Below are 106,653 nucleotides of genomic sequence, written 5' to 3' on the forward strand. Positions count from 1 at the left end.
TTTGAACAGATCCATAACCAGTAAAGAAATCGAATTAGTAATAAAAAAAAATCTCCCAAAAAAACAAGAGTCCAGGGCCACATGGCTTTCCAGGGGAATTCTACCAAACATTCAAGGAAGAGTTAACACCTATTCTCTTGAAGTTGTTCCAAAAAATAGAAATGGAAGGAAAACTTCCAAACTCTATGAAGCCCACATTACCTTAATTCCAAAATCAGACAAAGACCCCACTAAAAAAGAGAACCATAGACCAGTTTCCCTGATGAGCATGGATGTGAAAATCCTCAACAACATATTAGCCAACTGGATCCAACAATACATTTAAAAAAAATTATTCACCATGACCAAGTGGGATTTGTACCTGGGATGCAGGGCTGGTTCAATATCTACAAAACAATCAATGTGATTCATCACATCAATAAAAGAAAGGACAAGAACCATATGATCCTCTCAATAGATGCAGAGAAAGCATTTGACAAAACGCAACATCCTTTCTTGATAAAAACCCTCAAGAAAATAGGGATAGAAAGAACATACCTCAAGATCATAAAAGCCATATATGAAAGACCCAATGCTAATATCACCCTCAATGGGGAAAAACTGAGAGCTTTCCCGCTAAGGTCAGGAAGACGACAGGGATGTCCACTCTCACCACTGTTATTTAATATAGTATTGGAAGTCTTAGCCTCTGCAATCAGACAACACAAAGAAATAAAAGGCACCCAAATCTGCAAGGAGGAGGTCAAAATTTCACTCTTCGCAGATGACATGATATTCTATATGGAAAACCCAAAAGATTCCACGAAAAAACTGCTAGAACTGATCCATGAATTCAGCAAAGTCGCAGGATATAAAATCAATGCACAGAAATCGGTTGCATTCCTGTACACCAATAATGAAGCAATGGAAAGGGAAATCAAGGAATCAATCACATTTAGAATTGCAACAAAAACCATAAAATACCTAGGAATAAATCTAACAAAAGAGGTGAAAATCTATGCACTGAAAACTATAGAAAGCTTATGAAAGCAATTGAAGAAGACACAAAAAAACGGAAAAAGATTCCATGTTCCTGGATAAGAAGAAAAAATATTCTTAAAATGTTGATACTATCCAAAGTAATCTACATATTCAATGCAATACCTATCAAAATAACACCATCATTCTTCACACATCTGTAACAAACAATCCTAAAATTTGTATGGAACCAGAAAAGACCCCGCATAGCCAAAGCAATCTTGAAAAAAAAAAAAAACAAAACAAAACAAAGCAGGAAGCATCAGAATCCCAGACTTCAAGATGTATTACAAAGCTTTAATCATCAAGACAGTTTGGTACTGGCACAAAAAACAGACACATATATCAATGGAACAGAATAGAAAACCCAGAAATGGACCAACAAACGTATAGCCAACTAATCTTTGACAAAGCAGGAAAGAATATCCAATGGAATAGGGGCGCCTGGGTGGCTCAGTCAGTTATGTGTCCGACTTCAGCTCAAGTCATGATCTCACAGTCCATGGGTTCGAGCCCCGCATCAGGTTCTGTGCTGACAGCTCAGAGTCTGGAGCCTGCTTTGGATTCTGTGTCTCTCTCTCTGCTCCACCCCTGCTCTCTCGCTCTCTCGCTCTCTGTCTCTCAAAAATAAATAAACATTAAATTTTTCTAAAAAAAGAATATCCAATGGAATAAAGTCTTTTCAGCAAGTGGTGCTGGGAAAACTGGACAGAGACACACAGAAGAATGAACCTGGACCACTTTTTTACACCATACACAAAAATAAACTCAAAATGGATGAAAGACCTCAATGTAAGACAGGAAGCCATCAAAATCCTTGAGGAGAAAGCAGGCAAAAACCTCTTTGATCTTGGCTGCAGCAACTTCTTACTCAACACATCTCCAGAGGCAAGGGAAACCAAAGCAAAAATGAACTATTGGGACCTCAACAAAATAAAAAGCTTCTGCACAGTGAAGGAAACAATCAACAAAACTAAAAGGCAACCGATGAAATGAGAGAAGATATTTACAAACGACATACCAGATAAAGGGTTAGTATCCAAAATCTATAAAGAACTTATCAAACTCAACACCTAAACAACAAATAATCCAGTGAAGAAATGGGCAAAAGACATGAATAGACATTTCTCCAAAGAAGACATCCAAATGGTAGAGGCGCCTGGGAGGCTCAGTTGGTTGAGCATCCGACTTCAGCTCAGGTCATGATCTCACAGTTCGTGAGTTTGAGCCCCACGTCGGGCTCTTTGCTGATGGCTCAGAGCCTGGAGCCTGCTTCGGATTCTGTGTCTCCCTCTCTCTCTGCCCCTCCCCCACTTGTGCTCTGTCTCTCAAAAATAAATAAATGTAAAAAAATTAAAAAAATAAAAAATAAATTTAAAGAAGACATCCAGATGGCCAACTGATGCATGAAAAAATGCTCAATATCACTCATCATCAAGGAAATACAAATCAAAACCACAATGAGATACCACCTCACACCTTTCAGAATGGCTAACAATAACAACTCAGGCAACAACAGATGTTAGCGAGGATGAGGAGAAAGAGGATGTCTTTTGCACTGCTGGTGGGAATGCAAACTGGTGCAGCCACTCTGGAAAACAGTACGGAGGTTCCTGAAAAAGTTAAAAATAGAACTACCCTATGACCCAGCAATTACGCTACTAGGTATTTATCCAAGGGATACAGGTATGCTGTTTCAAAGGAGCACATGTACCCCCATGTTTATAGCAGCACTATCAACAATAGCCAAAGTATAGAAAGAGCCCAAATGTCCATCGATGGATGAATGGATGAATGGATAATATGTGGCATATATATATATACAATGGAATATTACTCGGCAATCAAAAAGAATGAAATCTTGCCAATTGAAACTACTTGGATGGAACTAGAGGGTATTTTGCTAGACGAAATCAGTCAGTCAGAGAAAGACAAATATCATATGACTTCACTCAAGGACTGTAAGACACAGAACAGATGAACATAAGGGAAGGGAAACAAAAATAATATAAAAACAGAGAGGGGGACAAAACGTAAGAGACTCTTCAATATGGAGAACAAACAGAGTGTTACTGGAGAGGTTGTGGGAGGGGGGATGGGATAAATGGGTAAGGGGCATTAAGGAATCTACTCCTGAAATCTTTGTTGCACTATATGCTGACTAACTTGGATGTAAATTTTTAAAAATAAACAAAATTGAAAAGAAAAGAAAGACAGTCTTGCCAACTGTGGTGTCAGCTTTCCGGAACATGCTGAAGGCTGTAAAACCATTGAATCACAACATGGTGAGAAACTCAACCAGGGAGACCACATCCTCAGGTGATAAATCTACTTCCAGCCCTGGATTTTTTGGGGGGTTTTGTTTTTAACATTTATTTATTTTTGAGAGACAGTGAAAGTGTGTGAGCAGGGGAGGGGCAGAGAGAGAGGGAGATGCAAAATCCAAAGCAGACTCCAGGCTCTGAGCTGTCAGCACAGAGCTGGACACATGGCTCAAACCCAAAACCGTGAGATCATGACCTGAGCTGCAGTCGGACACTTAACTTACTGAGCCACCCAGGCACCCCTGGATTTTTTGTTTTTTGAGAACACTGTATTCAGAGTTGAGTCTGGAAAACTCCCCTTGCAATACTGAGATGCACTGCATGCCCAAATAACACCAGTAGCAGAGCGCCAGGTACATACCATTCCTCAATCACTAATGGCCAGTTCCATGACAGGTCTTACATTTCTCAGGCTCAGAACCAATGAGAGAAGGGAGGTTTGGGAGGCTGAGTAATTTTCTAGGATTACACAGTGAGCTAGAGTTCAAGGTGAAATGTTCACTTCGTAGGCTCTGTCCAGCAGGTAAACTCTTAGGTAAGCACTGTGTCCCTTCCTGCCTCTCCTAAATTCAGACATACTGAACTCCTCCTGCTTCATATTGCAGGTCCTGTCTCATTCTTCTCTTTATTCCATCCTAAATCCTTCCTATTATCCTTGATGGTGGCTTTTTCACCTCATCACATGCATGTAATGATGGCCTCCCCTTCTTCTCTCATAATTTGCCCCCCTCTCTTCAGTGCAAAGGTCTCTACTAAGAAATCTTCCCTGATCTTATGGGATTGGACTGTCAATTTAGCTCCACATGTGACTGTGTGTACATGCATATACATCTGAAGTAACATGCCCCTTTTTCATGAAATCAAACTCAAAGAAGTCACACCCAGTGAGGATCACAAAGAAACCTCCATGAAATCAGAAAATGCAATTATTACTTAGATGGAGTATTCCTAAGACATTAGGACCTTAGGCCTGATTTCCACTCTCCTACCTTACGGATGTTTGAGACATCAATCCTAATGAGATAAATGTAGGACACTATCATTATGGAACATAGAATCTCCTTGAGACTTTGAGACCAAATAGCAGCTGACAAAGTCAGTAGCTAATACTAATTATTGCAGAGAACAGCAGTAACAGACAAAGCAACTGTGATACTCATAAAGAAATATTCCTTATGAATATTCAAGGCCTTCTTTTAAGAAGAATTAGGCACATGGTGCCTGATTGAATAAAAAGGCAATCAGTGTTTTCAGCAGATCAGAATGTACAAATATGGCAGCTGATATTGACATTGAGGCCACATGGCAAAAAACAGCATGGCAAAACCTTTCCTAGGAAGACTAGGAAGCTCCAAAAGAGCACTTGGATTTGGAAATTGGTTGGACTCATCTAGGTGAAATTTCCCAGTTTGACAAGAGTAAAGACTCTATAGCCAGATGGCCTGAGTTTGAATCCTGCCCCACCACTGACAAACTATGTGACATTTAGCAATCACTCAACTTCTCTATGCCTCAGGGTTTTTTTTTATCTCTTAAAAGGGGAATAATCATCGTGTGTGTCTCAAGATCTTTATGAGGATTAAATAAGGTAATATAAAATGTGCTTACATAGTCACAGAACATAGGAAACATTCTATACATAATTTATGCCCATTGTTTCATTTCATTCTTACAAGGACCCTATGAGGTTGTTATTGTTATTAGTCTCCCAGTTTCCTCATCTCCAGAGTAGGATGAGAAGTAAACTATAAGTAGTAGAGCTGGGATTTCAACCTAGATCACACCACATCTGTTCCTGGAGCTAATGGTTGCCAAGCCTCATTAAATTGGCAGATTTTTGGCTTGTTCCCTAAAGTCAACCCTCCACCATTGTGTGTGTGTGTGTATGTGCATGTGCATGTGTGTGCTCATGCATGCATGCACTTGTTTGCATGTGCTATTGACTTCACTTCCTTCAACAAACGTTAACTGGACATCTACTATTTGCCAGCACTGTTCTAGGTATTTAGAATCTACCAGTGAAAAAAACATGAATAAAGAATCCAACCTTTACATTGGTGCTTACATTCTAGCAGTGAAATAATCAATAAATATAATAAATTAATATTAGATGACAAATACAGGGTTGGGGATTGCCAATGAGACTTCTCTTCACCAATTGCCACTTCCCCAAATCAAAAGAGTCCCCACAATATGTGGCAACACCAAGCAGTCATTTTCATGTCTGTCCATAACAAGGTAGGGAGTATCAACCAAAGTGACTGAAGGTGACAACAGACGGTGTGTGAGGGAGGCAGCTTGATGATGTGGCAGGAGCCAGCAGGCCTGAGTTTAAGCATTGCCTCTGCCAAAACTCCTTTCCATTGCCCTCATTTCTAAAGTCGCTGCCGGCTCTGACACTCCACCACCATCACTCTCCTGTAACTGTTACAGCCTCTGAGTGTTTTCTGTGTGCCAGATGTCAAACTGAATGCTAGACCCTTAGACTCTAACTCAGTGTAGAAGATGCAATCCCACTGTCTTATTTGATCTGGACATCAAGCAACAAGTCTATTTTCAGAAATTAACATTCACGGGACTTGCTATTCAAATTGAATGGAGTAAACCCTGCAGGATAAACATCCATGTCCATGGCCCTGGAGCAACCTGATGCCTCTTGAGAAAGTATGGTCACACAGCTGTGTCTCCACTGTCCTCAGTGCCTTCAGCATGGTGTGCCCAGGAAGTACTCCACAGTGCTGCACATACAAAGCCCTGTGCACTCCACTGGGCCAGCATGTACGGGACTTTTCAAAGCCAGTTTTAGCAATAAGCATCATGGCATTGTGTGCATTTCATACAGTATCAGGGTCTGTAAACACCTTCATGTGCACCCAATGTGTACCCACTGGTAGACTTGGAGAGGCACAGCTGTGACTGCTTCCCCTTTATGAAACAATGCCAACAATGGTGTGCATGGGGACACCACTCCCCAAAACCTTGACCTTACACACATGCATGTGTACAGTTGCTCACACTTGCATATACATGTGGCACACATCTTCTTTGAGGGAAATTCTCAACAAATCCCTACTACCTCCTACCATCAATGAAATCTAGCCCTCACTACTAAGAGTTGTGGAATCTCAGTATGCTGTGAAACATGGGGAAATGTGTAGAAATTGAATATTATTGTGGTGTGTAATTTAGAATGATCTTATGATTCATTAAGCCTTCAAAACTTAAAGAGATGTTTATTTTCAACCCCATGTAAAAATTAAGCAGTTAACACACCCTTCAACCACCCTTTTTCATGAGCAGGATGGCTTTCACCTCTGGGATGAATTAAATCCATCTTCAGTCATAATAGACTTAAGCTTAACGGCTTCAATCCAGTCACTTCGGAAACAGGCCTGCACACACAAGGAGGCCTCCATGAGGTGGCAGGGAGGTTACCACAGGAAGGAATTAGGGTGCGGGGATGAAGGGGCCCTCTGGGGCTGGCACCAAGCCCTCAAGTGGCCTTGATCTAGACAGGACAACAACTGTTAGGGCTTATAGAGGCACTGACTGGGCTCTCCACCATGTCATCCTTACATTAATGCCCTTCTTTTGAGCTAGAGGTCTCTTCAAAAACCCAGCACTCCTGTAGCTTCCTCAATTTTCCTCCTCTTGCTTCCTACACTGGCAGCCACTGAAGATTTGGCTTATTTGTCTAGTTTGTAGTGTCTTGGTCACCCTTGAGGGAAGGCATTTCTGGACAACACAGATGCCATCCCTGGGTGGGGAGCTGGGAGGTCCACATGGATAAGCTTCCCTGTTGCAGCGCAGTCAAGCACTGCTTTAAAAGAAGGAGGCGTTATCCAATTTTCATGATGAAAACGCAGTTTCCGGTGACTATGGCTGCCTCTTAACCCACATCAGTACATTTGTGTCTGAAAGGCCTAGGTCATTACAGGCAGCATGCTGCCCTGCTTATGGAAGACATGGAACCACCAGCTCAGGGGTTTCAGCTGCTGGAAGAGACAATGGTCCCATAAGTGGATCATGGGACTGGAGAGTGGGTGGGAGCAAGGTTCTGAGCCACTGGTTCAAACGCAGAATCTCTGGGGGAGAGGAAGCCACACAGGGAAACTTTCAGCCATGAACATGACTCTGACCTATCTCTGCCCTACTGCTCCAGGTTCTCTGTCCTCATCCCTCAGCTCCCTCGTCAGCTTCCTGAATGTTGCCCTTGTCTCAGTCTCTTTCCACACCCCAGAGCATTCTTCCTAAAACACTTTTTCACCTAGCACTGCCTGACTAAAAACTTCTGTGGCTTTTCTTGCCACTCAGACTAACTCCACAGTCCTTGGCTCCCACTCCCTTATGCTCATGGGGCTTCCAGCCTCCGTGAACTCACCAGTGCTCCTACTTAAAACATTCTGCCATTTGCTCTCCACCTGGTCATGGCCCAGATCCAGGTCCACCTTCTCCATGAAGCCTTCTGTATCTCCCTTCATATCTCCTGTTCACAGCAATGGCCACCTGCACCATTCCCTTTTTCCTATATCTTGATAACACTTCTTCTGGTAACATGCTGTGTTATCATCTTCCTTTAACTCTAAAACTATCTGAAAATGGGGTGTGGCTTAACCACCACAGTGGGCCAGGCAGAATTGTGACCCAGTTGTGATTGCCTATCTACAGACATCAAAATTGAAGAAAAGGTGACCATGCTTGGAAGAAAATCCCAGACATGCTGCTCACTGAGGCTGTTCATAGCACCCAGCACAAGAATGTGTAGAAAAGCACAGATATCAAAGACTCTCATCAAAATACAACTCAGAAATTTCAGGTTCTGAACACAAAGTTTGTGAAGTATTTTAACCAATTTATTTTGCTTATATTTTCTTATCTGTGTGTGTGAAAAATAGCACAGGATGAAAAATATCTATATCTAAATAAATCTCTTCTCAATAATGTAAGAACTCTTCCCAATATGGGCACAAGAAAAATTCCAAGTGATAACAAAGCCTTATGTCACAGGTTAAATGTATTCTTTCTTCCACAAAATAATGGTGCATTCTACAATCTCAGGAGTTCTCTGAAGAGAGCTGTAGGTTTCAGCACTTCTGAGCTGGTCTGAAAGGGACCCTACAGACCATCAGCCACTGGAGGAACAGCAGTAAGACACCGGCTATTTCTCTTCTTCCCATCCTCTATTTTTTCTGGAGACAAAAGAAGCCCCTGAAATTTCCTCAAATAAAGCAATGTCATTTAATTCTTCAAGCCCAGGGTGAAAGGAAGAAAGAGTTTGGACACCTTTGCCAGAGTTGTTCCCTGGGCCTTCCTCCAGGGACTTTCCAAGAGACGCTCTCAGAGAAGAAAAAAGTAGAAAATGCGTCTGACCCCTCACTAATAGAAGAGGACCCGTCTGCTTTCTTCTGCCGCTGACATGTTGGGGATTCTGACAGCTCATCACTAGGGAGGAGCTGGATTCAGGCTGCCATGGTGCCCCACACCACAGATGTGTTCAGATGTGTCTCTGCTAATTAGTGTCATGAGCAGGCAGGGATGTGAGCACCTCTGGAGACAAGCCTCTCCCTCTTACATGTATCACACTTTTCTGCCATGCAGAGGAGCAGCTAGACACCAGTTCCAGCAAAATGAGCCAAGTGGTCAGGCCCAGGGACACCACAGGAAGGTGGGGATCTGGTTGCTAGAGGAGATCACTGGCATGCCTCAGATACAAGAGCTTCAGTGGGAGGCTATGCAGGGCAGGGCCAAGATTATTACTCAGGTCTCCCCTGTCCTTAAAACAGGGCCACCCAGCCCTTCACTCCATGTCAGGAAAGTCTTATGGGAAAAAGGAGGCCAAAGGGAGACAGCATTCTGGAGCTGGAGCTGGAGCCTGCTGTTCACAGAAGACCACAAGTCATGCCTCAGGTAATGGCACCAGCCCCCTAGGACAGCACACAGTTCATTCCAACACCAGATAAACAGAAACCAATGTTGTTAGAGAAGAACAAAGGGGAGGCAACATCCACTTTTACTTGGGATAGTCAGGGAGGAATTTCGATGTGAAGAGAACAGGATGAGGAGACAGGGTTTTCCAAGTGAATCACACAGCACAGTCAAGGCCAGCAGTAGGTAGCCTCACAGAGGTTTCCTCCAGCCCAGTGCCACCTAAGGGAGTCCTACAGATGCACTAGGTCTTTGGGAAAACAGTAAGATGGGGAGACCAAATGGAGACCATGTTTATTTAGCAGCTACAGGTCATCTCAAAGCCTTCTGCTGGAATGCTTCCCATGACACACATCATTCTTCCAGAAAGTTCTCCTTCATGTGGATTGGCAAAAATGTTAAGTCTTGCCTTCAGGAGTTGTCAGACACATGGGGCCATTTCCTAGAATAAAAACAGAATAAGTACAAAACATAGTGGTATATTTGTTTATTTTATTTTAACCTTTTATATGAAATATTTTCAAATATATAAATATCAAATAGAATAATGAACCCCTGTGTACCCATTACTTGGCTTTAATAATTATCAACATTTTCCCAGCCCTGTTTCATCTATTTTTCCCACTTCACCACCTTGAGGTATATTTAAAATACAGCCAACAAAGAGATTTTTTAAGATCAAAAACTGTAATAAAGCTGGAGCTCACAAGCTAATTACAGAATTTGTTAAAATGCATATTAATTCACAGTGTGCCACAGGCAGTGCAATGTGAGAAAAGGACATAGATTTGAGTTGCTCAATAAACATATCTTCCTTCCCCACTAGAGTGTGCAAGCAGCTCAGCTGGAAAAGCTCTTCTGGGACATGACCCTCTTGGGGCTCAGAGTGGGCCCTGCTGGTACAGCCCCCGGGGTTAAGGAGAGGGTCTCAAGCACAGCCAGGACAACGCTAGGGCAGGAAGGACTGAGATATGGCCTACTGGCTGTGGCAGCAGCAATGTTGAGAGAAAAGGAGCAGTGTCTGTCACTACATTAAGAAGGCTCATGGGCTGTCACTGAAAAACTTCTCACCTCTTCCCAGCCCTCCCCACCCTGACCCACCTCTCTTAGTGGTTTGAAGCTTGGTTATTAGAATTAATGCATCAATGGAGTCCTTTCATCCAGAGGCCTGAAGACACTGGTGTAGCAACAAAAAAGAACTGTAACGGCCTCATTTGTTTTTCTTTCTTCTGTTTTGAAGGGAAATTTTTTTTTCTTTAGGAGTGATTATTACCAGCTTAGTGAAATATCTTCTTTAATCTTAAGATCTGACAAACTCCTGCAGGTGGGTATTTCCATGTTCTCTGTCTTTCTGGAAGCAATTAACGGTTTAAGCTAAGCTAATTTCCTACTTATTCTTTTCACTCTATCACTCTTCATGGATTCACACAGACCCAACATTGTCTAATTAGAGCATTTAAAATAGCATCAGAGGCTAATGAAACTAATATGTTGTAAAATGCAGGTGAAAAATCAGAGCAGCCTTCAGAGGTGGGGCTGGCTTTGAGGTGGGTTTTCAGGGCTCGTTGCCATCTTGTCCCTCCTAGAAGCAGCCAGTACCAAAGAAAACCAGCTCCAAACAGAAAGAGTAGATGATCTGAGGCCTTGGAGCCAGATGTACATGGCACTCACCCCATGGCCTCCTCCTACAGACTCATCCAAGGCCCATTGTCCCTCCTCATGCCCACTGCCCTTAGGGTAAAGTCCACACTCTCATCCTTGGTATCTTGGCCCTTCCTGCCAATGTAACCTCATTGCAATCTATCTTTGCCTTGTTTTCAAGGTTCCAACCATACTGGGCCTATCTCTGTGCCTTGAGCATGCCAAGCTCGTTGGTGCTTTGAGCATGCCTTTCCTCATCGCTTTTTTCAAGTTTTTCAATACACTCCCCCCACCCTTTGGTTGACTCCTTCTCTGTTAGGTCTTGGCTACAATGACACCCCTTGAGCAGGCCATCTGCCAGCTGAGCTAAATCAACCTCCTCTTTGGTCATTCTCTATCTTACCTCATGTTTTTCTCATAGCACTCACCTCCATCTCAATATCTGTGTGTTCATACATGTTCTATGTCTTCCCACTAAAAGTGGAAGCTCCATCACAGAAGAAACATGTCAATCTCCTAGATGGTTTTTTAAAATTTTTATGTTTATTTATTTATTTTTGAGAGATAGAGAGAGGGAAGGGCAGGGAAAGAGGGAGAGAATCCCAAGCAGGCTCTGCACTGTCAGCACAGAGCCCAATGCGGAACTTAAATTCATGAACTGTGAGATCATGACCTGAGCAGAAATCTAGAATTGGACTCTCAACTAGTTGAGCCACCCAGGCACCCCACTCCCAGATGGTTTTAGCCCCAACACTGGTATGGAGAAGGCACTTGATGATAATGTGTCAACTGACTGACTGAATGAAAAGAACTAATAGGTAATGCCATCCTTCCAGGTGCTCAAGGAAGCCTTTCAGTCCCCCTTGACTCTTTCTTTTTGTCTCCACACAACCATCTCATTGGTTGTGTTAATAACATTTGGCTGTAGCTTTAAATTTCTTTTAATGTTTTTATTTATGTTTGAGACAGAGAAAGACAGAGCATGAGCAGAGGAGGGGCAGAGAGAGAGGGAGACATAGAATCTGAAGCAGGCTCCAGTCTCTGAGCTGTCAGCACAGAGCCCGACCTGGGGCTTGAACTCACAGAGTGTGAGATCATGACCTGAGCTGAAGTAGGACACTTAACCGACTGAGCCACCCAGGCGCCCCATTTGGCTCTAGCTTTAAAACTTACTCTGCGTCTGGCTACATTTATCCCCTCCAGATCTGTGGCCTAGGCCATGACCCTTGATCTATCATTTTGTTAATAATCCCTCACTGATCTCCCAGCCTTGGCAGTCATGGGGTCTCCACACAGCAGCTGCAGTGGAGCTCCTAGAACATAGACCACACCATGTCACTCCCTGCTCTCAACCCTCTGTTGGCTTCCCTTCATTCTTACATGGACATCCAAAGTCCTTAACCAGGCCTGGAGGCCCTGTATGATCCGACACCTGCCTGATGTTCTGATTCATTTCCTCCTCAGCTCACTGGCTCTGCTTCAGCCATGCCAGCCTCCCTGCTCCCCAGTGTCTTGTGCCTGTCATTCCCTCAGCCTCACAAAGCCTTGTCCAAGATAACCACACCTTCTTTCCAGTATCTGCTCAAATGTCAGCTTATCAGGCAGGCCTTCACTGGTTACCTTCTGTTAAAAGCAAACTCCCCATCACCCCCATTTTCAGCCAATTTATTCTGCCTCATCTTTCATCATCTGACATATTCTACACTTACTTGTTTATTTGTAGCACTTCCCCCAACATCATGTGAGCTCTGTGAGAACAGACACTTTGTCTTGCACTGCTGTATCCCCAGTACCTAGAATAGTACATAGTAGGCACACAATAAACACATGTTGATGACCAGGCTTGTTTGATTTGCATTCCTTGATTGACTACAACCTTCACAAGGCCATCAGTCAACATACTTACAAGGTGCCTCAAGCCTGTCTCAGAGAAAACTCCTCCATCCAGTTACATGGTCCTCTCCAGTGTCATCCCAGTTTTGTCCCCACTTTTCCCCTAAAGGGTCAGTGGGAGGGGAGGCTTCTGGGTGTCATTTCTGGAGTTTGATCTATCTTTCTAATACCTCGCAGTTTACAGCACTGTCCATTAATTCTGGACATGTTCAAGTATGCCAGGCTTTCCAGCACTTACCATAATTTATGCCTGACTCTGTGCCTTGAAGATTCCAAATTTCTCCAGTTTTATATATCAGATAGGAACTATAGAGTTCCTTAAGGCAGAGCCATAATCTATCAGTCAGAAAATGTAAGATGAGTAGAACAAGGGCTTACAAACTTATGCTCTGCTCCACAGTTAAGAATTCCATAGTCAGGCAAAACTGGGAAGTGCTGCATATAATAGACCCTTAAACAGGTGTGCATTTGTACAGTACACCCATATCAGACATCCACACACATGTGTTCAACTTACTGTTGAGACCTGTAAAGTGTTCATCACTGTCTCTTATGGCTATTCAGGTGGCTGGCACCATTGGAATGTGCCAACTTATTTACTATGGTCTCTAGTTCTGCCATTACTCCATGATCCAATACACATATTTGACCCATATGGCTTATCAAAATGCAAGCAGGTAATGGTGTGCAAAAGATGTCAAATACAAGTTTTACAGATTCTAGAGGGCTTTCAGGGGATGGTCAATTCAACAAGATAACAGCAGGAAAGTAGGGATAGCCAGTCATTTCAATTTATGAAGGGTCACATGGCATAACATGACATGGCATATTAGGAAGGTCCAGGGGAGAAATTATGGCCAGAGCATGTCTGTTCCTCAGGGAATTTGGAAAGGAATTTAAACAGGGAAGAGGGCAGAAGTCAAACTCATCTCTATAGGGACTGGACTATAATAACCCTTATGCTGGCAAGTTCTTTAAAGTTCACCTTTCAATGAATCCATCACCACTTCTAAAGGGAATTCCCCTCACATCTCCAACTTGCAGACCCACAGAACACATCTGACATCCCTTGACAGAGAAGCCTCTTTATCTCACCTAAGGAAGGAACCTTTTTTTATAGAACCCCCTATTCACCTCTCCTATCATGATCACAGAGGAGTTCCAAAACAGAGTTTGGCAAATTATGGCTCATTCACCAAATCCAACCTCTGTCTGTTTCCTAAATACAGTTTTATGGAACACAGACACACTCATTCCTTTATGTATTATCAGTGGCGGCTTCCATGCTACAACAGCAGAGTTGAGTAGACATACTATCTGGTCCATAAAGCCTAAAATATTTAACATTTAACCCTTTATAGAGAAAAATGTGCCAACCCTTATTCTAAAGCAACTAGCAACTCAGCAAAAGGATATAATACCATTGTGAAAAAACACAGAGCCAAGCAGGGCTTCTGTCTAGTCCACTGTCTCCATAGCTGACATACCAAGAAGAGGGAGGAAAGCACTCAAAGGAGAGCATTGTTGTAGCACAGCATCCCCTGAGCCCCTGAGCACACACCTCTAGAATCCAAAGTTGCTTCTTTCAAATATTCTCTGCCAGCAGATTTTTATGGCCAAACAAGGCAAATTGAACATTTCCTCCAAGGCAGATCTCAAGCATAGATAGATGGGAAGTTGGTAAATAAGCTCCTTCAGTCCTCAGTCGGAGTACCTTGGAAGTGCTTCCAAAATATTCCCCCTTTTGTTTAAACTAATTCAAGTTGGGTTCTATTCTTTGCAACTTAAGAATCCTGACTAATCTCAGTAGGCTGCTGTACAGCAACTTCTCCATGTAGGGACCTGGGGACCAAGATGACCAGGTATCCAGTAGAGAGTCACTGGGGGTTCAAGGGTTCTGCTGGGACAGAAACCCCAGGAAGGACCTTTGAGCACTCTGTAGTCAATATGCCATGGCTCAAGAGAGAGCAACGCTAGCTTCCCCACTTCTGCCACTCGACCAGAAGACCCCAGTGTTCATGACTTCTGGAGGCCACCCCATAAATGACTTATCAAGTCCTTCAGGGCCCCACATGACCTGGCCTCTGCCTCTCTCCAAGTTCATCTCCTTGCCATCCTCTTCCCTTATAACTCTCTGGCCACACTGTCCTCCTTCCATTTCCTTGTCCAGTCAAGACTTTTCCCTCCTGGGTATCTTTGCAGTTGCTCTTCCCTCTACCTGCAACACTTCTCTGAGATTTTTGTGTGACTGACACCTCTGGCCATTCAATGCTCAACAAAAATACCACATTCTCAGAAAGGACTTCCGTGACTACTCCATCTAAAGTGGGCTTCTCCCTCCTGCCCCTTCACACTTGATCACATCACCCAGTTTTGTTTCCTACTTAGCACTTGCTACTGGGAAATTATCTTGTTTATATATTTATTTATATTATCAGTCTCTCTCTCTCTCTCTCTCTCTCTCTTTCTGAGCTTATGCCCCAGAAGAGAAGGGGCTTGTCTATTATTTACTACTGTTTTCCCAGCATCAGGAAAGCACATTGTATATGGTACATAAATATTTGTTGGGTAGATGTGTGAATGAATAAAAGGATGGAAGGAAGGAAGGAAGGAAGGAAGGAAGGAAGAAGGAAGGAAGGAAGGAAGAAAATAGGGTTAATTCCTCTCCAGAATTGCCCAGATCTTGCAGCTTGAGGCTTGGTCACCACTTGAGCCAGATATGTTTTCCCATGGAATAAGTACCAGTTAGAAATGTGTTAGGCTGCAAAGTCCAACTATAATAGCTAAAAGATAAGCAATTGTTTTTCTCAGTAATAAGAAATCTAATGATAGAAAATTACTGGCACTAGTTCAGCTATTTAATGATGACATCGGAGACCCAGGCTCATTTTCATTTCATCATCTTTAGAATGGTGGCTCTCTCCTATGTGTGTCTTGCCTCTTGGTGACAGGATGGCTGCTGTAGCAAAAACATCATACTCACATTAAGGCAAAAAGGGAGAGAAGAGGCAATACCAACCTTACTGTCTTATCCTTTCAGGAAAGCAAAAGTTTTTCCTGAAATTTCCCCCCAAACATCCACAGGATTTTCAATTATATCTCATTAGACAGAACCAGATCACATGACCTGGATGCAAGTGAGTTTGGAAAAGTGACTACATACCCCTTCAGCCTCTATAGCAGAGAAGCAGGTGAGCAGAGATAGGAAGAGTTATTCTAATGAACCAAATTCTGGTGTTGCCCACTGAGCATTATCTCCAGGAGCCATGACAACTGAAAGAGGAAGGACAGGATGCACCCAGTACCCACAAGTATCAAGAAGTGTTAACCAGGCCACCAGAGAAAAGTTTCCTTCCCCTGTTCCAGCCAAATCAGCAACTCCCAATGCAATGAGTGTTGTTAAGACAATGATTTGGGAAAACGCATCCTTGGAGAACTGAAAGTGACTCACTCTCATGTTAATTTGTGGATTTCACAATTGAATTAAATGAGATAGAATAAGAATGATGTAAAAATGTCATTTTTAAAGAAAGTTTAAATAACTCACTACATTTAGTCATGAAGTTGTTTTAAGCTGTTAGATTATTTCCAGACTAGGCAAAAGAAACAAGCCTGGGAGATTTGCCTGGTGTGTTAACACATATTATTTACCCCGAGATGACATTTTAACAGCAAGGGAAACATGAGCAGCCTCCCAACCCTTGCACACGTTTTGCCACATGCTGCTCTGAACACATAAATCCTGGCTTTGTCAACAATAATGAGGCCCAGAGAGCAAGCACCTGCTGAGGTCCTTAAACTTTTCCTGAGAAAAATATACATAATTAAGGAATCGTGAGCACTCACCTCTGATTTATTATTAAAACAACACACCTTGGGCTGCATTTACACCCTCACTCATTGGAGTTAAACAGACAAATGATTAAATATCAACCTCACAGGGAGTCTCCCAACATGCTCTGCTTCAGTTTTCTGCTTTGATCCCACCTGTTCTCAGAGAAAGAAAGAGAGAAATTGAGCAGCACCACAGCACACACAGGGAGTGGCTTCCATGAAGCTGGATCCCTCTCTGCCTTCCATTGTCCCCAGCTTTTATGAAAAGTGTAGAGTTCATAGTTAATAGTGCTGACCCTGGGGTCTAGACCTGGGTTCAAATACCATCTCTACTAGCTAAACCTGTGTGCTTTCCACTCTCTGAGGCCTGGGTCCACTCTCTGAGGATTTGGTATAACTCTGGACACAGTTTCTTGCATATAGTAATTGCTCATGGTCACAAGATGGCTGCCACAGTTCAAACATCACATCTACATTCGTGGCAGGAAAAGAGAGCAGAGGTGACATCAACCTCATCTATCTGATTGAAACCTCCCCCCATTAGCAGCAGAAACTGTGACTAGCTTTTCTATATGGGAATATAGTGTCAGGGATGACACACAGATGTCATCATCTACATCATCTTCTACATCATTTCTTCTGAATCACCCACTTTGAGGATCTTATTCCTCAACCTACTCCCTTTTGCAGGAAGCATTTCCTGATCATTGAGAACTCAGTACCACATCAGCTTCAGTGGGAACCAATGGAGAGCATCTTCAAATTATCATCTCTGTGGAAAGAGAGAGGCTGGAGGTAGCCAGCAGCACATAACCTTTTTCCCTAGGGCTTTTAAAGGAAATGTGTTCATATGATGTGTATTAGACTGTCATGAAAAGACACTAGGGGAACAGCATGAAAGCAAGCCCATGGAGGTGGCCGTCAAGGAGCAGTGCCTTTTCATGAGTCTCTCTTCATCGAGGAAGGAAGAAGGCCCTACTTTTCCCCTGATGTTAGAGGCAGGGTTGATGTTGGCAGCTAGAAAGCCTGGCAAAGCATCAGGAAAGCTGTAGACTACAGCACAGCTCCTGACAGAAAAGGCTCCGGTGATATATACTGCGGTGAGGATTCTTCATCAGAGGCTTCTTGATCACTCACTGGGGGCTCAGTATTGGTGGAAGACAGTGAAGAGGTTTGAGGCTGACCCTTGAAGGCTGGTTGCCTCTCCAGTGTGAGAGAAGGTAAGCAGTTTTAGAGTTGGCAGGGCCCAGGGTGGCCTCCATGGACTGGGAGTTAGTGAGGGCTGCTAGGAAAAGGAGGGCCTTGGCAGAAAGTCAAGCATTCAAAAGGTGGGGGGGAGGGGCAAAAATACAGAGGTTAACATGAGCAGAGTGGGCTCATAACACTGTGTTTCCTCAATTCTAGGATGACATTAATTTTTGGATGAGCTTCCCGAATGTATATTAAATGAACATAACTATATGACACATCCTGATCTCCGCAACACCATGATGTGGGGGAAATGTGGGGCATAGAATTGCGAGCTGCCACCTTGCATCAGCTTCTTGTTCCCATGATTGGTGATGTGTTCTAATGTCCTTCACCAGCATCCTATGAAGAAGGTGCTGTTGCCAATTCTGTTTTCCAGATGAGCAGGCTGGAGATCAGAGCCTCAGGGATTTGGCCAAGTTCTACCATAGGCCTTACTGCTGCAATGCCTGGCACAGCTTATGGGTGAGGTGCTGCAAATGGGGCAGGTCCAGGTGAGTGAAGGAGGGGAGTCACCATGGCCTAGGCCCCCATCATTGCTTGCCTGTTTTACCATCCTCCATTCAGCAATCAGAGTAATCTGCCTTCCCTTTGCCCTGGAATGGGTGTCTGGGCCATCCCTCCTCTCTTTCTCTTTCTCTCTCTCTCTCTGTCTCTCCATCTCTGTTTCTCTCTCTGTCTCTCTTCCAGCTACACTGACCTCATTCTTCTTCCTTGGAACACCAGAAAACACCTAGTTCTTTCTTGCCCCAGGCCTCATCCCCTGCTCTTCTCCACCTGAAAAGGCACTTCTCTCCCAGATAGCCACAGTCTTAGCTCCTCTCATCACTCAACACTGGCCTCAGAAAGGCCTCTCACCTTCCAATCACAGTAACACCAGTCTGGTTTATTTCCTTTATAACACTCTGAGTTTTTTTCACTTTATTTTTGTTTATTTGTTTCTTGTCTCCCCATTAGAATGCGAGCTCTCTGACAGCAGGACTTGTGTCTGTTTTGATCACTGGTATATCATTTGTGTTTCTGAATGAATGAATGCACCCCACCCATAGGGATGATGTGCCCTCCCTTTATTTTTTTTCAATATATGAAGTTTATTGTCAAATTGATTTCCATACAACACCCAGTGCTCATCCCAAAAGGTGCCCTCCTCAATACCCATCACCCACCCTCTCCTCCCTCCCACCCTCCATCAACCCTCAGTTTGTTCTCAGCTTTTAAGAGTCTCTTATGCTTTGGCTTTCTTCCATTCTAACCTCTTTTTTTTCCTTCCCCTCCCCCATGGGTTTCTGTTAAGTTTCTCAGGATCCACATAAGAGTGAAACCATATGGTATCTGTCTTTCTCTGTATGGCTTATTTCACTTAGCATAACACTCTCCAGTTCCATCCATGTTGCACAAACGTATGGCCAACTAATCTTTGACAAAGCAGGAAAGAATATCCAATGGAAAAAAGACAGTCTCTTTAACAAATGGTGCTGGGAGAACTGGACACCAACATGCAGAAGGTTGAAACTAGACCACTTTCTCACACCATTCACAAAAATAAACTCAAAATGGATAAAGGACCTGAATGTGAGACAGGAAACCATCAAAACCTTAGAGGAGAAAGCAGGAAAAGACCTCTCTGACCTCAGCCGCAGCAATGTCTTACTTGACACATCCCCAAAGGCAAGGGAATTAAAAGCAAAAATGAACTACTGGGACCTTATGAAGATAAAAAGCTTCTGCACAGCAAAGAAAACAACCAACAAAACTAAAAGGCAACCAACAGAATGGGAAAAGATATTTGCTGATGTGCCCTGCCTTTAAACAAGATGACCAAACCTGGGTGTCCGTTGGGAACTAAAGCAGAAGAACATAAGGCTGAGTGGTGTCTCAAGACTCTTTCCAGCCTGGGCAGGTTGCCCACCTCTAAGCTCCTCTTCCATCCAGAAACAAGCCACTTCCCCTCATGCTTCTTCCCATGCTCAGCTGCATTATCCCGGGGCTTTCTCACATTATCCTGGAGCTTCTTCTGCAGCTGTTCTGTTCTGCAACTTCAGACCTTATTGCACCTAATGCTTATCTCATCCTTGTCTTAATAAGGGTGAAGCTCAAGTGCCTCTCCATGTCCCTGTTTGTTTTCCCAGCCTGAAGTCAGATTATTGACATGCTTTGGCATCACAAGGTAGCTCCACCTTTCTGCCATTATTTCTAGCAGCAATACTTCCAGTACCTTTTTCAGTAGAAGGTCATTGGGAGGACTAGTGTCCATTTAGGCCATTGGTTAATATGTGCTTAGAGAGGCCTGGCCCTGCCTCACTGCGTAGAAGAGAAGATTCAGTCCTGTCTCAGAGAACTCCCAGTCTCCTTTAGAAAACCAAGACTTGTGCTTGCACAACCACAGGGATTCATTCAGAATCATGTCATTGTCAGGGCTAAATTGTGTAATTCAAACAGTAAGTGCCTAAAGAGTACAGAAGTCATTGTGGACTGGAATGGTCAAGGAGGGCTTCCTGGCAGAGGCAGGGGAACACTGAGCCTCACCCTTCATAGACACAGAGGGATAGCAATATTAGGAGGGGCAGAGCATAGCTTAAGTCTTACTCATGTTGAGTTTTTTCCAACTTGCCTGTGGGATTTTTTTGTTTTATTATCTAAGAAATCTTGCAACTTCTACACTTGAACAATGTCTTAAGTAAGAGCTTACATTTTCAATTAATGTCACTAGAATCAACTACTCTTGAAAGGACTGTCATGCTTCCATAAACCCTTCCCAGCTTTGAGGAGTTGGGGGAGATGGGCAGGAACATACCCCCACTCTTATGGTTTAACTGACCCCTGAGGATGGGTGGGGTTTGTATAAAAAGGAGGAGAGAGGAGTGCTTTCCAGGGAAAGGGAGTAAGTGAAATTCTGTAGATGGAAATGCATAAGAAATCTGTGAGAATCCTAGAGAAAATAAATGGAGGCAGCAATTCTTATCCATTAAGGAACAAATCAGAGGTGCCAGACAAGGGACCCTTACCAGTGCAGCTGCATTGTTCCGCAGCTTCTTTCTCTGCTTCCTCTGCATTCTCAGAGATTCTTCCCTGAGATTATTACTCAGTGTGACTATAGACAAAAACTTTAATATGCATACGATACTTGGTAACTTTCATTTCATCAGATCTTCATAATATCCCTATGAAGAAGCAGAACATGGTAGGTACATTAGTCCCCATCTCTAAGTGAGGAAACTGAGGCTTAGAAAAGTTAAATTAAATGATTTGCCTGATGTCACACAACCAGTGAAAGCACCAGAGCCCCCTGGCATTCTTATCTCCCAACCACCTTGCTATTTTCCCTGTGGAGACTTCATCCTGCTATTCCAACTTTAGTCATAATGAGTGTACACACTGAATTCAAGTGTCAGACTGATAATATAATCCTTTTATGTAGTGTTTTCCCATTACAGAGTGATATTACCTTGCCTTTTCATATTCCATTTTCCCCGAAAGTTGTATCATTAACTAAAGAATATGTTCTGACTTATCCAATAAAGTGTTTAACCTTTTTTAATGTTTTATTGATTCTCAAAGCTTTGGTTCCACCAGAAAATCCTGATTGCTACATTAACAACCTCATTGATATTCTTTTAACAGACCCTCTGCAATGTGAGAGGCAGTGTGAGAAAGATGGGGCTCCCAACGATCCGTTAATCAATGAGCTAATCTTGCATCCACCTTATGCACATTGCAGGAAAATGGGTAATGAGAAATAAGGGCTACACAAAGGTCCCATTGGGGGTGGTAACATCCAAGCCCAGACAGCCTGCTGCCAGAGCATGAAGCAAGGGTCCCTTTGGAGTCAGAGGAACAAGGAAAAATTTTTTCTCCAGCCTGCTCCCTTCAATCCCTTGTAACCAATGTGATCCTTGCAAAGCCAAATTGGACTCTTCAAGGGCAACCATGCACCACTGGACAGCTTTAAGCAGAATTGAGATATAAAGTCCAATTCTTTAGTGAGGCATACATTTCCTCCTGATCTGGCCTCTGCACTATGCCAGTTTCATCTTTCACCTTGTGCCTCTCAGAAATCTATATTGCAGCTATGCCCAACTACTAGGACTAAGGTAAAGCAAGTGAGGCACTAGGCTCAGGGGCAAAATTGAAAGGAACAGCAAAAATTTCAGTAAATAAGAAAAATAATATTTTAATGCAATATGTTTAAAAATCAAAATTAATACAAGAAATTCATATTGAACAAAATATCAAAAGTTCAAATGAAGACAAAATCTTCCCTGTATTTGCATAACCCTGCCTTACTCACCCCCTCCTAATTCCAGACCCATCTTCTCCTTCTAGTTTTCCAAACACACTGTGCACTTTCTGACTTTCTGGACTTTGCCTGTGCCATTTTCTATACCAAGAAGACTCTTCCCTGTAAATAATCTTTCAGATATCAGCTTTGGTATCGGCTTTTCCAGGCAAGTTTTCTGTGATGTTCATAATGATTGTACCATCCAGTCATACACACAAGTCTGGGACTGATACCCCCACAATGTGCCTCATGAACAACTTCCGTAGTATTTATCACACTCCACTATTATTGCCTGACTGTCTCCCTGTCCAGCTTATAAGCTCCATGAAGGTGGAGGCTGGCTCATGGTCACCACTCTTCCCATGACTGGTGGTTGTGGTTGGGACTATGGCTGTGGTGGTTTCTCCTTTCCAGGCTGCCTGGAGATAGGCACCAAGCCAAGCTGAGTCAACATGAAAACATGTGTCCACATGCAAACATGTGTCCTGCTGAGGTGGGAAACTCACACTGCCTGCTGGTTCCCTCACCTGAAACCACATCTCTTCCAGGGATGCCATGAGGTGGAGGTCAATGGATCTGAAACACTAAAAGAAAAACTGCAAGAAACACCCAGGAAAATCAGGAAGGGTCGGGGTCCTGATTTTCAGGGGAAACAGCTGCCCAAATGTCCAAGAATCACTTTCAGGGGACAGTTGGAAGAAAGCTCTTTTTTCACCCCAGCATTTCACTGGACTGTCAATGCCTATCCCTTTGATCTGGCTAGGATGATTTTTGTCTTGCAGTTGTATGACAAGACAGTGACATCATTGGAGCCTGGCTGGGTAGTAGGAGATAAAACCAGATGTAGGTAGACCAACAGGCTTGTGTGTTCCCCACCTCTTCCTACTCCTCAGGTTTAGGTGATTAGAGCAAGGAAGACAGCTCTAGGAACAGAACAGGGCCCACAGCAAAAGTACTAAGACTGTTATCTAGGGAATGGAATAAGATGGGGGTCAGAGAAAGAATGGAGCTGCTGAGCCTGGACACTAACACCTGAATCTTGTTCCCACAGCACTGCCCCTCCCCCATCAATCCCCTTCTTCTGGTCCTTTTCTTCCCTCACTACTCTCCTTCCTAAATTCACCAGAAGGGACATGAACTAGGGCTTGGGATTTAGCCCAGTGTATACTCCTCGGTATACATTTAGCATCCAAAGTAGCTAATTACCCCAGGAGAATGTGAACTCTGAGTGGAAAAATAATGAGACATTTGAGGAGTCTCATTCTGTGAAAGAAGAACATCACACCCAACAACCTTTACTCTACAGAACAAAAATTTATAAGCATAATAAAGTCAAAGATATATGAGAGGCAGTTGACAAAGCAATTATAAGTAATACGTAATTAGAAATACTGAAAATGAAAATTGTAATAATAGAAATATAGAGTTCCATAGATGAGTTATAGCAGAATGGATATAGCTAAAAAATAAATTAGTGAATTGGTAGGTCATATAGAATTTTTCTACTCAAAAAATATGATCCATTGACTAGCAGCAGCAACATCATCTAGGAACTTGTTAGAAATGCAAATTCTCAGACCTTTCCCAGGTCTATCCAAATCTGAACGCACATGTTAACAAGATTCCTGGGTGATCTGTATGTTCGCCAAAGTCTGAGAAGTGCTGACATGGTTCTCAACACCGGCTGCACACTGGAGTTCTCTAAGAGACTTAAAAGTACCCACCACGAGGGGCACCTGCGTAGCTCAGCTGGTTAAGCATCTGTCTCTTGATTTTGGTTCAGATTACAATCTCACAGTTGTGAGATCAATTCCCACATTGGGCTCAGTGCTGCACATGGAACCCACCTAGGATTCTACCTCTCTCTCTTTGTCTCTCTCTCTCTCTCTCTCTCTCTTTCTGCCCTCCCTTTCTTGCACTCTCTCTCTCTCTCTCTCTCTAAAATAAATAAGCAATAACAACAAAAAAAGTACCCACCAGAGAGCTTCATTTGATTAGTTTGAGGCATGCATTTGTGAAAGCTCACAGAAGATTCTAATGTGTAGCCAAATTTGAGGAACATTGACTTAGAGAAGCCCTCTCAGGAAAAAGATAGTATTAAAACAATGTAAAATGTGAGAGATATGGTACACAGAACCGGAAAGATCAACATCCATATAATTGAAGTCCTACATGGAAAGACACAAGAGAAAGGAAGAAATGGTTTTTGAAAATAATGAATGAGAAATTCCAAAATTAAAAGAAATATTCAGGACCTCAGGTTGATATATTGAAAGAGTGCAAAAGGGATAGATTTTTTAAAAAAAGATTCCCATGCAAAAATATATTGATATTTGGGAACATTAGGGATAAAGAGCAGCCTTTAAAAGATGTAGCATGAAAAGTAGATCATTCAAATATGAACAATAATAAGACAGTAACACTCAAATGTAATTCCAGTGTTTTCATCCACCCAAAGTGATGAAAGAAAAAAATTTTGAACTCAGAATTTTATATCTAGTTCAATTAGCACTTACACATGATAACAAAGTAAGATACCCACAGCCATACAAGCTGCAGACCAACTTTGAAATGCTGTGTCAGTTCAGGTTCATGGCTGAAACACACAAAGCAGAGCTGGATGCACAGGCCATGTACAGAAATACCCTGGAAAGGTGGAGGGGTGGTAGTAGGGAATGGAGGAGAAGCCCTACTGATTTTCCTTGTTGCCTCAGACCCCAGGCTGACAGCACAGTGCTATCACTGATCCTGACTTTGTGGAAATGTTTGATATTTTGTTCATCATGAATTTTTTTCATTAATTTTAATGCTTTAAATATCATATTAAAATATTATCTGTCCTTGCTGAGTTTTTTGAAACCCCTTTACATTTTGCAACCCCAGGTGAGTGCCTCACTCCACCCAACTCACCCTAATCTGCTACTAACCTACTCCTACTACTATCCAGCTGTCTCAAAGCCTCCAGGTCTCTGGGAATGGGATATCTGCAAAACTGCCTCAGCTCATCAGTGCCTCCAGACCCAACCATCCAAGGTAAGGGTGTTTCTTCCCGCATGAAAATCAAAAACCAGGCCACCACTCACTTGGTAGCCCCATCCCCAGCCGGCCAGCAGAGCACCACAGAACGTGGGCTGGAATACTAACCACTCTGAAGATTGAAATTCAGCTTGAGAACTTTGTGGTTGGAGAGGGCTCCTGCTGCAAGAAGGGAATATGACAGATGGCATAAGATATTACAGTAATTTTACTGACAAAGCACTAAGAGTATCACAGAAGAAGTTCAAAATCAATTCATCTGCTTCCCAGCAGAAGCAAGTCTAACAGGCAGTGAAGCATAATCTTGATAATATAGTTGTTCCAAAAGAAGAAGGAATTAACCAGGCTACCCTAAATGTGTTTGTATGACTTTTTTTTGTTTGTTTCTGTTACCCTGATAAGGACTTAAAATCCCATTTGTATGGAAATAAACTAAGCTCCAAAGTTATCTTCCTGTTCTGGGGCATTAGCTCAGGAGGTTTGCCATGAACTCTTCTCTAGCTAAATAGGATCTTAGGCTTCGACCCTGCAGAGTTTCAGCTTTTGTTGTTAAAGAAAAAATGCACCCTTGTTCTGTTAAATAACAAAAATTCAATCAAGTAAATTTTAAAGATCCGGCTGACTTTATTAAGAAATTCACGAATTAGGCAACATCCCATGAGGGGAGCTCCAAAGGGCTACAGAAAGAGAAAGGTTTTTAAAGGCAGGAAAGTAAGTCATACACAGAAAAATGATTATTTCAGGTGTGGTCACTTATTTATGTTGGGAACAAAAGAGTCTTACTAGGTGGATTGCCCCGTCTTCCTTTGGGGGATGGAGAAGCCATGTGAAAGATTACCTTACTGGTGCTGACCAGAAAATTCATAACTGGCTAGTTAAGTCTGCATTTCTGGGGGAGGTTGAAACTGCAGTTAAGTTAGGTATTAAGCCCCAGTTTGGTGACTTGGCCTAAGTGACCCCATTTTGGGGACAGGGTTTTCTTTTCAACAATTCCAACCACTGCAACTATGTCTCTTTTAGGGGCTGTATCCATTAAGGTTCTTTGATGGCAAACAAAGAAAACTGACTCTGAGCAACCCAACATCCTTCTTATAAGTTCTTTCTCTATTTGAATTAAAGAAAGAATCAGCTGAGCTAGAGAACCAGGTTTAATTGGAACAGGAACCATGCAGTGTGTTGCATAGATAGGAAAGGGCTGGGGTAGGTGGTATGGAATAGTTGACAGGTTTGTCAGAGTTCATTCATTCCAACAACAGACCCCCAACTGATTACTTCACTCAGGATTCAAAGTCTCCAAAAAACTAATCTAATTGTCCATGTTTGGGTCATGTGCCCACAATATTTGACAATCCCAAGACTGCACTCAGTGAGTGAGGAAAATTTCCCAGTAGAGATATGAAGGTGCTGTGACTGAAAGAAGGGGGAGTGGGTGCTTGGTGAGCAACCATAGAGGAGCAAAGTCTTCTCAGAAATCAAAGGCACACTGTTAAACACATTGAAGTTCCAGTGTTTCCCTAGCACTTTCTAACAATATATGAAAGGTTTGAAAAATGCACTTCACACAGTTCCTGATACATAATAAACAAATCATTATCATTACTTTCATCATCACCATCATCATCAACAACAACCAATATTTATTATTTGAGCTATCTGGCCAAGACTTCATAAAAGTGAGATTTTCTGGTGGACCAGGGAGGGCATCTGAAATGGCTTGGTTTTTTTTTTTTTTTTTTTTTTTTCAGTGGAAGAAATAAAGAGGTGGGTTATCACTGGCAAATGCTTCTGAAGAGTCCTGGCCTCCTGCTACAGCCCAAAATTCATTGTCCATGCTACTCCAGGTCCATGTTTCCATTAGGCACAGTGGGCACACTGTCCAGGGTCCACAAGACTGTTAATAGGCACACAAAATGTTTTTAAGTCAGAAGAAAAAAACATGAACTTTTAAGTTTAAGAAAATGTATAATATTATGTATATGTATAATACATAATATTGTTTTTTTATCTCAAGTTTTTATTTAAATTCTAGTTAGTAAACATATATATTTGTCTTTGTACCAACATAGTTGTTAAATATAATAATGAAAGTCATAGAGCAGCTCTGAGTCACCCCCCACCACATCAAAATTTGTATGCTTTGTGGAGGAAATCTAGGGCCACTTTCTTTCCATTCATGACCAAGAATCTTCCTCCATCCCACACTAGATCTTTCTAAATCATTCTTAATACTTTACTGAGTATGGGGCTGAAAATGTTCATAGATCTCATATTCTTTATTTAATAAACAGATTCATTAACTATCTAGTACAGGCCAGATACTCTGAAAACTACTGGAACACAGTTGTGGCAAGGTAGATGTATTCTTTGTGTTCATGGGGATTAAAGTCTAATTGGAGAAATATGTAACCAAAGTGCTCATCTTACCTGGCTATAATTACCTGGTTACTAGGGGTATATATATCCATATCTAAGGGTTTTTTTATTTTATTTTTAGGTAATCTCTACACCCAATGTGGGGCTTGAATTTACAATCCTGAGATCAAGAGTCATATGTTCTACCAACTGAGCCAGTCAGGCACCCCACTATATCTAAGATTTTTTTGTGATGCTCATCATAGCATACATAACCTACCCCCGAACTTCACAGTTCCCAAATCCTCACCTTAATGCCCCCATTAATTCCTTTTATAAGAATCTTCATTCCAACAGGTCTAGAATACAGTCTTTCTCATTAGGACATCATAAGTATAGAGGAAAGGATAGATGGATGGATGGATGGATGTTTGGATGAATAGGTGAAAGAAGGGAGGATAAAAAATGAAAGGCAACAAGAACAGATGATCAATGGAAGGACAGATGGATTGATAAATGTATGGAAGTTTGACTTCAGGGATGAATAAGTGGATGGAGAGAGGAAGGAAGGATTAAATTAAGGAAAAGAGGAATGGAGGGATAAGTGGACAGATGTGTTACTAAAAAATTATATAGAAATACAGGAAAAATGGATGCAGAGGGTTGACTGGGTGGGTGGTATAAGGATAAATGAATGTATGGATGAGTGGATATAGTGATTCGTGATATGCAAATAAATAAGTGAGATTGAGGGATAGATAGAATAATTGAGGAAGAAAAAGATTGAAGTAGGAAAGTTTGAACAGATGTTTGGAAAGAAACATAGCTAGATGAATAGGTGGGTGAATGCAAAGTGGATACACTGATGACCAGGAACACAGATGAGTAGACAAATCAAGGCATGGCTAAAGTAGTAGAGGCAGGGATGTACGGAGCTTCATTTGATGGAGGGAATGATAGATTTGTGAGTGTATCAATTAATGAGTGGATTGCATGAATATCTGGATCAATGGATGATGAATTGATAAATTAAAATTCAAGTTACAAGTGGTAAGAGAGAATAAGCATATACTAAAAGACATTGTATGTAACTTAATACAATAGAATGTGGCACACAGAGTGTCATGTTACAGGCTAGCCTGATATTGCTTCTAACTGGGGATGTTAGTGTCAGAAGGCATCTGAGGTAACAAATTGTGTGAAACCTTGAAAGGTGACATCAGTTTGGACTGCAGTCACACATGAAGGCTTTATGGGGAGGTTGGCACATTCGTCAAAGTGAACAAAACATTGAGCTGAAATGGGGTGGGAAGGCCCCATCTCTTCCTCCTCAAGTGAGGAAGTGCCCCCCTCCTCTCTGCTTCTCTGAGACCATTTGTCTCTGCCATTTGTCCCTATCAGTGATAAATTATTTGTTGTTGTTGTTAATTAAATTTAAAAAAATGTGGAATGGGAAGACATTCTGCAAATTCTCAGGTACTCCTTTTAGCTGTGGCACTTCTGCATATATTCATTCAATTAGCTACATATTTTAGAAAGGCCTCCTCTGTGCCAGGCCCTTCCATGTGGGAGACAGAAAAGAATTGGAGAATTACTGTCCTCTATCAAGTCCCAGAGCCTCCACCACTTTCCAGGCACATGACCCTAGGCATGTTTCTTAACTCATGTAATCCCCACAGCAATGCTACAAAATAAGTACTGTTATTATCCCTATTTTAAAGATGAGGAAACTGAGGCACAATGAAGTTAATTCATATAAAGGACATATGTCAGGCACTGTTATAAGTATTCAAAACCATTATTCATTTTCCATACCCTGTGGTAGATTGCAAAAATGGCCACAGTTCTTCACCACTCCCTGCCCCCATGCCTTTGCAATGCCATTTAACAGCCACTTCCGTCAAAAGACATTCTATTTCCCCACCTCTTAAAGCTGGGCTGACTGGCAACTGCCATAGGACAACAGAATGTGGCAGACATGATGTGTCAGTTTTGAGCCTAGGCCTTAAGAGACAGTGCGAGTTTCCTGTGTCTTGGACCTTGATGCTGCCATGTGAACAAACCCAAGCTAGTCTGCTAGAGGATGAGGGACCATGTGGCACAGCTACCCCAGTCACTCCAGCTGAAGCTAGACAACTTTTGGACATGTGAGTGAAGCCACTCAGTCTCCAGATGACCCCCAACTGACCACAGAACCTGAGCAAGCCCAGGGGAGATTTTCTAAGCTTACCTCTGATCTGCAGAACTGCCCAGTTGACCCCTAGGCTCAAGCAAGAGTCATGGTTGTTGTTTCAAGTCACTGAGATTGGGGTGGTTTAAAGGGTATAGTAGGGACTCCCAAAGACCATATAAGTTTGAAAAGGACACATACTCAAAAAGGCCAAGATATAAAGATGTAGGAGCACAAAGAAGGAAGGATGGATCTCTTCTCACCAGAGCAGGGGGGCCAGTGCATTCCTGGTAGAGATAGTATTGGGATCAGGCCTTGAGGGAGAGTGGTGTCTGTAAGGCATCCCCACTCCTAATGGCACAGCAACTAAAGCCTAAATCCCAAAAGTCCACCCAAGAGGTTCAGACTCATGGGTGAGTCAGACTCCCTCCCAGTCACAGGCACCAAAAAGTCTCAAGAGGGTGTCAAGCTGGTCAGGACAAGGAGCACCACACCTCCACTTGGGTGGCCTTGAGACCAGATTACTGGACACCCAGACACAACCCAAAATGTCTAGCCAGGAGCCAAGTCCTCCTACCTCCCTGCTCCCCTGTGCAGACTTCGTGGCCCTCCTTTCCCATACTCCATTAGCATTCCTAATAGATCCTGTCAAGAGCCATGCAGCTCCAACTCAGGGAAATGTTCAAAACCATGTTCAATACCAAAATGAGACAAGAGAAACCATGATTAATTCACAAGGAAGCAACTGGCTTTAGAGACGAGATGAAGCAGGCAAGAAGACAAGGGGTGTCTGTCAGCAGCAGTTACTTCCAATGAGCAGCTTCACACATAGTACCTGCTGGCTCACAGGGGAAGCAGTGTGAACTGACCATCAGGCCAGCAACTACAGAGGGAACCAGGCATTATCTCCAAACTGGCTTTGATCAAAAAGTTATACATGCTCACAGTTTAAGACTCAGGAACTTTACAAGATTTACTAAAAAATAACAGCCTTATGCCTCTCTAACCCAAATACCCCCAACTCCCAGAAGCAACCACTCTCAACTGTTTCTACTGATCTATTTGATATTACCTAGATATCTCTGAAATATCAAGAAGGAGCCATACGTGTGCTTTTAGCTCTTGGCATCATTTATTTTCTTTCCAATGTAGTGAAAACAATGCTGTTTGCTTCCTATTAGAGGCTTTCCTGAGATATCTTCTGATCCCTCCCTGTCAGGTCTATTTAAGGTCAAGGCACTAGCATGCTGATTGGGAGCTCAATCACATGGTAAGACTTACCAACTGTAGGACAACCAAGCAGTCAGTCCACTAAAGAACTTCCAATGTCAGTATCTCTGAAGAAGTGACAAAAAAGAGACCCTAAAGAAGTTTCCTTTAAACTCCTGCCCATAGCATTACAGGCCTGGCAGTCAGCAACCTGGAAGCTGAGTGGGAGAAGAAGCTATTATAGAAATATTCAAAATGATACCGTTTTTACTACAGCACACCTGTGTCTATAGTGCATGGTATCTTCCCCATCTCAGGCCAGAGACCATCTGTTTTATCTTCTCTGAGAAAAAAAAAATCTTCTCCTTCCCACCCGTGTGGGAAGACCAATCACCAGCACCATGGAATGGAAGAGGATTTCCCATTCTAACTGCTTCTAAAATAGATTTTCTGCTTTTTCAAGCATTGTCTTTACCTCCACCTCCAGAGATACCTGAAAGTGACAATTTCTGAGCTTTTTCCTGGATCTTCAGTGTAATTCAGGCTGCTTCTGACCAGAGACTGCTTAAGCCAGCAGTCAGGAAACCCAAATCAGTTACCACTTGTCTCCGTGCTTTTCAAAATGTGTATATTTTTGTTTCATTTCCCTTTTACTTTGTTTTTCTAAACTTATATCTTTTTTTAACTCTTGCTTTTTGTTTACTCTCAAAACTTGACTAACATGCCAATGAATGTATATGTTCTGTCAGCCATCTCTACCTAGAACCTAAACTGACCTTCAACCCTAAGAAATCTCAGCCCTGAGTTAACAAGGAGACTCAGAGAACACCTTACTCCCCTGCTAGTCTCCTGAAACCAACCAAATATCCTCCCCCATGGAACTACAGACAGGAGGAAAGGTCCCACAGCACCAGGGACACAACACCTTTCCAACACATCACCTGTTGTGATTAACACATCAGCTATTGTTTCAGACTGGGCAGCCCCAGTCCCTTTCTGCAGTTGTGTATGTGACCCAGGCCTAACCAGTCGTAACATCTCATTACCCAGGGCAGTGATTGCCCCAGAAGTAGAGAGGTAATTCAACCTAGACCAATCAGAGTCCTTTCCTAGGTACAGAGTCAAAGAGAAGAAGTACTGGAGAAAAGAAAACTTCTGAGATGAAAAGATGTTGACTTGGAGCTGCCAGAGGCTACCTTTTCCACCACATAGAAAACATCTGTCTGTAGTGAGAAACAATCAAGCCACACTGAGATGTGTGTGAGAGACAGAGACTGAGCACAAGATGGAAACATCGAGAATGATGATAACAAACAGAATGGGAAGAGAAAGAGAAATGGGCATTTCTGGAATAAGATGGAAGGAATTCTGTAACATGGACATGCAAACTAGTAACTGATGTTTGTAGGTGAGAAGCAGTGGGAGAAGTGTCAAATGAGCTAAAGACAGTAGCGTCCCAATAACTGGCTCATGGGGGTGTCAGCACCAGTGAGGGAAAGAGAAATGGGAGGCCCAAGACTGTGGAGTTCACAGAGAAGCCATAGAACCAAAAAGGAAGAAAAGAATTATCTGAGCCCAGTGTAGGTGTCTTTCATCCCAGCATCTTTGTCTCCATTACCAAATTAAAAAAAACAAACAAACAAAAATCTGTCATGTGTTCATTGTAAGCTTAATTCAATCTTTCTCAAGAAAGGATGTAACAAGGAATAGAAAATATCCATGCTATGCGTGACTTTTCTAATGTGTTCACCTGGACAGTAGTGACAGTCTCACCTCCTGACTTTTCTGACAGTGTGGTCTATCAATTATCTCTGAAAAAGTTAGAGACAGAGGGAGGCAAACCATAAGAGACTCTTAAGAACTGAGAATAAACTGAGAGTTGATGGGGGATGGGAGGGAGGGGAAAGTGGGTGATGGGTATTGAGGAGAGCACCTGTTGGGATGAGCACTGGGTGTTGTATGGAAACAATTTGACAATAAATTTCATATTAAAAAAATACATTCACATTTGAGCCAGATTTTTTTTAATTAAAAAAAAAAACTATCTCTGCCATGCAGCAAAACCGTGCGCACGCACATCCACCCACACACACACACACAGCACTTTCATAGATGTACATGCACACATATACACAGAAGTGAACTTTCCTAGCATGAAACAATACCCTAACTTTCAAAATCACCAATTTTGCCTGTTGCCACAGTAACCAGGAGCATTAAGTCCTGTTTCTAAAATTTTAAGAGCAGATGACATGAAGTATTTATGTGTAATTGTACTGTGTAAGCAGAAAGATCTTTTCTTTCATATAAAATATGAGTGTATCTCAGGTGAGATGGGTGTTTATATCATAATGCTGTCGGACAAATATAACCAAGTCCCTCTGCCTCCCTGGCTCTCCACCCCAGTGTGTATGTGTGACTTCCAGAAGAAAGTGGAAAGCAAGATGGCAAAGAGGGATCAGCCTCCACAGGAAGTCCCTGAACTGATTTGTGTTGTAGTCATTCCAAAGATCCTCAGGGGCTCAAGTCTATTTACTTCCCAAATTGAGTGGGTGGGATTACTCTTTATTTCAACTCTTAAAGCTGGAGTTCCTATTGTCCCCAGTGATTGGCTGGTTCCTGGGCGCCATTAGTCATCATGGTGTGTCAGCATGGAAGGGCCCAGGAATGAGGTCAGAACCCTTCATTTTGCAGGTGGAGATTGACAGGGGTCATAACTGGATGGTTCTGGACAAGAAGGGTATAGTCAGTGGAGGCCCCCCATGCTGCCTCCACCCCAAAAAGAGCCAGAGCCAGGTCTGGATTGGGCCATATTGATTTTTCCCTCATCCAGATGCTTTCTGCAGATATTCTAATGTCATTTTCAGACCATTTTACTTCTGGAGACAAGGCTGTGCAGTTCCATAACTGGCAATGACCCCAGGTAACAAACACTGAGAATTGTTTCTGAGCACTATAACACGGGGCACCAAGTAAACTCTAAAAAGAAACCTTCAGTCATGTAGCATTCAAATCTCACATTCAGGACCAAGAGAAAGAACCTTATTCAATAAATAAGTAAAGTTTTGTGATTATTTCTGTAATCACATCTTTAATAAGCTTTCTGGGAAAGGTAGAGGTTTTAAATGTTAATCTACTCATCCAAATAATTCTGATCTCCTTGAGGGAAGAAATGATTTCAAAATGGTGGGTAATGTTTTTTTTTGTTTTTTTTTTTTTTTTGGTGGGGGGGTAATGTTTTATTCAAGGGGTGGTTCCCATGCTGGGCACAGAGCTCCCACAGAAGTAGCCTTCCTCCAATGCCTGTGGGATAGAGGAAAAGATGGAAGTGGATGGATGAAAATTCTCTACCAGTAAAATACACAAGAATGAATGAATAAGTGAATGAACGAACGAACAAACACATGAATGAACAAACAAGTGAATGGTTTTAGAAAGGAGGGAAGGTTTGAGGGATAATCAGAGCCAGAAGATCCTGAAGGAAATGGGCAGGCTTTGGTTTCCAGGTCCAGGGAAAGACTAGCCTGCCTCTGCCTTAGCACATTCTGCAGGAAATCCCTTCTGGGCCACACCACATAGCACCATCTCCACTGCCTTCTGTTGCTGAAACTTGATTCAGCTGTGTCTGTTACAATGTCAGAAGGGAAAAAGAGAAGACAAATGAGAAATAAAATTATGATAATTTCCACTGCTTTAACAGTTGTGTTCATTTTCTGTGTGCCTAAGAAAGGAAGTTACGATTCGCAGCTCAGTGACCAAGTCTTCTATGGTACAGCTGCTGGGCCATCTTGCTGTGACTGCATCCGAAGTCCGCAGAACATGGAGGGCTCTGCTGGCATTGGCCCTCCACCACAATGGCCTGTGCCTGCCTCTTGTGGCAGCACCTGACCCACCCTCGACACTGCCATTTTTATCATAACAGCATCCTGTGTCTCAGATGACATCTGGTCATGAAACATTCCCAGGTTCTGTCTCCCTTCCCAGGGGCACCAGCATCTTCATGCACTGCTGGGTTTCTCTGAAGCTGCTCTCTATCCTGGTGGCCAGATTGTTTCTTACTTCTGCTGATAAACAAGGCAACAGGGCTTAATTAAAGAGTTCCCTCTTTGGGGGACAGAGCAACTACCTTCCCTTGATTAAAACGTTTGCCAGCTGTTTCCTGTTCTGGTCTCAGGTTGGCTTGAATGTTCAGGAAAGTCAGATAATTGACTCACTGGGTAATTATTTCTCCTTATTAAAAATCTCTTTTCCTCCATGTGATCAATATGCAATTACCCGTCATGATGTTGAGCTCTTCCCACCTCTTCCATCCATCTCCACTTCCATTTTGGTTTTGTGATCTGATCCCACCCCTTGAGATGAAGGAATGAGCCCTCTGTCTTTGGAGCATGAGCTCTCCAGGCTTGCCCTGGTTCCTCTGAGTGTCCGTGTCACCAGGGGAAAGCCAGCCAGGCTGTTTTCCAGGGCTCTCCTTCACCCTTACTCACAACACAAAACCCTCAGTTGTCTACACTTGGAGGACACCCTCGTAGCAAAGGCAGCACTAGGAGCCTCTCCACCTCAGAGATGAGTGTCTCCAGACACTCTGATGTCTCCCCTCCCCACCTCCTGCCCTACCTGCACAGATTTTCTGAGATGCTGGGATTGAGGGAAGATGAAGAGAGAAAACTTCAGAAAGCTGCACCCAGAAGGCAGAGCCCAGACATAAAATGTTTAAGAAGGCAAGAAAAATATCCATAACCTTAGAAATGTCTATGCCAGATTGCTTTTCATTTTGGAAAAGGCCAAGTCCACCCATCTCTGTTGGCATTCCTCAGCATACTTTATACCTCTATGTCACTTTAGGACACAGAAAGTCAACAAAGAACAAAGCTACAATTGAAGGAATGGGTTTTATTCATCCTTTCAACAATGTATTGGTTGATTACTCTGTATCAGGTAAAGCTCTAGGTGCTGGGACTAGAACTTCTGTCTCATCTGAGTTTATGTTTTCAATGGATGAGAGCAGAAGTTCTGCTGACTGGGACACACTAAGAAGACAGAGTGTGACCTGGGTGACTGGAGCGGAAGGGCAGGTGACTCATGTAGTTTGGGTACAGGTAAAGAAAGCTCTCTGAAGAGGCTCCTCCCACCTGCCTGGTCCAAAAGTCTCTACCCCATCCCCCTCTGGAAATAACAATTTCAAGCTCAGGAAAGCTAGATGTAACCCTTGAGACCATTGCCAAAATCTAAGTAAAACCTCTAGTAAAGATTTTAATACCCGATAAAGCAGATCTTCATCCCCAGTAGGCAACAGGGGAAGCTATTTAGGTTAAATACCTGATTTCAAGTTGTTGTTATTGCTATTGCTGCATTTTTTTTCTGTTGTGCCTGATAAAGGAGAGGAAAGCTGCAGTCTCTTGAAAACCATATGAGCAATAGTTTCCTGGAAGACAAAATCCCCAAAGACGTCTCTGAAACCGTCAGTCATATTCTGACTCATGTACATCTGCTGGGGGTGGGAGTTTGCTAAAAAGTTGTCAGGTAATTTAGTGATATGTATCCAAAGCCTTAAAAAAATACCTTTTCTTTGCATCTTTCCTTAATTATTTCCTTTAAATATATTCCTAGAAATGGAATTCAGCTTGCAGTGAGGTTCACTGTAGCACTGTTTGTAAAAGTGAAAGGCTAACCACGTGCTAACTGCCCATCACAGGGAATTAATTATGTCTGCTGGGGCCCTGCACACCATCCCACAAGGAAGTGGCATGACTGATGAGAAACCTAAAGTGGGGGTACAGCAGGAACCAGTCTGCCCCACTGTGATTGATTTTTAACTGTTCCTATAAACACAAATGAGTCCAGTCAGTTAAACATCAAAATGTTCAGAATGATTATCCCTGGAGGAGTGAGAATACAAGAGATTTTCATTTTCCCTTCAGTATTCTCTTAATTTTTAAACATCACATGATATTTGAATGACTTTTTTTCAGGTTAATTTTTAAAAGACAACAAAATAGTTGCCCAGAGAAACCCTCTCTCCTAAGTGCAGTCCCCACTCCAAAGTGGGTGGTAATTGCATTGCCGGGCACCCAGCAGGTGGCCCACCCTTTATTCAAGGGCCAGAGGTTACCTGGGGGTTAACTTGAGTCCATGGACCACAGTGAATTCCTTGGGAAGGAGAGGGAGTCTCTCAGAGTACAGGCAAATGTGACTGTGAACTCCCCACACTGCAAGACTCCTGGGAGAAGCAGCGTTCTGTTCTGCTCCCCTTAGTCAAGGCCCCACCCCACCACCCAAGGTGTCCAAGGCCCCACCCTCGGTCCATTTATCCAGAGCCCCCTGACCCATCAGACAGTGGACTGTCCTCGAGCTATAAGTTGGGGAGGAGCGCCCTTGGGGTCCTCTGGGCCTGCTCCCTTCCACACCCCTGTCCTTGGTGTGGGGGCTGTTTCCTCCTCCAGCCCTCTCCTTCCCCCCATAGGAAGGATATCCTGGTCCCTCCACCATTCCTCTGTGACTCTCCTTTCCACCACTCCCAGAGACCTGGCCTGGGGAAGGAGAAACAAATTGTTTTTTTTCAAGATTAGGCTTTCCCTCTTCTACCACTGCTATACTCCCAAACAGAAAAATAAGCTTTACAAAATTCAGTATTTACCTGCATATTTCCCATGTACTTCTCTCTCCCCCTGCCTCATCTCACTGGTCCATGGAGAGTCTGCTCCCAATTCACATTCACGCCACAGCTTCATCAGAGTCTCAGCTTTGCCTGCAAACAGTCACAGAAACACACAATTGCATGAATTAGGTAATATCTTCAAAGGGCCCATTAACATATAAAGGTTTAGAATCATTAGCTTAGACCATGCCTATGAAGATGAACTAAAGGATTTGAAATCTTCAGCCTTAAAAAAGAAAAACCTGAAAGTAAGGAAATTTTCAATAAGTTAAACTTCCATCTCTGGAATCAAGTGTAACTATGATTCAGCTCTGAATGATAAGGTCACCCAAATGGGTGTGTTGTGGAGTCCAGGAAGGACAGACACCCACACTTTCCCTGAACACATAGATGGGGTCTAGGCTCTGTCCCAGGGGGTTAAATCTTATATTTCCATGAAGCCTATCACTATCAGCAAATGTATTTTTATTTAAGCTCCAATCTTATATTGCATGTGTCCCTTTCCCTGGCTCTGAGCTCCTTGAGAGCAAGGCCTATGGTTTTTTCATCTCTATCTCCAGAGCCTTCTTTTAAAAGATGGGCATTCCACCATTTATTTGTGCACCTCGGCCCTCAGCATCCCTGACACACTGCCCTGCACCTGCATCAACATCCCAGATCCCCCACAAGGCTTGCATCTTTGCATCTGCCATGGCATCTTGCAGCCCTGGGCCCTGCACTCAGCAGACCAGTTTATGTGGCTCCATCTGTGTCTGACTCCTTCCTTGCACATGGCTCTAAAACCACCCCAGCCCTTCTTCCCAGCACAGACCTGGGGGAGCTGGGTTGCGTATCTTTCCTGATACCCAGGTGCCTTCCATCCTTCTTTGCAGCTGTTTGCTCATTTTTCTGGATGCTTCTACACCTCCCAGGCCAGTCCTGTGATTCAGATCATGCTCCTCTCACTCTGCCAGTGTGGGCAACAGAACTGCAGTGTTACATGGCTTTGGGCATTACATCCACAAATGGAGCCATTGTGCACAGCTGTATCTGTGTAAAACAAGAGTTCCCTGCCCACAGGATGTGGGGGCCCTCTCTGTAATTCTCTTTCATCTCCCATTCTTTCAGAAGTTTCATTCTTGCCCATGAGGACTTTCCTCTCATCTGTGGACATTAAAAGCTGGTTAGAAAGTTCTACTCAGTGCTGCCTGCATGTTAATGCTTCTAAATGGTCTCATTCTGATTCCTCTTGTTGTGAAACAAATGCCCGGGTGTCCCCCTTGCCCAAATTAACTATTGCAATCTGCCTGGCCATGCCTCAACCTCCCCAGACAAGGCCTGTCCTATACCATAATTAAAATTTACTGCATTCTTGGCTTTGTCATCTGGACCTTTCCATGTGATAAGAAGCACACAATTCTGAATTGTCTTCAAAATTGCTGTAAAATTGTGAATTATGGCGATTACAGTCAAACTTCAATTATTCAGATGTGCTAGGGGAACAGGACAATTTTGAATGAATGAAGAGACTTTACAAAAAAGTAAGTAATGCATAAGGAGAGTGGTTAGATTTCAGAGTACCCCATTTCTGTCACAGGACACTCAGCCTCACACTGCAGTAGAGAATACAAGTAGCCCACCTTGTAGGAAATCAAGAAACACCCAGCATATCAGCTTCTTCATAGAGCAAGATGAAAACATTCTGCAGGGGGTGGCCCCTGTTTCTACTGTGAGCAAACCCCATAGTTATGCCCATGTGAGCCACTGAACAGAAATCCCATCAGTCAGAGCAGTAATTTTCTGGGAGGCAAATTTAAATGCATGCTATCTTCTTTCTTACGAGATAACCAAACTAAAGGTTAACTTTCACTTACCAAAACCTTGCCACATCTCAGCCAGAGTGTCACCCTGTCTCTGCCTGCAACTCGCCTTCACTCTAGGCAAGGGTGCTTTTAAAAGCTTCTCCACTTAGAGATCAGAAGTATTAACATGCTCTGCAAGCCAAAATGAACCGAAGAAACTACACACTTGCAAATATCTATTTTCAAAATGTTTACACCAAGGGAAATGTTAAGCCAGGTTCCCTAATTAGAACAAGTATCTGCATTGCGAGTAAGATGGGTTGTGACCACCAAGCAGAGAGGAAACCAAAGGCAAGATGACATGTGACAGGCTCCAGGTGAGCAAAGGGCAAGCCAGCCCACATCTCTTTTAGTTCTTTAGGCATTTAATCAACTGTAAAAGCTGCTGCCTGCTGCCTCTTCTCCCAGTGGTCTCTCTATTATCACTAAAATAATAATGACAAATTGGGAAAGGCACAGAAGACAGGCAAATGTGAAGCCAAGTGTTACAGATAGCAACAGGAGGTGACAGCCAGCAGCCCTCAGGCACCAGGAGGAGCCAGGATGGCACTGAGGGCCTCCTCCCCAGGGAAGCAAAATCAGCTACCTGCATTTGTAGCCTACCAGGAAGTAGGGATGAACCAAGGAGGCTGCAGGATGGTGCCAAAAGAATCCAACCCCAAGCTGAATCAGCCATAAAGGATCAGCCTTGCCTTGTTTCTGGTTGAGAAAGGACAAAGGCAAAGCCCTGCAATTACAGGGAAGGAGTTTTAAGATAGCAGCAGAGGCCTCCCACCTTGGGCTTCACTGGGACAGTTAAGGGAAACTGCCCTCTGCAGTCTGGCTCACCAGGATCACTTTTAGATACCACCACTGGACTAAGTATTCAGGCCTCAGCCCTCTGAAGCCATCCACCAGTCCCCTGACTTTGGGGTTGTAGATTCTTTCTAGCACCCAAATTCCAGAATCCTCTTTGTCTCATCAGCTCATAGGTTATCCTGCAGAAAATGATGCCAGAAAAAGACAAGTCCACCAAATGCTGGAACTCCCTGGGGCTCCAGCTTCTTAGGCACTGAATGTTTCATGTTTGCTTTTGTGACTTCATTCATTTCCATTGTTCCTAAAATTCCCCTCCCTGAAACTCTTTACCCAGATCACCAACTCCTGCTCATCTTTCATTTCTTCAGAGACCACCCTGCACACCATCCCTCCTCCCCCATCATGATTAGATGCCATACTGTGCACTCTGTTTCATCTTCATGACATTTATTCCTTCTATTCTTCAATAAATATTGAGCATCAACTAGTAACAGGTACAGAGGTAGGCACTGGGGATTCAGCCACAATCAAGAAAAAAATAGTCCATGCTATTGGTAGAGGGTATCATTGACATTGCATAACAGATATTTTATTACAATATTCGATATTTACATGCTAGGAAAGAAAAGTACCTTGAGCTATGAGGAAATGGTATGCAAAGAACCTGAGGTGAGGCAATTGGAGTTAAAGCACTACAAACAATTACACAAATGCTTTTTCTCCCCAGCTCCAACCCCTCCTGACAGTACACAGCAAAGGAGTCAGTGCCCTGGAACCTGCAGCTCACACCAGGGTGCAAGGGAGGAGGCAAGGGGGCCCCTGCAGAGGCCATCCTCAGCTAAGGAGGGGAGTCTAAACCTTGGCTTTCTCTGTCCATCCTCCCCAACCATTCCACAATTCATTTCTCATAATTAATTTGACAAGTGAGAAAACTATTTTCAAAGTAAACAAAATAAATCAAAATGGTGCTAACTTCTCTCAGTAATGTCCTCCATCAATCACAGATGACTCAGGCTTTTTAAACAGAAAGACAGAACGAAAGCTTTAAACTCAACAGCTCTCCCAACTCTGTAGTATTAAGGTGTTGGAATTGATTTGTCATTAAAGAGAAAGCTACAAGTACTTTATATGCCTAGAAGGAGGGGAAAAAAATCAATGTTAAACTGCATAACTGGGAGAAGGGTGAGACAGTAGAAGGGGGTAAATTCCTTATTGATTCAGGAAAAACAACAACAAAAATAAAAAAAAAAGAGTTGAACACTCATTTAATCCCTCCGTGCTGCACAAGGCAAGGTGACAACACAGGAGAGGAATGCAAGTCTGCATGCCAGAAGTGTGAATTCATCAGCCACACACCCCGCCCCACTCCCTCCTCACACCCAAGGGGTGTGAAGGGAGCCTGTCTGCACCTGACTCTCACCAAGCGCAAAGGACGGGCTGGAGCTGCATTGTTTGCTGCAGAACCAAAACTCACCGAGGGGAAGTGGGAAAGGGACGATAGCAAGTTAGGTCCCCCGAGGAACAAAACAGAGCAGCTTGAACCTTCCAAGTCAGGAGTCAGGTGCTTGCCTCCACAGTACCATGAATAAAGCTTTGCTAAGCAAATTTAAAGTAAATATGGGCTCCCTAGTCTTTCTATAATAATAAAAAAGACAGTAACAGAAGTTGGTAAGGATGTGGAGAAATTGGAACCTTCATACATTGCTGCTGGGAACGTAAAATGGTGGAACTGCTTTGGAAAACCATTTGGCAGCTCCTTAGCTCTGAACAGAGATACCATATGACCCAGTATATGGTATATATCCAAGAGAGTTGAAAATAATTGTTTATATAAATGTTTATATAAAAACTTACACATGAACGTTCATAGTAGCATTATTCATAACAGTCAAAAAGTGGAAACAAGTATCCATCAACTGATAAATAAACAAATTAAATGTGGCACTTCCATGCAATGGAATTTTATTCAGCATTAAAAAAAAAAAACCCACCGAAGTACTGACCCTTGTCACTGTGGTGACCCTTGAAAACATTATCCTCAGCAGAAGAAAGCAGATGCAAAAGACCACATATTGTATGGTTCCATTTATAGGAAAAGTCCAACACAGGCAAATCCAGAATGTAGAAAGTAGATTAGTCATTAGCAGGGCTGGGGAAGGAAGGGTGGAGAGTGACTACCTTTGGGTGGAGAGGGACCAAGGGTGACTACTAAGGAGTACAGTTTTCTTTTGGAGGTAATGATCATCTTGGGATTAAAGCCATGGTACAACTTTAAGAATGTACAACTTTAAGAATATACGAAAACCACTGAGTTGTACACTTTGAAAGAGTGAATTTTATTATATGTGAATTGTATCTCAATAAAAAGAAAGAATATCTGTGATAGGAGCGGTTACCCTATTTGGTAGATGTATTTTTTCATCATCTTAAATATAAATAATGCAGCAAATACAAATAAGAGATCTATTTAATAAAGCAAGTCCAATTTAGCCCAATTTAGCAACACCTTGAGGTGGATAGTTTAAAGTTAACTAAATGGACTTGAAAGTGATAAAGGTGAATTGCTTTTGAAGATTTTCAAGTACCAACCTTTTTTTACATTCTATATGGCTTCTAATCACTGTCCACATTAGGAAGAGTATGGGCTGAACTGTATCTCCCCCAAATTCTTCTGTTGGAGTCCTAATCCCTGTACCTGAGAATGTGACTGCATTTGAAGATAGGGTCTTTAATGAAGAGATAATAAAGGTAAAATGATGTCATATGAGAGGGCCCTAATCCAATATGACCAATGTCCTTACAAGAAGAGACTAGGGAACAGACAAGCAGAGAAGACCATATGAAGATACACAGAGAAGAAAATCATCTGTAAGTCAAAGAGAGAGAGGCCTCAGAAGAAATCAACCTTGTCAACATTTTGATCTTGGACTTCCAGCCTCCAGAAATGTGAAAAAATAAATATCTGCTGTTTAAGCCACCCATTCTGTGGTACTTTACGGCAGCCATAGTAAGCAAATATAGGAAGTATTAATGTATTAAATTCAGTATCTGACTCCCTTTAAATTATAATTATCATATGCTGAAGCATATAATAGTGTACTAGCAAAGAGTGAACCAACCACTACCAGGGTTTTTAATCCTATTTCCCTAAATCCTTAATGTAACATTGAACTCTACGGAGGCTTTTTTCTCCACAGAGGTAAAACTGAAATTCTTTCTAAAGCAATGGAATATTTTTTTAAAGCAGCTTGCAAATTCCAGTGATGCACAGAAGGTAAACATTGGAAGATTACTGCCCAGAATTCTACAAACATGATGTCCGCAGGCTATTCTGCCTGGCGCCTTTGAGGAAATGAATTTTGTGAAACTTCAGTCATTGGGCTAATTCATGGGAGGATCATTTGCCTCATGACAGATGTTTAAGGCCAAGAGGTACAAAAGCAATAGCCTAATAACAAATCAAACTCAGAATTCTTGTCCCCCATGCAACTCCAGAGAATAAACTCCTTGAGGGTAAGGGCAGTGGGTGAGTAAAGTAATAAACAACTCTATGCTTCTTTTGAAAATCCCACCATTCCCAACACTTAACACAGGACCAGACCAAAAATAAATAAATAAATAAAATCTCAGCACATATTTTCACATTCACTTATTGATGACAAACATCAAAATAGCTGCCATTGTCCACACCAAGGAATCTGAATATTCTTAAACATATTTACTGGCCACTTATAACAAAGGCATTTAAAATATCTCAATGTTGTTTTTAACCTCTGTCAATCTGATAGGTTGAAAATGTTTAAATGTATGCACCTTGTAGCAGTATAATTCACAATAGCCAAAAAAATGTAAACAAACCAAATGACCATCAATGATGAATGGATAAACAAATTGTGATATATACATACAATGGAATATTATTCAGTCATAAAAAGAAGTAAAGTATGATACATGCTACAACTTAGAAGAACCTCAAAAATACTATGCTAAGTGAAAAAAGCCAGACACAAAAATCACATGTTGTGTGATTTATTTATTTGGCAAAATAAATATTTGACAGAATTGGCAAATCCAGAGACAGAAAGTAGATAGGGCAAGGGAGAAACCTGGAGTGACTATTTAATGGGTATTTTTCTTGGAGTAATGAAAATATTTGAAACTAGAGAGAACTGATAGTTGCACAGCATTGTGAATGCACTAAATCTCATTGAACTGTACACTTTAAAATGGTAACTGTATGTTATGTAAACTTCAACTCAAATTAAAAAAAAAACTATATCCCAGGTGCCTGGGTGGCTCAGTCAGTTGAACGTCCAACTTCGGCTCAGGTCATGATCTCATGGTTCGGTTCAGGAGTTCAAGCCCCACATTGGGCTCTGTGCTGACAGCTCAGAGCCTGGAGCCTGCCTTGGATGCTGTGTCTCCCTCTCTCTCTGACCCTTCCCTGCTCACACTCTATCTCTGTCTCTCAAAAATAAATAAACATTAAAAAAAATCCTTAAAAAAATTATACCCCCACCAGTGCAGGAGGATACCTGCTCCCCCACACCTTCATCAACAACAAGGTATAATCTCCCACAGCCTTTAATTTGGAGCACATAAACAAAACCTTGGAGTTGTACATCCCCTTTGATGCAATTTCTAGTTATTGGAATTTATTCTAAGGCAATGGCTCCCAATTGAAGGCAACTTTTTCTCCCAGGGAACATTTGGCAATGTCTAGAGACATTTTTGGTTGTCACAACTGGAGAGCTGCTACTGGCATCTAGTAGAAAGAGACCAGAAATGCTGCTAAACATCCTACCTTGCACAGGACAGCTCCCCTCAAGAGACTGTCCAGGCCAAAGTGGCAATAGTGCCAGGGTTAAAAACCCTGCTCTAAGAAAATAATCAGACAAGCACACAGTGATACATGGGTACAAGTGTTCACTTTAGCATGTTCACTATTATCTTCATATAATAGTGAAAATGTATAAATAACTTAAATGTCTAGCAAGAGTAGCTAAATAGGCGCGCCTGAGTGGCTCAGTGCGTTAAGTGTATGACTCTTGATTTCAGCTCAGGTCGTGATCTCATGGTTCATGGGATTGAGCCCCACATTGGGCTCTGTGCTGACAGTGCAGAGCCTGCTGAGGATTCTTTCTCTCCCTCTCTCTCTTCCCCTCTCCTGTTCATTTGTGCACACTCATGCTCTCTCTCTCAAAATAAATAAATAAACCTTTATAAATAATAAATAATAAGAATAATTGCTTGGGTACCTGGATGGCTCAGTCAGTTAAGCCTCAGACTCCTGATTTCTGCTGAGGTCATGATCTCATGGTTCATGGGATTGAGCCCCACATCTGGTTCTGAGCTGACAGCACAAAGCCTGCTTGGGATTTTCTCTCCCTCTCTCTCTGCCCCTCCCATCCTGGCACACTTTCTCTGTCTCTCTCAAATAAAAAAAAAACAAAACATTTTTTTAAATAAATAAATATAATTGTTGACCAGTCAAAATGACACTACACATTTGACCACTCATTTCACATGTCAGTTGTGGGCAAAGTTGACTTGCTTTCTGTCTCAGCTGTATTCACAAATCTGTAGCTCCTAGAGCTCCTAGAGTCAGGCACATACCATGTGCTCAATGAATCTTGGATAGATGAATATATCTATGAACATCCATTAAATTTCAAAATTTCAAGAGGAAGTTTAGTACGATGAAACTACTTCCATTTCTAACAATTTTTCATAATGTTGCTTACAATATAATTTTGAAGACTGCTAACTGGACATGTTAGATGCTTTTATTGAACTGCTTTAGTTGTTCTGAAGGTCTAAATCCACTTAGCTCTTTGACATAAAGGACTTACCCAAATATATCCAAACCTACTTGTGAAATTCAAATGATAATGTTCAAGCACAGCCACAGGTGTTGGTGGGCCACTCCTGACCCAGTTATCGAGGATCTGTCTGCATTCAGGTATAATAAACAACAGGCTCTTTGATATCTATCCAGTAATTCTCCAGTGGCTGACATTGACTGGCTAAAGTCCCCGCGTGTGTGTCAGTAGGGGGAAGAAACAACCCAGTGTGTCAATGATTAATGGAAAAACAATCCACTACGTTGCTATTTCCAAGCTACTGGAAAGCTACTTCTCTCTTAAAGGGTCTTAATAACAACAAACATCATTTTCTTTGACTCTCAGATTGGGAACAACAGAAGAGCAAACCCAGGAACAATTTTTCATTTGATACAACAGTTTCTTGTATATTGTTTTAGTTTCTCTATGTCACTTCTGTTCTCCATGACTCCTGCTTTGGAGCAGTTAAATAAGGAATGTCTACTAGAGTGCAGTCCTGTCTAGCCATACATAACATCGGCCTGGCAGGACTTGGATGAGAGGAAGACTGTGAAGGGAGAGGCTCCTCTCCCACCTGGCTGCCTCACCCATCTCAGAGGCACTGTGGGTGGGAGATCCTGTGCCAGACAGAGGGACCTGCAGCCTCTCAGCTCCGGGCATGCCAGACTTGGGGTCCCAGGGCCAGGTCTTCTAGGTTTTTACAAAAAAAAAAAAAATGGAAATTCTGATTTTTATGTAAACTCCCATTCTTTTTTTCTCTTAGTTGCTAATTAGATTTTTTAAACACTGTGTAGGCAAAAAACAAACAAAAAAAAACATCTGTAGGCCACCAGTTTTCAGTCTCAGCGTTTTACCTTAAGTTTGATGTTGACTTCAGATCTTTCTACTCCTAACAAGTCACCTGAATAAATTGCTATCCTAGGACCTTTTGGGCTTGAATTCATTTTCATTTTTATCTCCTGAGTTTCTCAACACACTCCAGGGCAGGAAGTTGGCCAGGGGTTTCTTAAGACCAAGTCATCGTCTTCTCTGGATCACTTCTGGTTTTGAAAGTCACATTAATTACACTCCCGAAAACAATTTTCCCCTCTAGTCAACTGGATAATAGAATTCCAGGCCCTATTCCTAGAAGAGGTGCTTAAGAAACCATTAGTAGATTATCATGATGTGGATTCCCTTACCTCACGTTACCCCAGATTCCAACAAAGATGGGGCAGCCAGTGTAGATCTAAAACAGCTTGGCAGAGCAGGAAATAAATGACTTCTCCTCTGAGCTTGGCACAGAGGAATGATGTGTTGGTCTAATAGCCACTGCAGATGCTGGCTATTGCCCAGACTGTTGTCCCTCCCCCAAATGCCTGAGGCCCCTGCTGTCCCTTGAATTCCTCCCCACCCCAAAGTTTCTTATACCAAGCACACGGAGAATGCTTCAGACTCCCTCTCCATTCAGGAGAGGCTTCCAGGGCACTAAGTAACAAAATGAACCTCCCTTTAAGCTGGAGGAATTTGATATGATCGTTATACACGGTACACAGGAGCCAGTTCCATTCCCTGGAACAAGGTGGAATAAAGACCCATGACATCTGTCTTAAGCCATTTCTACTTTCTAACTTGAAGCATCCAACAATGAAGCAGAATGCTTTACAAGTGGTGAGCTCCCCATCACCAAAGGTATTCAAACATTAACTGTCTGCGCAGAAGTCTTTTTGACAGCACAGCCAAGTGAGAGGCTGGACCTATGGCCACTTAACCATTACTTTCAACAACAAAGCCTTACACTTGTACCATGTTTGTTGGAAATAAGTCTGTGTGCACATGCCATCTTTCTTTTAATCCTTACAAAAATTCTGAGAAGTTTTATAGCCTTTTTTACAGAGGAGTCTGAGCCTCCTACCGTGTATCTTTCCAGGAGATTCCTTTATGTTCATTGCTTAAGGCAAAGCTGTCTGAAAGGACAGAAATAGAGTCATCCTGGAGACCCAAGAGCAGAAACCTGGATTCAGCATGACCCTTGGAATGAGCAAAATCCCATTTTCATTCTTCAGTCATCCTGCTCAAGAACCAAATTCTTGGGAGTTTGACTGAGTATCTGTAGCAATTCACAGATATATCTCTGGGAAGACCCTCCCAAGATCACAGGAAAGGAGCCAATGATATCCTGATTTTACAGAGGAAGATTAAGTGGTTGGGCCCACAACTTGGCAAGACCAGGAATAACATGGTCCCCAAGCTGTCCTAACTCAGAAAAGGAGAATTGCTACCTTACTGGCCTGGACCCTCAGGACAGTCCCACAGGCTCATGTAGAGCTGAACCTCCACAGTGGAAGTACTATGACTTCTTTCTGCATAAAACAGGATGAGCCTTTATACACAGTAAAACACTTATTATTTTGCATCTTCCTTTTACCTTGTTGCAATTTCATTTTTTGTTTCCAATGCCAATCTAGGACCACTTTTGGTCCTACAAGTCAGACACTTTAATTTATGCCCACCATCCACAATTTCATCCAAAGTAACAAATTAACAACCTTGAAATGATTTGAAATGTAACTATAGCTTTATCTTTAAAATAATAATAATAATAATAATAATAATAATAATAATAATAATGTTAGAACTATGGAAAAAAAATATATATCCAAGTTGTGTGTGATAGCCTGAGCTTACATCACTGGTCCACGTCTGGGCCAGGAGAGAACAAGAAACCAGCAATGACCATCCCTCCAAAACTGCATCCAAGGAGAGAAGGAGCAACAGTTTGTCTTAGCAAAATCAGATGTTTCTCCAGTGACCTTAACCATCCATCCACAGATAGCCACATTGATTCTGGGGGAGGATATTTCATGGGAATACATGTATGACTCCTCATTTAAGAAAGCATATTATGATATGGAACCCAGACTGTGTTCCCTTCCCACCTTCTTCTCAAATCCCCACCTGCAGTGGGGAGACCAGATGCAGAGCAGACACTTAGAGATGAGTTTGGGGTCATGCTCAAAGTTCAGTGCAATGCTCAAGTAACTCATTAGTGATTGCCAAGTGAACAAGGAAACAACAAACCTTGAACTCAAAAATCCTCTTGGAGAATTTGAAAATATATCCCTTGAAAATGAGAGATTTCAAAAAGTCTTCAGAGTTGGGAACCCTGCTGACACACCCGCCCAGCACAGCTGTGGCCCAGGGTAATAAGGGGTGATCATCACCTAGGATCTAGGCTGCTTAATGGGGCTTGAGAGAGTGGCTTCCCAGTCAACGAGAGTGGGAGGCTTAATGAGTTAATGTTTTCAGAAGCTTTCCTGGTGCTCTAATGGGAGCAGCTTCACCACCTCCAAACAGCCTTTTATCTCCCAAAATAGTCTCTCTCTTCCTACCCCCTCCATCAGCTGGTCCTTCCAACCTCACCAAGACCACTGTCTCCAAGAGAAGAGGACCAGAGGCAGAGAGCTCACAGAACATGATGTATGAGGCTCCCAAGATCTCTGATCTTTTCTTCTTTTGCCTAATGTACCTTGGCTAATCTCGCCAAAAAGAATCATCAGTGGCACATGTGGCCCTGCTCTGATGCTATGCCATCTGAGGAGGCAGAGAAACCCTTCTGCTGGAAAATGAATGCAAATAAATTCTAATCATCACGAAGAGCTCAATTAGAGCCAAGTTCAGCACACTTCAGAGGTGTTGCTATTTTCTCCCTGGCTAACCCCACACAGCCTTTTCAAAGGGGTCTCTGACCTTGGGAGAAGCTTGGCAACAAGAGCTCCTCCAGGCAACTTTGTAACCAGACCGGCAAACTTCCACCCATCTTTGATGTCTCCTACAAGCCAGAAAAGGGGAAAGGCTCCCTGCTACTAAAGGTGTTTGAGTTTAGAACCACGTTTCTTCTCTTACATGCCCACAGCAACTCCATCGGGGTTAGGGAAGAACAGGGCTTGGTGAAGATGTGAGCATGGCACTGGTCTGAGGGGACCTGGGACCTAACAGCCCAGGAACATGTGACCACCTACAGAATGTCAGCTGCTCTGCCAAGCTGCTAGGAACTGACTCCTGTTTAAGTGACCCCAAGTAATGAGGGGTTGGAGCCTGGGAACTGGGGAAGTGAGGCAGGACAGGAAAACAGCCCAAATGCCAGGCAACATTTTGGGGGTTCAGATATGGACACCCACTACTCATCAACTGTGTGATCTTGGGGAAATTTAACAATCCTGCAGGTAGCTGCTATTGCTATCTCCAGTTTGTAAAGGAAACAATCCTCACATTGAGAGGAAAGGGCTTAGCACAGTACCAGGTACAAAGTGCAGAGTAAATGTTGACTAGCAATACCATGGTTTCTACTACTCTCAGTGACAGATATGCTAGAAAATGTGTGTAAAAGAGCTGGTGACCAGAAATTTTAGGAAAAACTGCATACATCTTCCTCTGGGAGTCTGACAAGGGACTTTTTCTGTAGGACTTCTCAGAGTCTTTTACATGTTAAAGGCCTGACTTTGAGAAACACTGAGTTAAATAAATTAACTTACATATTTGTTGCTACAAAGAATGCCTGTAAACATCAAGATACAAAAATATCATGAAGATCAAATTGAGAAATGCTGAACTTGCACATCTCAGCTCATCGTCCTCTCCCTTCAGTAAAATCCTACCATACATACTTCCCCAGGCACATGGAGACCTCACATAGCAATCAGTGTACAGGAAGTGGGCAGACAGTGGGCAGAAGGGTCTGTCCAGTTCACTGTTCAGGTATTGGCTTCCTGTGTAGTTCATTTCCCTTCTTCTAGATGAAATCATTCCAGGCTGGAGGCCATTATTCATTTATCTTGCATTTTGCTTTTAGACTTAATAAGTTTTTAGTTTTGTTTTTAAATATTTAACCACATCTCCTCTTTTTTAATAAAAAACAAAAACTTGGAAATTGGACTGAGATGATTGGGTGGTTCATTCCGTGAATTCCGTTTCTATAAACTTTAAAAAAAAAAAATTAGGTCAGTCAGTTCACTCTCCCAATATCTGCAGCTTCAGTGGAGAGCCTGCCTTTTTATTACAAAATCTAAATTAGGAAGTGCTTCTCTCCAGGAAGGAATTTTTCAAGATATGGGAGCAGGGCAGAGTCACCCTAGTGCAAGGAAAGCCCTAACTAGCAAAGTGAGCTACAGCCCCCACCCCCCCCGCCCCAGAATGTCACTTGCACTGTTTCTTGTGCAAGAAGAGGCCTTTGAGCTTGCCAGCTGGACTCAATCACTTCTAATTCATCATTCCAGTCCTGTCTTTCTAAACTTCCATGCTGGCCCAAAGTCCTGCTCCACCTCACTCACCAAGGATTTGGGGGTTTTCCAGTGGTTTCAAAAAAGACCCTTGAAACTTGGGACCATACCCTAAAGATGAAAAGTGGCAAAGCAGCATTTCCAGCCCCAATCCCTTGGCCTTTTAAACTGTCGCTCCTAGCAGAAAATCAGATTTATGCCCACATATGACTTTCCTGAGGATAATCTAGTGACAGTGGTATGGTAAAGGAGTACCCGGGCGCTTGGGTGGCTCAGTCAGTTAAGTGCCAGAGTCCTGATCTCAGCTCAGGTAAGGATCACACAGTTGTGAAATTCAGTCCCACATTCTGGCTCCACACTGAGCATAGAGCCTGCTTGAGATTCTTCCTCCCCCTCCCTCTCTCCCTCTGCCCCTCCCTTGCTCTCTCTCTCTCTCAAATAAATTAACATAAAAAAAAAAAAAGAAGAAGAACAAGGAGCCAGTGACAGTGGTGTGGTAAAGAAGGAGTCTCTGGGCGCCTGGGTGGCTCAGTTGGTTAAGTGTCCAACTTTGGCTCAGGTCATGATCTCATAGTCCATGAGTTTGAGCCTCACATCAAGCTCTGTGCTGACAGCTCAGAGCCTGGAGCCTGCTTCAGATTCTGTCTGTCTCTCTCTCTCTCTCTCAAAAATAAATAAAACATTTAAAAAATTAAAAAAAAAAAGAGTCCCAATTGGCTTGTCCACTTTGTCCCAAGGTGGATAATATAGGGTCATTGTTTTATTTCCCTTATAGACCCCAGGATGCCTTCTTATAGTCAGGTCTGACCTAAGTGCAAGCCAATAAAAGGGTTAATAGTTCAGGCTTGAGAGTCTGTTTGAGAGTCTGGGCTTAATTTCCAGTTGTGTGACCCAAGGCAGGTGGCCTAACCTCACTGAGGCTCACTGGCCCAGGTTCTCAGACAAAGAAGCTAACAACTGCCTCACAAGCCAACATGACAGTTCTTAGCTCAGTTCCTGAAACATAATTATTTAGCCAACATTCATTGAGGACTGAGTATCATCATCATTAGTAACTAAGGGGCATTTAACTGCCCAAAAGAAGATGAGGAGAAATAAAAGGTTTAGAATCAATCAAGAGAGAAACTAACATAAAAAGCATGTTGCTTTCAGGCTGGAGAGCCCCCTCAGAGACATTGCCTACCTCTATTCCGGCAAATGTGTGAAAAGAGGCAGGACAGGCAGGATTATTCCCATATTCCCCCACCACAGGCAGGAAAACCTGCTAGGGAAATGTGAAAGGATTTGCCCAAGCCACATGGTCAGACAGCAGAAAATCCAGGACTGGGGGTCCAGATCTTCCACCCAAATAGACTAAGTTATTTCCCACTAAAAACACTGAGCTCCATTCTTCAGAACCTTCTGAGAGGGCCAACTTTGTGACCAAGCAGCTCTGAAGGCAAGTTGACTAATGAAGAAAGACGTTGGGAAAGGCCAAAGGAATCTTGCACAAGTGGCCTTCAACCTAGCCCCATGTCCTGGCCCCCAAAACTCTGCTGCTCATCAGTGTTAGAAGATTGGGGCACCTGGGTGGCTTGGTCGGTTAAGCGTCCGACTTCAGCTCAGGTCATGATCTCACGGTCCGTGAGTTCGAGCCCTGCATCGGGCTCTGTGCTGACAGCTCAGAGCCTGGAGCCTGTTTCAGATTCTGTGTCTCCCTCTCTCTCTGCCCCTCCCCTGTTCATGCTCTGTCTCTTTCTGTCTCAAAAATAAATAAACGTTAAAAAAATTTTTTTTTAAAGAAAATGAAATAAGATTTGCCCCCAAAACTTCCTGGTACCCTTTCCATCCGCTACCCAGAGGATAGGAGATCTGGAGCCAGTTCAGAAGCCCATTTTGTAAGAAAACTGATGATTTTTGAGAATGGGTTAAAAGGTAATTAAAAAAAAAACTTCAAAAGACAAAACAAAAATCAATGGTAGTAACTTAATATATAACAAGGCCCGTGTGAGTTTTGAGATTAAAAATAAAACATTTCTTAGAAATTTACTTGATATCTGAGGTTCTCCAGTGCAATTGCTATGGATTGCACCCTCATTACAGCTACACTCTCCAGCATATCAGAATCTCCTGGAATGTTTTTAAAAATTACCTATGCCTAAACAAACTCTAGACCAATTAATTCAGAATCTCAGGAGGAGTGTGGGGGCCTAAGTATAGGGTCATTTTTTTTGTTTTTTTAAGTACATGAAGTGATTCTAATGTTCAGCCAAGTGCTGAGAAATATCACCTAATGCTCTAGCTTGGTATCATTTTATTAAGCTGGCATGGAAATGGAACATAAAGGGGCTGAAACAATGCCCCTACATGTGTGGTCTCTAAAAATAGCTAGAGCAATGATGAGAGATTCAAACTCACATGCATTCATAACCAACATAAGTGACAAACCTGAAAAAATTCTGCCTTCATGTTCTAAGGAAATTATCCCTAGACTCTCTAGAAGCAAAAGTGCTGGATAGACATGAGATATTCAGACATTTCCACCATCTCCAAAATAGGATCTTCTGGGAGGCTCCTATATTCCCTGCCATTTCCATGCCCTTAAATCTTCAAAAATTGGATATGGAAGAAGATCCAATCTCTTTCCTTAAGCTAGTAGGTGCCCTAACACATGCTACAGAAAAATACATGTAGACCAACATTTTTATTTTGGGGAAATGACTTAGCTTTACTACTGTCAATGTTTGCTTTAATATTCTCAGATCTTTCCTTATGAATTATGCAGTTAATTTCATAGTGTGGGCATATGTCTAACATTACTAGTTCCTATCAGTCTCCCCTTCAGAAAAGCTTTTCTGTATTGTGTTCTACAGGGCAGATTTCCACACTTCCCCTATGGCAGAATAACACCATCAGCAAATTAGTCATTACATTCCACAGAGTCAAGCAGAACCCTCCCCTGTCAACTGCTGAATAGTCAATTACAGTCTGGACATACACATTTTACACTGATTAAAAAAAGAATTACAGCCGTTGATTCTGCTTTTGAAATTAGGAGACAACACCTATTTAATATGGAATTACACAGACTTGGCTAAACAAAATGATTATTTAAAAGAGGAGAATATTGGATTTAGAGGAAAACTCTGTGACCAAAACAATATGACTTCCGAAAAACAAAGAGTATGAAATCCCTTAGCCTTTCTAAACCCATATGATTGAAAGACACCAGGGAACCATAAACTCTAACCTAATATCAATACTATGTTGAAAAGCCAAAATGTTAACTTCCTCCAGCACTGGAGATTTGTCTCACTAGCAAATTTTAGATCTAAACACGAAGTCAAAAATAATTCTCCAATGACTGTGAGCATTTTACCAATGACAACAGATTTAAATGCATTTTAGATGCAATGACAGGGAATTAAATAGATTTCTAGTGCTATTAAGCTTAATATTACTTTAGAAAGTGTTACACTGTCTGCTCATCTTCCTTGGCAGCTCATTTGGTACCTTGTAAGCACTGAAGAAAAGTTAAGTGCTGGAGCACTTTATTAACGTACCAAAAGCCACACCACTGTTAGCATGCCTAACACATTCAGAAAGTTTTTTAAGAGATCTAAAATAAAACAGCATGTGAGTTCCTAAAAGCCTTGATGAAAAATATCACCAGCTATCACTAGAGAGCTGCATCTAGCTCAAGGGCCAACTATAAATTAGGGATACTTGATTTTGCAAGAACATTCACAAGAAACTGCAATGTATTATGCTTCCCATGAAAATAATGCAAAGATTCTAATCTTTTTTCGTTTTTAATTGCTTGCTAAATTGGTCCAATTTCATTCAAAATGGATTTTAAAGAGCTACACACCAAGATTATTTCCAATATTTCAGTAAGAAAGCCGTCAGCCCACCTGGCCTGAAAGTAGTAAAAGCTAAACTCCCAAAGTATGTACACATGGTGAGCTCACACAGGCTCTTTAGTAAGGTAGGATATTATTTGCCAGCCAGCCTTGACCTTACCCACACAAATAAGCCTAAATGCAGAATAAGTAAAGTTTGGCAATAAGTAAACCAAATTAGGCAATAAGTAAGTCTGGCAATAAGTAAACCAAATTAGGGTTGGCTGAGATTCTGGAATTTGTATGTTTTCAGTTGAAAGAGTTAATGCCCTGTGATATCACCCACCCATATTTCCCTTTAGTTAAATATTCCAAAAATATTTTCATGGTCAAATACCAACCATTCTAGTAAAGATTTCAACAGAAATGAGCTAAAGAAACTTGGAAATTTGAGCTGGTTACCAATTGGTTGCTAACAGAGTCCCTTACTTCCTTTAGAAATGGTTCCAACCAGTAAGATCCAAAAAGACTTCCAGTTTTAGTGAAGCTTGAATAACATGTATCAGATTTACCCTCCTGCCTTAACTGGGCAAAATAAATGAAACAATGGTTTTCTAGACATCAGACAACAGTCAAATCAGGACTGTGATACTTGAGAATGAAAACAAAAAAGGGGAGCTCTATAATTATATCAGCTTTCTGCCTAGAGGCAGTTTTCAGGCCTCAGTACATGGAGGAGAAACAGACCCCAGGTGATTCAGGAAGGTAAAGAAACAGAAATCAAAGTTAGGAGACTAAGCAACCAGAATTTTCCAAGGCAGAATACCAGAAGAAGGAGAGGCACAGAGAGCTCCAGAAACCTGCAGTGGATCCCCTTGAATATTGGTTGAGTACCAACCTGTGTATGTGTGAGAACTACCCAAGGCTGGGGAAAAGCTGCCAGAAAAGAATAAGAGAAAAAAAATTAACTCTTAGCAGCTAGAATGAAAAGATCTCATAATACACAGGGCACCAGATAGAATTCTAAAAATGGGGAGAAGTGGGGATAATTTAGCTCTAGAATGAAAGTTGCTCTTGTCCTGCCCAAAGCTTAAAAGCAAACACTGAAAGAATCCAACTGATTCCAAATAACTGTATTCCAGAAAAACATCCAACACTACTTAAAGGAACAAAACAAATTACTGCAATAACATAAAATTCATAATGTCTAGCATCTAATCAGAAATAATGAGACAGAGAAGAAGCTGGAAACTATGATCCATAACCAAGAGAGAAACCAATCAATAGAAACAGAGATTATAGCAGGATTCATGCACAGAATCATGACACCAAGACTTTTTAATTTCTAGGAAGCAACTTTATTCGTGCTGGCACTGCTCAGTTGGGTTCGTACGCAAAGAACTGAGCACTGAATGTCCCATGGCATAGATTTTTACACATTTTCTATTTCTTTGTCTCCCACGTATGGTAACACACACAAACATGTACTCTGATTAAGTAGTTTCAGTTTACAAGGTCATGAGGGATGTTGTCACGAAGGTGCATAGCCAGGTTCCCTTGAAGTTTTCTCTCCGTTTTTTTTTTTTTTTTCTCTCCTTAGGCAAGGGACCTTACCACAAGATGATAAAGCTAATAAATAAGGATCCTAAAATAGCTATTATAAATATGCTCTACATATTCAAGAAAGTAGAATATGATCATGATGAAAAGAGAAAGAAAAGATATTAAAAAGAGTCCTCCCAAAACACCCTCTTGGGATAAAAAATATAATATCTGAAATGAAAATTCACTGGATGGGATGAATAGCAGTTAAAACAGTGTAGAAGAAAAGATAAGTAAACTTAAAGACACAGCAATAAAAATTATCCAAAATGAAACACATTATTTTACCCATTGGACAAAACAAAACAGAGTAGCATGCATGTGTTAAGAGTCAAGAAAAGAACTGAGACAAAATAATATCTGGAAAAAAAATTCTCACACAATGAAGAAGTACAATGAACTCCATGCAGAATAAACATAAAGAAGTCCACACAAAATACAGGATAATGAATTGCTGACAACCAATGATAAAAACTTTAAAACAGCCAGGAGAAAAAGACACATAACAGCAGTCTACTTGTCAGAAACTATGTAAGCCAACTGACAGTGGAACAACATCCTTAGATACTGAAATAAACTGTCAGTTTAGAATTCTCTAAGCAGCAAAACTCATCTTTCAAAATTGAAGACAAAATAACGGGATTTTCAGACAAGTGCTAGAAGAATTCCATCAGCAGATCTGTACCAAAAGAAATGATAAGGGAAGTTATTCAAGTACAATATGACACCAAATAGAATTTTGGATCAACACAAAATAATGAAAAACACTAGAAATGGTATATATGTTAATAAATATAAGACATATTTTAAAAATCTTGTTGAATAATAGTTTAAGGCAAAAATAACAGCAAAATATTGAGGGGCTTATAACACACATATGAGTACAATATTTGATAGCAATAGCACAAAGGATAGAAGGGGGAAATTGACCTTACATATAAGGTGATAAAATATTATTTGAAGGTAGTACATGTATATTGTAAACAAACTCAAGCAAACTCAAGCCACAGGCCAAATCCAGCCTGCTACCTATTTTTGTACAGTTCAGAATGAAGAATGGTTTTTACAGTACCATTACAGTACCATTTCACAGAGTGGAGAGTGGAAAGGAGATATAAGACCATATATGCCAGGGCTCCTCAGTGGCTCAATCGGTTAAGCATCAGACTCTTGGTTTCGGCTCAGGTCATGATCTCCCAGTTTGTGGGTTCAAGCCCCACATTGGGCTCCATGCTGACAGCACAGAGCCTGCTTGGAATTCTCTCTCTCCCTCTCTCTCTGCCCCTCTCCTACTCACTGTCTCTCTCTCAAAATAAATAAATAAACTTAAAAAAAAAAAAAAAGACCATATATGTCATACAAAGCCTAAAGTATTCACTATCTGATTCTTTAGAGAATAAGTTGCTAATAAGCCTGGTCCTTAAGTAGGATTTCTCAACCTTGGTACATTTGACATTTTAGGCCAAAATGTCATTCCATGATGTGAGGATAGTCTTGTGCATTATGAGATATTTGGTAGCATCCCTGGCTTCTACCTAACAAATGCTATTAGCACCCCACTCCCAGCTGTGAAAACCAAAAATGTCCCTGGACTCTGGCAAATGTCCTTTTGGCAAACTTGCTTGTGGTTGATAACTATTGCCCTAGAGCACAACTTAAAAAAAAAAAAAAAAAAAAAAAAGTATAGCTAATAAGCCAATAGTAAGGGTAGAATGGATCCATTAAAAAACTCTTTTTTAAACCCTTAATCCAAAAGAAGGCAACAAAAACAAAGATTGGTCAGATAAGACATAAAAAACACAAACCATGAAAGAAAATATTAATAAACTGACGTCATCAAAATTTAAATTTCTGCTACTCAAATTATACTCTTAAGAAAATGGAAACTCAAGCCACAGATAGAAAGAAAATATTTGCAAAATGTAATATTTGATAAAAACTTGTATCCAGAATAAAAAACAAACAAAACTTACAACTCAATAATACAAACAACCTGATTGGGGACAGCAGGGGGAGATGGGGGAGAATAGGCAAAAGATTTCAATACACACTTCACTGAAGATAAAGAAATGGCACATATGCACATTAAAAAGATGCTAAACATCATTAATCATAAGGGAAATGCAAACTGAAAGCACAATGAGCTATCACAGCATACCCATTAGAAAACTTAAAATTTAAAGGATATATCAAATATCAAGTATTGGGCAAGGATGTAAAGCAACTAGAACTCTCATATACTGGTGGTAGGGAAGCAAAATGGGATAGCCACTTCGGAAAACAATTTGGGATTTTCCAACAAAGTAATATGTGCACTAGCAATCCCACTCATAGGTATTTGTCCCCACAAAAATGAAAACATATGTTCAAAGACTTTTACCCAAATAGTCTTAGCAACTTTATCCATAATAACCAAACACTGCAAACAACCCATGTGGCCCATCAACTGGTGAATGAATAGACAATACTCAATATCCACACAATGGAAAACTACTCAACAATAAAAAGAAACAAACTACTGACACATGAAACAATGCAGATGTATTATAAGCACATTATGCTAAACTGAAGAAGATGAGCACAAAAGATTACCTACTGAGTCATTCTTTTTATATGTAACTTTAGAAAAGGCAAAACTATAGTGACAGAAAGCAGACAGATAATCTCCAGTGTCCAAGGGTTGGGGGAGAGGATTGACTGCAAAGGAAAATGAGGGGAATTTTAGAGATGATAGAAACATTCAATACTGTGATTGTGGTGGTGGTTATACAACTAAGGACATTTGTCAAGACCCAGAGAATTGTATATCTAAAACTGATAATGTTTCATATCAAAAAAGCTGATAAAAGCTGATTTAAAAAAAAAAAAGTTCAATACCCAAGAAGGTTTTGAAAAATAAGAACAGAGTGGTAGTGAGACTACATTTTCCCTAAGTCATCTCACTAGGAAAACACCTTGATATATGGAGGGTAGTGTCAGAGAAAAGAGTTTTTCCAGTCACATTTGATTGAGTGCTAGTGATTTGGATCCTGGTAACAGAATATACATTTAGCTGGAGATTATTAGCCAGTAGTATTTAAGCAGAGTGTCAGAAGTAGACAAACAGGGGAACTTGGTATGCTTCCAAGTAAGTGGGAAAAGAATGAACCATTCAGTAGATGGTATAGATAGAACTCACTAACCATTTAGAGAAAAAGAGTTCAATGTCATACCACACACAAAACCAAATGGATTAGAAATATAAATTTAAACAAGATGAATTAACAAGATTAATTAAACAAGGTTATAAAACTACTAAAATACAAAATATTTTTTTTTAATCTGGTAAGATCTATGTAAACAGGACACAAGACCCAGAAGAGCAGATCTGACTGCAATTAAAACTTAAAAATTCAGTAAAACAAAATACCATAAATAAAGCTCAGATGGCTCAAGAGATTTATATATATATATACTTATATATAACCATAAGTATGCTTATATGTAATATGTATACTATATATATGTATGTGTGTATATACATATACTTGCAATATAAAGGATTAAAACATACAGTATCTGGGGCACCTGGGGGGCTCAGTTGGTTAAGCATCTGCCTTCGGCTCAGGTCATGATCTCACAGTTCGTGAGTTAGAGCCCCGCATTGGGCTGTGTGCTGAGAGCTTGGAGCCTGAAGCCTGCTTCAGATTCTGTGTCTCTCTCCCTCTCTGCTCCTTCTTCCCTCCCTCCCTCCCTCCCTCCCTCCCTCCCTCTCTCTCTCTCTAAAATAAATAAATACTAAAAAAAAAATGCAGTATCTAAAACTCCTATTAATCAATAACAAAGTCAAACCACCCAACAGAACAATAGGCAAAGGATATGAACAGGCAATTTTCAGAAAAATAGATACATGAAAACATAGTTAATGATAAAATGTCAAACCAATAATAGTAATCAAATAAACACAAGTCCAAATATTTTTTTCACTCATGAATAAGCATTTTTTTTAACTGACAATATTTGCTATTATCAGAATATGGCAAAGTGTCACTCCCATACACTGTGGGCAGGAGTATAAACCAGTGCTCAATTTCTTGGAGAAGTCTGGCAATAGCGATCAAAATTTAAATCTATAACCTTCAACTGGAAGTCTTCTTTATCCAATAACTTAACCACAGAAAATCTTAGAGAAGTCCCAAGTGTTACACTGAGCATTCTTTTATGTGTGTCTATTTGTAATAATGAAAACCTGAAAGCCTGACTCCCCATCAATACAGGGAAATAGGTTAAGTTATACCTCATCCATCTCTAGCCAGACATCTATGTTTTTGCCTAAAAAGCAGTCATTTCATCTGCTTCTAGTAACAGAACCCCTTTTCCTCTAGAAACTTCTCTTTCACCACCTGGAGAATGAGTTGATCACAAAGCTCCATCCCTCTTCATTAGGGTAGAAATGTGACTCAGTGAGAATAGAAGACACCATTTATAGTGACTGGTCAAAGGACAAGCAAATGCTGGCAGAACCAACCAGATGCTAAAAAGTCTCTCTGCCTTCTGGGACCATAAAAACTGGGGATACTGAAGGCCATCTTTGCCACCACATGGAAAAAGCCAACCTGAAGATGAAGCCAAGACCAGAAAAGGCAAAATTAAAAGGATAGAACAACCCAACTATGCCCCAAATCAGCTCTCGTTTTCAGACCTCCTGGCTCCAGGACCCAACCCTCTAAGCCTGTCTGAATTAGGTTTTTAATCACTTTAAATGAAAGAATTCTGACAATGGAGTATAACACAATCAATAAAAAGACTAAGATAGATCTGCATATACAGACATAGATTTCTATAATATGTTAAGAGAAAACAGCAAAAGTAATTTTCAGAACATTATATACTAGGTCTTTTGTATTGTTTTCAAAGGATATATACTTTTAACAGTGAGAACTGGGAAAAGAGAGTGTTCTCTTTAACACATATAAGACTGTAGAAATTTTGTACATATCATTTTTTTTAACGTTTATTTATTTTTGAGACAGAGAGAGACAGAGCATGAACAGGGGAGGGGTAGAGAGAGAGGGAGACACAGAATCTGAGAGCTGTCAGCACAGAGTCCGATGCGGGGCTCAAACTCACGGACCATGAGATCATGACCTGAGCCGAAGTCGGATGCTTAACCGACCGAGCCACCCAGGCGCCCCTGTACATATGATTTTTTAAATCACAGAATAAAATGTTATAAAATTAAATGCTATATATAAATTTACATCAAGGTCGAATCATCAATTTCCATAGAAGTCTATGGAATTTTTTGCCTAGAAAGTAATAGAACTAAAAAACAGCAAATTGAATTACAAAGCAACGTAAGTGGGATTACTCCTTAGGTGCTCATCAAAGTTTTATAGGTAAGTCTCTTCAACCTCCCTCTGAAGAGCTAAATCTGGAAAGTGGGTATTTCTTCAACCTCTTACAACCAGAAGTTGCAGAAGTTCTAAAAAAGTGGGGTAGACACACTTGAGAACAAATTACCTATGGCTGAATAAATGAAAATACATTCATGTATATATTTGTGGCATAATTACAGAATAAGAAACCAAAGGAGATACTTCTAGGGAATCTCCAAGAAAATACTCAAATCAAGGTACAGAACTTTGCTACCTGCCATGAATTCAAGGTTACACTAAGAGTAGACCAAAAAGGACATATAATTCATTCAACACTGAAGATAGTCCCTTTTCCATGTCAGTGTTTTCACCTCAAATGTTAAATCCACATCCTTCCAGAGCTCGCTCTCTTGACTCCCTGTACTAAGTCATCTAAGGTGTTCAACTCTTCACGACTGAGGCAAAATGTGGTCTACATAACTTAAATAAGAATGCATTAGGCCTACTCACTAATAACTTATCATGTGAATTAAAATGAATGTAAGTTTAGATTTAAACTGAGATAGAAATGAAATCTAAAAACCATCATGCTATAAAAAGGAACGAAGAAGGTATTAACTTTACTTACCCTGCTACTTGTCATTCTCTTGGCACTCTACCAAGTTACAAGAGAATATATGAAATCTAAACTCCAAGATAAAGAAATTTTATTGGAAAACCAATTTGATTTTTTTAAACATTGAATAAATGGTTTTTAAATCAGTATTTGGGTCAAGTTTATGCAGAATTAATTAGCATTACCACTGCAATAGGATTTAAAATGAGGAAAAGAAAAATGCCTTTCAATGGTCATTCCATTGTGTGCATTCCAAAAGGACCACAGATGCTACACAGCACTATGGCCCATAATGCATCTGGAAAAACAGAACAAGATTCAACTTATTATTTCATAATTTTAATTTTAATCAGTAAGCATATTAATGTCACATATACTTTTTAAAAATATAAATATCTTTAAAAGCTGTGTCTTACAATATGATATTCAAGAACACAGAGCTGATACAGGTTGTAAAAGAAACCACTATGTGTAAGATATTTGAAATCTGATCAGAATACTGTTATGGTCAAAGAAAAACACCTTCTTTTTAATCATTCATATTCAGCAACAGTGAAAATGTTCTACATACGCATTGGCTCTGAATAACACATCTCATATCTGTTTCAAACCTGCCATGCTATCTATTACTGTTTTGATGATTACATTGTTCAACACAAAAATGCATCCCACTCAAATTCTCAATAGTAAGTCTGATTATGCAGATAACTTCCTAATAATAAAAACTTATTTTAAGACAAGTATTATGCAAATATATCATGGAATTCAGACTTGCTGTAATTGGGAGAAAAATACAAGTGTAAAGAACACTGCACATTTGACATTTGATACCTACTGCATTTCTGTGCACTCATCTTGCATTCCCTTTCTTCTTTGAAGTGCTAGGTTAAAAGTGTATTTACACTAGAAAGTTACTGATAGGCTTAATAATATGAGAGAACTATGTGTTTGAGAATGCAAGACTTTCTGGATAAGAAATCTTCAAATATTTTCTATTTTATGTTTTTATGACCTTCCTTATAAAAGGGAATGTTTCATGTGCAACACCTGCAGATAGAAATAGATGTACATATCACTCAAACCCAATCAAATATATCAAATATAAAATACAGACATGAAGCAAACTATGATAGCAGCAGTGATTCTCAGGGCAGCATGTGCAAAATCCAATATTTTGCTATCTATTTATATCACGGTGGTCAGAAAAGAAATGTGCCAAAACTCCCTTTCCCATTCCACTTGAACTGGTTCCCCACAATTGAAACAAACATCTCCTGTGACATTAAGTTGTCATCAGCTTGCGTGATCCCCAGTTCACTCAACCTTTTCTTCTTCATCTGACCCTTCTGTGTGGAGGCAGCAACTAGTTCATTTACAATTTCATAGTTGCCTTCCACTTGCTCAGAAAGACTAGATCTTGCATAAAGCTCCATTTTGCCAGTTGTACATTGAATCAGCTCTTCTAGATCCACCCTTTCCGCTGTGTCTGCCTCCTCACTTGTCGGAATTTTAAGTGCTCTATTTTCTGAAGAAACAAACAAATTATAACAAATACAGTAAAATGTAAAAATAATGCAACAAAAAATATATATCTTTCTATATTCTAAAAAAAAATTGTTTTAATGTTTACTTATTATTGAGAGAGAGAGAGAGAGAGAGACAGAGAGAGAGACAGAGCATGAGCAGGGAAGGGGCAGAGAGAGGAGACGCAGGATCCAAAGCAGACTCCCGGCTCCGAGCTGTCAGCACAGAGCCTGACGCAGGACTCGAACTCACAAACCACGAGATCATGACCTGAGCCGAAGTCGGATGCTTAACCGACTGAGCCACCCAGGTGCCCCTATATTTCTATATTCTAATTAAAGCTTTTAAGTTTTTACTGCCAAGGATTCCTGCTGTCATCTGACTGGATTCCATGAACCCTTTGCCATAAGTATTTCAATAAGCAGTTGTCTTAGTCTTTGTACCAAGACTTTCTGACCCTCATACAGGATTACCAATTTTGAATTATTTTCTATTTTTATCCTAGAATCTCATTCACTCAACGGACCCTTTCTGGATATTGACTACCTACTATAAGCACAGTGTTAGGAGATAGACACAAAGATTAGTAAGAGTGCCACTATTCCCAAAGGAACACTCCTTCTAGCAGCTAATGCCAGCATTAGAAGTGAGTGCTTACTGAGAGGCAGAATTCTAGATGGCCCCTATGATGCCCACCCCCCTGGTGTTACTTTCGGGATTGTTAAGTGGCAAAAGGATTTTGCACATGTAATTAAGGTTACTAATCAGCTGACTCTAAGGAAATAATTCAGGTGTCCCTAATCTAATCACTTGGACCTTTTAAAAGTTGGGGTTTTGTTCTGGCTAGATGAAGAAGAGGAAAGTATGAAGAAATTCAAAACATGAGAGATTTGAAGCATGAACAAAATTTGCCTTAAGGAAGTTTCTCTTGAGGACAGTTGCTGAGATAGAGGAGGTTATGGGGGCAAGGACTGGACAGTGGCCTCTAGAAGCTGAAGCAATCCTCAGGCAATTGCAAAAAAAAAAAAAAAAAAAAAAAAAAATGGAGACCTCAGTCCTACAACCTAAAGGAAATGGATTTTGCCAACAATATGAATGAGCTCAGAAGCAGATTTCCCCCTCAGAGCTCTCAGATCAAAGCCCACTCCCCTTAACTTCACCCTTCTGAGACCCTAAGCACATAATGCAGCCAAGCCCACCTGGACTTCTGACCTACATAACTGTGAGAAGAAAAAGAACTCACAGATAACTAGACTGTATCCTGATGGATGACGAGGACTACTTTCCTCATCCATGCCAATGCATAATCCCTAAGATTTCACAGTAATCTGGGTCATGGCTTAAAAGTCACAAATTTCCTACTGAGCTCAGTTTTCCTGCCAAGAAAGATAGTTAACAGGGAGGCATTTACTTCTGCCAATAAAAAATAGAGACAAACTCCACAATCCCCTCCAGTAAATGCAGCCTTCAATCTGGCACATGCATTTCTCTGCCTCCATCCTTAACAAACGTCAGCAGGAGCTACCATTTCTATCATATGCTCAGCTTTATTCTATAAATGCACAGAAAGCCAAGCATGATAAGAAGAGAACTGCAGGACCACAGAAACCACACACCAGGGTTTTGAATGAATAGGTGAACTAGTTGACCTTGAAAGTTTCTTTCACCCTGAGAGTCTACAATGTTACAGCCTTCCCAAGTTTCTCTATCTCAGAGTCCAAGCATATGCCAGTTATCTTTGTTAAGGAGAGGAAGACTCAGATCCTTAATAAGAGCTTTATGCTGAAATAAAGTAAACTAGGATCACATTTTTATTTTTAAAAATCACTAAATAAAATATACCTTCAGTTTCATCTTGGACATTTTCTTGCAGGTCAGAGAAGATTGTAGGTTTCACCAAGACAACACCATAACCTTCATTATTATGTATGACATTATTCACCATGGATATTTTGGGAATGTCATAATGCTCATCTAAGAAGTCCTGTGACATTGAAAACAAATGTTTTAAGGAACTGTCACATTCAACACTGCCTGCTTTAAAAATCTTCTCACTGTTTTCAGGCTATTCTAAAAATAAAGTAGAAAGCTATGCTTATTAATATGTTGTAGCACAGTCTGAGCTCTGAATGACACAGCATTCCTCTGTCATTTCTGCAGATCTATAGATAGCAAAGTATTCTCACAAAAGACCCTCAGTCACCAACTACTGATATCAAGATGATTATTAAGATGTATGTACTGTTTGTGCTTTTCAAAACCAAACAATAGAACTCAACTTGGGAATTTAACAAAACACAATTATTTCTTAGATGAAACCATTCTAACCTTTGGAAAGAGGGTGTTTTAGCAGGTACACTCACCTTGATGAGTATCCCTTCCTTGCAGTGATGGATCCCATTGTCACTCAAGGTGCACTTACTCCCGGGATATATTTCTATACCAGCACCCTACAAGTTACATTTCAAGGTATCACAATCAGTATTTTAAGGCAGGACTACAAGAGAAGATTTATTACAATCATTTCTTAAACCTTAACACAGTGTAAATATAAAGTGTTTTACAGAAAGTTTTATTAGATATTTCTAATCAACATTTCTATTTGCTCCATTTCCAGCAAGTTGTCTATCATTTATCACTTTCAAAAACCACATGCAGAGACACACACAAAACACTGGCTAAGATGATCAACACTTGATTATTGTTCCACTCCCTTTCATTCTGGATAAGTCAGTTTTCTGATTCTGCCAAATAAAAAAAAAACAAAATATTTAACAATTTTGCATTTATTCAAAATGATCATCCTGAGATACTAAATTAGTTGGAGAATCGTATTTGAGTCTAGTAAAATATTGCAATTTAAGTATAGAAAGAAGACCTGATATTTTTAAAAACACACTAGTTTTAAAACATCCCAACATAACCTAAAAATCACTTCTATGAGCTAAACAATTAATAGCCTCCACTACTACACACATGTTAAAATTAGCAACCAATTCAAGTGACTCAATAAAACAAAGTAACCAGAAAGATCCATGCATGGCACAATTCTTTCACAGTGTCCCTTGAGACCACATGGTACCAATTAAGTAACAGTAACAGGAATAATTTACTTCCTAAAACTATACTAAGCACTTTGGGAAGTAAAAATAATTTACTCAAACCTCTATAGTTATTTAAGAAATCACTTTGGGAATAATTTAATATACAATATCATACATGAAGAAGAGCTGCTATTAACCATTTATAAGACACCTACCACATATATGTTGAGTTTTTTTCTAAGAGTAGTAGTGAACCATGAGAAAATATTTATTATTAATTGCCCTTTTGGGGATACAAGAACACATATGGCTAGATGGCTAATCTAACTCTCTACTAGGTAAAAAAAAAAAATCTTCCAATTGGGCTTTCTTCCCCAGACATGAAGCTGAAGAATCTGGCAATCCATAAACACAAGACACAGACCAGTAAAGCCTTCCAAAAAGCCTGAACTCTCTAGCCAAAGGACCAGGCAGTTTAGAAAGACAGAAGACTTTCAGATAATTATAGCTCTATGCCAGTCAAACGCCACAGACAAAAATAGTGGCCCATCCCCATGTTGGCAAATGCTAAGAGGAGAGAACAGACTTTCACCTTCTCGAGGCTGTAACCAGGCACCCCAACTCTCCCAATGGGGTGGTGTCAGAGAAAGCCAAGCAGGAAGCCAGGATTTGCATCCCCACCAGCCAATAACAAGGCCCTAGCAGCATCACTGGAGACTACACACTCCCACCCAACAGTCACAAGATGCCACTCCCTCTCACCACTAGAGCAGTATCAGAGCAGGCCTGGTAGAAAGTCTGGACTTTCACCATTGCTCAGTGGTAACAAGGCCACTGTCATGGGCCACAGTGTCAGTGGGCACCATGCTGGAAACCAGAATTTCCATCCCCTCCCAGCAGTAACAAAGAGCTATCCCACTGAAACAGGTATCAGTGGAGGCTAAAATAGGGAACCTGGGCTTCTACCTCCTTCCACCAGCAGTACCCTTCATCCCATCCCCTCCTGTAAGGGTGTCACTTAAACTAAAACAGAAGATCCAGACTCTCATAATGTAGTACAAAATGTCCAGGTTTTGATGGAAAATCACCTGTCATACCAAGAACCAGGAAGATGTCAAACTGAATAAGATGGTCAATAGATGCCAAAACCAAGATGTCAGAGATGTTAGAATTAGCTGACAATGATTTTAAAGCATCCACGATAAATAGGCTTTAAGAAGCAATTATGAACATACTTAAATGAAAAATTAAAGGCGCACATAGAAAGTCTCAGTGAAAAAAACAGAAGATATGAAAGACCAAATGGAAATTTCAGAACTCAAAAATAACTGAAATAAAAAGCTCTGTGGATGGACTCAACAGCAAAAAGGAAAACAAGGAGGAAAGAATCAGTGAACTAGTAAGATAGAACAGTAGAAATTACCCAACCTAAACAACACAGAGAAAATTCACTGAAAAAGAAAAGTGAACAGAGCCTCAGGGACCAATAGGACTATAACAAACTACCAATATCAAGAATGAAATGAGATACCAGCACTGACCCTGAAGACATCAAAAGGTTAAAGACTAAGGGAATACCACAAATAACTATACCTGTAAATTTGACAACTTAGCAGAAGAAATGGTCACCTGCCCCCCCAGGCTGGTGTGAGGCCTAACGGGCTAGGTGGGAGGTGGTACATATAACACCTGGTGCTCCAGGAGTCACTGATGCCACTGCCACCAAACAGGAAAGCCCTTCACCACTGACCTGGCACCCATCCACAGGAGCTCTGTAACCTATCAGCATATCTGTTAACTCACTCAGTATGAAATAAGTCATTTGAACAGCCCTATAACTGTTAAGGAAATTGAATTCATAATTTTAAAATTTCCAAAAAAGAAATCTCCAGGCCCAGATGGTTTCACTGGAAAAATCTACCAAACATTTAAAGAATTAATACAAATTAGTGAAGGGAATACTTCCAAATTCATTTTATGACGCTAATATTATCCTGATAACAAACCTTGACAAAGATGGTGCAAATAAAGAAAACTTCAGACCAATATCTCTCATGAATACAGATGTAAAAATTCCTCACAAAACATTGGCAAATATATTACAGCAATATATTAAAAAATATACACTATGACTAAATTGTGTTATTCCAGGGGTGCAAAACTGGTTCAAAATTTGAAAATCAATTAATGTAACCCACCATTTTGTTTCTTCCAAAAAAGAAAAATCATGTAATCATATGAAATGATGAAGGAAAAACATCTAACAAACATCAACACACAGTGATTACAAAAATTATCACAAAACAGAAATAGAGAACTTACTCAACTTGATAAAGATTATCTACAAAAAGCCTATAATTAACCTTATAGTTAATGGTATAATACTGAATACATTCTCCCTGATATCAAGAAGAACAAGTAAGGATGTCCACCCTCACCACTCTTATTCAGCATAGTGCTGGAAGTTCTAGTCAGTGCCATAAAGCAAAAAAAAAAAAAAAAAAAAAAAAAAAAAAAGGAAACAAAACCATACAGATCAGAAGGGAAGAAATAAAACTGTCCCTATTTGCAAATGATATGTAGAAAATCCCAAGAAATCTACAAAAACATTCCTAGAACTAATAAGAAAAGTCAGCAAGGTCACAGGATATGTGACAAACAATAGTCAATTGTATACTAGCAATGAACACATGGACATTGAAATTAAAAATATGAGATGACTTATAATCACCTAAAAATGAAATATTTACATACAAATCTAAGAAAACACATACAAGACTTGTATTCTAAAAATTATGGAATGCTGATGAAAGAAATCAAAGATGAAAATAAATGGGAGAGACAGAGTGTTCACAAGATTGGAAGACTCAACATAAAAAAGATGTCCATCCTTCCCAAATTGATATACAGTTTTATTAGAATTCCTATCAAAATCTCACCAAGATTTTTTGTAGACAGAGACCATATTTTTCTAAAACTTATATTGACAGGCAAAGGAACCAGAATAGTTGAAACCATTTTGGAAAAGACAAAGTGGGAGGAATCACTGTATCAGATTTCAAGACTCAACATACAGTAGCAGATATTGGTGGAGGGACAGGTACACAGATCAGTGGAATGGAATGGAGAACCTAGAAATGGACCTACACAAATTTTCCAGATGATTTTTGACAAAGGTAGAAAACCAATTTATCAAAGGAAGAACCGCCTTTTCAAGAAATGGTGTGGTTACAACTGGACATCTATGGGCAAAAAAATAAATTAACCTTAATGTAAAACTCATATTTACACCAAAATTTACTCAAAAAATGGATCATGACCTTAAATGTAAAATGTAAACTATGAAATTTTTAGGAAAAAAAATAGAAGAAAATCTTTCATATCTAAGGCTGGGCAAAGAGTTCTTACACTTAACACCAAAATCACTACCCCATAAAAGGGAAATCAGTAAATTGGACTTCACTGACACTTAAAGCTTTTCTTTGTAGAAGCCCAAGTGAAGAAAATGAAAAGACAAGCTACAGTTTAGCATACAAATCTGCAAACCAAATACCCACCAGAGGACTAGTATCTAGAATATAAAAAGAACTCTCCAAAATCTACAGTAAAAAAGAAAAAATAATCCGATTAGAAAATGGGCAGAAGTCATGAACAGACATTTCACTGAAGAGAAGGATGGCACGTAAGAATATTAAAAAAATGTTCAATATCATTAACCACTAGGTAAATGAAAAGTAAAACCACATACCTATCAGAATGGCTAAAATTTTAAAAACCAAATGCTGGTAAGGATATGGAGAAACTATACCACTCAAACACTGCTGATGGGAATGTAAAATGGTGTAACTACTCTGGAAAAGTTTGGCCGTGTCTTTAAAAAAAAAAAGTAAACATGTAGCTACCATGTGCACTCCTGGGCATTTACGCCAGAGAAATGAAAAGTGCTCACACAGTAACCTGTACACAAATGTTTGCAGCAGCTTTATTTACAATAGCCAAAACCTGGAAAAAAAAACAGATATCCTTCAACGGGTAAACAGTTAAACAAACTGGAATATGCTAGAATACTATTCAGCAGTAAAAAAAGAACAAACACTTTGCACCTGGAACAACTTGGATGAATCTCCAGAGAACTGTGCTGAGTGAAAAAAGCCAATCCCAGAAGGTTACATTCTGTATGATTATGTTTATGTAACATTCTTGAAATGACGAAATAATAGAAATGGAGAAGAGACTAAAGTTTGCCAGTGATTAAGGAAGAGGTCTGAAGGACCATGCAGGATGCAGGATCCTTGGAGTGATGGAAATACTCGACTGAATCATGTTATCCTGTTGTGCTACAGTTTTCCAAGATGTTACAATTATGGGGAAACTAGTACAGAGTATACATACAGGACCATTCTGTATAATTTCTTACAACAGTACGTTAGCTCAGCAATAATCTCAAAATAAAAAGTCTCATTTAAAAAAAGCAACTCAGGGCGCCTGGGTGGCTCAGTCAATTGGGTGTCCGACTTCGGCTCAGGTCACGATCTCGTGGCCTATGAGTTCGAGCCCCACATCGGGCTCTGTGCTGGCAGCTCAAAACCTGGAGCCTGCTTCAGAGATTCTGTGTCTCCCTCTCCTTCAGCCCCTCCCCAACTCATGCTCTGTCTCTGTCTCAAAAATAAATAAACATTAAAAATTTTTTTTTTAAAAAGAGCAACTGAGCTTCAATTGCTACAAAACTGTTTGTAAAATTAATAAATGTGAAGGGTCTAAATCTCAAAGCTATCCTAGAGAAACTGTCAGATTTCTTATTTTTCTTCCTTACACAATTGACTCTGGCTGATTTAGTGTATATAAGTGTCTGAACTTCTTTGAGGAAAGAGAACGGGAGTGTACATCTTTACATCTTGGTCCCACATTTTACTTATTTAGAACTTAAACCTAAACTTCTTTCCCAAAAGATAAGAGATTATCCTACCTTGGCACCATATAAATCTGAGTTCTTCATTAAAAATTCTGCTGATGTTCGCACCGTGACTCCTGTAGTTTCACACTGCAGCACACAGTTTTCCAATGTGGTCTTACCACGATGAATGACTAGAATGAAAACATGCAATCAAATGCTTTAAGTAATGTGTGTTTTCCAATATTAGAAATGGTCTAGAGCTGACATTAGGTGGTCTAAATATTTCACTAGCCACCATGTAAACTTTGTTATTGGAATTACAAATTCATAATTTACAAAACAATGACTAAAATCTAAAAGCAGCATTTTAAAAAAGAATGATCTCAGAAACGTAAAACCAAGTTAAAAAGCACTTTTCATTACCAAAAAAGTATCAGAAAGTAACTTTCATGAGTATCCTGGAAGGGAGAAGAAAAGGAGACCAATTCTAGAAAGGGAATACAGATCCTAGGAAACAAATACCAGCACAATGGGAAAATAGCTGCATTGAGTTTAGGGCTAATCGAAAACAAAGAACACAGACCACAATATTGGAATGTTTGAAAGAAAAAAATGATCACAAAGAAACCAATATTAAACTAACAAATTTTCAGAATAGACAACTATTTTTTACTTTAGAGTAAGCTTCCTAAGTCATCATGTTATGTGTACATAAATAATTAGTCAGTCTTCCATATACTCAAAAGTAAGTTTATTAAATTGCATTTTCCAGGGAAAGTAAAGTTTTCCTTCCTGGAACAAAATAATACATGAAATATTCAGATACTTACTCAAGATTCCTTCTACAGCATCATGCTGAATAAATTTTATGCTTGAGATCTTAATATCTGCACCTGTACAATCCACAAAAGTGTCTCCTTTGCCCCTCTTTTCTATCACAATATCATCTGGTAGACCATATCCTAAGGAAGAGAGCAAGAGTGTTCAAGATGCTTGAGGGGAAATGTCTAAACACAAAATTGCTACAGTAGATTTCTCTATTTCAAATGACCACAAATGATATTTGAGACCAGTCAACCAAGTTGCATTTAAGTAAAATCTAATTATCTCCTCACATATCTTGTTTAATTTAAACCAGGGTATACAATTTTTAATTATAACAACTCCTCAGTTTGCTCCCATTATCAGGAAGACTACCCTATCAACCATCTCAGACCAGGTCAGCACTAAATTTGCTTACAAAACTGCTATATAAAAGTAAATAATCCTAAATACTCACAGCTGGTTCAAAAAGTTTTAAAAATGCATTTAACCCTTAAAAGTTTTTTTCCCCACTCTAAAATCCTATTATTCTAATACAAATTAGGTTTGAAAAGTCTTAGGCATTTCTCAAGATTTTTAAATTTTAGTATTCTCTTAAACAGGTTGACTTAGAACCTGACAGATGGACTTAAAACAATTTCACTTATTGAAAAAACAGGTCTACTCATGAACCAATAAAAAACAATGGAGCTCTACAAATTCCAAACTAATAATGCAGGCCAGACCTCTGAATGGGCTTACAAAACCTGGAGTGTCAGAAAACTAGAGAAGTTGTCTGACTTTCATCATAAAATGGAATCACATAGAAAAAGCTGTAAGAACTAAGTCTCAATGTCTAAGATGAGCCTTTGTTTGAGTAAATGAAAGCAGTCACTACATTAAACAGGCAAAACCAATAAAGTTTTCTGTACTCAAAGGACACAGACAAGCCTTTGGGGGCACTGAAGAAGAATACAAGAGGATTCCATACTTGGGGGTAATGCCAGTGGTGGACTCTGGATGATTGGATTGTAAGTAATTTCTCTTTCTGATTTCTTTTGTGTTTGCCTGCAGTTGGAACATTTTCTACGATAACCATTATGTTTATCATCAAAAAAATTAAAAACTAAAAAAATTTGCCATATTGAGGAAAAAAATTAAGCTTATTACATTAACAAGCTACATATTCTTAGCAATTTAAAACATAAAACCATCATTTAAGCAAATGTACTAAACAAGAAAGAAAAACCCTACTATAGGTACTGTTAACACCCTGCACATAGTAGGTACTCAATTATATATCTCTTGTGATAAGTGTTAGCTATAGATCAGTCAGATAAGGTATCAGATTAGCCTTAATCTTCTTACGCATGAACAGGTACTCCATATATTCACACTAGATATACCACCTCATTCCCCAAATTCTCAGAAATGCCCCCTGTTAGTAAATCTATAGTCATTTTTACACTTAATCCTCAGATATCTATATGGTTATTTATGACACTTTGGCAATTTCATTAATAATTTCCTCACCAACCTAGGAAGAACTGCTATCCACCATACAATCTATAATATCAATGCTATTTTCACTATGCTAAAAAATAAAGTGTTTTTATTGCAGCGATTTATCCTGCAGATGTGTTATTTATATACACACATCTATTATATATCAAATATTTGGAGAAGAGAAAGAACAAAAATTACCTACATAAAACAAAAAAGGGGGTAAAGTGATGTACTAGTGAACAGCAGGAAATTAAACTCCCAGCCTTGCTTCCATTAAGAAGTTTTGACAAGATAAAGATAAAGAGCATAGCTTAAGCAGTTTGTGAACAGCTGCACAAGTCCCAAAATGATATATGATTTTTTGCATTACAAGCTTTATTGCTAACTTGAAGCTTTTTTAGTAAATAGTTGAACAGGTGCATCTAAATTTAATATGTTATGGAAATACACAGGACCATGAAGAACAACTGTAAAGTAACCTAAATTTAGGAATCACTCTAAATGTACAATAAGATTATGACAGCCTAAAAAGCTATTTTTAATAGAATCTTTCAACATTAATGTTCTCATAAGTATACTTTGGTCAAGATACGAAGTAGAATTTGACATTCAGCAAGTTTAAAGAATGAATAAGATAAAGATTTTTGGTCCACTTTCAAGTTGGACCTGCACCTATGCAGAAATACGTTAAATTTAAAACAAAAACCATGCATCAACACATCCATAACATATAAGAAATTAAGAGTAGGCAGGAAATAAAAAATACTAAACCTTAAAAAATATTCCTAGGGAAAATTTTTATTCTAGAAATGAAATTTCCTTTCCATAAACCACCTACATTCTGGAAAATATGCTTCTTCGTAATGGTCTTTTTTTCTCTATGTTCTTGTTTTCCCAACACATACAATGCCACAAAAAAATCATACCTCAAGTTGCTCAAACACTGAGTCAATGTCCCACACACTTTAAATATATATATATATATATATATATATATATATATATATATATATATATATATATATATAATATATTATATATATAAAATATAAATATATATATATATATAATATATACTATATATATATATTTTTTTTTTTTTTTTTTTGAGAGACAGAGAGAGAGGACACATGTGGCAGGCAGGCACACGTGGGAAAAGGGCAGAGGGAGAGAGAGAATCTTAAGCAGCCAGCACAGAGCCAAGGCAGGACTCAATCTCACAACTGTGAAATCATGACTTGAGCCAAAATCAGGAGTTAGTAGCTTAACCAACTGAACCACCCAGGCTCTCCTAAACACTCAAAATATTTTAAGGAAATTCATTTGAAATCAAATAGAATTAATCATATTCTTGGAGTTTCAACAAGATCAGTGATTTACTGTTTTCTTAAGCATTATCATGCCAGAGAGTTTGGTCTCATGATATTCCGGACTCACCTTCCAACTCAATGGAGTCAGCAATGGCGAATGTGCCATGTACCATGTAATGGCCAGGACAAACAATCACAGTGTCACCTTCATAGCAGGCATTTATAGCAGACAATGGATCACTATGGAACTAGAAAACAACAACATATTGCAAATATACACCCCCAAAAGCAACCTACATATCACTCCAGGTACTCTCATGTTTCACTTTCAAAGTACCAAAACCACATACTTAAAAAAAATATATCCTCAGCTACTGCACTGAACCCAACACGTGCTTGGTAAGTGACTAATGCTTATGAAAGGCAGGGCTCTCACTACTACCCATTTCACAAAAAATCAACTCTGGGAAGCTCCTATAAACGCTTTGTAGAATTCAGGAAAACCTGGCATGAATTAGAAGAGAAAAAGCCACCTGCAGCAAAAAACTCCTTTTACCTGAATTTCTGTTTCTTCCTTACAAGGCTCCTGACAAAGCCTGTCCCTGAGCAGAGACCGAAGCAGACCAGTCATCATGGTGGAGGAGACCACATGTGTGACCTTCTGACCATTTGGACGAATGCCCTTTGCTTGGATATTCGAATTCTTCTGATAACCAAACACGTATCTTAGAGAAACCAACAGACCTATCAGTTCTCAGTAAGATAGCTGGTTAGAAAAGATGCCAACTAGCTAAGAATAACAAAGACACACATACCTCAACAATGGATTCTCAATGAGTTTTAGCTTTTGTTTCAACTGTTCCATCTCTGAATATAATTTTAACCCTTCAACCATGGAGATGTTTTCCTGCTCGGAATCGGAGTTACAATTTGACAAACTGCTTCTCAGATTTAAAAATTTCCTGTAACTGTCCTCACATTGGGACAACAGATTGCGGTAATCAACAATAAGTCCTGAAGGAACTCGATCTTCAAGGATGTCATAATGCCTGCAAGTTTAAAAGCAAATTGAAATCCACTGCCTTTCTGATATATTTTCCTATCATTAAAACAGCCCATTTAGTCCTTAAAGACCAGGAAGAAAAGCATTTTATAATACATAACTCAGTACATGTTAAGTCTTTCTGAATAGCACTCTATTATAAGTGGAAGCTATTGAAAGTTTTAAGGATCACTTTATTAAAGTCACTAGCTTTTCTTGCTTTGGGGAGTTGCTGGGTTTTATTCTTAGATCCAAGCATTTGTTATTTACAAACACTGAAAGTCCATGTTTCACAATTTGTAATCATTATTTAATAAAAATTATTTTCTCATATATTAGATTCAAAATCTTAAGTGAATGTCAGAGGGCAATCTGGGAGTGTGGATGGGAAAGGAAGTATCTCAAGTAGTTTCATAACAATGTCGAAGATGACCATATTTATAAGATTGAAAAATAAAAATGATTCAAGTCATCTAGTCCTTCCTCACATTTAAAGCCCTACAGCAAAAAATTATGCTGAATATTCCCTTAGGAAGATTATAACAGTATTTCAAAAACATAAGCCTTTGAGATTCTCAGAAAAAAATATAAAGCTGCCATTACTAAACTAGAGAGTGATTGAAACAAAATAACCTTGTACTGGACAACCTTACTGGTACTTAAAATTTATTATTAGTTTGTATATCTTCACAAATATATAGACAGAACAAAAAGTATTTCTAGATGCAATAAAATAATTTATGAATGTACAGTCAAGTTAATGGACATGAAATTAATGGATTTGAAAATAAACTGCAATATTACTGTCATTACCTAGTGTTTTAAAATAATTGCTTTATTTCTCACTTAAAAGTATATTGACTAGCTATGCCTGAGGCTAGAGTTTTTCAACCTTGGCTGCATATTAGAATCACGGGGGAGCTTTTAAAAATACAAATGCTCAGGTCCCCATTCGGACCAATTAAATTGGTCTCCAGAAGTAGAGAGGTTTTGTTTTTTTTTAAAAGTTCCTTGGGGATTCTAATGTGCAGTCAAGGTTGAAAACTATTGCCTTAGATGATGTTTTTCTATCTTAGTCATGCTCTAAATTATATAGGGGGGAAAAACAGAACCACATCCTAAACAAATTTACATGAAATTACAGTTAACATTCAAACAGTACTTAAAATGAATAAAAAATAATTTTTTCCACTTTTCAAGTAAATGAATTAGGTGAAGCTTGAAAAGCAAGGATTTTGTCTGCTTTGATTAATCCATACTCATTTAAAGATATTCTAGAAATCCACTTTGCAAACAAAAAATTGGGAACCAAACCACTGACTGCTTGATCAGGTCTATTAAGTTATGAATATTAAGACTCAAATTTTAAAATAAATTTCTTAGCATTTCCAATATCCATGCCAATCAGCTTATGTCTTCTCATTAAAGTGATACTTTGTGGTCTGGAAGCAATGAACCAACATCTGTGTCTCAGACCCATAAGCTTTGAAGTACAGCGTTTTGAATTAAAAAGGAAAAATATTTACCTCACAGTGCAAAATCAAGACAGTATGGTTTGATTCCCTTTAAATCCTGCATGTTCATAACGCTACTCCTCTCTTTGCCCAGGGACCTTTTTAAAGAGTCTGCCTATATTTGATAACATTCCAGTTTCCCCATCAAGTACCATAGTTTTCTTCTCCATAACTTAAAACAATTCCTCCCTTACACTTTCTTATCTGCCAGGGATGTAAAAGGTAAATATGTAAATCATCTCTTGTTGTTTGAACATGTAAAGCTGTCAAATCAGAATACAGTCTTTTCCAAGTAAAGATCAAATTTGCTAGATACACATTATTCACCTACCATTACATTTCACTTCAATCAAAACCAATCATTGCTCTCTAAGAGCAAGCATAACAAAACTAGAAAATATGCAAGCTTATTGAAATTCTGGCATTTTATTGAATACGTTATGGGAAAATAGGAAATGCATGATGGAAAAACTGGAAAGGCTAAATAGAAATCACACATAATTCTAAACCAGGAGGAACCATTAACCATACTTTTCACATGTTTTTTACTTATTATTTACTATGTAAATCAAGAGAAATTTACCAAATCTATTTGGGTTCCACGAAAATGTAAAGGGTTACTGCCTTACCTTATGTAGCAAAATCATCTTTCACACAGGGAAAAAAAATCACCTTCTGTAATTTATTTTTTTAGTGCAAGTTCTAATTTTATTCTTACTGCAGCACTGCCTATTAAATTACCACTCATGAATACAAGAAAATTACCTGGTCTTAGAGTACCACCTAGTGGAAATCTGAATACTATGTGGGTTGCATAGTTAAGTTACATTTTTTGTAATGTGTTTTTCCCTATAAAAATATGACAATTCTTCTTCTTAGAAGAAGATTGTGTTTCAGTAATTAGTAAATTTTTATGCACCACCAATATTAATTGTTTAGTATTTTTATCTATTTGTCAAATAAGATTTAAGGACAAGAACTTGACAAAACATCCTGAGATAATTCTGTTAGTTTAGCCCAGTGTCTTTTACTATAGGAACTTAGAATAAAGCCAAATATTTTTAAAAGTACTCTTTTAAAAAATTAAAGCAAAAGAAATATTTTATAATTCAACTAACTTCTTATTTCTCAAATAATTGTCTTTGAATTTAACACAGGGTTTCTTTTAAACACATTAGCTCAAACTGAGTTTTATTCAGACTTACAAAACAGTGAGATGTTTAATTTCAGTGTCCCTGAACTCAGCTTTTAGACTCAAGTATATAAACACTAAAAATAGGTTTCTCTGCATTTGTACAGGCTTCATTTAATAACTCGTCAATGGGTTATCCTATTTGTATAGCGGCCTGCTTCTGTGTGTGGGCCCTTGGAGTAACATACACCAGACAGGTAAAATAAACCATGGACAGCTCTTTTTCCAACATGGACAAGGTCACTACAAATACTTACAACCTCAATCGAGGTTCAACACATCTGACAAAATAATCATACTCATCCTCCTCTTCTTCATCCCAGCTCCTCCAAATGTTTTGATAGAAAAATCTGAAAAGGAAACTCATATCATTCAAATTAATCACTGGCTCAGTGTTAGGGTTTTGGAGAGTGCAAGCTAAAGAGTAAATCACAACAACTCTATCAGTGATGATAGAGAATGCTGCATAAATGCTAGACTTGATAGTTTTGAGTCATACAAGAACTTTTTTAGATTGACTAAAGAAGTTTTCTACAACACTGTTTCCATTACCACCTCTTTTTAATCAGAAGAACTATTTATTGACCATCTGTAATTGGGTAGATGGTAGTGTCATTTGTTAAGATAGGAAAGACTGGGAGAGAAAAAGGTTTGGGGTTGAAAACAGTTTGAACTGAGATGCCTATGTGACCTCCAAGTGGATGATGTCAAGAGCGAATATGAATATATATGCCCAAAGCCCAAGGGAAATATCAGAGCTAAAGACATAAATCTAGGAGTTGTCAGCATACTGATGACATTAAAGCAACAGATGAGATCATCTAGGGACATAATATAAAACAGCAGTTCTCAAACCTGATTCTGCATGTTAGAGTTCCCCAGGAAGCTTTTAAAAATTGATTCCCAAACCTATCCCAGACCTATAAATCAGAACCTTTGTAAAAGGCAGGAGGGGGACAGGGGTTGGGTGCAAGATCCATATTTTTTTAACCCCCCCCCGCAAGCGATTGAACAAATTTTTATTATGGAAAATTTCAAACATCCACAAGAGCAAGTAGTATCATGAACACCGTTTATGCATTAACCAGCTTCAACAATTATCAATGCATAGGCTATTTTATTTCATCTCTACCCTACCCACTTACTTCTCTGCTCCCCACCCCCACCATCTCAACACTGGATTTACTTTAAAGCAAATGTCAAACACAACATTCACAAATTTTAGCATATAGCTCTAAAATAAATCTTTACACCAAGAAAGTGTTATAATTTCTTAATATCCAAATATCCAGTCAGTATTGAATTTTCCCTATCTGTCTCTTCTGCTATTGTTGCTGTTATTGTTTTATCATTGGCTTGTTCAAATCAGGATCCAAACAAGGGTCAGCTATTGCATTTAATTAAATCACAGTTATTCTATAGATTATCCCTCCCTCCTTTTCTCTTTGCAATTTATTTAAGTTTCCCACACTCTGAATTTTATTGATTGCATCCCCATGGGGTCATTTAACATGTTCTTCCGCTTCTTTTACTTCTGGTAAACAGAAAGTAAGATCTAAAGACTTGATCAGCTTTCGGAAAGATGTTTTGGCAAGGATACTTAAAGGCGGACACAATGTACTTCCATCAGGAAGCATAAGATACCTGGTCATCTCTTCTGATGATGAGGTTAAGAATAACCAGTGGATTCAGGTGTTGTCAACCGGATCCATCTACTAGAGAGTTCCCCATCAGTTTTTCACCAATGGTTGTAGCAGCCAACCACGATTATTGCCTAGAACCTTTATTACAATTTGCAAAATAGTGATATTCTGATCCTATCATTCTTTCTTCATGTATTAGTTGGACTACTCCTATAAAACACAATCCCCAGGGGCACCCGGAAGATCAGTCAGTTGAACGTCTGACTTTGGCTCAGGTCATGATCTTGCAGTTCATGAGTTCGAGCCCCACATTGGGCTTGCTGCTGTCAGCCTGTCAGTGCAGAGCCCACTTCAGATCCTCTGTACCCCCTCTCTGCCCCTCCTCTGCTTGCGCTCTCCCCAAAATAAGTATTTAAAAAAACAAAAACAAAAGCAATTCCCAGGTAATTCTAATGTGCTTCCAAGGCTGATTAAAGAGAGAGAAGGGTAGATAGTCTAGGACTGATCCCTGGGTAACTCCAACATTTTAAAGTTTTGAGCAAGAGAGGAAGAGCCAAGATGACTAAGAAGCTGGAAGAGTGTGTGTTACGAAGATGGGAGTGATCAGATAACTAGAATGTGACCAAGAGGGAAAGCAAGATGAGATCAGAAAAGAAATGACTGGGAAGGAGAACATGGAGGACTTTGGTGACCTTAAGCACAATTTCAGTGGTGCTGTGGGGCAGAAGCATTACTGGAATGCCAGGAGGTGCAGACTGTGACTACACAGAATTCTGTCAAGTTCTGCTGTGAGGGCACCTGGGTGGCACCTGGGTTAAGCGATCGACTTTGACTCAGGTTATAATCTCACGGTTCATGAGTCGAGACCCATATCAGGCTCTGTGCTGACCACTCACAGCCTGGAGCCTGCTTCAGATTCTGTGTCTCCCTCTGTCTCTGCCCCTCCCTCACTAGTGCTCTATCTCTCAAAAATAAATAAGCATTAAAAAAATTAAAAAAAAAAAGTTCTGCTATGAAAAGGAAGGAGCAGTGAAAATAAAGCCATCTCTTAATTCTTGTAGATTGGACTGCCGGTCTCTTCACCCTCTAGTCATCTCAAAAAAAAAAAAAAAAAGAACCTGAGCATGCGTTTACTCAGTTAAAAAACTCTGCTGGCTGCTGCCCTCACAACGAAGTTCAAATTCCTGAGCTTGGCGGTATTACTTGGATTCACAATCTGGCTACAGAGCACCTCTCTTGTCAGACCTCCTGCATGCAAACTCCCATTTCACAAGGTCTTTCAAACTTCCATGTGAAATGCTGGTCAGGCTGTCCACCTTCTCCACCTGGTGAACTTATATTTACATTTCAAGACTTAGCTCAAGTATTATCCTCACCAGTACCATACTGGGCATTCACACACATCACTCACATCTGCACCTCCTCCAGTGTTTATTCTCTCAAGACCAAAACCTTAACTTCTGGCTTATCCACTCATATCTCCTCATCCCCCACATCCACTCGGCCACCAAGTCCCGGCCATCCTACCTTCTCAGTAAGCTTCCATGTGTCCTCTCCACACCCCACTCCAGCCCACTCTCTTGCCCGATCTTCTTATTCCATCTCCTTCCATTTGTTTTTCACACAGCAGCCAGAACAAATCTTTTAAAACACAAAGCTGATCCTATTCACCCTTGAATAAAAACCTTTTTCAGTGCTTCCGCAGTGCTTTTACAGATAAAATGATTAATTGGCCGATGAAGTCCCACATCTTCTGACTCCTGACAACCTCTAAGCTAGTTTCATAAGTCTTCCCCATTACTGTCTGTGTTCCAGCTATAATGGCCTTCCAGTTCCTTAAATTCACTCAGCTCCTGAACCTGTTCCCTCCCCACCCTTGCCACAACCCCTTTCACGTAGCCAACCCTTCAGACCCAAGTTCAAATGTCATTTCCTCAGGAAACAACCATGTAACAGCCACCTGACCTAGTCTTAGAACACTCTAATTCTTCATTGCACTCACTGCAGTTTCAATCACATTTATACCTTCATGTGATTAAGATTCATCTCTCACCTTTAGAATGAAGCCTGCTGGTGATGGTGATTGTGTCTGTTTCATGCACCAATCAAATCAGGACCCAGCACTTGAATACTCATTGAATAAAAAACAAACAAGAACCCTCATAACTTTTCTGGGCATTGACCAGAATCTAAGTCCGCAAAATGAAGAATAAATTTAGCCAGGCTCACCTTCAAATACCATTACTAATTCCAGATACTTGTCTTCTACCAACTTCAATACCCATAAAGATTCATTCCCTGATTCCTAATTTCCTAAACTCATCAATTATCCCTTTACCTTCAAAGGCTTCAGTTGACAGATTTTTTTTCAAGTGAGAGAAACTGGTTCTGAACAGAAGCCAGTTCTTTAGATTTATATTGCTTGGCCAAATACTGAATATCTAGGGTTAAAAGTTCTTGTGTACAATTAGAAATTTTCCATAAGATCTTGGAAGCTGGGCCCGAAACACTCTGCTTCTTTGTGGAACATCGAAATTAAGCTCAGCAAAACCAGGTTAACTCACTAATGGTATAAAAAGTGAAAACTACAAGACACTATGCTACTATTATCCAGTCTCCCAGCTCCTAGAGGAATAGAAGTCCATTTTTAAATAAACAAAGGTCAGCCTTCCTTAGTGAATATACTTATAATAAAGAAGATTCAAAAGAACTATCTGTATCAGGAACTATCTGACAAAAGATTTATCTGATGATGGTTAACAGAAAGGAGGTGAATGAGGGGATGGGTGAAATAGGTGATGGAGATTAAGGAGAGCACTTTTGATAGGCATTGGGTGATAAATGGAACTGCTGAATCACTATAAGTATCCCCTAAGTATCCTGGAAGCGGCCTGAGAAAATATCTTTGGTCAGATACATTCTTGGGAAAAAAAGTGTGTCTTATCGGTGTAGAAGACATAGTGTACCACCTCCTTCACTTTCTTTCCTTTCTTCAATTCAAGTACTTTAATCATAAGCCTTAGCCTCCAGAACTTTTAAGAGTTTCTAAACATATACAAACTGAAAGGGCGGGCCTACGGCGGCCGACTCCATCTTGTTCTGTGTCCTTCACCTTGACCACACCTCCTCCCCTTGAGTAACCCCCCCCCCTCACCTGCCTAACAGGACTCGGACCCTTCCCCAGCCAATCGGCTGAGGCCATAGCCATCACCTCACCAACTGCCCCTAGGCCCCAATAAAACCTTTGTCCTTTTGAAACTCGCACTCTCTCCCTGGTATATCACCGCTGGGTCGGTGCAGGTAGGGGATTGAGCTCGAGCTAGCTCGAATAAAGGCTCTTTTGCTTTTACATCGGACTTGGCTCCCTGGCGGTATTTGGGGATCACGAATTCTGGGCATAACATCTGGGGGCTCGGCCCGGGATCCCCAAGACCCCCGAGGGACCCCCGACCCGGAGAGCCTGACTGGCCACGGTTAGTGTCTGTCTGTTTGGTCTGTCTTTTCTGTGTGAGCTCATTTCTGGAATTCTGGTAGTGCCCGACGCGGTCTAAGTGGACGCACTGGAGGACCACGGGCCGGGAGTTTCGGAAGACGTTCCGATCCTCCCTTCTGGAGGGACGTGGAATCCCCTCATCTGTTTTGGAGGGACGTGGAATCCCCTCAAAGGTCTGAGACGAGGCGGGTCGCTCCCGCTGGTCGGCGTGAGGCCGTCGTCTTTGGAGGGACGTGGAATCCCCTCATCGGTTTTGGAGGGACGTGGAATCCCCTCAAAGGTCTAAGCTAGCTTTCAGTTTTGCTTCCATGGAGTTGGAAGACTTTCTAGGGGCCCTCTGTTTTTGTGTTTCTCTGTTTTGTTCTGTGGACTTACTGGACAGACGTTATGGGACAGACTCAGACTATTCCTCTAAGTATTATGATTGATCACTTTAAGGATGTGAGGGGAAGAGCTAACAACCTCAGTGTGGAAGTCCAAAAGGGTCGGTTGCAGTTTTTTTGTTCTAGCAAGTGGCCAACTTTCAATGTCGGATGGCCACCAGAGGGGACCTTCGACCTCCCTACCATCCACTGAGTCAGGAGTATCATCTCTCGGCCTAAGACGGGCCATCTTGATCAGCTCCCTTACATTATCACTTGGCAGGACCTTGTAGAAGACCCACCCTCTTGGCTTAAGCCCTTCCTAGCCCCGCTCCCTCTGGAGCCAAAACCCATTCTTGCTTTGCAGGGGACAAAGAAGAAGAAAAGTCTTACCCAGCCTTCAGCACCCCTCTACCCTGTCCTACAGGGGGGTACTGAAGAAGAATTAATTTTTTCCTCCCCGTATAACCCCTCTAGGATGCCGGAAGAACACCAACCTCCCCCTCCAGGGGAGGCAGACGCTGTTCCGAGAGCAGGAGGCGGAAACGCTCCAGTGGGAAGCCCGCCCTTTACCAGACAAAGGGCTCAGAGGGAGCAATCCGCCTCTGCCGCCGACTCCACTATTCTGCCCCTGCGAGCCACCGGACCCCCAGACGCGGAGGAGAATCAGCCCCATCACTATTGGCCTTTCGCCACTAGTGACCTCTACAATTGGAAAGCTCAGAATCCTAAGTTTTCCGAGAAACTGGCAGGGCTTATTGATTTATTAGACTCTGTTCTTTTTACCCATCAGCCCACGTGGGACGATTGCCAGCAGCTTTTGCAGGTCCTGTTCATGACTGAAGAAAGAGAAAGAATCCTCAATGGGGCCCAAAAACTAGTTCCGGGCGCAGACGGGAATCCCACCACCAACCAGGCTCAGATAGATGCCTCCTTCCCCTTAACTCGGCCCCAGTGGGATTTCAACACGGCAGAAGGTAAGGAGAGGCTCCGGGTCTACCGCCAGACTCTAATGGGGGGTCTCCGAATGGCTGCTAGAAAGCCAACCAATTTGGCCAAGGTAGGAAATGTACAACAGGGAAAAGATGAATCTCCAGCTGCCTTTTTAGAACGGATCATGGAGGCATTCCGTACCTATACCCCCATGGATCCAGAGGCTCCGGAAAGCAAGGCAGCTGTTATCATGGCCTTTGTAAACCAATCGGCCATAGACATTAGGAGAAAATTACAGAAAATAGATAGACTAGAAGGAAAAAGTCTGCAGGACTTACTGGTGGTAGCCGAAAAGGTATATAATAACCGGGAGCCTCCTGAGGACAAGCAGGCTCGCGCCACGGCAGCTGCCAGCAGTAAGCAGACTCGAGACCTGGCCAGAATACTACTAGCTACCACTGCTGACTTCCCCGAGGAACGAGACCGCCATCTCCGGCAGCTGGCAGACGACGCAAGAAAAGGTAAAGGAACCACCAAGGGGGGGAAGTAGAGGCTGCAGAAGGATCAGTGCGCATACTGCAAGGAGATAGGGCACTGGGCCCAAGATTGTCCAAAAGGGGCCGGCGGGAAGGGAAGCAAGACTGATCGAGTAAAAGTCCTAGAGCTAGATGAACTAAGTGATTAGGGGAGTCGGGGTTCAGACCCTCTCCCCGAACCCAGGGTAACTCTTAAAGTGGAGGGGACCCCTATTGACTTCCTTGTCGACACCGGAGCACAACATTCGGTCCTCCGCACCCCACAAGGAAAACTAGCTAGCAAGAAGTTCTGGGTACAAGGGGCAACTGGTATGAGCCAGTATTCATGGACTACCCGAAGAACAGTAGATTTGGGAACGGGCCGGGTATCCCACTCCTTTATGGTAATACCAGAATTCCCCTACCCGCTGTTAGGACAGGACTTACTGACCAAGATTGGAGTTCAGATAACTTTCAAACAAGGGGGGCCTCAGGTCACCGATGGCAAGGGCCACCCCATCCAGGTCCTGACCATGAAACTGGAGGATGAATACCGCCTCCACCAGGAGGCGCTCTCGAGAGAGGATAATATAGACAGCCGGCTACAAGAATTCCCCTCGGTTTGGGCAGAGACGGGGGTGGGGGGGATGGGACTAGCCACTCATAGGACCCCAGTCCTGGTAGAGCTCAAGCCAGGAGAGAGTCCGGTAAGGATCAAACAATACCCCATGTCTCAGGAGGCCCGGAAGGGGATCCAGCCACATATCCGGAGACTATGAAGCCTAGGGGTACTAGTTCCTTGCCAGTCTGCCTGGAACACCCCCTTACTGCTGGTCAAAAAGCCTCACACAAATGACTACCAACCGGTACAAGACCTCCGGGAAGTAAATAAGAGGGTCGCAAACATACACCCAACTGTTCCCAACCCATATACTCTCTTGAGCTCCTTGGCGCCCTCCAGGGTCTGGTATACTGTACTAGATTTAAAGGACGCCTTCAGTCTGCCGCTGGCACCCCAGAGCCAACCCTTGTTTGCCTTTGAGTGGCATGATCCGGAGGAAGGCTATAGTGGGCAACTCACCTGGACACGGCTACCTCAGGGATTCAAAAATTCACCCACCATCTTCGACGAGGCACTACACGAGGACCTGGATGAGTACAGAAGGGAGCACCCTGGCCTCACCCTTCTACAGTACGTAGATGACATCCTGATTGCTGCCGACACGGCCAAAGACTGTGAGCGAGGGACCCAGGACATGCTGACTACCCTGGGAGCCTTAGGGTACCGGGCATCCGCGAAGAAGGCTCAGATATGCAGGGAGAGGGTAAGTTACCTGGGATATATCCTGGAGGGCGGACAGCGGCGGTTATCAGATGCCAGAAAAGAAACTGTCCTAAAGATCCCTACTCCCACCTCCCGAAGAGAAGTGAAGGAATTCCTAGATCAGCCGGCTACTGCCGCCTCTGGGTTCCAGGTTTTGCTGAGATCGCCAGGCCCCTATATGAAGCTACCAAAGAGGGGAAAACATTTAAATGGGCTGAAAAAGAAGAAACTGCCTTTAATCAGTTAAAAAAGGCCCTCCTAAGTGCCCCAGCCCTGGGCCTACCAGACATTACGAAGCCCTTCCACCTCTTTGCAGACGAACATAAAGGAATAGCAAAAGGGGTTCTAACTCACGCCTTAGGCCCCTGGAACCGCCCAGTGGCTTATGTGTCTAAGAAACTAGACCCAGTGGCTGCTGGCTGGCCGCCATGCCTAAGAATTATTGCAGCGACAGCACTCCTAGTCAAGGATGCAGACAAACTGACCCTAGGACAGGAGATCTGGATCATGACCCCACACGCCATTGAAGGGGTCCTGAAACAGCCTCCGGATAGATGGATGAGCAATACACGTATGACTCATTACCAGAGCCTCCTACTCAACCTTCCATGAGTGCAGTTCCACCCCAGTGCAGCCCTCAATCCTGCAACCCTGCTGCCCGACCCTGACCTAGGTGCTCCATTACATGACTGTGCGGGAATCCTGGAACAAGTACATGGATTCCGGATGGACCTGACCGACCGGCCCCTCCCCGATGCCGAGGCCACGTGGTTCACTGATGGCAGCAGCTTTGTGCGGACACAGGTATGCAGGTGCAGGTGCAGCAGTGGTCACCAAAACGGACACCGTATGGGTGGAGGCTCTACCCTCCGGAACATCAGCCCAGCGAGCAGAGCTCATAGCCCTCACCAAAGTGCTGATGCTGGGAGCTAGAAAACGGCTTAACAACTACCGGATTTGGGAGACCCAGTTTTACTAGACCAGCCCAGATACTCCCAGGAGGAGTTACAGCAGATCAAGAAACTCCCCATAGCCCAGGAGATAAAGGGATGGTGGTATACACCTAACAAGGAGCTCATGCTGCCAGACCGGCTCGGAGCACGTGCATCGGTCTACTCACATGGGGGCCCGAAAATTAAAAGACTTAATCCGACATGACAGAATCAAGATTCACGAACAGGACACCAAAATAGAGCAAGTTGTATCTGCCCGCAAGACCTGCCAACTCACCCACGTGAGAGCCACATCAAATAAAAAAGGAACCAGGCTCAGAGGCACCAGACCGGGAGCCCAATGGGAAGTCGACTTCACTGAAGTCAAACCAGGAAAGTTTGGTTTTAAATATCTTTTAGTATTTACAGACACCTTCTCTGGCTGGGTGGAGGCATACCCAACCAAGCATGAAACGGCTCAGACGGTGGCTAAGAAGCTACTAGAAGACATCTTACCCAGGTATGGTTTTCCTGCCATGGTAGGATCAGACAATGGACCAGCTTTTATCTCGCAGGTAACACAGGCAGTAGCCAAGGCGGTGGGGGCAAACTGGAAATTACATTGTGCTTATAGGCCCCAGAGCTCAGGACAGGTAGAAAGAATGAATAGAACCCTAAAAGAGACCCTTACCAAATTAACCATGGAGACTGGCGGGGACTGGGTGACTCTCCTACCGCATGCCCTTTACCGGGTTAGAAACACTCCTTACACTCTGGGTTTTACTCCCTACGAGATCATGTTTGGCAGGCCACCCCCTGTTATTCCCAGCCTTTGAGCCGAACTTATTGCTGAGTTTAAAGATCAAGAACTTTTTCTTTCCTTGAGAGGGCTCCAGAGGGTGCACGAGGACATTTGGCCGCGCCTCCGTGCCATCTACGAGGCTGGCCCAACCCCGACACCTCATCAGTACAGGCCAGGAGACGGTCTACGTCAAGAGGCACCACCGAGAGACCCTCGAGCCGCGCTGGAAGGGACCCTACATCGTGGTGTTGACAACCCCCACCGCTCTCAAAGTAGACGGCATCGCGACCTGAGTCCATCACACCCACGTTCGGCCAGCGGACCCCTCCTCGATCCGGAAGGACTTCATCACGCGATGGGCCATCAGTTGGGACCAACACAACCCGCTCAAGCTCAAGCTACAGCGCATTCAACCCACCTAATATTGATAACTGTTAACTCTGCTTGTCATTGCTCATGCTGCCGGGAGTCCCCACGCCCCCCCAAACATTACCTGGCAGATCATAGACACCAGCTTGGGGACAATACTTAATCAGACCTCCCAGAGCCACCCCAGGGACACTTGGTTCCCAGAACTTTGCATAAACCTCCAAACTCTGTTCCCCTTGTCACCATAAATGCAGCCGGTCCCATGATTGTAGCAGTCCCTCAGCTACATGACAAGGGGGGAATAAAAGGGCGGGCCTATGCCGGCCAACTCCATCTTGTTCTGTGTCCTTCACCTTGACCACACCTCCTCCCCTTGAGTAACTCCCCACCCCCCCTCACCTGTCTAACAGGACTCGGACCCTTCCCCAGCCAATCGGCTGAGGCCATAGCCATCACCTCACCAACTGCCCCTAGGCCCCAATACAACCTTTGTCCTTTTGAAACTCGCTCTCTCTCCCTGGTATCTCACCACTGCATCGGTGCAGGTAGGGGATTGAGCTCGAGCTAGCTCGACTAAAGGCTCTTTTGCTTTTACATCGGACTTGGCTCCCTGGCGGTATTTGGGGATCACGAATTCTGGGCATAACACAAACCAAATGAAGAATCCCGTATCTTTTGTTAACATTTGAGGACACTGAATGAAGGCCATACAGGAATTCTTTGGGTTTTTTTTTTCAACTTTTCTATAAGTCTGAAATTATCTCAAAATGAAAACTTAAAACCCTTTTTAAATTTTTTTTAATTTAAAAAAGATTTCCCTATCTTTGAACATTTTAAAATACTGCAATGACCAACTTTATAATTTGAGTTTTAAATCTAGGTATATAATGCAGACCAGAATTACTGCATTTCATCCAGTCTCAGGCCACAAGGTTATTTTTATCAACTCTCTTCCTACCTGACATGTTCAACTGCAAGAGCTGTCTGGTCAAATACTCCAGAATCATCAAACACCACCCACAGCTCTTGCAGGGGCAACCGATGTTCCTTCAGATCGAGGAGCTCATTCATACACTCCAAGGTAAAAGTGCTCACTTGAGATTCACAGAGGTACGGGTTGGCAAGCCTCACTACTGCCTTCAAGGCTGCAAAGTCCACATCTGTGACCTGAAATTTAAAATGTTACTTACATGGAAATAAAAATTAAGACAAATATAAAACACTACTTACAGCCTGATTTTTTAAAGCATGAAATGGGAACACAGAGCCTTCTTCCATAATATAAAAAATAAACAAGAAGGGCCTTGTTCTTACCCATATGGAGCTTACATTGTAACTGAGAATTGAGAAGACAAACAAGACTGTGATAAGCATTTGACAAAGCATAACTAGCAGGGGTGATGGTCTGGTTTTGCTGGGATGGTAGGGAAAAGTACAGGATGAAAGGGAAGCAGCCATCTGAAGATCAGGCAGGTGAAAAAGCCCTGTGGCAGACTGGCTGCTGGAGCAGGAGAAAGGCAGTGTTTCTTGCTGGAACCAAAGGGAAGAAATGGGCAAGGGAAGGGGCAGCAGTAGATGAAGTGTGAGAGAGGGGCAAGGAGATCAGGACAGAAAGGGCATTGGAAGGTACTTGGGTTTTGTGTTCTCTAGACAAAGAGAAACCACAAAGCCAACACCAAGGCTTTAGTAAATGCAATGCATTAGAGGTTTTAAGCAGAGGAATGGCACATTTCTCTTTTAAAACAATGACTCTGATAAATTTTAGAGAATAAGTCAGGGTGGAGGTGGGAGATTGAACATGGACAGAAGACATGGATTGTAATGACACTATCATAATCAAATTAATAGGCCTTTACTGCAACCAAAGATATTAGCATAACCCAAAATTCAAAAGTCCCCAGGAACAGCTGCCACCTACTGCCTCATACATAATCACTGCAGAAAATGATGTCATTTTAAAAAGGAGCTGCAGCAACAACTTGTATTCTTACTCCCTGGTTTAACATTTTAGTTTAACAGGGTTTTTTGTGGTCTAGTTAACAAACACTGAGAAAAATTCACAGCTATAATTAGAGTGCAAATTTAGTGTAAAAGGCCCAGTCAGCTGAAAAATAAGATTGTTTTTACTTTTGACAATGGGACACATTATCAAGAGATTAACCACATATCTACAAATTTGTTAGGCAAAAAAATAGGCCAGTTTTTAAATGCCTGGTGGGTTTGAGCTACTTAATGGGCTACAACTAAGAAGGTAAAAAATTAATTGAAACTCGGTTGACTTCATAATGAGGCCTCTTTATTTCTTAAATGGTCTCAAATACCTCCTCCACTTCATAGATTTATAAACCATTTCCCCTTGTCAAAGGACACTGAAACTTACACCACCTCAATTCCCTGGTAACTCCTCCTTGGCTGCCTTTAAAATTTGCAGAACATTCCATACACCATGACAATTAGATGTGAAAAACATGCTATTTTCAATCAGCTCATAAACTTTAATTAAAAATAAGCACTTTGGCTGTAACAGTCTGAGGGAAAGTGCTTTTAGCAAGAGACAAATGCCTTAACAACAGAATTAAATTTACCTCAACCAGCACCTCAAACACATTAGTGTGCCAGACTGCCCGCCATCCAGATGGTTCAAGGACCTTCTCCAAGAACTCAGCTGTGAATTCTCTTACTTCAGAGGCCTTGCAGTCAGCTACAAACAAATTAAACACAATAAGAATTGAGACTGCATAAAGCAGAGAAAAGTTAACAAATCTACTTAAATCCACTTTCTCAGAATCAACTGGCAAGTCTGAGGGACTCAAATAAACAATCTACGTGTAAACTGAAAAGATAAAAGCAGTAAAAAAGAAAAAAAAAAACAACCCTACTTACCTAAAATGTAATCTTGATAAGCTCTGAATCGCTCATAGAACAAAAGTTGACTTGTCTGGAATATTTCTGGGAAATGAGTCTTTCCTTCAGGCACAAAACTTTGTAAACTAGTACCCCGCTTATCATGATTGCTACAATCACTGCATGAATCTTCATCTTGGAACAGAGCTACAAGAACAATGAAAATAAGCAGGCTTAGAAACTCCAAACAAAATATAAACAAGGATTTGGGAGCAATGCTTTATTTACCTTTATCACTGTCAGAAGAAACCAGTTTTCCAAACTTGAAAATATCACAAAAACCAAGTTCTACTTTGAAACAGTAAGAACTTAAAATGTTTCATAGGTTAGGTCTTTGTTGTTCTGTGAAGTTTTTCACAGAGGCAGAGGAAAAGGGTTGTTTTTGATTCACTGTAAGTTACCAAAGATCTCCTTTAAAGAATAAAGCTGTGATTCTTACTGTAGCTAGCAACTTATAATAATGGTCAAATATCTTACAGTATTTTTTTCCCCAAAACAATTCCATAAAGTTTCATTAAAGTTAGGAGCTGCTTTCCTATAGTCCTTCTCAAAATAAGTTGAAGCCTTTCTTTATTTTCTTCAATATCAGTCTGTCAATGGCCCCTCAATAAACAAGGATGAGAGATTCTTAATAATGCATAAGGTTTACTTCGCTAAAGCTACTAGGTTCCTCCTCACTAATTTCAGTAACTATGTCTAAGGAAAAGATTAGAAAATGCTAATCACATTAGGTTTGGGCTGTATGTAATTATGTTTTATAAGGCATGATTTGGCCAGTGGCATATCTAATTCTGTGTAATGCGATGTTTTTAATAGACAAAATGGCTACTAAATAAACAATGCAAAGGGTAGCATTTGAGCTGGCAAAATAATTTCCATAGGTTATCTGAGACTGTTATTAACAGCAGTCTTCCCACCCCACCCCCCAGCTCCATGTATTTTCTCCTTGCTTTGACTTCTTTGCTTCTGTTCAGGCCACCAGAGCTACTTGACCTCACAAATGACCCACAGTGTACTCAGAGGTCTACTGCTCACAAATGCCAATGCACATGAAACTAAAAGGGCATCAATACCTCACTAGCTGTGGGGCAATCTCTCTGTGCGTCAATTTCCTCTCCTATAAAGGAAAGGTGAAAATAGCATGCTTATTTCAATTAAATTAAGATAATTAAATTGTTAATCACAACAGTAATATATAAATAGTATATATAAATGTTAAAGAAATAATACCTTTGCCTCACACCCATTAGGATGGCAATTATCAAAAAACAACAAGAAAAACTATCAGGGAAACAAGTGTTAGTGAGGATATGGAGAAAGAGAAACTCTTGTAAACTGTTGTAGGCATGTAAAATGGTACGGCTGCTATGGAGAACAGTATGGTGGTCCCCCAAAGCCCTAAAAATAGAATTACCTTATGACCCAGCAATTTGACTTCTGAGTATATATCCAAAAGAACTGAAAGCAGGACCTCCAAAAGATATTTGTATACCCATGTTCATAGCAGCATTATTCACAATAGCTAAAAGGTGGGAGCAATCCAAGTGTCCATCAATGGATGAATGGAAGGAAATGAATGAAAAAGGAAGGAAATGCTGACATCTGCTACACCATGGATGAACTGTGAGGACATGATGCTAAATGAAATAAGCCAGTAACAGGAAGAGAAATACTGTATGATTTCACTGATAATGAGGTACTTAGTCAAAATCATAAAGACAGAAAGTATAATGATCATAGCCAGGGGATGAGGGAGAGGATGGGAAATTATTGTTCAATAGGAATAGAGTTTCAGTTTAGAAGATAACAGAGTTATGGGAATGGACGGTGGTGATGGCTGCATAACGGTCTGAATATATTTAATAACACTGAACTGTACAATTAAAAATTAAGACAGTAAATTTTGTTTTATGTGTATTTTAACACAATACAAAAAAGCAAAGGATACCTTACTTCAGCACAATTCTTTACCGCCACTGTGAAAGCATTACTTTTCACACATTATTTCACTTAATCTTCAACATTCTGTTAAGACCATTGGCTCTGTTTTCCAGAAAAGAAAACTGAGGCCAAGTGACTTTTACCAGGTCACAAGAGGGATAACTAGTGGAATTAAGTCATACATGTTTTCTCACTTTGCCAAGTCTCTTTCCACTACACAATCCAACTGCAAATGTTAAAGGAAAATTCTGAACAGCTTAAAAATATCAGGACAAATAATAATAACGGAAATCTCCACAAAGAGGTAGACAGGACTGAGAATTACACTTCGGTTCTATTTTTAGACTGTCCCACATTGGCTCCCCTAACTTTGGGCGTGTCACCTACTCTCGGTGCGCAGGGCTACCTAGGCCAAGGGTTCAAGTTTCTTCTCTTTCAGTTAAGGGAGAATGGTTCATGATCTACCTTGAGCTGGAGATGAAAAATAGGAGACGTCTCTCCACAGGTGAACACGCACAAAGCACCCGGAAGCCCACCCAGATATCCAGGTTGGAAATTCCTGGCCAGGCTCAACTCCCTCCAGTCTCGCGGAAGCTGAAGCCAGATGGGGCGGGGAGAAGGGGAGATGCCCAGGGTATCTCCCGACTTTGGCCTCCTGAGAGGCGGTCGGAGCCTCGCACTGTCACCACCGCCACCCTTGAGAGCTGGGTCCGGAAGCCCAAATAAAACCCAGGCGCCCTTTGAAAGTCCCGACGCCCCCAGGACCCCGCGGAAAGGGTCCGCCGCTAGAAGGCGGCTCCTCGGGCCCGGCATAACGGGTGCTCACCTTTCTCCAGAGGCGCTGTCGACTCCTCGACCCCCCAGCCCGTGCGCTCCGGCTGGGGAACCATCGCCTGCGACCCCAGCCCGCCAGCCGCCAGCAACCCGTCAGCCATTTCAAATTTCCGCGGGCTGCCGCCTAGCCCAGTAACAGAATGACGCAGGCGTTTCTGATTGGATAGTGGGCCGAGGCTCTTGGGCCAATTAGAGGTAGGCTTACGTAGCCCCGTTTCCGAACAAGCTCCTCCCCCTCCAGCTTCCACTAACCCCGGAAACAGCGCCTTTGCGCCACCTACTGGGCGAGCGGACTGCTGTTCTTGTCCAAACTCTTGGTCTTTTGTTTACTGGGACAAAATTTAACTGGAACATAATTCGGGAAGATTTCTGAAACACTAACAAGCAATGCCTGGAAATGGGTATTAGAAAATGCACTGAATTGGGGATCAAAAAGCAGTATGTAGACTTGTTTTTGCCATTACTAGTGGTATTACCTTGAGCAAGTCACTTCACCTCTCAGGGCATCCTCAGTTGTAATAGTGTATCAGTCTAGGTGGCTGCGAACCTTTCACCACGACAAATCAGCCTCATTATCTCTCAACCCCTCCCCTCACCTCTCTCATTTACTATGTACACACAACACGCTCATGCACACACGCAATATTTTCAAAGAATGTCAAATTAAGTTTAGTAAGTAAAAGTATGCTTTACCCATATTTATTAATCAAAGGCAACTGTAATCTCCAATAATAACAGCTAACATTCATTAAGTATTGTGTGCAAGACACCCTCCTGCATGCTTTACCTTCACTCTTTTCTTTTTCCAGTTTTATTGAGAAATAATTGACCTACATCACTCTGTAAGTTTAAGGCACACAGAGTAACAACTTGATTTACATATATTGTGAAATGATTACCCCAGTAGGTCCAGCTAACATCCATCTTCAAATATAGATACAATAAAAATAAAAGCAGAAAAGAATAAAGGCAAAACATTTTTTCTCCTTGTGATGAGAAGATTTAGTCTCTTTTCTGTGGATGATACAGCAGTGTTAGCCATAGTCATCATGTTATACATTCATACCTGCATTATTTTTTATACAATCTTCAAAAAAATCCTATGAGACAGGAAATAATTTTCTTCTCATTTTACATTTGAGGAAACAGAGTCACCAAGAAGTAAAATAACTTGCCTAATTTAACCCAGCCCAGCCAACATTACAAACCAGCCAAACTCTAGAAGTCACTCCATTATGCTTCAGCCGGTGGTGACTAGTCAGAGCTGAGATCGGCCAGTTATAGCAGAGGTTACCAGAACACCAGCTGGGCTAAGTCCCACAGAAAGCCAACAGCCTGATTGTGACAGGCTACGCAGTCTTGTCATAGGGAAAATGTATCCACTTACTGCCTTGAAGGAAGACCTTGGGCTAAAGCCTCTCAGATCCCTTATGACTGAAATGAAATGGGGGTGGGGGGAGGCAAATGTGGAAACCTGCACTTAATTCCACTAGCTTTTCCAGAAAATGCAATTTCTTTAACTCTTGTGTACAGCATCTGACCTTACACTTATTTGTTCACGGAGAAGATATTTATTGAGTTCCACGAGGTGAAAACACACAAAACAATAAAATCAAGACAAGTACCAGGCCTTGAAGATTAAGCTAGCTTTCTCATTATTGTCCTTTTAACCCTCCCACCCACAAACCCCGAAAGTGGCAGGATTTCTCTCACCTTTCCCCCTCAGCCCTGGAGACAACATAGCTCTCATCTTGTTCAATTACCAAATACTTCATCAACCATCAAGATATTACCCAAACCAGTGCTTCTGGAAAAGCCTTGAAAGGAACAGGAGGCTGCAGAATCAAAGACAAAATACCTATGCTGCTTTAAACTCCATTAAGGACAAATTATTTATTAAACTGGTTGCATTTCCAAACCTACATTAATATTTATACATTACCTGTTTGATTATATCAAAAGTTTTTAGTTTTCCCCTAAAAGGAGACCTATAAGGAGCACACCTTTCTTGAGAATTTGCCTTCCCTGCCCCTTCCCCGTATCCTAAGGGAAGGATTTTTTTCATTCTTCCTTTCCACCTGTAGCCCATCTTGACCTTCCACCTACCCTAAATTGGGATGGCACCCATTATTCCCACTCTTTTTTATATCTTTGCTCTCTTTCTCTCCACTAGGTCCTTATACTATGGTCTACGCAACGGCTCAAAACTAACTCCCCTCCCCCAAAAACTTCCTAAAGCCCAGTTGCAATCCTAAAATACAGCCCACATGCTTTCTTTCTCTATAGTGCCTTTCTCTCCTGCTTTCTTGAATGCCAATAGCTCCCTCCAACCTCACAAGCAGCACTGATGCCCACCACCCCACTTCTCTTCCCTTGGCCTCTGGGACCTTACTCTCCTAGTCTTCCTTCCTGCCCTTGTTCCTCTTCCCTCCCCTCAGATTTCCTAAACCTTAGGGTTTTCCCAAGGACATGTCCTGACTCCACCTTTCTCAGGAGGTAACTTAAGTGAGTGAAGAGGGCCAAGTGTGGACTGTGGCAATCACTGTGAGCACACAGGAAAGTTGATTTGCTAATTCACTCAACAAATAATTAACATATAGAGTATAAACTCTTTGCAAACAAGACAAGTAAGCAACCAGGTAAACAAGACAAGGCCCCTGTCTGCATGGAGTTCACCGCCTAGTGAAGATGCACAACAAACAAGAAAAATACAACTAACAAGCAAGAGTCTATTATGAAAAATACTAAAAAATAAAATAAAATTTAGTAATGTGATAGAGAATGATGAGTAAAGAAGACAAATTGGGGTTTTTATGTGAAAATGCTTGATTTTCAAGTAACAACTATTTTTTTTTTAAATGTAAACACTATGGAACCCAGAAAAGCTTATTTCCTAGGCCAAATCTGGTCCACAGCTCACTAGATTGCAGCCTGTGCTCTAAGCCCCAACAGCTCAAAGTGTAGCCCAGGGACCAGGAGCTTGTTAGAAATGCAGAGTCTCTCTCCCTTCCCCAGATGTGCTGGATGGAAATCTGCATTTCAAAAGGATCCCCGGTCCCCAAACAACAGCATTTGTATTTGACACAAAGGCCTTCAAACCTAACTTCTCTCCCAAATTTAGTTCAGTTTTCATCTTCCTGCTGGAACACTTGACCAGGAATTCCTGTCCATGATTCACATTCACTGTGCCGTGAAGCCAAACCCAAGTGCAGCTTACTTGCCAGCTTATATGACACTCATCTCATCCCACCTTCCCTGCCACAGCCTCATATGACCACTACCATCTCCCAATCAGGTTGTCAAGATGGCATCTGGGAAGTCACTCCATCTGAGAAGACTTTACCCACCCTCTCATTTGCTTCCAAAATTAATTGCTCCCCTCTTGCTGCTACTACAAGGGTCTCAAGGGTAAATGCCTGAATGAGCAGCCAAGTGACATAAGAAGTGGGCACTGGTATAAGTCCCATGGGAAGTGGTGGGTATAGATCTAATGTTGCCATGTTGGTTTTCCAAGAGAAGCCAGAAATCCAGATTTTTATAAGAAATCTCCCATACTAAAAGGTTGGTAACTAATTTTTAAAAACTTAAACATTGTGCCAGCCAAATAAACATATCTGTAGACCATCAGTTTGCAACTTCTGAGATTAATCATGACATTGCTATGGGTTCTTTGAAGACAAGTACCTCATCATATTTTTGTTTGTATTGCTGGCACTACTACTAAACTTCACTTATTAAAGGGACAAACTAAATGAATACCACTCCCTTTATATATAATGTGTTAAGAGAGAGACAGACAGACGGACAACACGCCCCAAACGGAGTCACTTGGGCTAAATCCACATCACCAAATTGAGACTTAATACCTAATTTAACTGCAGTTTCAACCTCCCCCAGGACTGTAATCTTAAACCATTAAATCTGGAACTTCCTGGTTAGCACTAGTGAGGTAATCCACCTGATAGACCCCTTCTGCCTCCAAAGAAAGATGAGGTAACCACTTTTTCCTTGTCTCTGTCCCCTTCTGCCTATAAAATCTCCCATTTTGTTCAGCTCTTTGGAGCTCCTCTCTGCTAGATAGGATGTTGCTCAATTCATGAATTGCTGAATAATGCCCATAAGACTTTAAATTTTTTTCAGTTGAATTTTGTTTTTTAACAAATGCAATATTACGATGCCATTAGCCAAAGGCTCGGTTTTAGAATCAAGTGGCCAGGGGTCTGGACCATTCCTGCTGCTGCTGCCCAGAGGCCTCCTAGAACCACAGATTCATCATTAACCTATTTCCTGAGGCAAGGTCACTGAAGGCTACCTGTACTGGGGGAACTTCTTCTCCCAAACCAGTCCACTAGCTTCCCCAAGGATAGAAACACCTCTGTGGCAGTGACTCATTGTATAGTTGAGGGGTTTGACCCTCTGGGAGTCAGGGACCCACTCTAGTCGCACTATCCCACTATAGAATGTAACTACACATCCACATGCATGAGTTTCTGGAAGCAGAGATAAATCAGGATAGAGAGGACCAATTCTGACCATCACAGAAAGGTAGGGAGAGCCCCCAGACCCTGGGAGGGATCCTTCTGGGGGAAGCTTGTCCCTCCATCTGCTGTTGTAGGGAGCTCCTTGTGGGCCCAGGGTAGGCAGGTATTCCACAATGTCCACTCTGCTGCAGGGAGAGACATGCTAGGTCCTGCTATTCTGATTTGAAAGTCTAGGGCCCCATTGACAAAAACAGAAACAAACCAAAGCCAGGGGCAAATTTTGGGTTGTATTTTCCACTAGAGGGCAGCTTAAACTTTCAAAAGAAAATGACTCTTCAGCTCTTGGTTAAACACTTGAGTTCTTTCAGCAAGTTTCCTCTTGAGCCTCTGGGTCCTGTGTGAGTCTCTGGAGATGAGAAGGGAACAAAGAAACCTAGCTCTTTCCTCATGGAACTCACAGTCTGGTGGGAGAGACACATATTAAACAAGACAACATCCAGTGAATGTAGAGTCGGAACCTAAAACAATTACGATCAAGGAGAGAGAAGCCCAGAGCAGGAAAATCTTTGCATTGGGAGGCATAAGAAGACCTCACTGAGGGGAGGATATTGGGCTGAAACCTTCAGGATAAGGCAAAGGCAGTCATGGTAGGAGGTGGCAGTATATTCAGAAAGACAGGGGAACCTAGGAAGGAGAATCAGGTGATGCAAGAAGAGGGCAGTCCCAGCTCTAGAGGCTCTGAGGCAGGAGAGAGTTTGGTGCGTTGCACAGACAGAAAATAGTCCTTGAGCCTTCAGCACAGAGTGTGAGGGAGGAAGTGGCTGGCAAGGAGACTGCTGGGGTAACAAAGCCTCAAAGACTAGCCCTCATAAATAGTTCAGATTTTATTCAACATGTAATAGGATGACATTGATGAGCTTCAAGGAAAAGAGGTGATTTGATTGGTGCTCTAGCAAGAGCATTCTGGCTGCTGTAATGAGAATGCATATAGAGGGACTTTGGCATTTGAGTACATCTGCTACCTGCCTACATAGATTGGGTAAAACTAACAGGAACATCACACATTTGCATAGTGTTCTCTAGTTTACAAGAGTGATTTCATTTGATCCTAGTCCTCTGCCCAATTTCTTTCCCCCTCTCCAACTTTACTATGAGATACTTACCTAGAGGAAGTTTGTTTGGTGAGTTCTCATGAGTTGCCCAAAGTCAGAGGGATCCATAAATGGGGTAGTCTGGACTCTACCAAGGTCTGCTGGACTTCCAATTCAGGGCTTTTTTAATCTTGACTTAAGCCATATAGCTCAAATACATATTACTTGATATATATATAGATATATATAAATACATTTATACATATGTATTTTTATTTTATTATTTATTTATTTACATTTGTCTAACATATTAAGTAAAAGTGATGCCTATATCCTGATCTTCAAAACTCTGCAGAGAACAGGTCAGACATTTAGTTCTCCAAATGTTTGGACATATGTAGTCTAGAGAACTAGTGCAGGACAGCCCGTGATGAACTGGGTGATATTTGACCCACCAAGCCGTGACATACACAGTAGTACTCCATCATCAAATGGAAACAGTATATACCTGAGCAGGCCCTGAATGCATAAGTAAGTTACATGAAGAAGTGACACAAATACCCACTCCTACAACACTGCCTTGTCTCTCCCAGCCTGAACCATGGCCTCATTGGGGAGTTCCCTATAATCAGTTCACACAGGAAGAAAAGACTTGGTTTTCAGATGGTTCTGCACAAAATATAAGCACCACATGAAAGTGAGCAGCTGCAGCAGGACAGCCCATCTCTGGGACATCCCTTAGGACGGTGGTGAAGAGAAGCCCTCCCACCTGTTTACTTTGTGATTATATACAGCTTCATGGTCTGTGGCCAATGGCTTAACTGGATAGTCAAATCTTGGAAGGAACATAATTGGAAAAATTTTAACAAAGAAATTTGGAGAAGAAATATGTGGATAGACCCCTCTGAATAGGCATAAAAATGTGAAGATATTTGTGTCCCAAGTGAATGTTCACAAAGGGGGACCTCAGCAGAGGATGATTTTAATAATCAAGCAGATAGGGTGACGTGTGGTGTGGATACCAGTTCTCTTCTTTCCCCAGCCACCTCATCATTGCCCAATGGGTTCATGAACAAAGTAGCCATGGTAGCAAAAATAGAAGTTATGCATGGACTTCCACTCACCAAAGCTGACCTGGCTTCAGTCACCACTGAGTTCCCAATCTACCAACAGCAAAAACCTACACTTGAGTCCCAGATATGGCACCATCCCCAGGGTGATAAGCCAGTTACTTGGTGGCAGGTTGATTACCTTAGACCACTTACATGAAAGAGGTAGTATCTTGTTCTTACTGGAAGAGGTACTTAGTCTGGGTATGGATTTGCCTTCTTTGTATGCAATGCGCTCCTGCCAAAACTACTATCTATGGACTGATACAATGCCTTATCCACCATTATGGTATTCCACACAGCATTTTTTCTGATCAAGGAACTTACTTTATAGCAAAAGAAATGTGGCAATTGGCCATGCTCATGAAATTTTTACCATGTTCTCTACCATCCTAAAGCAACTGGTTTAGAGAGCAGAATGGCTTTTTGAAGACTCTGTTAAGCACCAGCTAGTGGCAATACATTGCAGAGTTGGGGCAAAGCTTTCCAAAAGTCTGTATATACTCTGAACTAGCATCCAATATAGTGTACTGTTTCTTCCATAGCCAGGATTCATAAGTCCAGGAATCAAGAGGTAGAAATGAGAGTGGTACCACTTACTCTTACCCTTAATGACCCATTAGCAAAACTTTTGCTTCCTGTACCAGAACATTATTGTCTGCTAGCCTAGGGGTATTAGTTCCAGTGGGGGGATGCTTCCACCAGGAGACACAACAATGATTCCATTGAACTATAAGTTAAGACTGCTACCAGGCCACCCTGGGTTCCTCATACCTCTGAATCAACAGGCAAAGAAGGGAGTTATTGTGCCATCTGGAGTGATTGATCCTGATCAACAAAGGGAAATTTGACCAGGGAGGTAAAGAAGAGTCTGAAATACTGGAGATCCTTTAGGATATCTCTTATATTACCATGCCCTGTGATTAAAGTCAATGGAAGACTACAATAACTCTCCAGGCAGTACTATTTTTTTTAATTTTATTTTTTTATTTTTTAAAATTTACATCCAAATTAGTTAGTATATAGTGAAACAATGATTTCAGAAGTAGATTCTTTAATGCCCCTTACCCATTTAGCACATCCCCCCTCCCACAACCCCTCCAGCAACCCTCAGTTTGTTCTCCATGTTTGAGTCTCTGCTGTTTTGTCCCCCTCCCTGTTTTTATATTATTTTTGTTTCCTTTCTCTTATGTTCATCTGATTTGTCTCTTAAAGTCCTCATATGAGTGAAGTCATATGATTTTTGTCTTTCTCTGACCAATTTCACTTAGCGTAATACCCTCCAGTTCCATCCACATAGTTGCAAATGGCAAGATTTCATTCTTTTTGATTGCCGACTAATGCTCCATTGTGTGTGTGTATATATGTATACATATATGTATATATGTGTGTGGTGTATATATATACATATATGTATACATATATGTATATATGTGTGTGTGTGTATATATATATATACACACCACATTTTCTTTACCATTCATCCATCAATGGACATTTGGGCTCTTTCCATACTTTGGCTATTGTTGATAGTGCTGCTATAAACATTGGGGTGCATATGCCCCTTTGAAACAGTACGCTGTATCCCGTGGATAAATGCCTAGGAGTGCAATTTCTGGGTCATAGGGTAGTTCTATTTTTAGTTTTTTGAGGAACCTCCATACTGTTTTCCAGAGTGGCTGTACCAGCTTGCATTGCCACCAACAATGCAAAAGAGATCCTCTTTCTCTGCATCCTCGCCAACATCTGTTGTTGCCTGAGTTGTTAATGTTAGCCATTCTGACAGGTGTGAGGTGGTATCTCATTGTGGTTTTGGTTTGGATTTCCCTGATAATGAGTGATGTGGAGCATTTTTTCATGTGTCGGTTGGCCATCGGGAGGTCTTCCTTGGAGAAGTATCTATTCATGTCTTTTGCCCATTTCTTCACTGGATTATTTGTTTTTTGGGTGTTGAGTTTGATAAGTTCTTTATAGATCTTGGATACTAACCCTTTATCTGATATGTCGCTTGCAAATATCTTCTCCCATTCCATCGGTTGTCTTTTAGTTTTGTTGATTGTTTCCTTCACTGTGCAGAAGTTTTTATTTTGATGGGGTCCCAGTAGTTCATTTTTGCTTTTGATTACCTTACCTTCAGAGATGTGTTGAGTAAGAAGTTTCTGCAGCCAAGATCAAAGAGGTTTTTGCCTGCTTTCTCCTCGAGGATTTTGATGGCTTCCTGTCTTACATTGAGGTCTTTCATCCATTTTGAGTTTATTTTAGTGTATGGTGTAAGCAAGTGTTCCAGGTTCATTTTTCTGCCTGTCGCTGTCCAGTTTTCCCAGCACCACTTGCTAAAGAGACTGTCTTTATTCCATTGGATATTCCTTCCTGCTTTGTCAAAGATTAGTTGGCCATACGTTTGTGGGTCCATTTCTGGGTTCTCTATTCTGTTCCATTGATCTGAGTGTCTGTTCTTGTGCCAACCAGGCAGGACTATTAATGACCCAGACTCTTCAGGGATGAAGATTTGGATCACCCACCAGGTAAAGAACAATGATGAGCTGAGGTGCTTGCTTAAAACAAAGGGAATCCAGAATGAAGAGTGAAAGAAAGTTGTTATAAATACCAGCCATGATCATGTGACCAGTTACAGAAACAAGAACTGTAATTGGCATGAGTCTTTCCTCCTTATTCTGTTATGAATGTATTGTGTACACTTACACACACACACACACACACACACACACACATGTTTTCTTTCTTCTACCACTCCATATCATGTATTATAAGATATGTTCACTTTAGGGACACCTGGTGGCTCAGTCAGTTGAGCGGCTGACTCTTGATTTCTGCTCAGGTTATGATCCCAGGGTCACGGCACTGAGCATAGATCCTGCTTAAGATTCTCCCTTTTTCTCCCTTTGCCCCTCTCCCCCGCTTGCATGTGCACTCCTTCTCAAATTAAAAAAACAAAAAGTATGTTGATTTTAGGGGCGCCTGGGTGGCTCAGTCACTTAAGCATCTGACTTCGACTCAGGTCATGACCTCACAGCTCATGAGTTCCAGCCCCACATCAGGCTGTGTGCTGACAGCTCAGAGCCTGGAGCCAGCTTCAGATTTCTGTGTGTGTGTGTGTCTCTCCCCCCTCCCCCACTCATTCTCTGTCACTCTCTCTGTCTCAAAAATAAATAAACATTAAAAAAAAGTATGCTGATTTTAAATCATTGTATTTAAGTTACAGGATATCAAGAAGAGTAAGCATCACTCACAGACTTTACCTCCTCTTCTGGGAAAGGGGCTAGTGTGTTTTTGGTTTTACGCAGGATAGTTGTGTCATGGTAGGTGGAACTACGATCTTGTTATTGTCTTAATTTGGTGATTAGGTGTGGTTTAAGGAGATATGTATGGGTGTCATATTAACAAAGAGTGCACTTATGATTAATTTTATGGGTCAATTTTATGTGTTCAGATTTCTGGTTAAACATTATTTTGGGGTTTGTCTGTGAGGATGTTTATAGAATTAGTATTTGAATCACTATACTGAGGAGAGAGGATTGCCTTCCCCATGTGGACAGCTTCATCCAACCCACTGAAGGCCATAAAGGTAAAGGAAGGGAGGATTTAGAGGGAAAAAAGGTGAAGAGGTGGAAGATAATGTGGCACCTTTCTCTGCCTGAGTGCTGGGATGGGACATTGATCTTTTCCTACCCTTCACACCAAGACTAAAATCTATTGAAATCTATACCATCAGCTCTCTGGCTCTCAGGCCTTTATACGTGTGTGTGTGTGTGTGTGTGTGTGTGTGTGTGTGTGTGTGTATGAAGTACATATATATGTGTGTCAAATATATTTGTGTGTGTCAAATACATATATATATGAGTTTCAAATATATATATATATATATGCACACACATATATGTGTATACACACACACACACACACACACACACACACACACACACACAAACATACACAGTATGAATATATATTTCAAATGAAGACCAGTTGCCAGTCCTTGGATTCTCCCACTGACCCAAGACCACAGCATGCCTAGCCTGTATGCTTCTCCCTGCCCCCAAAGGTACCCCAAAGTACCTGGGGAGGAGGGTAATAGAGGTGCTCTCTCACCTTCATTTGGCTCAGCCCCAAGAAATCCCACTGCTCTGGGCCAACCCTAACATGGACAGAACTACCACAGCACCATATGAAATCTGAACACTCCAGAGCAGGGCAGACTCTCATGAATCATCTGATTTGGAGACAGACATATTTTTAACTGAATGTCTCTTCATTACTTCAAATGCTTGTAACTAAGGGGTATTGATAGTAAAATAAAGAAAGTAATTAAATGTTATAATTGACCCATGGCCCCAGTTAAAGTGACTCACA

At 41.1% G+C, this 106,653-nt stretch overlaps 1 protein-coding gene and 1 long non-coding RNA gene across 3 annotated transcripts; both read right to left on the bottom strand.

Moving 5' to 3' along the window:
- Positions 1 to 9,373: 9,373 nt before the first annotated feature.
- Positions 9,374 to 12,698, bottom strand: LOC122208755. The gene is made up of 3 exons (XR_006197351.1): positions 12,617 to 12,698; positions 10,368 to 10,617; positions 9,374 to 9,708 (listed from the first exon to the last, which is right to left on the bottom strand). It is a non-coding gene; the product is annotated as an uncharacterized LOC122208755 (long non-coding RNA).
- Positions 12,699 to 34,337: 21,639 nt separating this feature from the next.
- On the bottom strand, positions 34,338 to 95,720 carry SHCBP1 (SHC binding and spindle associated 1). 2 transcript variants are annotated; one of them, XM_042919922.1, is made up of 15 exons: positions 95,594 to 95,720; positions 92,806 to 92,973; positions 92,508 to 92,623; positions 90,881 to 91,089; positions 79,807 to 79,899; positions 76,617 to 76,850; positions 76,358 to 76,526; positions 75,929 to 76,049; positions 73,015 to 73,146; positions 72,257 to 72,375; positions 66,610 to 66,696; positions 66,089 to 66,230; positions 37,566 to 37,676; positions 36,248 to 36,353; positions 34,338 to 34,553 (listed from the first exon to the last, which is right to left on the bottom strand). In XM_042919922.1, exons 1-14 carry the CDS (start codon positions 95,700 to 95,702, stop codon positions 36,271 to 36,273), a joined length of 1,893 nt encoding a protein of 630 aa, XP_042775856.1. In that variant the 5' UTR covers positions 95,703 to 95,720; the 3' UTR covers positions 34,338 to 34,553; positions 36,248 to 36,270. The 2 variants fall into 2 exon arrangements, with proteins under 2 accessions (XP_042775856.1, XP_042775855.1); XM_042919921.1 differs by lacking the exons at positions 34,338 to 34,553; positions 36,248 to 36,353; positions 37,566 to 37,676 and adding an exon at positions 63,074 to 64,247.
- Between the last annotated feature and the right edge of the window lie 10,933 nt (positions 95,721 to 106,653).

Source organism: Panthera leo, chromosome E2 (assembly GCF_018350215.1).
Source record: "Panthera leo isolate Ple1 chromosome E2, P.leo_Ple1_pat1.1, whole genome shotgun sequence".
Taxonomy (NCBI): domain Eukaryota; kingdom Metazoa; phylum Chordata; class Mammalia; order Carnivora; family Felidae; genus Panthera; species Panthera leo.

Excerpts from the sequence above, each read along its gene's own strand:
- SHCBP1 (XM_042919921.1), bottom strand. The coding sequence starts at position 95,702 with ATGGCTGACGGGTTGCTGGCGGCTGGCGGGCTGGGGTCGCAGGCGATG. Across the intron at positions 72,376-73,014 it reads TGCTGTAGAAGGAATCTTGA|TCATTCATCGTGGTAAGACC; the intron begins GTAAGTATCTGA and ends TTTTCATTCTAG. Across the intron at positions 66,231-66,609 it reads AGGAAGGGATACTCATCAAG|GACTTCTTAGATGAGCATTA; the intron begins GTGAGTGTACCT and ends TCAATGTCACAG.